The following is a 135,759-nucleotide window of genomic DNA, read 5'->3' as shown; positions in this document are numbered from 1 at the left end:
ATAAACATGCAAAAGATGAATATCTAACCATTTTTTTCCCTGAGTTGTGTTATTTATAATAAAACCAAACATGGCTAAATACCCTATTTCCGCGAGTGAGCGCCAACGCTGTGATAAGCGCCCTCCCCCGCCTTTTGTGAGTGCCCTTCCCGGAATAAGCGCCCATCCCTTGTCCACAATAATTATGGTGATTTAGCAAGAGGACGAGAACGTCAGTTGTCAACGGTGGACGCACCAAAAATTAACGGTAAGAAACTGTGTTGCGAACGTCGCCCCATTGTGTTTCAGAAGTGACTTAGCAGCTGAAGGTTGCAACGTCAGCGTTATATTTGTCCTTGAATATCCTAACCTCGGTTCTTTAAGGATCACCATCACCTTTTAATTTTCGGTTTCAAAGACCACTCTAAAGACAACGAGATTATCTCCTCTGAGATTTATGTAAAAAGTGCAAATAGAGGATATATTTATGTCAATACGGACCGACTAAGGCTGGTGAATAACATATTTATTTTTTTCCTTAAACTCAACAAAATTCTTTCCAAAAGAACCCGATTAATTTAGGGCTGTAATTACGGCAAGATCTTCCATAAACTGAACAATTTTTGAGTATTTTAAATAGAGGTAACGTATAAATTAAAGAGAGAGGATTCACCGAAACACTTTCATTTGAGTAATGATAAAGGTGATTCAAAAGGCTTCCGACAAACTTTTAAGCATTATTTTTACAAGTATCTGCATGTCACAATCTGACACCTGTCAATTAGAGAGTGCGTAAGAAAAAAAACCGCAAGTACATTTAATAATTATAGATATGGCAAGTAAGTTGCTTGTATGAATCCGCACGGGCGATCAAACTTTAAATTATTTCATTCCAGTAAAGTTTCGTGTCTGTTGATTCATCTATCATATTCTAGAGCCCATTAAATATTTTTTTCTGCGATTTGTCGCGCTGTCATTTCGTTTCGTGCCACTAGATTTAAGCACTACTCGTTGTCGTCATGATTTTACAAAGTTCCCGTCCTCTTGCTAAATCACTCTAAGTTCTCTAATGTCAAACCTGACGGGCCCCTCTCGAAAGGGCCCACTCCTCCTCTTTCACTTTCTAAAATAGTTCGCGATACAAGGAAAAACTGTTCATGTTGTCAATTTATTGACAACTTTTTCAGCTTTAACTGCAGCAGAATCAGTGCACGAGCAGGTGCTTCTGGAATTCCTTAATGTGTGTTATCTGTCCTTTCATAGGTGTATTTGTTGTCCTATTGATGCGCTAACTTAAGAAGTCCCCCCCCCCCCCAGGATTAAGCTCCCTCCTCCCGGTAAGCGCTCCTCCTTTAAGCCGAAAGTTTGAATAAGTGCTCGAGCGCTTATTCGAGCAAATACGGCATGTGTTCTAAAAAATCCCTTTCAAACCTCTTTTATTATAGCGCTTGCTTTGCGCGCCATTTTCATTACTTATGGGTTCCTATTGTTAAATTTCCAGTTCATGGCATTCCAAATTTAAAATCATTTGTGTTTTTTACGTTTCCCTGAAAAAAAGAGACCGAGTTGATGCCTTTTTATTAATTACTATATAAGAATTCCAAACGAACTGCTTCAGTGAATGCACAAAAAAATCAATTTGAAAGCAATTTAAGGGATAATTCCTTCCTCTCTCGTAGGTTGCTAGGGGTAGGGAACAAAAGTCCGCAATTTGGCACTGTAGCTGTTTACCTATTAAGACAAATATTTACTTTTCAAGAAAAAGGGCTCGTTAGAAGCACGTGAACATCACCATACATGCATAAATTGACCTCATTATTTGTCAACTTTTATCCCTGTGCTTGCGTGTTACGGTTGAGAGAAACATACTCGAGTAGCAGTGGAGATTTCCTAATGAATTAAAGAGCTAAAAACTCTGCACTACGAGAAGAAAACGAAGGGGCGTCTTTACAGGTAAGTCTATAAAAGATAAATTCGAGCTGAAGGATTTAATCATACTCAGTTAGCCTTAAAACATCTCAGACACAAACATTGAACACTTTCGTAGGCAATGAGGAAACGAGCGGCATCAGAAATTTTTTTGAGCCAGAAGTGGTCGCTTAAGTTTTTGCTGACTGGTCGAGAAATATATTATTTCTGCCTCGTGATGTTTTCAATCAGCTTCTGAGTTATTTCGCAACTATTCAGCCACACCATGTTTTGCTGCTTGATTTTACAGTGATAGAATGAAAGTAAGATATGGTCGCAAATCACAGCAAAACATAGTTGAAATAACGAGGATATGTAGTCAGCTGCGAGCACTTGCCCTGAGAGTCATGGAGTTGAAGACTCTTTTTAATAGGAGAACATTCTGAAACTCTTATTCATTTCAATATATGCAAGTTTAAGTAGCCGGCATGACAAATTGAATCCGCCATTCGGTTTGTTTACATTGACTTTCCTTTATTGAAAAGCCTTTTATTATAATATTGTTGATAAAGTATCCAAATGGAATCGCAGGAAAACTTAGTCTCCTACATTCAAACGAACAAGCGTCTAATTAATTGCAAAAGACTCCTCTCGGCCTAATGAAGCTCTTTGTCGTTCTTCGTAAGGTGGTTCAGATCTTGCGGACAACGGTCGAAAATATCACATGTATTGTATGAAAACAGGACAAGTTTTATCAACTCTATTTGACGCATTGTGTGATGAAAACTTGAATTTTTATCACACTCGTAGCAGTTTAGCAAAAAGTTGTGCAATTATTTCTATTCTTGTGAGAATTAATAACTTTTTTGTCCTTTTTACGGTCGACTTGTCGCGGCAAAAATACCTTTTCGTTTCAGGTATCCATCGCAACAATCAATCTCTGCCTTCTTAGCACTTCTATGAATCATAGGCTTTAGAAGTGTTAGCATTTGTTCAATCGGCGGCCATTTACTATCTGCTGCATCAAACCAGTGTGTCCTATCACAGCGGCGCCAAGAAAGCCAAATAGTCCTCACAGCTGCTGCCCATCATCCCACCATAGATTTTGTGTTGATTAATTGAAGCCAGCATGGTTCACCGTTACTAAGTACTTCAGGGACGCAAAAGAATCTATCTCAACCATAAAGTAAGTTTTCTCTTTTTTTGCGGTAGCCACTATTGTTATCTGTTAGTGACTCTAAGTTCAGAGTTAAATGGAAATGATAAAACGGAAATCAACAACTGAGAGTAAGTAAGACCGTTTATTGTGAATTTGTCTTGGTATATTATTGAGTTATTTGATACATAGAAACCTTACGTGGATTCTCTCAATTACCGGCCCACTAACATAATTTCAGGGAAGATTTAGACCCACTTAATGTTCAACAAACAGGAGACAAGCCTGGTGGTCTAAAGATATTCATGATAATTTGAATCTCTTCACTTTCTCTGATACACTATTTCTCTATGTCAACTTCTAGCCAAATGTTGTGGTGTATTGCATTTATACTTGCTTTGAACTGTCTCGTTCAATGCGCCGAAATAAGTCCTCCACGGACAGATACTGGAAAAAGTCCGACTACTGAATCGGAGGAAAGACTGCCAAACACTGTGTCAAGGCAAACCAGGCCCGAGCCACAAACGATTAAGACAACGAGTAAAAATTCACCTCAAAAGCCTGTGACCCCAGCGCCGGTGAATGAATTTGCGCTCAACGACATACTCTTCAGAGGACGACAATCAAGTAAGAAAGTATTTCTTTGCTTTACTCTCAGCTTTTGTTATTTAAATCGGCCCACGAGCTGCCTTGAAAGGAGTGGGGGCAGCCATAAAAAATAGCTTATTTTCTTGCCATTTCTTTATCAAATTTCATTCTTTTCTTTCGCAGTCAAAATCGTGTGACTAAAGTATTCAAATGAACTTCTAAAAGAATTTCTTCAGACCATCCCGCCCAAACTTGTGTCCTTAAACCCTTCTCAAAAAGTCACCTGTGCACAGACCAGTTCAGTGGTCATTTACCGCAAGATTATGTTTAGCACAGTGGTTTTCACTGATAATTGACCGCTTAAAAAAGAAGGATTGTAATGTTGTCAGTGTAAACAAAATCAAAAACATATTTTTATGTTCCTATCTTTTAATGAGGGTGGAATCGAGGGCTGGAAAATTTGGCTTGAAGTCTAAACTTAACTAGCGTTAAGGTCCAATTCGAATGTTGAGTTTCTCTTCTAGAGTAGCCAGTAATCAGCGGCAGTAGTGAAAAGAAGATAAATTATTTTGTTTCTGTTGCAGATGAAGCAAGCGCCTTCCTTAAAGCAAACGAACAAAGGGGGAAACAACTAGAGACAACGTACGAACATATACGTGAACAGGATTTGGACGACATTGAGGCGTTAGTTCGGAGAAGAAGTCGGTTACGGTTTTTCCGACGTTAATTTAATAGGTCGAATGGGTTTCGCCACTTCTTAAAATAATATTATTGAATATATTTCCTCTTTAAAATCATTTGGAGAAAGCAGGGACATTGTCTCTACGAGACGGAGGGATAGTACGGAATAGAGAGAGTGGGAGTATTTAATTCTAGACGGGAAGGGTGGTTAACTCAGTTCGACTGCTAAAGGCTGGGAAAGAAGGGGAAGGGGAATTTCCCTATGACAACGATCGCATTTTGAGCTCGAATTGAACTTTCTCCTTTTCCAGTCCTATCTAAACCCGCCATGCTCGCAGGTTGGTTTCTAAGATACACTTTGATTAGACTGAACTTTGATTTTACATCAGTGATAATTGCATTCAAATGATTGAATTCGCAAGAAATAATGTTTGCAGTGCTTTAAATTTCCATGAATGTTGTGTCACCTTCATTTAAACTTTGGTTTCCCCATATTTTATATTTACTTTAAAATAAATTCTGCCGTTGAGGTTACAGTTAATGAAGCGACATTATGCAAGTCAACGTATTTAAAACATTGTGACTTATTGGCTTGTGTGGTTGTTTGTAGCTCGTGTAGAGCAACTTGGTTATGATTCGTTCGTTCGCATGTGCGCAGACATTTGATTGTTGTGTTAGCCCTCGACACATGGTACAAGCAGACCGCTTGCAACTCGAAGTTTAGGGGACGGGGGGGGGGGGGGGGAAGAAACCATACTGAGTAGTCGCAATTAACAACAGCATTTGCGACTTCTTATCACCTTGCAGAGCAGCTATACTAGTAGCAAAAGCTATGTCAATGGGAAGAAATAATTCTGATAATTTTGATCCAAGTTTGTGGAGACAGTTATTTTACCTTCCAACAAGGTTGTTTTTCCCGCCATGTTTGACGCCCGACCGCGGCCGGCACAAAGTTCCCGGGAAATCACTGAACTGTGCCTTTATGCGTTCTAGGCAACAGACTTGTAGTTAAATTTCTACCCCCTTAAAACATCAAAAGTTCCACAGTTTGCGTTACATAGCCGCCCCCCCTCCCCCGCTTCAAAGGAAAAGCCAATTAACCAAAGCATGGCGGTAGCGTGGGCCTAGAGGAAACAAAGGAGGTATTCTGTGCAGAACAGAGTGGGTCACGATTTTGGAGGCCTGACTTGAGAACTGTTATTGCTATCTCTGTTGGCCAATAGTCACTGAATAGTCAACGTTGCTTTTGAAATGAAGGAACATCTGGAGATACCTGCAAATTACCGGTTCGTGAAACTCCAGCGCCAAATTATCAACACTATCACTGCTTGTGCTCCAAACCGGATGCAAAAATTATTATAGAGATTAAAAAGAATATCATCAGATCTATATTTATCATAGTCCTCCTTTTAGTTCTAATGTTATAACTGGTTAGCTATTCTTACACCAAATGATCTTCTTTCTTTGACTTATACAGCGGGTACCAGCCAATAGCTTGTTGATCCAAATTCCAAAATGAAGTCATTAAAAACAGCCTCTTTGTGAACCAACAAGTACATTACGGCCTAAATTTCACAGAAAAATGTATAAACATCAAATAACACCCAGAGGTAAAGTGTCTTCTTTAAATATTATCTCTGAAAACCTTGAAGTCTGAAATGCTTGAATAATATATTAGGACAGTGTGATTTATGATAGGACCTGTGATCTTTTGTTCCCTCTGTGCTGGTATCGGTCAGTCGCTAAATCTACTTCCGGTGATTAGTTGTAGTCCCAGTTTGGTGTATGCGTGAACCTCAGTCTACACAAGGGATATGATGTTTAGTGATTTGAGTATCTAGAGCGGAAAGGTAAGTTTTCATACAGCTGTCAAGTCTTGTCACTTAGTGGTCAAATGAGCGCTTCTTTTGCAATATTCTTACAACACTTATAGACTTACATTTGAGAAACTATCAGTACGAGTTGTCTCTAATTCTTTGAGAAGCTAAGCGAAAAGATTCAAATACGTATTCAAGTGGCTCTCTAACAGAACAGAGATTAAAAACTGGTTATTCGTAGGATTCAGTAAAATTATTGGAAGGCTAAAACATTACTTGGTCTCTCTTGTTTTTCTGAGTTCATATTATGAAGCATAACATGGAAACAGGCTTGGATTGGGCTCCCACGTGTTACAAGTAAATGAATGAATGAATGAATGCATGGTCGTAAATAAGACAGCTAAAAACGCGGGAATGTTTCACTGGTTCCAGATTTTGTTGTGTTATTTGCTACTGAATGTTCAGTGCACTCTCTCCATTCTACAGCGGTAAGATATTGGGTGGACCTCGATACACCAATCGAACTAACGTTACGGTTACAAGAAACGATGGAAGAGAGTATGGTATGAATTGGGTAATGTTAACTGATCAATGTGGTTGACGGTCACCCATACGAAACGGTGCTGTAACAATAAAGCGACTTATAAATTCTGAAGCCTGTATCCAATAGTTACGCCACTAATAAGCATAACGCTATCAGAATGTTTTCTAGCATATTACAGCGGCGAGGATCCGTAGACGATTATACACCGCAATGTGTTCAATGTCATCATATCATAATGATGTTATTTACTACGTTTCCATTGTAGGTTGACCAAAACCTAACTCTTTTTTCAAGGTCATTCAGCAATCTTGCCTTTCCAATTGTAATGTATCCAAAGTAATAAATTGCAATAAGTAAAAACTGCTCTTTTCAGAATCAAAACGATTCTTTTGAGAGAAGAGTTACAGTTAGGACTTGTTAAAAATTTCAAATCCACTCAGTCGGTATTTGGACACTGAATAGGACTAATTGACTTACTCCATTTTAAAATCTAAATGACTCAAGGGATATGTGTACTCCCTCTTTAGAAAGCTCTGCCTTTTTTCAGAGGACGTTTGAATCGCATGAATCGCACCTGCTGCGGAAAAATAACCAAGCCTTTAGCTTTCGGAAATTCTAATGTTCGGTCAGCTAACAACTGCAGACTACTGCACCAGCCATCAAAAACTATTTTTAGCTTCAACGGATGCAACTCCTCTCGGAAACTGAGCCTTAAAAACGATGATGTACGTTAATTATTGAATGTACTCTTGACAATTAAGTTAGCAAGAGGTGCTGTTGCACCACCAATTATTTTTATGTAGTTGTGTATTTCTAGCTAAGTTTGTGGTCATAAGGGCTTGGATTAGTTCCACAACGGAACTGATAGATACTTATTTCTCCTTATGTAAGCAATTACTAGATGATCCGAGAAATCCCATAGGTTCGCAAACAAATCGAATCGTAATGAAATGCAGCTGTGCCTTAGGTCAAATTGAAAACATCTAAGGAAAAAGTTTATCTTGTGCACAGACTAAACAGCCGGAAGTCTACTTCAGTCTGCTCAGATGGCAGCTTTTCCATAGGAAATTACGTTAAACTTGTACAAACAGGCACATGCATGTACCATTCGTTTTCGTGAAGAAAATATAAATTGAATTTGCATGGAAATTTATTACAGTAGTAAGTATAGCTAGACCTAATTGTTTTTGGTGAAAAATCGTCAAAAACGAGTATTTTTTTTCGAAACAAAGCTGGATTTGTAACACTCAACCAGGAAAAGTAGTCCTCTTTGGTGGTAAGGTGACCTTATTGATTTGCCTTTCTAAATTGAACAATATTCTCACAGACTTATTCGAATTCCGGTATTTGGTCTAAGCCTGCACCCAATTTGGAGTGTTTGGCTCTTTCTTTCTTTCTTTTTTTGTTTTTTTTTCTTCCCACCAAATGCCTCTTGTTGCAAAATGCATCCCTAATGACCGGGGGGCCAATTGAGTCCTTCCTCAGCTTTCTAATTTTTTGAATTCAGTGATCTACGGTGGCAAAAGCGAGTAAAAACTTGCCAAGGTCCTGGGTGCAAGTTCCATCTTGACTGTTTGATTGCCGCGTAAATATTAAATATTTTGGCGGCCTTCTGCTTGAAACAAAATCAAATTTTCTTGATTGAAGTATTTCTTTAAATTGTGGCTTGTAAATTGAAAATCTGTCAGTTTTCACGCTGACGAAAATTTGTCCAGCTCCGAGGCAGGACGAAGGCGCCTTTGAAGATTGGTGAGGCTTGACAAAATTTGATAGGATAAAAAAATTACTGGGCGCTCTCGTCTGGCTAAACCGGTGACAGATTCTTTTTTCACAAAATAAACAAAAATTTGTCTAGTGCGCCCTTGAGGTCTAAATTTTTGTTGAAATTGTCGCAACTGTCAAGGTGTGACAAAAATAAAGATATTAAATGCCCCTAATCAGATTATTTATACTCATAGACCAGCTCTAACGTCTTACGCAGCGGAGAAGAAGAAACTTTTGTTCAAGATCCAAAAACTTCTGGTCCCTCGGTGGTTCTCACAGCACCCATCGAAAGAAGAAATTATCCCGAATTACGTGCCACATTTCAGTTGTGATCTGCAGAAAGCAGATCGATCTCGTGCAGGTTCAAATCACCAACCATATTCGAATCAGTTTTTGCCGAGGACTAAGAGATTTACCATCCCATTTACCGGGAGAAATGCTGTTGTTCAGTTAATTTCAGGACTGTTAATATTTTGTTTTGAGACGAGCGGCGAAAAAGCTCAAGTGTACTTTATTTGCTGTGACACAAGAGGAGTTTGCGAAGTTCTGTCCACGAGAACTGCTCCCAGTTTATGAATGACATAATTAATTAATGAATGAGTCCGCTATTTGCGTTAAAGTTTCATACTAAAAACAAAAGCAATATCAGTTTTCACTTTACGAGCCACAGACATTGACCTGTAATCAGTGCGCGAACAGATTTTCAATTTTACTTGTGACATACTGAACTTTCAACTGAGAGGAATCCTTAGAAAAACCGACTGAGAAAGTGTGTTGTTTGTTAAAAGCCGTATATGGACTCTCGTTTCTGCAGTGATATCATCCTTTGTGTAAAATCTATAAGGGATCAACAGAAATTGCTGGCATGAATTGATGTTAGAAATATTTTTGGCTTGATCGGAAGTGGGGTGTAACAGCTAATGAACCATATCCTTGAATCAGTCACGCGATGTTGACAAGGGTTCGCTAGAGTGTCTATTTTAAAACTGGTTGAAGCTGCGTGCAAACTGTAAGAAAGACATGCTTTCTAGGATGGAACCTTCCACATCGATGAGTAAGTAGGAAGCAGTGACTCTCAGTTGGCTCATTAATTGCGATCAAAATGTTCTTATTTGCCGGTGTTTGCCGTCCGGGGAAATCGCAAGTGAAATTTAAGAAAACAAATCAAATATTATCCGGAACGCGTTGGGCGGACATGCACAGCCGGTTACAAATATAGTTTCCCACCAAACTATGTTGTCTGGAATTAGGGCGAGGCTTGGTGGTTAGTAGAATATTTGAAGTGGTGTATGATTTCTACGTATTCTTGGTTCAAATAACATTCTCGCATTAAACTGTTTTCTCGTTTTCACCTTTTCTTCTTTTCGCCTTTTCGAATTAAGAAATGGTGACACTGATCAGTTTTCTTCAAGTTCACTCAAATGGCTCTTTGATTCGCAAAGCGGATTATTGTGGCTTTACAAATGCTCCTGATATGAAAAGACATGACATTCGTTAAAATACTGGTTTGTTTTGTTTTTAACAGCCATGTTTGGACCTGAAATGTGATAACAAAATTCAAATGAGTTTGGACGTGAAATGCGATAGCGATGAGAAAAGGTTTGGTGGAAGACGTCATCAGGCATACCTCCTTCCAAATAATTTTGTCTTACAACTAACGATTTTTTTCACCTTACCCCGAGTCAGATAGAGAATATTCAAGTATCAATTGGACTAGATGAAAAACACAGAATCACCCTCTTAATCTCTCCTGCTCCTCTTCAATCAAAACACCAGTTGGGTAAAAAAATTGGCATACGTAGATCTTTGCAATTTCCTGAGACCCTAATAACATTTCTGACATCACTGGAATGAAATAACTATTGTTTTGGTATTGTTTACCTGTCAGCATTGTATTGGTTTCTTCGACTAAAGACGATATATAATAGGCTTAGACAAAACTCGTGAGGCGCGACACGACGTTAACAAAACGCCTTGAAATGACGTCACCTGGGTTAAAAATAGCAATTAGCAATTCGGGAACAGGGTGCGCGGAATTGAGAGAATATAAAGCGTGAACCTGAAAAAGGTTCATGTGATACTGAAGCCCCGCAAGGGAAAACATCAGTAAGATTTTCATCGTCAAGTAACAGTTCGTATCTGGTTTGATTTCAGGAAAGAAGAATTAAGGAGCTTATTAATCAATCATTGCGGCGTCAAAGAGTATGGTTGCAATGGATGAGAATGACTCTGTATGGCCCCTTGCCCCACTCACTTTTGTAAACATGACCAGTTCTCTGAGTCAGAAATGTATAGTTATTGACTGTCGTTCCTTCTTATCATTTAACGTCGCCCACATCAAAGGATCGCTTAACGTTCACTGCCCTCCTATCTTAAAAAGAAGATTTCATCGTGGATCATCAACGTTAGATTGTCTACTCAAATCTCCTGAGTTGAAACGAAGGGTTGCGGACGCAGAGACTTTAATTTTGTACGGGGAAGGAACTCAGGATTGGATTGACTTGGAGAAGGACAATACGATGAAGATACTCCACATGCTTTTGAGAAGAGAGAGAGTAGACAAGACTCTATATTTCATTAAAGGTAAGTTAAGTCAGCGTATAGTTCAGAACTTTCTTGTAACTCAGTTGAAAGGCCTCTGATAACTATTGTTAGGCCAGCCACGTGTTCCTAAAGTCAATGTGCTGTTATCACTTGATTGTTGCTCTTGGTGTTTAGGTTGAGAGGTCAAAAAGAATTATTTATTTTTGAACAATCCCACTGAAGGGCGATGGAAGTGGAAATATCGATTATTTCGCGCTTGAATGAAAGCGAGGGAATGTTGTGATGATGAACCACTACAAAGGCGAAGCGTCATCAATGTGTACTACTTGTTTACGTGTGCTGCTCATCATGAATTCATGAATGAGCGAGTTTCTTTGTTATTGAAATAAAAGTAAATGAATGAACGTAATGACATCACGTATGACTAGCAGAGTGACTCGCTGGTCCCTATAGAAAAAATTATGAATTGAAAACAGTCTTAAATCGAGTTTGTGATAAAGAGGTCGAACATCATTGCGGTTTTCCTTTATAGAATGGGTAATTTTTCCTTGCAATGTTGGGCTTATTGGTTAGTATCTCCTTCAGTTAAAATTTGATGTTCAAAAGTATTTAAAAGCACGCACAAACATGTTTTCTTTGACGAGCTGTGACGGTACACTCAGTACACTCAGCTGATTTCTTTTCCTTCCCAAGTTTTTTCTGTAGTTAAATAACGGAGGCGAATACCAGATCTTTCAGTCCTGACGAGCACATTTTCAAATCTTCTTAGACTCTAAACTTAACGTTTTCTGTCTAGATAGTGCGTGATGTTCGGCCTCCTAATTTGCAGATAGAGGATATTTCACCGTCACCGCTTTCGGTGAAGATTGATTTGGTCTAATCCCTAGGACGACCGTTGATGGAGAATTACACGAAGAAACGTCATCGATGCATGAAGAATCGTCACTTTATTGTCTTCGTGATTCCTAGCATGTTTTATAATGTTTACAATATTGAGTAAAGCAATGAGCTGCAATTCAGGCAGTAACAGACTGAAAGGAGCCTGATAAAATTTAGGCTTCAACAGAAATTGCTTAAATTGCAGCTTACCTACGAGGATCATTGCTTTACTTGATTTTCATCTTCAGGTCAAACTAATTTTATTTCATTAAAAAATTTTGATCACTTTCTATAGCACCAATTTTATTGACTGCTGTCTTCCCTTTTTTTTCGTAGGAGGATTTGAAAAATTCGCGTCGTCTTTCCCCTCCATGTGCTACTTTGCAAATCCCCATGCGGCATCACAAGCATGTTCCAGTCCTCTCGGATTAAAGCTCAAAACGAAAGATTTTAAAAGATTCAGCCCGAGAAACGAGATCGATCCTGTCAGGGATTATGCCGAGTCGCGCCCAAATGTGTCAGCCAAGCCAAATGAGCCTGTTGAAATCTTACCACATCTGTATCTTGGAAGCGAATTCCACTCGTCTCAAAAGGAGCTCCTTCAACACTTGGGTATCACTGCCATAGTCAATGTTTCAAGTAATATTCCGAACTTTTTTGAGGATACATTTGACTACAAGTCTATTCCGGTTGACGATACTTACACCGCAGATATCGGCCGATGGTTTGAGGAGGCAGCGATGTTTATAGGTAAGAGATTCTTTAAAACGCAAAGTGAGTATAATCGATAAAAAGAAACTTCATGGCTCTAAGATCCACGCTTTCCCAAAAAAATTTATTAAACAAATATTAACATGCTCCTGAAAGTTCGAGCTGGTCTTTTAGAGGTCAAAACAAGAATCACTGGAACTTCCTTTATATTAAGACAATATAAAAAATCAATCTCTTAAAGCGATCTCGGAGCTTGTCAATTGATAAGCTTTTGAATAATGAAATTATTGACAGCCAATATCCATGGTAAGATTTCCTTCAATCAATGTTATTCATAAGAAGATTTCCTTCAATCAATGTTATTCATAAGAAGATTTCCTTCAATCAATGCATTAAGACTTAGCTCGTCTATTCTTTAAATGTATTTTAATTCACCGTTCTCCCTTTTGTCCCCTCATTTCAGATTCAGTGAAGAAATCGAAAGGACGGGTACTAGTACATTGCCAGGCTGGGATCTCAAGATCAGCCACTATTTGCCTTGCCTATCTTATAAGTAGACATCAACTCAGGTTGGACGAAGCTTATGAGTACGTTAAGAAGCGCCGTTCAGTTATATCACCAAACTTTAACTTCATGGGGCAACTGCTTAACTGGGAATCAGAGACTCAGCTTACAAATAGAGTATCGAGCACACACACACCCACCACTCCCTTTGGATTTTTCAGTTTTTCTCCGTTGCCATGTGGATCCGAAATGACTACCTCTGGTAACAAACAGAATTCACCTGGGCTCGTGACTTCACCCATGTAGCTCAGTAGCATTAGAGGCAAGAAGTCAAGAGTGACAAATTCTTTTGTTCAACTAAATCTGATTTTTGTATAGAACAAATGGAGAGTGTATCTGAATTATATTAAATGTACCCATATCCATTATATCAGCCAAAAAAAAAAAACCGTTATGCTCTTTTCTCACAGGACGCATCGTTTTCTCCACAGTCTAATTATTTATGGTTTACACAATAGTTTATCTCATGAATTGCATGTGGTAAAATTATCGTCACTGTACGCTTTAAAAAATGAAGCCTAGGACGAAATTGAAGTGGAAAGAATAATATTAAACAAAATAATAAACCGTTTTCTCTTCCACTTTGATGAAGAATATTTTTGTACTTATGCATTAATGAAAAAACAGTTTGTTTCATATTACCCAGGTAGTAGATAAAATAAAACAGGCTTATACTTTATGGTGGCAAGAATATAAGTAAGCCGAATTTTGTCAAAAACAGACTTAAAAGAAGAAATACTTGAAATATGTGTACGATATATTTATTTATGAATTTAAAAATTTGAAGATGTAAATTTGAAAAGATGTAAGTTATATTAATCATATATTATAAGGTACTTGACCAAACACAGATGAATGGCGCCCAAATATGTTTGAATAAATTATGAGGAAAATCCTACTATTGCTTGTATTGTAATTGCCATTGACCATTTATAATTTTTCGCAGTGCAAAGACCATCTATTTGACATTAATTATCAAGAGCAACAAGAGATCACGATGGAATCTCTTGAGAGCAACCAATGTTCAACTTTTCTTTAAATAAAGTAACCGTCACAAAGAATGGACATTGTGGCATTTGTCTCGAATTTCTCGGAATTAACATTTTCTTTCTTATTCCGCTTTAGTTAAAGCGTCAAGGGTTATGGCATCCGCTGATAGTCTATGATAGGCAGCTGCACACCAGAAATAGCTCTCGATGTCAACGTTTTTTGGGCATCTTCTGAGCTAAACAGCCTCCTACGATATAGTGAGAACTCACTCAGCATCCAGCGTTTCTGGACAGCATTCTTGAAAACGTAGACCAGAAACCTTGGAAACCAATGAAGGGGTCTTCTTTAAAGGCTTTTATTGGGGACCATTATCGCGACTTTTCTATCAGAGAAAGAATTGAAAGATCGACTGACTCCTCACTCTTGTCCTGAACTGTCTCAAGTTTCTTGACGATTACACGATTTGTCAAAGGACGAATGCCGGTGAGGGCATCATCGAGAAAATGTTTTCTTTGCATTTTCAGTGAATGAAACTATTCCCGAGATTTTTAAATACTTCGAAAAAAATCCCGCAGGAACTGTTTGTTACCAAAAGTATCTTTAAAAAGCCTTGTTACGGTATTTTCCCCACACTGAAATTTCAATTTTATCTAGTTCAATTACTGCCAGTCACTTGTGTGTGGAGAATTAATAATGCATTTACAAATTTCTAGAACCGCTTTTGTGGAGTTAGGGGCATGTCATGGTGGCCGAAATGTAGCAAAATTTAATAAAAATATATTCTTATTCGCTAAAAAATTTATTCATGCGTTAAAAAATATCCTTATTCTATAAAATTTTATAAGTGCTTGGCTTAGGCCTGGTCGCTAAGCACAAACATGACGACGGAAGAGCACACCAAAGAGTCGACCGGTGCTTTGTTAGGTTTTCCCAGCTATTTGCTCATCAGCTTGACATGTGTGAGTACAGTGGCTTGATCTAATCCGAGTTAACCTTCGAACCATTTTACTCGCACATGTCAAGCTGATGGGAAACGGCTGTGAAAAACTAACGTAACCTCAGTCGACTCTTCGGTCTTCTCTCCCGAACTCTTCCGTCGCCATGTCTGTGCTGTTTGACCAGTCCTTAGTCTGCCACGTGATTTTATCAATCGAATGAAATATTTTTCTACTAAAAAAAATATTTTTCATCGAATGAAAATATTCACTATAATAGTCTCATACTCTTCCTCTTATGGCGGAAAATTAAATGATAAGAATTTTTTTTTTCGGCGGCTTGCCACGCAAACGAAGAGCACTAGTTACCAAGCCTATTACTATCATTTCAAGCGCGCAAGAGCGGAAGGTTGGTAAGTATATGTTTTCAGCCAATCAATATTCACTACGTGGAAAACTATAAATGGCGGCAAAAAAATTGCCACTGGGGTAAATATTATCGATTAGCCGTCGTTCACGGTTCCGTGTGTGGCGATTTTTACGATTGAGTGGTCTAATTTCACCGGGGAAATATGCAGTTTGATGTTAGAAGGTAAGAAGTTCTAATGAGTGATAAGCTTGATCTGTATACTTGATAGTTTCGATTGGTAAAATAAAAAATTCTCCACAACTCTAAAGTGATGCACACGTGTCAAAACACGTTTGCTGGTGTACTTTTGGCGGCTGAGGAAAGGAAACCAGGACCGTGTACCCTCAAAATTAATCGGGAAGCTAAACTCGCCTTGCGTCAGATACAGAAACAGGATATCTGATTCCATTGACCTGGTTTTCCTCATTTTAACATTCAGTTATTTGAGACATATATAATTTAATTCAGAATATTTGATATTAATTTATTATAAAAGATTAAAGATGGTTTGTCTACCTTATTGTAAGTCCATTTTCAAAGCTTCCGCGTCGAATATGAGGATTCCCTCAGCAAAAAAGAAGAACAGAGTAATTTGGCCTGTACTGTGCTATATTTGCAATCTTAAAATTAGACAGGCAAGGGCTTTGTTTAGTACTTATTTTGAATGAAATAAACATAGATCATTCTCAGCTTATTACATTCGGAAATGATTTTGAATAAAATTCTAAGTGTCCTATTTTCTCTTTGTTTTAAGGTTTGACAGTCATATTTAATCAGAAGTACATAAATACAAATGTAAATATTTTATAATGAAAGCTTGAAAGCCAAGAGCCCTTTAGCAGTCATGTGGGGTCCGACAATAAAGGCAAGAAAAATTTGGTTAGTTTGTCTTCAGGGCCAAGGAGAGGGTCCTCTAAGCCAGGTGTTACAGGAAGGTCACATGTACATGAAACAGTGTGTTATTTCCTAGCTGGTGTTTTTGTTTCTAACAGGTTTGATGTTTATAGAAAAGTTCCCAAGGATTTAACAGAACCCACATTGACAGGGGCAGTCAGTAAGTTTTTTTTTCCAATACTCATACTAGAATACTCAGCTCCCTTCTCTTTGTTAAATTTTCTGCAAGGCCCACAAGTTTCTTGTAACCAACATAGATGGGGAGGGGAGGGGGTCTGAAATGGAACTGTTTCAAGAATTATGCTAAGGAATGTCATCATGAGTAACACTTTAACATGACTCTCTTTGCGCATTTGCACTATCAATGTACTGTATGTATTCAGAAACAAATGAAAATATTTAGGTCTCATGCTGTCAGATCTCTCTTCTTATGTTAAATATCAACAACTCATTTGGAATATACTGTACAGTGGCATGATTTTCTTAGTTTTTTAACATTGGAAAGAACAAATATGTACACAATTTTTTCAGTTGATGATTAAGTCATTGACTAGTGTCCCTTGGAGATAAGATGTTCTAATTCAAAAGCACGCTGAGTTAAAATGAACTTACTAGAGAAAGACTTACTGGAGGAACAAAACTGAGAACAATATTGTGTGAAATTTCTAGAAAGTTGAACAGAGCACATTCAGAAATGTACATGTAGATTATCTTCAAAATTTGACTGTGGCCAAGGTGTTGACAGCTTGAAAGTAATATGAATTATGTTGAGTATTCAAGATGAATAGTTTCTTTTTACTGCTGTTATAGCTGCAGCAGCCTAACCCTTCTACTATTTTTTACTCAACAGTCTCAATATGCAGTTGTCTGTTTATAGTATTTTTGTTGTTATCAGAATTTTACAGCTTTATCAACACAGAAATGTAAGTGCCAATGAAAAATTTTAATTTTTTCAATTAATAATTAGATGACAGTAAAATGGTTGAAGTCATACCTTACTGAGTTGTTATTTATGGAAATTTGTCGTCTTGATTTTTCTTTATTATTGATTTGTATATCCTTGAAAATGATTTTAAAAGAAAAAATGCATTTCAAATCTGGCTTAAAAAAGATAATAGTGCATGCATTGAAGGGATAGTAGATCAGGTATCCTTGATCTTTTATCTGGTATTTTCCTTAATTAGCTGCAGTTTACCATTACTACAGCTTTTACATGTTGCTTTGCATAAAATTCTTTTAATTTTCAAGGGGGATTTTTTCTTGTTTTTCTTCAGCGTTAGTGAGTTGTTTGTAGATAACCCAACAGAAAATGACCGATTGGATGTGAAATTGAACATAACTTTGCCAAGGATGAAGTGTGAACGTGAGTACTTTGGGTTGTCACCTAATATATTTTAGTGACTATACTGTTTTGTATTTATAAGAGAAATCTTCAAATCTCACCTTACCTTGCCTTTCTTTACTATTCACATGTTGATTTTGGGTTGAATCATGCATCATGTTTAAACCCTCTGCCAGCCTCCCCTGATGTGACACTTATTAATGCTTTGTCTTTTTGAGATATTGACTAAATGTTAAAATAACAAAATGTAGGCATCTCATTAGAGAGGGCAAGTCAGCATTTTAGGCTTAGACCTTTGGTCTATCCACCTGCTGCCATTATAAGCTCACCATTTGTGATCAGGTGGCCATGTTAGATTTTGGGTTAAAGTGAATAGTGAGGGGAGGGGAAGGGAGAGGAAAAGAGAAAAAGACAGATAGTCTACCTACTTCCCAGATGGAAAAGGCTTATGAAACAAGAAAACCCTCCTGATTGTGGCCTTTTACTGCATTTCTAGAAAAAAATTTAATGACTAATAATCCATCAAATTGATATTTATTTCAAAAGTGGAAGCCAATGGTTAAAATTGTTGAAAGGGAAATGCACCTTCCTCCTGTATATGGAAATTTTGCCAACTATATAATAACAAAGATTTATGCTCTTGTGTTTATTTTAAATTTTTGGTCCAGGATATAATCAATTGGTATATACCACTCAATTGAATGGGCTTTTTGTGTGTGTTGATTGGCAAATTTGTAAGTAAAAAGCAAGTACTATTCATCCCCAGCAGTTGATGAGACAAAATAGTGTGTCAAGAGTTAAATGTCTGCTCATTATGCAGTATATTGAGAGACATAAACTAATTTTTTTGCCATGTGTGTGATGTATACCAGAACTGGTAACCTCAGTGTCATTAAAAGTGGTGGATATTTACCTCCATTTTGATGAATAATTGTTAATCATTCATTTCATTATTGTTACTTTAAAATTATGCAAACTTTGACCTCCATTTTTCAGATCTTGGTCTGGATATCCAGGATGAAATGGGACGGTATGTTAGGCAAAATAATAAGGATATTGATGATAATAAAAATGATAATTAAAATAATAATGATAATTTTGATAACAACAGTTTTAGTTACTGCATTATCTTAATACTATAGAGGTTGCAAAATAATGGTTATGAACTTTATTTATCACATAAACTGTGGTGTTATACAGGGATTTCTGGCCCTGAGAAAAGCCATAACAACATATGAAAAAATGTGGTATTTTTTTTCGCGTGTGTTAATATAGCCAATCAGCTGCTGACACGTCACTTGCCTTTGGCATCACTGGGTCAGGTTGATGAATGAACAACAAAGCCTTCATGATTCTCAATACAAGTTGTTTGTCCGAACTTTCTCGAATTATGGCGGCTAAAACATTAAAAATCTTATATTGCTGACAGACAGTGAGGTTCCAACTTTCCTAGAAGGGGAAGAAAACCAATACAATAAAAGAAAAACTGAAAGTTACGTATTCAGTGGCTTTGGTGTTTGCATTTCTCTTGGCTGAGAATGAAAGTTGACAATTGGAAGATTTGCCACTTGCTGATTTTTGGCTGTTTACCTGAAAGACTTCTACTGTTGATAAGAATAAAGTCAATAAATGAGAATTTTGTGAATTGAAAATTACCAACATTGTTGTTTTTGTAATCATGATTTGATGCATTTTTCCATCTTAAGAGTAAGTGTCAACTCACTCGATGATTGTTATTCTGCAATTGTCGATTCATTCATTTTCATTCATTCATTAATGTCAAGTCAGCTTTTCTTGTCACTAAAGGGCTATTGTGTTTATATGATAAAAAAACAATACATGGTTGCTTATAGATATGGAATTTTTCTTCTCATGTTCAACTCGACATCTCACTCATTTGCTGTGCTCACGCATGAGCTATCGAGTCAAACACTTGAAGAGAAATTCCATATCTACACGTGCCCATGTATTATTCTCTATATATTAAGCACAAGTAGCGTGTTGGTCATGGCTGTAAATTATTGTAATATTTATCAACAGGCATGAGGTTGGTTTTCAGGAGAATACCCACACTGAAGAAATGAATCACGGAGGTACATGCACAATACACTTGTTTGTACTTACAGACACTACTTGCATCACATTGTGTACAGTTTATCCAAGTTTTCCTGCAACAGATATTTTTGCTCATCCACCAATGTAAGGCTTTTGTAAAAACGATTCCCACATACATACAGTGATATTGTGAAACTTGGGTTTCAGAAGGATGTGTTTTCTCCTGCAAGTTCAACATAAACAAGGTATGATAGACTCTATTGCTTTCAAACAGATAACCTCAAAACATAAAGGATTTGTAACTCAAACTAATGAACAATTATCTTTATTGATTGGTATCAGCATGGGGTTACTCTCAAACATGACTTGCATAGTACAGATCTTGGGGTAAGAGGGCAGTGTGACAATCCTTTCTAACTCGGGATTTTTCTTTCCTCAAGGTTCCTGGTAATTTCCACGTGTCCACCCATGGAGCAGGTGCACAGGTGACTGCTTTGGTTCTCATTAGTTATTCTTCTTAAATCCTTGTTAACTTGTACACAGCATGCTCTCTCCTCAATCAGGGAAAAGAGCATGGTGCCTGATGAGACCAAACAACGGCTGTGAATGAGACTGCCTTATACCCTGACTGAAGCAAATTTTATAAAATGATTTCTATTGTGTCTTTCACAGCCAGATAATCCAGACATGGCGCATCATATTAACTCTCTTAATTTTGGATCAGAAATTAAGGTAATACTGAGGTTCACTGCTGTAATAGTTTTTTTACAGTACTTGTGAGGAATAAAAAGCAAATTGCTGTTGCAATTGCTAGTCTTTATCTGACTTGTATGTATTTTCCAACACAGGATAAACTTCCTGGTGCTTTTGTGGCTCTTAGAGGACGAAATAAAGAAGATGTCAATAGTGAGTAAAAGCGATCATACCATAATAAAGCAACTTTCTCGAGACTCTACTTGGGATTTTTTTCAATCTCTTTTCAAAAACTTTTTTTTCCCAAAATTTAGTTGCCAAACTTGTCTCAGCAAGATGGCTCAGAGCAGTTTCACTCTTACGTTGTAGTGTACACACATACATGTATTAAAATAGATGCCGTTGTTTTACAGGTTTGTCTTCGCATGACTATGTATTGAAGATTGTACCTACAATTTACGAGAAACTGGATGGAACTACGACCTTCACATATCAATATACCTGGGCTTATAAGGTTATTTTCTCGTAACTTCAGTCTACTTCCCACTTTTTGTTCCTGATAATTGGTATGAAATGTTACTATTTGTATTATTTTTCTTTAGGATTATGTAGCTTATGGACATGGCGGCCGGATTTTGCCAGGTAGGATATTAGTTATGTATTGGGTTGTTAGCGTAAACAGGGCTTGTCCCTGTAAGGATCGACGGTTTTCTCGAAACATCAGCTTTTAAACTCATTAAGGTGGCCAAAATACGTTATCAACTTAGTTAATTACCTTGCTATACTCTCCCAGAGACGCAACACCACTGTTTCTTTGGAAACTTACTCCTTTTATTCATTGGTTTCAATTAGCATTTTGTGCAGTGAAGTTTTATTTTCCAAGATTAATAAATAGTTTTCTCGTTTTCATATCATTTCAGCAATTTGGTTTCGCTATGATTTAAGCCCAATTACTGTCAAATACGTGGAGAGACGCAAACCGCTTTATCATTTTATCACTACGGTATGGTTAAACAGTTGTCGCTCGTCAACTCTTCTCTGGCACTTCTAGCTAATATCATTCAGAAATTTGTATTGGTAAAGTTATGCCTTATATGTGGTTAATTAGTTGCTCTCCTGTTAGCGTACCTTTGTTCTCTTTAATTCACCTTCTCATTCACCTTATGTGCAGTTATGTAGCGTCCATATTGAACGAGGGCTATCGTAGGTATTCGCCTGTCCTCTTTTGTACAGTACTTCTTGAAAAATAGGAGCACACTACAATGTAAGTGAAGAGATCAATTCCCTAACCACCTCCCTCTGTACCCCCCTCTCCGCGCCTCAGAAATTGAGGTGAAACACGCTTTTTGTACAGATTCGTACATATATATGTGAACGCAATGGCTTAAATTGGCACAACAGGACCAGTTTACAACTTTCCAATATTAAAATCTCGAGTAGTACCGAGGTGTGTCGTCCCTTCCCACTACAGCTGCACGTACATGTATTCGTTCAGTATTTTTGTTCACCAGAGTTTATTCCAAACGACTCTGTTTGGTTCTTTTCAGGTTTGTGCTATCGTGGGAGGAACTTTTACCGTGGCAGGAATTATTGATTCCATGATATTCACTGCAAGTGAATTGTTTAAAAAAGCACAGCTTGGAAAATTAAGTTAATTTAGGCTAGTAGAATAATCGGTAACTGAAGAGTCACATCGAAATTCCTTTTGCGTAGATGTTCCTTATGCACATTTCAGCAGAGATACCGTTAATTTGTATATTTATTTCTCCAGAAAATTTTGTATTGCCTTCAGAAGGAACTAAACTCAAGTGTTCATCCCTTTTTTAACGTGAAGACTTTTGAATTTATGGTTTTGGTTTTTTATTTGTTTACATATACTTGGTTTATATGAGGATATTCACAGAAGTTGGTTACTGCGAGGCTGACCGCTATAGTATTATTAAAGTTCATAATTTCATATAAAGGTTAAATAGTATATTTAAAAATAGTTTTGGATGTGTGCTATTACCCGGTTTTCTGTAATAAATATGATAGGGTTTGCTGAGAAGAGAAATTGACAGTGTATGGCTGGTGTTATTGTTTGTCTGATGAACTTCCATTTTGTCGGTACCTGTTGTTCTATATTGGTCTGGGAACGAGTAATTTTAAGTATTTGGTACACGGTTAAATCACAGCTCAAATGGTCTCAGCAGCTAACACGGGTTATCGATCACCCACACCTGGTAAAATGATTTTGGTTCTTGGCCTTAAAACCCCAGTTTTTTTAATGCTGTATATTTGCCGTCGACATCCATATTTTTTAAATACTTTTCGTTTACCAATCCGTTTTAAACTTTACCATCTAAATCTCTACTTTGGAACGCAACGGAGATTGAGATTAACCTTAGCAGTCTTTTTTCCATTTGAAACCTACTTATAAAAGAAGTAGGTCTTGAAGAAGTTTCGTCATTTAGGGAAGGTTGTGTAACGTCTGCGTATGTAATGATATGCGCCTTGGGGCTGGTTTGATCAAAGAGGTGGTTATCTTCCGTTAGCTACGTGTTATCACTTCAACGTGTACGCAAGAACAATTTTCAGGAGGAAGGAAAACTCTTGCAAGAGTCAGAAAGGTGAAAAGAAGGCAATATCTAAAACAAATGGAAAGTCCAACCGCATAATTTCATATATTTGGTTACATGATTCCTTTAACACCTTCTCCAACTTTATCTTTAAGAACTCTTTGTTCTTCTATGTGAAAATTTAAAGTGCGAACTAGCCTTTCATTTTCTTTTTTCTCATTTTGTAAAGCGCACTTATCACTTTGTCTCTGCTCGGCAGTTTCCTTCAACAGTTCCTCTTTCTTACGCAAAGTGAGACGCAGTTCCTCCAACCTCTGTATTGCGTTCGCCTTTTGGGTTTCCATGAGTGATTCCTCGCGCTGCACGGCTTTCTTCTCTCTGACTATTTCGCTAGTGACACATCTGATAGAAGTCTTTAGTTCCTTAATACGCGACTGGTAGAAATCGATCTGAGATCTTAAGTGGTGAACCTGGTTTTTCAATTCTTCGTTTTCTCTTTTTGAGGGAGCATTCTCGACAAGGAATTTTTCAGAGACCAAAATCTGCGCTCTTAGTTTCAAATATTCTTCTTGATAGTTTTTTCTTTTGTTAAACTCTTTAAAGTCTTCCAGAATATATTTAGTTTGCCTTTCCTCCGACGAGTTGTAATTCACTGAGGAATATGGGGGAAAGCAATCGATGAGCTTTCCAAGTTCTCTGCGGAGACGTGAAACCAAATTGCACCAGTCGTGGGCTGATGATTTGACGGTAAGAAGTTCCAATTTAACTTCGATTTCAGCAACAATCTTGCTGATAAATAAGTTAATTTTGAATATATGTAACATGACCTGCTCGTTAGTTAGCTTGCGCCATCCTTCCTCCCTCTCAGTTGCTGACTCATTCAATTTCTCCATTTCCTGGTTCTTTACCTCAGCCGTGGAAAATAAGTTACGATAATTGGACTACGACTCACTTGGAAACAATTTATAAGAGAAATCACCCATGTTAAATTTGCCGCAGACGAATCTGTGTTTTGATGAAATTATTGTCCGTTTAAGTATGATGCAAACGCAATTCAAAAGGCGGATTCAGAGCACGCGTTCATTGCACGCGCAGAGGCTTGGTTCCCAGACGAGAGGGAAACAATAGCCTCCATTTGGCGCAAACCCCTTCAGGTGGCTAGTAAGTCGGATGATAGTGTCTACGGTTAAGAGAGTGCACGTGTCCGAAAAATGAACTGATATTTGGCGGCGAGGCCAAGCTTCGAGAGCAAACTGAAATTTTGAGGACAATCTCTTTAGTCAAGGACAGTAACAGCTAACCAGCACGCCAGGACTAGTTCTATATATTTAATTTTGAAATCACCTGTGGTTCTTGCAATCTGATTGCCTCTCATCAAGTGCGATTTATCACTGAATTGCACCAATTTTTTTGCTCCAATCGCATCCTTTTCCCATGCAGCTAATGAGAAACAAACAAAGATCTACAAAGTAGATTTCAAGGCTTGTTTTGAATAACCAATCAAATTAGAGGAAAAGAAGGATAACCGTCTACAACTTCTTACAAATGAGCTCAGTTCTGGATCGATAAAATATTTGTAGAGACTCAAAAATTCTTTACTTCAGCGACTGACCCTAACCAAACCGTCACCCAACAAACCCATTTTCCGTGAATTTGTAATGTACACAAATTTTGATGCACACAATGTATACAATATTGATCGAATCAATAGTAATCTACAAATCTTAATTACAAAGGAGATTCAGATATGGAGTAAACATCTCTAACTTTGATAGTCAGGAAGACATGTCCTTACAGCACTTGGTTTTATTTAAATGTCACTCAAGGTAAACAAAGAACTTGAGAAATGCAAAATGTGAAATTACGATCACTATCTTTTATAACAAATGATTCTTTGAGGCATGCCATTTTATTTCTTTTTCAATGCTGCTGACAGTCCTTTGCAGTTTCCTCTTTCCTGTTGGGGTAAACGATTATCGTAAGAATATATGAGGACTGTGGCCGGGTGATGTGGTCAATGCTTATCTCAATTCGTCTGAACGCTGTTGCCAATTCTTAGCTACACACTGTGATTTTGGGAAGTCCCTGGACGATAATAGTTATAGCATTTCACGAGTCAACTTCGAGCCCGAGTAAAGTTCGGGTCAATGCAGGTCAAGTTCGAGTCACGATACAAGTTCGAGTCAATTTAAATCATGGCTAGAAATCGAAGACATCATGGCGGCTAAGCATGCGCATAAAAGAAAAATTACGGAGTTTAAATATGGCGGCTGCATAAGGCTTTCTGTTGGAAAATTTTGAAAATCAGACACAGTAATTTTCTGGAAGCGTGTACTAAAAATGCCCTCGTCTGAAATGTATTAGAAGAGTGTCCAGATCACTCACCTCCGTTCTCAAACTCTTACGATTTCGCTACGATCTGCCCCAGTCGAAGAAACTTTAAACCTTTTTGGTGCCCTAAGTGTCTTAAAATGGCTTATGTTGGTCAGCTAAAGCTTCTCCTGCAGCCACAACGAGGGTTGTTTTATCAGTTGCCCACGTCTGTTCGATCTCTTCGAAAGCCGACCTTCTAATTGAAGGCTATTTGAAGTCATAAAAGTGTGAATCCACGCTGCCAAACGACTTCCAAAAGTCCAAAAAATTTTTTTTCTTATGGGTCTTGTTCCCAGTAGAGACGTTGACTCAAAAACTAAACTTATAAGATCTGAAAACATGTCAAAGAACTCTTCGATCGCCATTTTGTAAAAACATAGTAACCTAGCCTGTTATGCACAATACCGCTACAGGGCAGCTACTGAAGGCTCAAAGATTGACATAGATTGCAGCATTGGCGCGAAAATAATTTGACTTGAAAAACAAAATAGTAAGCTTCTTACTTGGACAAGATTTTAACAGCTTCTCAAGCAATATCTCGGAAAGAAAATAATAAAGAAGTTATCAGCGCTGCAAAATGTCTGAAACACTTCCATTTGATTCATTTTTAAAATGGAAGTTGGGGATTGAAAGTCCCTCTTCAGCCTATGCTGCCAAGACAGTGACAAGGAATATCATCTTAGCTGTGGACGTACCCTACCCTTTGCTGAAATTGTGGCATGATTTTATCAAGACACAGAAAAATGATAGAAATCACACCTATGGCAATGGAGAACCATCTTGTTCAACCCCATCAAATTTGCACATGCATGAGTCAAACATGAAATTATCTTATACTTATGTTGATCTGTTTGATTACTCTGTTCCAGGAAATGCATTTGCAATTAGCAATGATGAAAAAATTAGACTAGAAGTTAATGAATCTTGAATATGCAAAGGCCAAAGGGACAAGGAGGAAAGAGGAACTCAACTCAAAAAAGAAGAGATTTCATATATTTGAAGGACAGACTGAGTCGGTGCAGGAGCTTCGCTAAGAAATTCATATCATACCTGGTCAAGCAACAGAAAGATCAACTAAATTACATTTGCCACATCAGCCCAACACCAGGAAATGCTGAGGGTGCTCAAATGTCATTTACTGATCTCTTGAAAGAACGAGTTGTCATGAGTTGTAGACATGATGAGCAGAGATGAAGGAAAAAATTGGGCAGACAAACCAATACAAGTTAAAATTTCTGGAGATGGAGCTAGAATGAGCTAGAGATGGAGATGGAGCTTAGAACTCCTCATTCATTTTGCTTTCATTTTCACTACTACAAACTGAGGATGATGTAATGTCTGCTGGTGGTAATCACACTGTTGCCATTGTTAAGGGATCTGAATGCTATCAGACTTTGCAAGAATCATTCGCAACAGTATTTAATGAAATAAATGAATTAATACAAGACAAGCAACCATTAACTATAAATAATTCTTCATTTAATCTTGAGTTTTTCCTTGGTGGTGATTACAAGTTTCTGTTGTTGATGCTTGGTATGAAAGGTGCCACATCTATTTATGCATGCCTGTGGTGCAAGATAGCAAAAACCAACAGATGGAATATGGAATTTGACCTGGAGCACTACAATAAATCTCCACTTAAGAGAACAGTACAGGAAGTTATTACATTAGGCAGGAAGAAAGGAAATACAGAAAAATACTCATGTGAACATGAACCACTTTTAAAAGTAGACCTGGACCATGTAGTTTTGGATGAACTGCACTTACTTTTACATATAATGGATGTTGTAATCAACAACTTAGTGAGGGAAACAGTTGAATGGGACAAAAAGGAAAATTTTAACAAGAGAAAAGCTAACCAAAATGACACCCATTTGAAAAATCTGCAAATAAGCATTAGATCCTGTGGCATTTCATTTCAAATATGGGAAAAGACAAATGCAGATGGTAAAGGGTCAGGAATGTACGATTTCACTAGCCTACTTGGAGCTGATAAAAAGAAACTTCTCGCTGAGATACCAGAAAAATTGTCAAATTGTATTCACCCTGAAACAAGTCAAACGCCGGGTTATAAAAATATGGAAAGACTTTCATGAACTTTATCAAATAGTCACAAGCGAAAACCCCTCTATCCCAACATACCTCACTTGTTTTGATAAAGCTAAAGCATGGATCAATTTATTTACATCTCTACGAGACAAGTTAATTGGTTATATAAAGGCAGATGTTACTCCGTATATGCATGCACTTGTCTATCATGTTCCACTTTTCATGAAAAAGTACACATCAGTCAAACCATTTACTGGTCAAGGGGTGGAAAAAAACAATGACATGGCCAGAAATGTTGTTCTCCACAAGTCGAACAAGAGAACTCCTGCTGCTGATATCTTACAATTGGAATTTTGACAATGGCAGCTGCGTGAGAGGGAACATTCTAAACGGAAATATACCAAGAAACATGATGCTTACTGGGAGACAGAAATCAAAGAGAAACGAAGAAAAGAGAGTGAAAAATAATTAAACTCATTTACAAAATAATATACTATCATGATAAAAATAACCAAAAAGGGAAATCAATTTCTACTCCATCTCCAGTATCATCAACAAACATATGTACACATTTGGCAGACTTGTAAATACATATTATATAAAAATAGACGAAATCAGATGTGCATTTCAATCATTTCTCAGGACAGGCTACATGCTCCTTTGCAAAATGAAAGGCTCAATTTCTCGCACCTGTACCGAGGGAGAGGAGCAACTGACTCTCCTGCCATGGTATGATTTTTCGACTCCAAGATAAAAACAGTCTTACTTTAACAGGAAAGTCAATTTTTGCCCTATCACCTAACTCATCAACAATCATGTCCCACTGGTTTGGGAAGTGGCATCTTGAAAAATCTTCCTTTTCTAGAAGGATGTGCCCACTGTCATTGCTTTTTTTCCCTTTATTTTTAAAAAGAAAACTAAAATGTGTATGTTTAAAAGAAATGACAGTGGGCAGTGAGCTTTTGGACTTGAGATGCTCTAAAATTCCACAGTGTAGAGCTTCAGTGGCATCCTGAATTTCCTCGCCTGAAATCCTTGGGTTGAAAAATGACAAATTAATACAGGTTGACTGTCAAATACGGTAGTAAACGAATTTCCAATATCTTCGTTTCTAATTCTCCTTACTTAACGTCATAAGGCAATATACTATTGTTTTAGCCACCAAAAACGACAAAAAATCAAACCTTGATCGTTTAAATAAATTTTTACCTCTTACTTCAGTTGAAACAACTTACTTCATCGTTTGATTTCACCACAGACCTCTCTCCATCTTACAGAATTTCGCAAAGTTCACAAAACGTTTTAAAGGCTGTTGTTGTCCGTTGAGACATATTACATCCCTGGTGATAACCACAACTGATGCTCTGACTACTGAAAAATTGAACTCGTTAACTATCAACTTCTTGATCATGCATACGATTCAGCGCATATCAAACGTTATGTATTCCACTCACTATGTATCATGGTTCGCTTGGAAAGCTTTGAACATGTGAAACCCGTATATCACGGAGAGAACAATAAAAGTTAAATATGATCATTTTGATGTAACAAACGTTTTACTGTGAAGTAATATATGTTCTCCCGGTGGATGTAACATGGAGGTCAAGTATCAGAAGTCAGTTTTATACTCCGAGTCGTTTTTCGTCGAATAAGGACTTCTGCCTTAGGTGCGTGTAACAAAAAAGAAGTCGGAATCTTTGGGAGAAACTCGTAGATACCTTGCCCTTTTTTTTTTTTTTTTTTTTTTATGAACGCAGCTGTGAATCAGAGCAAAATTAACCTACGCTAACGGCCGTGAAAAACGTTTTTAGCTTGGACTAGGTGTTCTTGTACCCCTGGTACATCATTTTAACACAAAAATCAAAACAGAAAAAGAGAAAAAAAACTAAAAGCGAAAAAAAAAGGGAACGATTTAAATTGACTCGTACTTGACTCGTAACTCAAACTTGACTCGGACTCGAACTTTACTCGCGATATGGTATAACTCGGACGATAATTAAGGCACTTTGTGACGATTTTCCTTCTGTTATACGCTTTCCTGAATTTTTTGGACGCTCTGTCACATGTACTTTCCAGATATTTGCTCGAATTCTCCTTTTACTGTAATTCAAAATGTTATTTTGTCAAACGCAACGTAACTCTGATCAAAACACTACGAACGCAGTTCGAAACTTATCGCACCAAGATATTTTAATTTCATGCTTTGTGCTCATTACATGACAGGTAGATTGATTGTGTTGCGCGGAGAATTGTTTTGTGTTCTCCAAGCTTTTCTCATCGCGAATTTTCGTTCAGAAACGAAAATTTGAAGAATAATCGCTCTTTGCTCTAACGACATGGCGCGAAGTGCAGGTGAGAATCTTCCCACGAGCTTTCGCACGAAAGTCCGATGAAATTTCGGAAGAACAATGAACGCAATATCGGCGATTTTTGTTTGTAGAACTTTTGCACAATTCTGTACCAACACTCTCCGTCATTACTCCAACCGATAATGCCAAGTGGGACATACATGAAGAGAAAAGTAAGTATGAACACAACCGCTGGTTTTGCGTCTGGCGTGGACCGTGAATCCGCCGAGGACAGTCACGAGACTGAAGTACCCGTTCGTGACCGCTCGTGGTAGACCTAGTAATCTGGTTCGACAGCTGGAATGACAAAGAAGCCAGAGGTTGTGTTTTTTTATGGTCCTCCCTTTTCGGTGAGGTTTTTAACTGATTACATTTCTAGAATTTTACCATGACTCTAACGTGTTATTTTTTAACAGCCTGTTTAACTTAGTTTAGCTTGTGAACCCTGTTTTTTTGTTCTCAATCACCTTGAAATAATCAGCCCATGTAACTTATGAAGTAATTTATCTTGTTCAAGTGGTACCGTGTGTTTTCCAAGATATAGAATTCAGTAGAGTCGGTACACTAGGCCCGCTTACTTGGTGTCGAGTCGTTCCGTCCCAGGCTGATGATGATATCTCTTGTCTCTGGTGAAAGATTGAAGGCTGGACGGGCCACCAGCCAGTGTTTGAGTGAGACCTCATATATGCATGAAAACCTATCCTAGGTGCGCAAATTTGTTAGCAGAGAGTGCAGGGGTAGGCATTCCTGAAAGGAGATTCTGATATTTCTCCCAGGCTGATAGACAAAATTTGTTTTGATTTACTTTAAGGGAAAGGCTTTGTTTTTCAAACACCACTTCTCCCAGACTCACAAGAAAATTAACCCAGCTGAACTGTTTGAAGCTACTCCCTCTCTGAGCCACCGAGAAGTGATTCTGAAGGTTGTCAATACACTCAATGAGGTTTGTGTTGCAATACTAATAATTATTGGTGAAACTGTCTGAGTCATTGAATGCAGGTCTGAGCCATCAATGTAGTATTCAGATATCATGTCATGCAAGTTGACTCAGGCAAGATGTTGTGTGGGGAACATAAAATGTGCAGACATCCTTGCTGGTTAACAAATAGATTCCAAGTTGCTGTGCATCTGTTCAGTAATAGATCACAGATGACGTCAAAATGTGGTAAGAACAAAAAGTGGCACACGAGGCATAGCCGAGTGTGTCACAGATGCACGGCAACTTGGAATCTATTTGTTTTATATAATAAAGAATTAAAAAAGTGTTAATGATGACATCATCTATACATCTGTCCTCTAATAGATCATAAGTGAGAACCGATCAGAATGCGTGCATAACTGAGCTTATTATATAATTATTGATAGTCCACATTGCATACTAGGGTTATTTTTTAAGCAACAAGTGCAGAGAATGAAGTTCATGTTTTACACTTAGTTATTATATGGCTGTATGGGTGCAATCCCATCATAAACCATAGTTAAAGCTGACTTGTGTGTAGAACCAAATGGGTTGAGACAAGCTGGTTCAGAAAAAGCTGTCATGCCCTGAACTCACATGGATTTGTTACAAAAAATTCAAGGAAAAATTAAGAATCTTTGTTGTGGTTGTCTGTGTGTGCTCATCTATCACATGCTATTTAGGTTGAATACACTTAGTGGTTATATGATAAAATGCATATTGACTGAGTTAGTCTCAATCTAAGATAGTTGTCTGTGTGAAATTTCTGTTGGTTTCATTTCTAAAAAAAATTCAGGGCCATAGTGTAGTTGTGGATGATGAAAACAGCAGCAAAATAAAGAGAAAATCGTATATGGCCATTATTAGGAAAAAGGTACAGCTATTTGGACTCCTAACTACAATAATTATAGCTATGTATCAATGTGTCTCTCATTTGGAAATACCTCTCAGTCCTTGCAGATCTATGTCAAGCTTTTCTTTGTTCAGTATTCAAGGTGGCTCAAAAGGGTTTAGTTATTTTTACATCCCAATAAATAATTATGAGGGCCTCAATAGGACACATTTTATAGATAGATTTTGGCATTGTTGACATTCCAATATAAATTAAGGAGTATTGTCTTCATGCACAAGTGTCATGCAGGGTTAATTTAAGTAGAAAGAAGAGTTTTTTACTGGAAATAAACACAGACAAGTATTTCAGAAAGCATGAAAGACCTCAAATTACTACACATGAGACATACACTCTCCCTACAGTCCACCGTGTCCTGACTGTCAAGTGTTTAGTTGTAGGTAATTTGGTATTATCAAATGAGTTGATAACATTAATTAGCCTCTGTTAAGAGTTTCAAAGTTGACGTTTTGAGCATTAGCCCTTCGTCTTTTGCTCTGATAAACAGCTAATGCTTGAAATGTCAGCTTTGCAACTCTTGACAATGGCTAATTTACTTTATCAACTCAGTTGATAATACCAGATTGCCTTGTTATACTTCTCCCATTGATGCAGCCTACACTTTCTTCAGAAACTTACCCCTTTTATTTGTGTAGCAATATGGGATAAAAGGTGATCTGCCTTGTGACTTGTTTCCAGTATACCTTTTTTTTTTTCACCACCTTTGTGTAAGCAGCCAATTACCTATCTTTCCACCTTGGAAAATACCAATTGAAATTAAGTAATTACCCACTGTGTAACTACTCACTTAACAAGCTAATTACCTATCTAGTTACTGACCTACCCACTTACCTGCCTACTTTATTCATGACTTTTATTTTAATTCTCAGAATCCCTCTGGGTTTCTCTTAGGATAACTATGTTTTTAATTTTCAGGTTGGGCTGTGTAACTTCAGAGTGATTTATTTCCATATTGCACCTTCTTCTGGCCTTTTTATCTGTTATTGGGCCAGAGAGTGGGAACTGGCTTGTCAGTTTGAGCTTTCATTAATTAAACTCTCTGATATGGAAGTTGAACAATGGTTTCAGAACAATACTGGTAAGAACAAGATTTACATTTATGGTAGTATTTAAGTCTACTTCCCTTCAGTTAATTAATGGTGCAAACTACCTACTATTCAACTGCTAGAAAAACCTTTTTTTGTTGTCTGGGACTCTGCATGAACAACCAACAATTTCTTAACCTTAGAAAAAAAAATTACGAAATGAATATAATCCATCAAGAAACACACTGTCTTGTTCTAATTCAGAACCACCAAGTGAAGAAGAAGGGTTCAACAAAATAGACAAGATTGATGTTCAGTTGGTGTGTGACACACCCTATAAAGTATGTCTGACTGTGTAGATAAATATTAGTACTGTTCAGTTGTGCATTTTTTTGGAAGACTTTAAACCTATGTTGGCATACAAGCACATTTGCCACAATAACTTCTTGACAGTGACCAGCTAATTAACCAAATTTTGTCAAAATGGTGATAAATCACTCAGGTGGACACCCCTATACAGCTAATTTACTTATGGGGATACAATACAAAAAAGGGAATTTCCAACTAGATACACTCATTTTTCATTACACATGCACTAACTTAACATTACACATGTAATTTTGTTCACATTTGATGTTGGTACATTTTCACAATTGCTTCACAAGTGGAAAAAAATAACACCTCTATCTCATTTTTCAAACCTTGCTATAATGTGCAGCCACTTTTCTTTTACCCTGAATGGTGTTTGTGGAGAGGTTTACCTGTAATTTACCTTTATTTTGCCTACTGTGAAATGAATTAGTTAATGGTCATGGACTGCTCTTTCCTGTTCTGTCTCTAAATTGACTTGGTAAAACATCTCCCTTATCTCCCCTTATCTTATCTCCCTCCCGGCCGACAGGTTTTTTGGGGAGCTCTTCTTCACAATTACCTATCTTTGTGCTTTCTACAGTTTGTGGTTCCAGCTCTATTTTTCCAATGGGAGGGATTGTTTCAGTGTCAAGAAGAGCAAACAAACATTCACAAAGCAGTAATTAATGTTGTGAAAAAGTGGAGCCATAACAACCTGTGGGGAAGAGTTGTTTTACTCAAACTTAGTGAAAAGCAAAGTTGTGAAGGTGACAATATGTCCTAAATGCTAGATTTTTAACTGTTTGATAAAGCTCAATCTAGGCAACTAGTTGTTGACTTAACTTTTTCTTCTATTAAAAGGCACTTTAATTGATTAACTTTACTGCATACATGTACTATTAAAATACGTTAAGAATTTAGCTGTGTATAATGGTATAAATTTATTTTTCTAAAGTGCACAATGATGAAAGTACCTCTAACTTTATATGAAAAACATACCTTCCTGCTATGAGTTTTAAATCATGCTAATTGTTCTTGTCCTTTTAGAAAGCCATCAACTTCTTTTTACAAGTGTATATAGCTAACTAGAGTTTCATTACTTGGTAAATCAAACTCTATGAAAAATATCTGCCATTGAATTCCTGTGGGAACTTTTGGTATGAATCAGTCAGATTCACTTTGTAACAACATTTAACTTGAATCTCAAAAAGTGTCTGCTGAAGAGTTTTGTCCTTTTGTGAAATCAACAGGAGGGAAAACCTGTGAATGGCTAAAGAAAATGAAGCAGTTAACTTGTGAATTAGTGACTCAGGTATGTCTGACAAAATTTTGAACTGGCAGAAAATTCTGGATTCTAAAACATTTAAATAATATTATAATGCATGGTGTGGTATATTAAGATGATTATTAACAATTACAATGATTGGAGTATTTTATAAATATGTATTTCCTGGCATATTTTAGTCACTGCTAACCTAATTTGTGGTTATGTAGCAGCATGCCTCTATGTTTCTTTTACATTGTTTTCTGTTGAAGTTGTCACCTGAAAGGTTTTGAGTAGGTACTTGCATATTTGAATTGACACTTTCCTCATGGAAAAATTTCCTCAAATAATTGAAGATTAGATTTGACTGGACAACACAACTGAGGAAGCCTCTCAGAGTATCAGCAATGCACTGATAACATCCTTCCTCTGTGTTGCAGGTCAATATGCCAATCTTCTTGGTGCATTTGTGTTCATATTTGTGGGAATTCAGCAGACCTCCCAACCCAGGTCTGTTTGCTTGGCTTCAGAGACTTCACAACATCGATTTGTCAAACAAGGTTCAGTTATCTTGATCTGTTTTGTGTGATTCCAGATTTCAGTAAAGCTGCTAATTCTCATTATAATGGTGGGGGGTTGTGATATAAACAGTTTGAAAGGAAAAAAATCTAGAGGCAGCAGTAATATTACAGTGTAGAAGCCTTGTGTTTGTCATCTCTTATTCCAATTTTAATTTCTTTGTCATTGTAAGGGTTGAAATATACATGGAAGATGTAAGGTAACTCCTTCAGAGGACAGATGACTAGGATTGCGTGATTCTTGAGATATCAACGGTATCACTACTATTATATACTGATGCACGTTAATGGGGTGTGATTTTTTTGTTTTTCTGTCATTCATGTAGGCAACATTCTTTATTCATTCAAGTGATGATCATTCAAAGGCTGCCACTGCAGCAGGAGTGAAGTGTATCAAGGTGAAATACGCACGAGTAGTAATAACTATTATTCGCTTTTTTTTCCTCTTATAACCGCACTCTATGTTTCTCAAGACTAAAATTGCCGATTTTGTTCTGGGTTCACAGGCAAATAAACTTCTCCAAAATCCATCGATGGTAAGCCTAAAAACTGATCTGTAATTTACTCGCAAATTACAGATTTGGCCAGTACAGTACCAGCGGGAAGAAAGATGCGACAAGAAAACTCAAACGCGTACTTATAGCATCGTGGTTTGTTTGTGACTCACCTCAGACGCCAGGCCATTCTGTGCAAGCAGTAGTTTCACTTTGCGCTGCATTGCCAGAAAAACAGGGAGCTGCGCTCAATCTTTAAGCTTTGAGGAAAGTAAAATTTCATTAACGAAATCGCAAGAGAGGTGTCGAAATAAAAAGAAGGCTTTATGTAGCAGTTTTCTTAGCATTTAGAGAGAAGAAAAGGTAGCCTCAATTCATAGAACACGCATATCGGAAAAAAAATAAGCCGTTCTCGTAATAATGGTCCAGTTCACGCCTTTGTACAGACATATTCAGGACTGAACCCACAACATACGTGAGATGTTAAAATTACTGAAACCCTTAAATTTCGTTCACTCCTAGTCATAACTTCTTATTTTATACAACTTCTTATTAATATAACTAACGACTCGCTGAGTAAAAATAAAAATAAACTCCAACTTAAATACACATGAACACTTATCATCAATCCATGTTTGATTTATTCGGTAGATAGATACAGTGCATTGTGGGGTAGCGGCACGGGTTCCTGAGTGCGTTAGTAAGGCGAAGCTGACATGGCTTGACTCCCAGGGTAGACCTGAAGCTCGTATTCCTCTTTTTCGTGAGGCTGTCTCCTCCCATGACCGTACCGGTGAAAACAAAGTGTCTTCAAATTGTGTTACAGTCACAAATAAATCATATACTCATGGTATATGTTTTAAAGATTTTGCTTCTCTAGAAAGGTTTGTATGGTCACATCTGTTTGTTAAATTTATGGCCCTTATGTCTAGCCGTTCATAACTTAAATGTGTGTCAGTTGTGTTTTTCAGTAGCGCGTAATGAGAGATAGTGTTTTAATGCACCAATACCATTTACTTCACCCACGAAAAAAGAAAAAGGACAATCAAATGTTGGGATGAAATAACAGAGCATGTCACTCATTCTGTAACAATATTTCTTCCTTAACAGATTCAACTTGCTGTACAAACAAGCTGCAATACCGACAGAGTCTGTGTCTGGTGATTTATTTAACTATGAAGGGTGTCCTGTTGAACTGAGTGCACGTAGGACAGAAAAACAATCAAGTGAGGACAATACTATGTGTTTCTCTGGTACACCTGGAACACCTGTTGCTCCGCTCCATAAATCTCCAGTGCGCAGTAAAATCGATGAAAGGAAACGTAAGTTGAGACAGTTGTATGAATTATTCTCACAAACTTCCGCCAATTATTTCCAGTCGGACAGTCTTTTTATTCTCCATTGTTTTTAGACCCGCGGGAGGTAACTTCTTTCTTTTACTCTTTTGAATACCTGCACAGGTGATAGGGTTGTAGAAATATGGCCTTTGTCTACTCATTTTACTAGAAAAGTCACACTGCTATAACACAAAAGAAGATAGTTGTGTTTTCAGCATGTTATTTACACTGGTATACTTTGTCTTAGCTCCTGACACCATATGCCCGACTTTTGTGGTCAAAAGCTTAACTACTGAGAAGATTGAGAGTCATGCCTTCAGTCTGGGCCATTTCAGACGAGGCGAAGGTTGCACAAGACTAATCCGAAATGTTAGGAGTAAAACAGTTGAAGATGGTGTGCTTTTCAGTGCGAAGTGTAAGTACATGTAATGTGCCCTTCGGTTTCATAGCTTGCTAAAATTGACGTCCCTTAGAAAGAAGTAATCAAATTTTGGCTGATAACAGACCCCACACATAGCGGCCCGCCGAAAGTCCTAAGCTCAAGTCAAGTGATACCTCTTTCAATCGAAAAACCATACGACAAGTAGAGAAAGAACTTGCGGCTTGTTTTTTTGGAGAACGTGAGACAAAGGAAGAGCTTGAGTCTCCACACAGAGATCTCGACGATGAGGCGGGTTTATGTTGAGTTCACATGTGACAATTTTTCCACATGCAGCTAGAATCAGCGATGTCCAAAGCTCTATGAGCTTCAAAGGTCAATGACGAGCATCGGAGCGCGAAATATGTGGGTCTGCAACTCGATTCCTCGTGAGGAATCTCTATTTTGACGTTAGTTCCTCGCTCTTCACCAAACGAATTACACTTTTTCGTAACCAACCACCGCTCTTTTAATCCCGGCTTTTTATTCAATTTCCGTACATGTCACTTCGCAGTAATATATTTGCATATTTATACCGGACATTTATCGTCGATAAATGAGTGAGAAATGTCACCGAGTTAGTGAGAACGTTTTTGTTTTAAAAAAATAACCTCGACGGAACCAGCTGTGCCGCATGTGTATCTTTGTGCCTATTGTCGCTAATATCTCAAAACATCACCAAACTAGGTATTTTCTCGGTAAAAAATGAATAATCACTTTGCAGTGTACCGTTCAAGTATCGATCGAGCATGTCAATGTCGATTTCCGGTCGAAAGCTTAGCCTTCCCGGAAAAACTTTTTAGTCCGTGGTGGTCATACCGTATTCAGTGGTTTAATTCCACTACGCTTAAAAAAGCCCGGATGTTTACAGGAACCGACCGACCGATTGACTGAAAGTGCTCCTCACCCAACTGCTTAAACTCGTTTGAATTTCTTGAAAATGGAACGAACCAGCGCCGGAGGTGCTAAATATAGGATACAGGGTATACGTTTCCAGAGAGTAAAGTCTGTGTTATGATTGTTTTTTTCTGTATTTCAGGTATTGGGTCACAGGACCAGCTTTATGATGTGTCTGTCGTTCTTAATGAGAAAGGTAGACAAATAGAGCTGAACTGCATGGTACTTGATATCTCTGTTTGTCCAAAAGCAATGTAACAATTCGAACGATGTGCTTAAAACTGGGCTATACGGTAACCTATCAGAGAATAGTATATTTTGAATGGACCTCATTTTTTCATGAGCGTCTGAAAACCTTGGGTCAAAGAAAGGCCAATAGTGTCGCGCAAGTCGAATAATTTACATCTTTGCTCAAAGGATTTTCCTATTTAATAAATAAAGAAGGTTTGACTTTACTGTGCTTTTTTTGTATAGCATGTCGAAGCATGTGGTAAGTTGCAGAGGACGAAAAAGTGTAAAAGCAGTCGAGTGCTTATCCCTTCTGATCACATGTAGGGAGGGTTCACCTTTCGTCCTATCTTTTGTCTGACAGGTGTTGTGCGAGCTAGTTGTACTTGTGCTGATCCGGCCAGTAAGCAAGGGAGATGTAAACATGGAGTCGCTTTATTACTTCGGTGCAAGAAAGAGAAAAACGTAAGTAATTTTTAGACTTTGTGGACTTTAATGGTCCCTGTCTTTTTGACATCTGAAATTTTCCAAATAGTTTCTGTGAACGACAACTCCTAAGAACTGAAGGCGAAAAAAAATAGTAAGTAAATGAAAATTTACAATGCAGATTAATGCCATACCACCAAACAATGTAGAAAACGTGACGATGAGATCGGCCAAAGTAATTACTTTTCAATATTTGGACGCCACTTTAAAGTAAAACGACTCGAAAAGAAAAAAATCACTGCCTGTCCCTCTCAGATGGGACATGTTTCCTACGGCTACCTTATTTCACATACAGCCTTCATGAAAGTACAGGTAAATGCTTTCAGCCCTTATCTATCTCCAATATCTATTTTTAATACAGTCCGCGTCAAGTGGTGAAGATCGAGTAAAGAAGACTAAACCTGAACATTCATCCTCAACTAAACACTGCAAAAGGTACCGAGAAAATCCATCATACTTGTTTTGTTTTACTTTTTCTTTTTACTTGCCAGTGTGTTTATAAGTTTTATGTATTTTAGACTTAAGGCGAAAAAGAAATTGGAAACCACGATGTACTTTTTAAGCCCAGAAGAGCTGCTTCAAACAGCACAGGAAATTTTGCATAAGGTACAAAGCTACTTAAAGTTTAGCGCACTCAGTGATTGAATTATGGAGATTTACCTGTACGAGTTCACTAACAACAAACAAGAAATTTCAATACCGCACTCGGCAAAGCCTCCTGCGGTATTGAAAATTTCGAGTACAGGTAATCCCGATAAATCACGAGCAATGAGTGCGTTAACATTTTTATTATTCAAATTGAATACACTGGACAAAGAAACACGGCGTTGAAACCTGTTGACAACACGCAAAAACACCTCTACTAGCTTGAATGAAAAATTTGAAATTCGCAACCTTACCTTTCGAGACAGATATTCCCCAAGTAGTTGCTTTCTTGGTGTTTTTAGGAATTGCATCATCATTAAGAGAATCAATGTCTACATCTGGCAATTCGTCAAACTTAGAGTCAGCTGAAGCCATGATGTAATGACAGTGGTGTGTTAACTTTATACCACGGCTAGTTCACCACGATAATGACGTCAAAGAAGTTGTTTCGTCACAACCCAGTATCACGTGATGCAAATCAGCCAATCAGAAAATCGGAATTCATAAGTGTATGAAAGCTGAATAATAATAATTGATATTTACAGGAAGAATAAATTATACGCTTCTGTCTTTAATAGAAGGTTTTTGTCATCAGCTGGTGTCATATCGTTATACTTTAGAACAGTAACCTCAGCAAACCGGAGGAAACTGATCGCAGCAGACGACAGTCAAGAGAATTCACGCGTGAGCAGCGCAAATCTAAATTGAGTTTACATGTAGAGGACGAACCTTATAAAGGGATCTCTCGCAGGTGCGTTTATGATTTACAATCAAGCATAAAATGAAGACCTCTATTCCAGCTAAAAATTTACCATTTATATTTTCAATACCTTTTTTATAGTTTTTGGGCGTGGGTCGTTGTTGTTTATGTTAAGCATTAATTTGGAAACAATAGTTTGATTTGTAGCCGGCGGTTGAAACAGTCAAAATATTTTTCGGCTACGCACTAGCTAGGCAAAGAGTCGTGGATGCGTGAATCATTCATCTGATTCGTTCATGGTGATGACAACTAGCAGCCAATGATACAACTCCGAACCATTTAGTTCAAAACAACTCAAGTTTTCATCGATTTATAAAAACGTTTGTCGTCTTGCAAAGATAACACGATCGTATCCCCAGTAAAGGCTGAATTCGTCATTTTTTTTTACTCGCGCACCATTGATGTAAACGCATCAGGTGACCGTATATGCCCCAGCTAAAAGTGGGGAATATCCGTTGTTATTAAAAACTGGATCATTGGATAATGCAATTTAAGAGTTTTCATTGGCTTAGCCATCATGGCCTATGAGCCATTATACCTTGCTCGTGTATGATGACGAGTTAAACTGGAAATGGATTTGTACATTGTAACATTCTGTTTGTTCTTATAAAATAAAGTTGGGCAGATTAATCTATGTTTTGGGGCGCCTTTGAATCGTCTCCGCGCTCGTGGAATAATCGTTCAATATACCCCAAAAGATATTCCACCAACTTCCAAACTTCTGTCCACCACGATAAAGGACTTCGTTTAAGATTTATTTTAAGATGAGAGAGTATTTAGTTATTTTTATTACAGAAGAAGGGACATGTCTGTTTGTTCATAAAGTCACGGTCGTATCAGAGAAAACTGAAAAGTAAATATTCCATGCAGCAGAGCTTTTCGTAAACTTTTTTTACTGCGCGTCACAAAAATATCTGATTGGATTATAAACTCAATAGCCTCCATTTTGTGCTAAAACATGCTCGTATATTTCCGTTCATCGTAGCTCAAAGTTTTTTGTGAGCTTCGCTCTTGTAAAAATTTTCGCATCTCCGAACAGACTATGTTTGCAGACAATTATCCATTCAAATTTTTGCCCTAAATGGAAGGTATATGTAATTGAAGATATTCCTTTTGCGATGTCGTTATTTGGAAGGTTTACAGCGTCTTGATGTTCTTGATATTTTGTATCCCTTTTTCTTCACAGAGAAAGCCTTAATTCTTCCGTAAGCAGGGATAGTTTCATAAATGAAACAATTGTGAAGGAAACATGTGAGGACGTTCAGTGTGGCTGTACAGATAATGGGCTTATAAATAAGATAATCCCAGAATCAGTTACTGTTGGCACATTGGAATTTCGGTCTACGGAAACTAGTTCAAGTGTTCCTGAACCACAGATACGAACCAAAGCCGGTGTTCTTGAAAAGGATAAATCCCAAAACGGCATCATCATCCACAGGAAGGACGAAACACAAACGAGAACGTCAATATTGGATGAATTTATTTGACAAATGATTATCTGATACAGAATTTTTAACTCACTTATCATGTTTTCGGGTGTTGATGAAAATTATCTGAAAGGAGGACAAAAGGCAAACGTCCTTTGTCGAGTTTCTTTAAGATTAAGTTTTTGTAAAGGCGATTCTTATTGAAATTTTTCCCTGTTGAGACTAAAATTAGATGAGATTATTACCAAGTTTTGATGTAACGAGCTTGATTGACCGGAAGCCAAGCATTCTGAAGCAGGAGATCTCTAGCATATACTATACAAGCGATCTTTCTAACAAAGCAAACTGAACTTAGCAGAGTTGAGCTGGACAGGTAGAATCCTGTCGTTATCAGTCACTGTGTCTTACCGGAACGCTTTATACCAGTTCAGACCCATACTGCAAATCAACTTTAGTGACAAAAGGTAGATGTGTGTGGTTCTCCTGTCTTACTCTCTGCTTTTAGAGGAACATTTAAGTCATAGTTTAGTATGAAACTTTAAAAGACAAAATTGCTCATTGCTCGAAACTAGACTGAGTTATTTGGTTTGGAAATTTTTTCTTTTATTGTCGCATACACATCCTGTACGGGCCCCGGCCTTTGGACGTTGTCCCTGATGCGATGAATGTCATTTCCCACGGGTCTGTACAATGCAACAACTATGACATACTTGCCGCTGGGGCTTGGTGCTGCACCCATTCCCAACTGGGACGTATCTCTCCAAATCATCTGCGTGAAGTGCTTTACTTTATCGTTCAGCTCTGGATACGAGAAACTGAAAGACTTTTTCTCACTGTACCATATAGTTGTCGCCTTCAGAGGTGCTCTTGGTAAGTCGTGCCATATTTGAGCGATGTTCTCACCGAGAGGCTCCCCTTGGAAGGTGGAGGGGTCGCTGGCCACAGATTCTGCTGTTTGCTGTGCTTGTTCTGCGAGGGTTACGTTCCACTGAAGAGGATTCACGTGATGCATTGCTCTGAGTTTGTTATGTGCTGCAAGAGCCTCTTGAAATACTGCATCTGATTAAATGGAAGACGTTTTTTACTTTGGAAATGTGGGAGAAGCACAAACATTCGTCAACGGAAGTAACGGAAGTAAATGGTTGAATATTAGTGTGTCTTAACAGCCTGTATTTGGGGTTTAAGCGACTGTTTCTGGCAGGTTCAACAAACAATATTTAGACTTGAGGAAGTTAAACTTAAGCTAAATATATATTAGTAAGAAACGTTTGTGCTCTTACATTCAACTTTTCATTTCTGAGTTCCTCGCATTTTGTTATTGACACAAGTAATTGGTTATCTGACCTCTCGTCGTTTAGGAGTAATCGTGCTCATAGATTGAATTTACGCGCCCGACTTCACCTTGAATTTCACTCGTCTCAGTCCCAAAACTATTTCAAAGTAGCATCTTTAATACTTGGGATGGGAAATAGTCTCCTTATGTCTGGACACTGTCCGCGAAATGGAAGAGATCACACTCTTTGCCACACCATTTACCTTTTTACAGTTACGAGCTCTGATAACTTTCTGTCCCTCTTATTCACGTTTTGACAGTAAGTACTTACTACTTTCATTCGCGTTTCTGTTAGCGGCTGATGTTACACCGGTTGCTGTTGTGGCGCTAGTTTTCGAACCGGTGGCGGAAGTACCCTCGTCAGAGGTGGCGGCCATTTTGCGGATAATTCCAATTCCATTACTACTCTTTGCCTTATCTCCGTGTTTAACGGTGGTCATGCTTTTATTTCGAGGATGCAGAATGTTCTTGTTGTCATTATGTCTTTTCTGCTGATCAACTTCTTCCTCGGCAATATAGATCTCAAGGGTTTTATGTGATGCGGCTTTAGATTGGTATCATGCACATGCAGGGAAAATAAGTTTTTAAGGTACAACTAATTACTTATTCAACACAGGTGTCAAACGTAAGGCCAAAATCTATGCATTTGATGAAAAGTTTGCGCTCGTCAGGCAGATCATCTGCGCATTTAAAGGCATTGAGATTGAGCAGTTTTCACAGAAACAGTTATTTCATGTTGAACTCACCTTCTGCAATTGACTCATCTTCAGACTCGGCCATTAAGCCTTTATTCTTCATCTTGTTTAATTCCTTACCTAACATTTGGGCACCTTGAACATAGAGACATATTTAGAACCTCTCATCCAACTTTTATGAAAAAAAAAAAAACAACAACAACAACAACTACAAAACAGACATGCCATATCCCTTACACCGGCTGGCTATGAAAATTTTAAAACCCCGCAAAGGAATTCGCAGCTGGGTTGCGGTGAAGGAAAGTAAAGTTGCGAGGGATAAAATTTACTGATGCTAGTAAAATGTGAAAATTACATCTGGTAAAACCTGCGTTAAGCTGGAACCTGGGACCCCTTAATTTCTCTCGTAATTTCTAACGACCAGTTTGATTCAATACTGAGTTCCATATTTCCAGGGCTTTTCACCTTTTTTAAAAAACCAGTAGACTTTTTTAAAACTTTCCAGACGTGGAAATTTCATTTTAAAACTCCAAAAATTTCCATGTTTTCCAAGACTCGGACGCACTCAGCACCACTTCAGAGTTCAGAGTTTTTTCGATCTAGGAGGTGCCTCGTGATATTTTACCTTGTCGTCTTCTATCTTGAATGTCAAACTTATCGTCGTCTTGAGATTTGTACGGGCGCACAGCATCCAGCACCTCTTCTTTGTTTCTCTCCCTGCCTGCAACTTCGCCCAACATATCTGTGGCAGGAGACGAGTCGCTTACTTCTTCCTCGTATTCTCGTGTTTCATCCGTGCCATCTGTAAGGATGAGGTATCTCGTTTATACTGTATTAGTCGCAGTTTCAGTGAATTCCCATTTCAACTGTCTTAGTATCGCCGCAAGAGCAAGAAGCAATTTTAAGCCCCAGTACCATATATGAAGTCACGGGCTACGCGAGAAGAATACATCTGACACAAATTGTAAACAAATCTGATAGGGTACAACGATATGTTAGATGGGTTATGAAATTGGTTAATGGTGTAACCTATACCTTCTGCAAGCGGTCGCTGAACTTCGAGCCTCCTGTCACTCCGTTCAACCAACTGACTTGAAGATTGAGGCATTTGGTCTGAAACAACTCCTTTATGTATCAGAATGTGAGAACTCTTTTTTGTTGCGTTTGCTATCATAGTTTGGTTTATCTTTGTTGTGTTTGAGCCAACCCCTGCGTAAAGGCACAGGAGGAGATTACTCGCTTGACCAATGCTACACAAACGGCCGATCCCGATCCAAACTTTCTTGTTTGCAACTGGTATTCTTCTTTAATTAAGCTAGCCATTATCTTAAAAATCCGCCCACGACAGTGTTTGTACAGTCATGCAGTGCATGCAACTTCCTTGACTTGAGAAACGTGCATGCTCTTTTGTTTAATTTTAAAATGGATATTTTAAATTGCTCAAATCGAAAAACCCGTATCAGTTTTCTATCGATATGATTTGGACCCGAAGATGTGGATAACGAGAAGTGATAACTATAGGCTCAAGGAATCACAACTGCATTGAAGCGCAAGCTCCCAAGACGGGAACTGTCGAGTCTAGAGTGTGTTTGCAGGTAATTTAGTGTTAACAACTGGGTTGAAAACGTAAATTAGCCACCGTAAAGGGTAAAAAAGCTGACGTTTCGAGCGTTAGCCCTTCGTCAGAGCGCTCTGACGAAGGGCTAACGCTCGAAACGTCAGCTTTTTTACCCTTTACGGTGGCTAATATACGTTTTCAACCCAGTTGTTAACACTAAATTACCTGCTATACTCTCCCACCGACGCAGCACCACAGTTTCTTTCGAAACTTACCCCTTTATTCTAGAGTGTGTTTAACTTGTCTGTCAATATTTTTATCTCTTCAATATAGGAATTTGTTACACGTTCAAAGTTTGTGTACACAATCGCATAATTTACTTTCAAAAAATTCGGTTAAATTTCTCACCTTTTGCTTGCACCAGGAATGGTATGAGCAACAAGAGATTAAGCCCTTTTAAATAAAGCGGCCTCGCTTCCATCTCTTCACCCTCCCTGCCGAGATACCTGAAAAGTTGAAACATAGTTGTTGTAGGAAGTCGACGACAATCGTACCACAGTTATTTTCTTGGCTACCTATGTTCTGACTTACATGTTATAGTCACCTTGTTTAGCCAAGGGCTGAATGCTTAGTTATCCTTCTGGTACTGTATACATTTACTTTTTGTAGGTAATTGTGGAACCTTTATGAATCAGTTTTTAATTCTGAATTATTTGGTAGGATGATTCACGTTTCATTTCGTATAAGTGTATCTGAAAAATTCACATAATTACCCTAATGTTCACACTCATCGTAGTTCCTTTCTGTCCTTGGTTTATTGTTCATTGTGGACCGATTAAAATTACATCATCTTACCTTCTTGGTGCAATTAAAAAATGTATGTTAAATGGCATTAGAACAAGTTGTAAGCCAGTAGGGAAGCGATTAAATGACCTTTTTGGTTTGGTGTTATTAGCAAGACGACCAACGACAGGTTGTAATTCACAGATGAACGATTATTGAAGTTATTTTCTTAGATGGAGTAGATGTTACTCGTTTTCCCAACTGCTCACTTAATAAAATACCTGCTTGGATCTCTAAGCAAGATGATATTCTTCTTTTGCAAAATAATTCTAATGGTTTCCCTTCAAAACTGTCGACGTCTGTCTACAAATTTTGTGAATCCAAACAACTTCGGGGCTTCATTTCCAAATGAAATAATTTCAAAGATTGTCAAAGAAGTTGCATTACATTATTTGAGCACCAGCCGGGTTTTAGTTTTGGACATATCACCCCGCCTTCCACATTGTATGGCAGGTGACAATGCATGTCTTTTTCTATAGTTTTTCAGGAAGTGTCATCTCTATAGATTTTTGGTTTTCCAAGTTCTTCAAACACTACGCGCCTTATATTCATTTTGAAACTATATATTCATTTGACTTGAAGGCATTTCAAGAAATTCTTGCCTTCTCCAAAAATTTGAATTCAGCGTTTTGAAAGTTCGACAGTCCACAAAGATTAAGCAAGGTATGCAGTCAAACGTATGTTTAAAATGCATGAACTTCTTTATTTTCGAAGCACGTCAGTCACTTCTAACAGAATCTATGTAACAAAGACATCAAAGACATCTCACAAGGGTTTAAGAGTGTGGATAAATCATTAACGAATCCTATTGATTCTTCACACGCAAAATAATCTCAAGGTTTCTGGAAACAGGGAGCTTGCAGCGCAATCTAGTCGAGTTGGCAACATTTTCCTATTCTATATTCAAAAGTTTTCTTAACCAACGTAGCTCGAAAGTGGGAGCGTTCCACACGGTATATCTGAATAACCCAAACATAATTATAGCTGAACTTTAACTTCATCGAAACGTTGAGTACAAATCGTGCCTGAGACCAGGAGGAAGAATATTTTGCTGTAAGTGTCTCTCACTGGAAACAGGTGGATTATAAAGAGCAACTACAAAAGCGTATTCTCCACTGCCGCTTCTAGTAATAGCGAGTCCCATCTTTTTCGTTCCTTTCCATGTTATTTGCGCAAAATGTCGTGTTTTGCTATTTATCTTTGGATACGAAAAACTGTACGACCCCATTTCCTTGTACCATTTATCTATCGTCTTTGTTATTGTACTTTCCCCGGTGTAGACTATTTGAGCAATACTCTCCCCTTGTCGCTCCTGAAGATCATCCAGAGTAAGGAAATCCTTGCCTGCGAGAGACTGAGCAATTTTTCGAGCCTTCCTTGCCAGGGAAGCTGACCAGGATAATGGAGGAGAGAAATGTTTGGCTCTGAGTCTATTGTGTTCCTTCAAGGCTTCCCTTTCCACCTCATCTAGGAATCATAAGATTAATGATAATAAAATTATTAATGACAATTATGATGCTAAATTCACTAGAAGTAGCCGTACAGTAATTGTTATCACCACGTACCTGCACAGATATCCTCATGACAACTTTTCGATTGAAACAAATCTTTTTGAGGACATGCATTCACGAGGCACACTCGGGCTCTAACGGTTACTCCTTTACCACAAGTTACTGAACACGAGGACCAGTCATTCCATTCACCGAACGTTGCATCTAAAGAAAACCGATATTCATTGATTGCCCACTGCACTCCTTAATAAAATGTATAGACGCTGGGAAAGAGGGTTGCTGTAGTGGAATCACAATTCAAACATGTACGTATTATTCAGTAATACTGCTAAACACCCCATTTCACAGAATGTTAGGTTAAAAAAATGCAGTTTCAATACATTTTTTGTTTTAGAATTTTGAGTTTCAAAAGAAGCAGTTTCACCTCATTACTTGTTACCTGCACGATCTGTATTTCAGTTTATTTGAAGTTAACTTTTGGAACTTACCTTTGGTATCAGCAGAGGTTCCATCATTCTGATCTTGAGGCGTTGGATGAAGTGGATAATAGTAAAGACTTTTCAGTGAAACATCAGATGGCCTTGAGGATCTTGTAGGAAGCGATAAAGAGGATGTTGTTCCCCGCAAAAAGGAGATTACTTGTTCCATTTTTTTTAGGTCTGGTGTTGAGTAGCCACTAGGCGGTGATGGACGATAATTTTCCCAGTTTCTTCGGAATCCAGTTGACGTTGGCTTGTTACTTTTTCTTTGGGATCGCGTTCGGCTGTTATGATGGGGAAATTCTTTTCTATGGTCAAGTTTTGGTTTCGTCAGAGCAGCACTGATTTGTGCATGAGGACTTTCCTCTGCTTCTCTTAAGAGATCGTTCACTTTTTGAAGGATTAGCCATTGTTCATCACTTTGTTTTGATTTAAGTTTTTTTGTTTGGCTCTGAGATTCTTCATGAGACTGCTCAGTTTTTGAACCTTTTTTAATTTCACCGATGACTTCAGGGTCTGAAAGTGACACCACTTGCTCACTTGAATTTGAATGTTGAAAACCTTTGATTTCACTTTTGGCAGGTATCCAAAGACTCTTAGCAGTGGTGCCAATTTTATCTTCTTCAGGATTCACGGTTTTCGAATGGTGATCTTTGCCGCTGCTGGAATTAGTTGTTGTTTGGTGTAAAAATTTGTTGTTGGCAGGCTGTTCGTTTTCTTTATAATTAACAGCTTGTGTGTGTTGGCCTTTGTTTATAATCTTCACATCTTTACTTCTGCCCAAATGATTCTCCTCTCCATCACCTATACTCTGAGTTGTTGGTATCACAGTATTATTGCTTTGGTTATTTGTCACTTCTCCCTCTGCTTCTTGTACTTTACTATCGCCATCTACGTTGTGACTGTTTCTATTTTTAACTTGTTGATTATTGTTTGTAGCTTTAGCGTTTTCCCTACTTTCGTCCTCCAATTTACCATGTAGGCTATCGTCTGTATCGCCAGATAAAATGCCACTAGCGTCAGAGTTCTCCCCATTATCTGTGTCCTCTAGCTTTTCGGTGTCGGTTTTATCACCTACATGTGAGCTTTCCTCACTGTTCCATGCATACTTGTTTTCAGGAGCATCATCGTCCTGGTAACGATCAGAGTTTCCGTCGTTTGCCCGGGCAGTATCTTCCTCATCGTCAGACTTATCATCTGCCATGTCTTTGTTTTCAGGGTCAATAGTATTTTTTAATTCATCGCCATAGTTATCAAAATTATCCATATAATCAGAAGTTTCATAGTTATCTCCTTTATTATAGTTGTCTATTTCTTGGAATAGTTTTGCGTCTTGGTTTTTTATTCGTTCTTGGAGACTCTTCCTGGAAGATGCGTCTTTATCGCTGTCGTATTCGTCAAACCATCTATCAGTGGTACCGTCATTCACATCGTTATTGTTACCATTCCAAGTTTTGTAACTGTGATCCAAGTTATCATTTTCAGAATATTCGGAATTTTGGAAGTTTTTGTCACTATCTGTCGATTTTGTTAACTTAGCACGATGTATGCCAGTTTCAGCGTCCATTTCACTCGATAACAAGTCTGTATCATCTCCAATTTGGTCACTATCCTGAAGTAACTGCGGGTTACCAGGAAGCTTAATTGTACCCTTCCCAGACATGTCATTGTGTCTTTCTTTCCCCTTTTTTCTTTGACGAAAAGTTGTCCGATGTTGATCTTCCATATTGGGAAAGTCCATATCTAAACCGAAATTGTTTGTGTCTTCTAACGCATCGCTATCTTCAAAAGATTTTGCGTTGTACTCGTTAGGATCTTTCATTAGCCAATCAATTGCTTCTTGGTTCTCTTCGAAGTCTGCTTTGGTTTCCATCTTATATTCGGGCATATCTTGTAAGTTGTATCCTTCATCGTTATCTCCAGTATGGGAAACTAACATCTGGTCCTTCTCTTTGTGGTGCTTTTTTTCTTTGTGTGGCCCTTCATCTGTTTCAATAGTAACGTCTAACGGACGGAAGTCTTCAATTCCGTTTTCCTGAAGCATCACTAACGAAGAGGACAGAGATCAGAGGAGATCTTTGGTATGGGCATACTACTGGAAAAAGGACTAAGTGCTCACAGTTTAACTTGATCTCATTGACATGAGCACCAGTGAACAGGGTTTTGCTTTACTGTACTTGATTTCTCTCTGTGTGTAATGTGCCCCACATGTTCGTCCACTCTAACATACTTGTAGGTCTAAGCCTATGATAACCATTACTTACTTCCCTCATCTTTACTGTCCTCAAGCAGTTTTGGTCGCACAAATGCGTGTAAGTTGTCAAGGTCATGCGGAGCTACGCGACTGTCGAGCATCACCAGATCTACATGCAACATACACAAGATTTATAACCGCTTAAAAGTAAACGGCGTTAGAAATATTTTTATCTTTTCAAAATGCCACGTTAAAATCAAATGTAACAAGATAATTTTGCATTATCAACTAAGTTGATAGCGTAAATTGGCCACCGTAAAGAGTTTGAAATCTGACGTTTTGAACTTTAACCCTTCGTCAAACCGACTCAGCACCACAGTTTCTTTAGAAACTTTCCCCCTTCATTCACTTGAAATCAAATGTGTTTGATTGGTGGTTTGTCCCTACCTTGTAATTGTTTTCCCCTGTGAATTACTTCCACCTTGTTTCTACCGAATTTTATACCTGCCGAGGTAATTTTGTCGTGTGAAAGGAACAGTAGTTGATGTTTCCAATTTTCGTCATAAAGGTATATCAAAAAGGCGACTTCGAAATGTTACTTACCCAGTATGTAGTCCTGCCCGATAGCAGCAAATACTAAAATCATTAACATTGATTTGTAAGCCATGCTGTTGAGAGAATTTAACATGCATCATGAAACTGGGAACTGAGAGTTATGGAGGTCTCACAAATAAATTGTGTTTACGATTGCACTGCAAACTAGACCCTTTAACCGCTAGAAGTGGCAGGCATCTATAATCAAACATTAAGGTCATGAGCATGAAAGAAATAATCGCTTACGAAAGCAGCTCTTGAGTGTTAAACAAATTCACCTTGAGTCACGAAGTCGTGAAATCGTGAGACAAACGAACATAGTTCATGTCCTAAATTTTTCTTGTTAGGAACATTGAAAAACTATAGAAAACAGTCTGGAAAATATGCATACTGATGGAGGACTTTTAGGGTAATACAGAGGAACTGCAACTTGTGCACTTATTTCAATAATTTTTCTTGTCGATTTACAGCTAGTTAAAATGAAGGTTGATATGAACGATAACCAAAAAAGTAGGGAATTAGGCGACATAAAGGTCTCTCTGTTCAGTTGCTTCATGTAAAACATTTCGCACAGTGAACACGGTTTAACAGTACAGTTAAATAACGCTTTTAAGTGTACACCCTTCAGTTAAATATCGACGGCTTCAAGGTTTGAGACCCCTCGAACTTAAAATTAAACTAAACACGTAAACAAACCCTAATACCAAATCTAATATGACATAAAAACAAATACAGCTGCCCATCATGAACACATAAAATTAATACTTCCCAAATTATTTACATCCTTACCTTTGTCAGTCTTGCAATTAATTCTCTAACCCATTTTCAAGTGTTGAGGCGTTTCGATATTAACGACGTTTAAATCGCAGATGATAGAGTTTGAATACCTGAAAGTGTTCCAGTGATGAATAGTTGATGGAATTTGTGGAAAAGGGAGATTTGTAATTACACTTTAATTTTATGAGGATGTGTATTTGAACTTACACTGTATGGTATGTATATATATTTTACCGATTCGTGGGAACCTCATCCTGACGAATTTCATCTAAATTTGCTTAATCACCTGACGGTGGCAATTCCTTTACGGGTTTCCAATTGATTCACTTTAACGCATGGTTTCCTTTAAAAAATGTGAATAGCTGAAATGAAGGATGCTTCATGGGATTTTCGCCCTTATAACAGAAAAGTAGGTCAAGCACACATGATTCGGGTATATTATTCCATGAACGCCTCCTTTTCAGCTTGCATGCAGATTTCAGTATGAAAACTTATTTTAGTTTTTCGCAGAGACATCATCGCATTGCATTACATTTTTGTGGCCAATTATATGACTACGATGGATATGGCTGTCACACTGCTAGAAGTCCCACGGATCTCTGGGATCTTTTGTAGGTTACGATGAACTGCTTAAATTTTGCAAAATATAACGGTAACTTCCTTAACCACATGTTAAAGCTTGAAAATGATTTTTAAAGAGGTGAGGACTGCTTATGATGGAATAGCAATGACATGAGCACGTAATTACATTGGCTGTTGTTAACATTCCTGTAGGATATGAGTAAATCAAGAGAGTTTTAATGCAGCCATTTCAGACGTGCGGCGATTTCAAATCCCGTGTTTGGTTGATGTGAAATAATAATTCTAAGGTGATTTCGCACGCCTAATACCTGAAAAAAATTAGGTAGGTAAGAGTATTGTAAAAGTGTCGATACCTGAAAAGGCCGGTAGGATACTGGAGATGTTACTCGCCCGGACTGATATGTCTAGACTTGCAAGGGTATGACCATAGACGTCAATCTTTCAGCAAGTAACATTTTATTTTCAAATGGTTGATTAAAGTTAATTATTACTTGATTTCTTCAAGATACTTAATTTTCCTTATTCTTGCCAACCAATGTATCCTAGACACTTTTTTTTCTTATGTTTCGAGATACTGTTCAGCGAGCCTTGAGCTGTGTAGCAGACGTTAAATTAAACGGACAAGAAAGTGAAGAAATAAAATCCCACTCCACTAACTTCCTCTTCATCGCATCACTTCTCGACTCGTCTTCTTTTCGTGTTTCACGTCTGCTAGTCACTGAGGCGTGTAAGTGGGGTCAGAGATAGGCTTCGTCTTCTTGAAAAGGGGCAACGCTAATATTTTTTAAGATGTGACTGACATGTAGAGTCAGCGCAAGGCCGCTTGGCTTTGATGCTTATAAAATGCAATAGTGATAACATTTGGGACCAATTAAAACAACCCTCCCGATTTGACGAAATCGAGAAATTCGACGACCACCCAAAAGAAAAATACTTTGACTAATGGTTTGCCTTTGACGACGGTTTTATATAGTACCTGGTAAACTGCGAGGAGAACAACTTTAAGAGAACGAACAATCTTGTGTTCTTGTCGCAAGATTCTTCTTAAACAGAGTTTAAAGAAAACTTGGACGAGCACGTGGCCATAAAAGCGCTTAAGGTTTGAGGTATTCAGACACTGGTTTTGTGTTGTAGACATAAGGAAACAATTTTTTTGCAACGGATCTTCAACTTTCAATTCAACTGTCAGTTCCAAGTGGTATGTAAAAAGTAACACACGCGCTTCAATCAAACTGAATATGATCTCGTTTTCAGTTCCTTTATGGAAACTGTGGTACATTTCCTCTTATAAAGAGCCTTTAGGGTCCATGTAAAAGACATTTTCAATGTGCAGCACCTAATCCAAACGTGTAAGCTGCAAAAAGCCACTGGCGGATATCTATTTAAATATGACTAGCTCAGACAAATATGATTAGCAGCGCTTCCCTGCTTTCCTAACTCTGTGATTCAGGTATATGGATGTTGCTTTTCTCCTTATGTCTTAAGTTTCCAGGTGGATCATAAAGTGCAACCACAACAGTGTGCTTTCCATCCAAGCTTTTTGCTTCCCCAATTCCGAGCCACTTCGAATCTCTCCATATAAGTTGAGTAAAGTGCCTGGTAGACTTGTCGATCATTGGATCGTCGAAGTTGTAGCTCTTGACTTCGCTATACCAGTCAGCGGTAGCTTTCTCGGCAGCGATGTCGTAACTGTGCCACAGGCGGGCCACGTTAATACCGATATGCTCCTTTTTCAAGTCCGTTAAATGGATTGAATTATCTGCTAAATGTTTAGCGATTTCCTGAGCCTTTGAGGCCAAACGCTTGGACCACTTCAGAGGAGGACTTCCGTGCCATGTTCTAAACTTGTTATGTAAACGAAGACCAGCTCTCCCTAGTTGCTCTGACAAAATTCAAGAAATGGCATTTAAGATTAAATATCACTCATGCAGCATCTTTCTTCCGAAATGGCGTAATATCATTCTAAATCGACCGAGGAAAATAAAGCCTAAGATTGACAGCAAAAAAGTGAGAGATAAATTACGGTGTTTTTTCAGAGATGAAAAATGAATCAGTTTTAAATTTATCCGGTCTTATTTTGTATACCTCATTATCATTATAATCTAATTTATATGTATAATTATGTTAGCAAAGGATGTATAATCCAAATGCTTATGAGCAGTTTGACATTACCGGTTTCCTGCTCTTTTTCCCTGGAAGTGAGTCTTACCGGGACATGGGTGCATGAAACAAGCCCTGCTTTCTGTTCTGTATCCCTTACACTGTCTTCCCTGGCAGAACTGAGCTCTAGCTTGAATACCTTGACCACAGGTCACTGAACATGGCGACCAAGAATCCTTCACACCTGTGCAGAAAGTATAGAATTAAGCATCCTTCGATTGAAAACAGCCTATCTATCGTGGCCTGTGACCAAAACCTGTACTAGTTAAAGTATTTCACTATGGTTCAAAAGTTTGACCATATCAGTTTTCTATGGCTACGTTCCTGGACTTTAATAAAAGTAAAGGAATTTTCCCGTGTAATTTAAACCAAAAACAGTCTTCACCTTTTCCCTTAAGTTGTCAAAGACGCCTTGTATATTTTTTTAGGTTTGATTGACCTTTTAATTTTGCTTTGGCAGAAATTACAGAAGTAGCCCCCGATGAAGTAGTAGTTTTCCATACATGCTGATTGATTAAAAAAATTTCCGATTACCGGCATAGTTGGAAGCTTAAGTCGTTTCAAAACCTTACAACTTTCTGATGAAAATAGCTTGGATATTTTTTGCCGGCACATTTACATGATGGTAGTTAATATTTTTGATTCTAACCATTTTCCAACTTCCTATTGGTGGACGATCTCGTTAAGTCGTGGTCCGGTCTAAAGCTGAGTCTTGCCCTGTTTTCAGGATGGTCCTCGAAAAACCTAGATGGCCTCAAAAAGCTTTTCAAGGACAAAAACTTGTGCTTTTCTTCTCCTTCCCGCAGTCTTGAGCTTAGAGGAAATATATCTGGTGGGGGAGATTGTCCTACCCCGGCAAATGATATTCTGTCTAGTTCATTGTATTTGGTTGGAGATATTTGTTTAAAACCGTGCACTGCAGTCGGACTTCTTTGATTCTCGCCAACGTTGCGACCTCTGGTTGGGCTCACAGAGGGTAGATCTGCCTCGTGAAAAAGACCCTCATTATGTTCCCAATCATTGCCGTTATTTAATTTGGAATTCGTTTTCCCCAGAATCTGCCAGCTAAGCATATTTGTTGTCAAATCGTCATCAAAACCTTTAATCATATTTCCTTTCTTAGAGAATTCTCTTCCTGGATCTGTTTGGCTTTCCCAGAGATAACGGTTCATTTCGTCAGCATCTGTTGCTATTTGTGGGTTATAGTTGTTATATTCTTTCATTTTGGGGAACGTTCCACTTTTAATGGTTTTTTTTGGATCCGATTCCGTTAATGTGACATTGCCAGGTATTTTAAGAACTAGCGATCCGTCATTACTAGTTCCAGCTTTAAAACTAACAGGTTTTCCAGCACCAGATATTTTAAGTGTCACATAACTATCATTTGGTGAGTCTGTTTCTTTAGATTGCAAAGCGTTTCTAAATAGCGTTTTGCTATTTGGGATATCTGCGGACTGATCTTTCATCATTCGAGATGGCGTAGGAGGACCACCTCGAGAAACTTGTCCTTGAATATGTAGGTTGTCTTCATTTGTCGTGCTTGGTGGTTGTTGCTCATTGATCATTATACTTTTCGAAGATATCTTCCCTGACGTTAAAACGTTTCCTTGCGATGGTAATGTAGGCAAATGATAACTGATCACGTTAGGGTTAGCCGTCATCAGTGTTTTCACTTGACTGTGAAAAGGTGACAGAGTTGTTGCTTGTTTAGTTGCAAGCAAAGAGCCAATTGCCGCATCATTTTGTTCAATTTTTTCTCCTATCACTTTCTTGAGAAAGTCTTGCTTAAGATGGTCTTCGCTCTGGTGATCTGAGTCGTTTCGATGGTTCAGCAAGTCAAGAATGACCTTTTTACCAATCGCAGAAAAAAGATCCGAGTTATCAGATGGGGAGTTTTGGTGGTGTTCTTGATTTGTATTAAGGCCCTCAAAGAGTTCTTTATCTTGGGTATCAAGTTCTTGATAATAATTCTTTGGCATTTCGAACGGATTGTTTCCAAACTTAGAATTGTAATCAGGCATTTTGTCGAATTCTGACTCCTTGTAGCTGTACTCAGGTAAAGGGTTATCTTTGTACATGTCACTGACTTTACCAGCATCAGAAGCTTGTGGCTGATCGTTGTCTATCTGGCTTATTTGGCGATAGAAATCATTATCCAGCCCTCCATTACGAACAGTACCTGCAAACGAGAGTACGGATTATGCAAGGCCTCCAGACAGTTCAGTTTCGTTCCTGTCGGTTTGAAAACTTCTTACCCAATTTGACGCCTTATCCACTTACAAATGTTGCAACAAAGAGGGAAAAGAGGCTGGATACAATTCAACCTATTTCTTAATACTTCTCAAACAGAAACTGCAGCTGTAAGAGGAAAGAAGGAAACCATTGCTTTTGTCGCAAATTCAGATACCATTTTAGACCCCAGAACAGGTGGTCAACAGACCTGAACCTTATACATGAAACGTGCATTTTTTCGGTCGTCGCATGCACGTGCAGAAGTGACGTGGGTGCTTACTCATATCTTCAGTTCTCCCCATTTCATCTCTTGTTACCTTCTCAACGAAGTTCCTACTACTCTTACTAAAATCTGAAGAAGAAGAAATTAGCGTTACCCAAATGGTTTTCAATATTTTGAATAGGCTCTTTAAGCACATGCACAGGAAAAAAGAAACCATTTCTTTCTAACAATATTTGGAAGTCAATGGTGAACACCAAGAGTTTAATCTTTGCTCTATAGCTTTGTCATAAGCGGGGCAATTGTATTCTCTTAGTTTTCCTACGCTTCTTTCCGAATTCCTTGGACCTCAAAAGTCTAAAAATTACACACCACTCTAAATTTCTAATAAGTTACCGTTTGGTGACTTGTTATGAGAAGGATCCATCACATAACCGTCTTCAGTCTTTGACATTGTGCCATGCAAATAATCCTCATGATTTCCTGTAAGTTCTTTTGAGAGGGAAAACTATTTTGTCAAAAAAATACTAGATACCCAATACAGAAATAGAGAAAGAAAAAAACAAGGTTAATTTGATGGGTAACCCTTCCTGAATATTTTAAAAGTGTAACCTTATTAGTGTTAAGATGAACAAAAGAAACTTCGGATTAATATACTACCAGAGCCCTAGTCACCTCTATGAAGCGGTCGTGGACACCGTTTACTGTGTCCTAACGGCCTGTTTGTATTTACTTTTACTTGCATTTTCGGTCACATAAAGTAGAATCACTCAAATAAAACTGAGAATGATTTTCTTTGTAAAGTTGAATTCATTTTTATCGCCCGAAATCAATGTAAAAATTATTTTTAAGGGAGCTTTTGTGCATTAAGTGGTACATTATAGCATAAAACGACTTGTTTTGTGTTTTTTTTATTGTATGCACGATCTGTGGAACCTTTAAAAGGCGGTTGACCTGTATTAAGCGGTCACGGCTTTCCCCGTAGCATCGTTGAGAGCTCACACTACACAGAGTTAAAGCTAACGTAAGGAAGTATAACCTGGATAATTTTATATGTCCTAGGAAAAGTTTTAGTTGTTTTATTTCAAAATAATAGCTGAGTGATGTTATAATCTTGATTATTCTATTAGATTAAATTACATTGAATACTAATGAAACATTACCTTTGTCAAATTGGTTCACCAATCGTTGGTCAAGTGATGACAGCTGTCCAGAATACAATAGGGCACTGTTTGTCAAACTTTGTTCCTCTGAGTCCAAGGAAAAAGGAAAAGATGAAAGGTCAAATTAGGGACAAGTATGACTCTACTACTGGTGGGTAGGTATGATATTAAATACTCACATCACCCCAGAGTTAAACAGACAATTATCTTCTTATCCCAGCAAATGGGTTTTATGATAAAGTAAATTGCTTAGTCACTGTTGGGAGACAAGGTATATTCGCTTTAATGTGCACTTGGTTCAATGTGATCTGAAGGAACGCTGTTATGAAACTTAATTTATAACAAAACGTATAAATAAACAATTACCTTTAATCGCTGGAAGTTGTTGTAGAGAATTTACATTATTTTTTCTTGTGCCCTCGGTATCTGACCCTAGCACATAACAAAATACCGTTATAAAGGTCTATGACGATGATTTTATTAGACAACAGAGAAACTTCTTGCCAACCTGCATTAGTCACTTTAAAAACATCCTCTGGTTTTAATCCGATAAGAGCTGATCGTGTAATTTTCTCGAATGGCAGCGCAGGTATTTTTCTTTCATGCTTTTTCCGGGTTATCTTCTCCCGAGAACCTGAGGAAAGAAGTTTGCAAACAGTCCTTGAGTTGGATTTGAAAAGAAGACAGGAAAATATGCATCAAAACATACCTTTTACTATAAGTAACAGGAACGCTAGTATTAACAGCGTGGGAATGGAAGCCTTGGTCATCTTCTCAGCTGTTAAACAATTCTGCCCACCAAGAGCATGGCTGTAATTTCCTTTTAAAACCATATAAAATGCCGTTAACAAACAAATAAATCAGCGAGATTAAATACCTTATAGAAATGTGAAAATGATTGAACTAGGTAAGTATGATTCAAGAATAAAAGAGTGCAACGAATTATAGAAATGGACTTGGTCAAACGCGCGTGTTACGACATTCATCTGAGTTGGCAACTTAGTTTACCGGGGACATGAATGGGAAACTTTTCGGGCCCTTTTGAGTAATAAAAGATCTCGATTTTGGCTCCCTCCAACTGAATATAGAATCATCGGTATTTGGGTCCAGATATGACATGCTCTGGTAATTTCTTCCTAGTCGAGAAGTCGCATAAATGTAAATGTCATCCTCTTGTTTAAATGTTTGATTCAGAGGTCCCTATCTTCCGTGATTCTTGGTAAATGAAAATAAGATATCATGTGTCGATCTCTGTGTCTGATAGACATGTAAAGTGGTTATTGGTTACGATGGCTGAAATGCTTTCTTGATCCATTAGTCGTTTGGTAGTAAACACTAAAATATTTCTCGCATCTCGACTTGGACGAGCGAGGATTTGTCAATTTTCCTTCTTCCGGTTCATATATGCTCGGCTGTAAAGCTTTTGGAAATTCAGTGAGATTCATATCTTACACCGGAGCACACAACCTAATAATAAAATAATGAAAATGGCACAATAACTCACTTACCAGTTACATACCAGGTTTGTTTTAAGCGGCAGATACATTATTTTTGGCCATTGCAAAAGATCTGATTTTCACCGAGAAAACAGGTTAAATTAGTAATAGAGATAGTCTTTTGGGCAGGTGCTCTATTCATTACATAACTACGTGTCAAAAAAATTTACGGTCCGAGGAGTAACATTCGGTCTTACGGTTTTTTTAAGGCTCGTAAAATATCTTCGTCAAACCCTCGATTCCTCGACAAGTGTAGAACCGGAGCTACAACAAATAATCGGTGCTGAGGGTAAATAAAACGCGGCATGTACAAAAAGACATCCCAAAATACCTCGCAGAAATGAAAGGCTCGTCTGATTGTTTTAGAAAGCATCCGAATTTCCGGAGTATTCCTCTACAGGTTTACCTTAGAGTGTGTCTCTAAGCCTCTCCTGGAATAATATTATAATGAAAGACAGAATGTAACGTTGTACGTGACGAATTTAAAAAGAAAAGAGGGTGGTTCTATAGTCGTTATTTTTCAACTCAATCATAAAAATAGTTTACCTAAGCATGTAAAGAACGCGCTCCAATTATATCGTGGAAATAAGCTGTATTAGGTGTTTCAATGAGAATATTCTGCATTTTTTGGTTATTGAGGAAAAGTTTATTTTACATTTCAGTTACAACTTAATTACCGTTGCGTTTACCTTTTTCTGTATCATTCTCGAAAAAATTCGTCTCACTGTTACCAAGTCTTTCATCCATAAACAAACATGAAAACAAATAAAAGTATTTATTTTCAAGCTTTTAATAAACAAGGTATATCAATTAAGGGTTGTATTTGGTAGCATTTTTGCCCTCTTAAATATTGTGGCGTAAACGTCCTCTGTCATAGTTCCTTTATTGAGTACATTATCTCGTAAACGTCGCCGATCATTCCCTGGAGGTTTATACAAAGCCACCACATACAAATCATTAGTAGCGACATCCTTGGCGCATCCCATGCCTATCTCTTTCGTTCCTCTCCAGACCAGTTGAGTGAATGCGTCAGTCTGTGGAATTACTCGTGGATACGAATAACTATAATTACGTGATTCGCTATACCAAAGATTAGTTGCCACTTCTCCAGCGTCGTTGAATGGGACGCCTGTGATTTTTGCCACATTTTCTCCATAACCCATCGACATTGCTAATTCTGAGCGTTCGACGATTCCCCTCATGGCCATATCATATGCCATTTTTTCTGCTTGCGTAGCAAGTACGTCTGACCAACGAAGATTAGAAGAGTGGTGTTCTTGACGATAATGATTATGAGCTTGAAGGCCCTTCTCAGCAAAAGTTTCAAGATCTAGTCAACAAGAGAATAGTGCGGTTAAACCAGACCTCGACAGCATCAATATCAAAAAGACAAAGGATGGCAACAACATAAATTAAAAGGGCAAAAACGGTTGAACGTTACCTTCCTTGATGTGCTGTACTGTGGAGGATTCTTGCTTGTCTCTAGGAGTTCCGATCTCTGTGGCAGACTCAAAAAGGACATTGTCAGATGGAGCCAGCGCTTTCGTCGGGGAATTTGATTTTGTAATTGGTTCAGATGGTGATATTTCTAGGTCTTTCAATGGGTCAAAGAGCGCATTTGCTCGATCCTTTTGAGGCTTCCGATCTTCTTGCCCAGCTTCTCTGATTAGAGCGGACAGTTCTACGGAGTTCGCTTTCCCATGGACAGGAATATCTTGCATAAATTGAGTCTTTATCGTGGGTTCAACGTAATGTACAGAAACTGGGTCTTTTTGTATGGCTCTTACACTTCCAGTTCTTGTGGACGGAATGTTTATATGTTGATTCTCTTCTGTTGGGCTTAGATCCGAAGGATAATTTATCACGTGTTTGCCCTGGAGACTTTTGATACTGGATTGTACTGCTTGCAATAACTTTTGGACAGCTTCGGCGAATGCAGCTGTAGTTTGTGTGGCAGACTGAGGCTTCCTATTTGTGTGGTAACTATCAGTTTGTTTCTCAGCTGTCCCTTTTAATGAGGGTAGAATCCTCACGCTGTAACCAGCCTTGGTGGTCGGTCGCACTTTTGTGTTTTCATTCGCTGTGTCTTTTGAGGGTTCACCTACATCTTTTTTGAGGTTTTCCTGAGATAAAGGCTGAGCATCGTTAAGTTTCCCTAAAGTATCCACAATACCTGTCGGCTTTTTTTCAGATTCGGTCTCATTGTCCACATCGGTTTCCTTTTCTTGAAGAGGTTCATCGGAGAAATCTTTATTAGGCACCATTGATTCTCCTGATTTTGGAATTTTTAAAAGAACCCACGATTTCCGATTCCCTTGAACGTCCACCACTTTCTTCGAGGGCCAAAAACTGTCAGGTACCCTTGACAACGATGCACCCTTTGTAAATTTGGGATCGTCATTCATTTTTCGCAAGTAATTTTTTAGTTCTTCCTTAGCCATAGACTTGATAAGATCGCTAACAGCTTTTGCTAGGGCAAAAGAAAATGACTTTTTGTGATGTTTCCTATTCGTTATCATTGCATTCCCTTTATCTAACTGTCTTGTTTGAGGTAAAAGTTTTATTCGTGAACTTGAATCGGTTGGATTATACCGGAGCAAAGGTTTGTATGTGGGTTTGGTTACAAGGTGTGCCTTGCGCCCAAACAACAGTCTCAATATTGAGATTCCCAACTCTGTAGGATTGATAAGCTCGGTATGTATAGTAGACTTCCGCTCACCAGATGGACTGTTCCGAAACGATGAAACGTTCAAAAGACGTAATAGTTTGCTCCCAAAATCTTGAGGATACTCAGCTTTAGAGTTTTGAGGATCAGAACCAACAGTTTTGTGCTCTTGACTTACTGCTTTGTCATTGTCAAGAAGCACTTTAGCCAGGGACAGGGCATTGGAGTCTTTAACAAAATGATTCTTTTCGTTCAACAACAGCCCCAATGCAGTGAAGAGAGTGCGAGAAATAGGAAGTGCGTGTTCAGGCTGAGATCTATCTCCTGTAGCTGAAGGCAAAATTATGGAAGTTCTTTTCTGAGTGCTTTTCGCTGTTGATGTAGCTCGTAAAGCAAGTCTTGTTTTTGTTTTTGGATAAATTTTCTTCGTAATTTTGTGTTTCTTGTCTCTCTTCATAGAGTTTTTAACGTCTCCAGCGAAAGATGACAAAGCCAGTTCCCTCACTAAAATCTCATTCTTTGCTATTTCATCTTTTTTTGCAGGAGGAAATAATCTTCTCTTTCGAGATGTATCTTTCTTCTCCATTTCAACAATTCTTTTCGAGTCTCGAAGGTGAGCTGACGTTCGCTTGACGAAATCAGTTGAGTTCCTTTCCTTCCTGAACGCATGGTGTTTGGTCTTGTGTTTGTGACTCAGGCCTACACAAGTAACACAAACATGACGTTATGCACAATCAATTGGCTATCTGCTTAAGATTGGAATAATCATTTGTACTGAAGTATCTAAAGTTCACTTGCTATGGCCAGTTTAAATATTTGAATATTTTTAGTACTCTTGGATTATCTTACCTGAGTGAAAGGCGTTAGGAACCAAGGTTAATGAAAGGACCAGGACCAACAACTTTTCATTCATTTGTTCATCAGAATTGAAACGCTGTAAGAGAAGAGTAAAATGCTCCTGCTAAATGAAAACTATCGAAATTAATGAGTGTAAGACAAAAGCAAGACTTTTTTTAATATTAGCGCAGACTTGAAGTGATTTTGTATCATGGCGTTTTAATGAAGTTTAAGTAAAGATGAGCAAAAAACGCCTTAAAGATAGCTGTAATTATGTGGGCAACCAGGGTAAATAGGTGTGTATATGCATATGGCGCCGAATATTCAAGCTCTTGTCATGGAAATTTCAATGACAGTCATTTACTCGATTAATGTTTTTCTACATCTGGAGTTCATTTTAAAGACTACGTTAGGTGAATAGGCGAAAGAGGTCCCGACAACATTGGTCATCTTTGAAATCAATGTTTTAGCTATGTACTCTGTAACCCTTAGTGAAAAAATTTTAAGATAAGAGACACCGATAGAGTCTTTTTATATTTTATTTCTGTCCTTGTCTCCTCAGTAATAACAATGACATTAAGGCTCACCAAGCAAATAACCATACCTGTTCTCACTCATTATTATTCATATCTGTTGCTGTGATGGCTTCCTTTTCAATCCAAGATACGAATTTCCAAACAAGAGATACCATGAATCGAAGAGCTGGTCAGATGCGTCGTGTTCGTAAAACCATATCAATATTTCCCAGGACAGGAGGAAAAGGGAATTATGGCATATGGTCAATAATATATTATGAGTCACTTCTGTCCAAAATCGAGGAATAAAATAGAACGATTAGTCATTTGACCGTGATAATAAAAGTGAGACTGGTGATTGTTTTGTTTAGACTATCTACCTCTCCCCTAAGTGCTATTTGATGACTCAATCAACCTGTCAATTCATTTGACGCTTCAAAGGTTCTGTCATTCAAACCAAGCGAAAAAAGCAGAGTGCAAAATAGAAAGACAAAATATGAAGAGAACCCTTATGAAGGATTCTCGCGACCCACGAATGGTGATCTTACAGCGACCATGTTACCCCATTCTTCATGTAATGATGATGGTAAATACAACAATGATAACAATTAGTTTAAGAGAAATTAAAAACATTGTATGTTGTTATTCAGCAGTAACAAGTGGTGATAACCGTACCTCTTTTGATTAAACTTCACGTGAGTTTCAAATGTTTTTACCATTTTTGCGATTATCCTGTTGTTTTTGTTTTCTTTGATTCGTTATTTCCTCATTTATAGCCTTAACCCCTGAGTTTCAACCACAATTTTTCATTTGCATTGAACTGATGCTTCATTGAGCATAGAATATCGGGACCCACGCCCTCTAATGAAAAGTAATTACTTTTAAAGTCGAGATTCGGCTGAACACTTCAGACCACATATTTTCTTTAAGAAAACAGACCACCTTTCTCTTGGATAATTTAGCCTCAAAGTGACTTTTGTCCAGAAGCAAGATCTTCGTGAATATAACAACAAAAAAACTAAAAGGTTCCGGGTTCTTTTTGTTTAGAAACAAAAGTCTTATTTGATCAAGAGGGAGTGACTCCCAACCCAGAAGGTAACATGTCCAGCCGCTGCTAATCTTTGGAATATTTATAAAGTTATTAGACAGAAAGAAAGAAAGACAGAAACAATGGGTGAAATCTCGAGCAACATCAACCTGCGGGAGGTCCAAAAGACGGTAGTGCTTGTAATAGCACACAAAGAGCAAAGGGTTCTATCCGCTTAGTAATAAGAAGGGAAATCCATCTCAGGCAGCGTCGTAACAATTTGAACGATTATTCCAACAGTTGGTGAAGCCAAAATTAAAAATTTCTATGCATTATTTAGTAAAAACTTACTGTCTATGTTGACCTCCGGCCTTCACGAAAGTAACTTCCAAAATAACACCCAGTGTGGGTTAGAACTTGACTCTGCCATAAGAGGCGACTCATTGTAGTTTCAACTTTATCGATTTTAATGCTTTTCGTTTGTTTAGCTTGAATAATACGGTATAACGCAATTGAAAAGAGGTTGAAATAATTCAAAACTTACCAGGGAGCACCAATTATTACAATTATTACAATGCAATACTTGTCAAAGGAAAACTGAAAGCATCAGAGGCAAACAAAGGAGCGAGTATTGGCAATGGTGAAGAAGAAACAAATTTGAAATTAAAGTAGTTATCTATAACTTGCCTTTTGTAATGAGATACTGGTACTTTTCACCTGCATAATGCTTACACGATTAGTGTGTTAGAACCTCTATTCTAAGCAGCCACGATTTTCAGCCAGTTTTGGGCTTGTTCGCAAAAGATTACCTCTATTGTTGTTTAATCTAGGAACACTGCTGACCTCAATGACACAAGAATTGAGGGACGTGGGTGACATAACTTCATTCTCTTGCTGACGGCGTTAAGACCTCCTGGAGAAATCCATCCTCTTTTCACATTAAAGAGGAGAACTACTGTTACAATTCCTAAATTAAAATCCGCATAAGGATTAAAACGGGAGGTAGCGATACGGAAATAGGGCCTGAGCACTAGTTTTGAGCATGTGCTCTTCGAACTCGGTCGTCAGAGCAATCACCATGGACGATGAATTAAGTTTTTATTGAAGGATTTTTAACTGGATCTTGGATTTCAGAACTGAATTTAGTTTTTGTGCTGATTTAAATGGCAGGTGCTATAGAAATCAGGTCTTCGCAGAGGTGAGAGCCTGAAGATCGATCGAACAAACCAATGAAATGACTTCGAGTTGTTGAACATGTCAGAACTGCTTTTTAAAAAACTTGTTAAGACTTTCCAGTAAGAAGTGCACCTTTTTGGAGTGTTTGTTTTACTCTTTGGCTACCTGCGACAATGTAAAGTTGTGTATAGTTCTCTGTTGTCTAGAAATTAGAATTTGGGCAGGCTCTGCCCTTTTCCACTTTTTTCGTTCGCAGAATTTCCACTGTCTTTGTTCGTTATTTCATCTATGTGATGTGTTTGACTGTGAATCTTTCGATTAAATGTCTAAACACTATAGGTATAGGTTCTGTCTGACCACTTAAGTCCTCTATTATTTGTCCAGCCTTAAGATAGAGCTCCCAACGAATAAAAAAGGTTTATGGGGAATTGATTCTTATTCTTTTGTGCAATAATAACTGTAAAGGTGACAATAAAATTACTTAAACCTTAAGTGCTGATTCATCTGTTCATGTAGCAGCTTAATCAAAAACTGACCACATGTTGAAGAAGTTGACTAAAACACACGTCCCTAATATCATATAAACGTTTATTGTTTTTCGTTGATACTGATTCATGATTATTCACAATGAACTAGAATATTCACCATTAGTTTGTTATCAGCTAGAGGCAAAAGCCATCGGTCCACATTAACAGGCAATTGGTCACAACAACTAAAGGATGGTGGCTTTACTTATTACAGCCTTTTGATTCAAATTATGAATCTTGACACAATCAGCGGCGATCATCTATTTAAAACCCATTCCATTTTGGCTCGTCAATTTGACTAACTCTGGGAGAACTGCTAAATTTCAAGCGACTCGTCGAAGACTAAACTATGACTATCTTATTTCTTCCTCGTGGACGGTTATCAGTAGCATCACTTTTACTAGGAGAATATTTCACATCTGTTGCAATCAAGTTGAAGCCCTGTGGGTAGAAAAATAAGATACAACGATATAGCGCACCACAGGTCTTGTCAAAATGTGTTGCAAATATTAGAGAACGACGTAGCTCCTACACACGCTATTCTGCTCGACTGTTCGCGAGCTTCGAGTAAATACGTACTTTACGAATTGAAATTAATGAAAAAATAATTATAGAATGACTTAACAAACACACGAGTCACTGAATGACAGAATGGATGAGAAAGAAGTCAGAAAGAAGAAGAACAAAAATGGAACGAACTGAAAAAGCAAGAAACGGAAGAATGGAAAGGAGGAACGCAGATGAATCAAGGGATCGAAGCAGAGATGCAAAGTAGGCAGGAACGGACAACGCCAGTGAAAAAAACGAATGATCTAATTAAAGAAGATAGGAAGGAAGGAAGGATGGAAGGAAGGAACGGAAGAAAGAAGAGAAGTAGCATAAAAAAATAGGAAGAGAGGTAAGAGGCCTGCCTCTCTAGAAATTACTGAGGACTGGGCATTGATTATGCTAAATAGTAGCCTACCTTTCCGGGCGTCACTTCAGCATTTACCAGCTGAACTCCGTCCACTACTGGCAAAGGAAAGCCAACGTCGCCAATTTCTATACGGTAAGAAAACAAGCAATAAGTTAACACCAACCTGACAAAGTTTGATGCAATAGTTGAAAGTGTAATGTACAGGTATGGTTGAATTTGAAAGTAAAGGCTACCAATCACGATCTTAGATGTCAGCCCCCGTTGGACAGGGTATGTAGTTTACAGGTGACTTTGAGAAACTCATCGTGATGCGTATATTCTAGAGAGTGGATTTGACTTTAACACTGTGGACAGCCTGATTTTAAAACTGTAAATCAGGTTAATAAAAATCGCATATAATTCGCTCTCGACTCCTTATTATTTTCACTTGCTTCCACGGTAAATCCATAGGGTGAAAGGTTCCAAAACTTCTTCAGACTTTCCCAGATCCCAAAATCTTTAAATAAAAATTACGCTCACAGAAGATTTAAGAATAGAAAAGAAAAAAAAACCAATGAAGCCTTAGCATTCAAAATGAATTCAGAGGTAACTTTTCTCGTTTGGTCGGAAGCTCCCTCTGACTTAGACTGAGACATTTATTTCATGGAGGTTTGAGCATTCCTCGACATGCTTACTTTTCAAAAGGAGCTGTTAACTGTGTAACTTGATGAGATAAAACATAAGTAAGCATTGTATAAGCATTATAAATTTATTTCTATGGCCTACATATGCACGTTGGGTCATGACTTTACAACTAAGTTATGCTCGGTTTGATTGGTTACCGCTCATATTTTTCAGGATGGAGGCCAGCAATGTCTTAAAATTTCTCTCTAATGATGGCTAAGCATTTTCCCAGCTAAACCGAAACAGAATAATATTTCTTGGACGGCAAACACCATAGAGACTTTTTGATTGATTGTTTATCGCTAGTTAGTAGATGACATGAAAATTTCTCTCACTGTTTAGTTGCTTGGCAATTATCTGGTCTGCAAAAGCATCCAAAGCGAATTGAAGAAGCTTCATGTTGATCTGCAATTCAGCAAAATGAAACTCTTAATAAATAAATTTCTTACGTGATTGGTTGATTCCTAGGAAATGACTCATCGAAAATTTCCTTGAATGTTCCGATTAATCTTTACTTCGAAAAACAAAATCATGCGCTTTATTCCATCGGTTTATGGTGTCTTTTGTAGAAGCAAGGGTTTTAAAACCATTTCTTGAAAAAGAGGTTTGATAGGTATGAAGTCCCGAGTATATGGAAAAGTGCAATATTTAACTTTTGGAAAAAGTAACATAATCTTCTTACGACGTTCCGCGAGCCATTGTTTTCAGAGTAGTTTTCGTCCTAAGTAACAGTTTTGTACGCACTTTGAATTTTTCCTTTCAACACATTTGCTTCCTCGTTACAATAACTTAAAGAGGAGAACATTTCCGTCATAACTGTGCCATACAAAATAGAAGGCCTCTGCGCCCCCTGAGTAATGGACCAATCAAAGCTATTCCTGATTTCGTTATGCGCTGTTCACTCCTTATTGTATTTTAAAATTTCTTTTTATCACCGACAGTAAATTATAACAGTTCCCTAGGGATTTTATTATCATCAGTTAATGATTGTATTCGGAGACAGAAACTCTACAGTTCTGCGGTTGATGAGAGTGAGGATACATCATTTTTAGTTTCCTACCGATATGTCTCCAATGGCAGACTTGATCAGACTGACTTTCACTCTGAAAAATGGACACAACTGAAAATCAAACTCTAACTTTAAGGAAAGGAAACTTTTATCATAAGCATTCTTTATAAAACAAACTTATGGCTTTTTTCCTTTTTTTAAGAAATAAGATGAAAAACCCACAACTTTTATCACCCAAAAGGCTCGTTGGACGTTAAATTCAAATGTCTTCCGTTAAAGGAGGGATTCGTTACAAACTTTCTTTCTCTTTATTGAAATAACAACCTTTCCTTCTCCTTATCACCCATTACTTTCCTTTGACAACGTATAATTGATCGCGGAGGAAAATTTAAATATATTTCTAGGTATACATACTTGACTGAATCCACATGACCGGTGACGTTTGTTTGTCTCACTGCAACCTTCACGCTGGCAGAAATGTTCTACAAATGGAAAACCATATAAGTCAATTGATAAAAATTAGCCACCCTTGTCAAATAATAAAAAAAAAAAACAAACAAAAACAAAATGATGCGACCCTTTTTTTTTTTTTTATTAATCTTTGCCTTAATTCCAAAGGGAATCGCGCTGTAAACAAAAACATTTTTTTTAAGTCATAGCATCTAATAATGAGACAGTACCTATCTGAAACAAGGGAAAAATAGCAAGTTGGAAACAATTAGTCGTATGTCTGATTCTCTTACCAGTCCCATTGTGAAGGTGTACACAAATGAACCATTTTCTAACTGTGCGTAAGTTTCCACCTGACCAGTCATTGTCAAGGCTATTCCTGATGAGGATGTGGTTACGGTAGGGCGCAAAGTGGAGTGTGCAACCAGCTTCATTGGACGGTTTGGGTACATCAGGTATAACTGATAAATAAACAAGTGGAAAAACACTTTGACGACCTTTCATTGTTTTAGTGAAAGGAATTCAACAAAATAACTGAACTTCTCGTAGAAATAGTAACAGCTACTAAATTATAAAAAGTTGAAAAAAAGTCGAAGTTGTAAGATTGTTCAGTCGAATCGTCAATTCTAGCGTAATTGAACTTGAAAGCCTTGAAAGTTGTAAAACAGATCAGACGACATATTTCATTTAACTCTCGAAGGTGCTGCCGCATGTAAGTAGAATACCTGTATTTTTTAACGGTTACGTCGTCATTCTGAGAAATTCTTAAGCAAATGACACCAAAGACTTAATTTTAAGTGCATCAGCTTGGACCATGAGCCCTAAACCATGATCATCAAAAGAATCAAATGGGATAAGCGATCACTCACCTTTGGTATGATCAATTTAAATGTCGACGTGTTTAAAGGGTAAGAAAAATTTGGAGGAAGCTGCAACGAAAACCAAGAATAATTTTACTACCTTTGTGTTAAAAAAAACATTAACGCTGGAGAAGCAGCGCGTGGGCGATGCTTGCCACTAGGACTCTCCGTATATCAATATATATGTAAAACATCGTTCAATGGGGTTGGAGAAGATTCGTAAAACAAGTCATTGATGAGTTTGAAAATAAACTCTAGCTCATCAGTCTGTATAGTGAAGGGTAATCGCCTGTCATGTACACAATGCGTAAAATAAGATATTTACACCTACCATCGACGGAGTGACAGTTTCGTTCAGAAAACCAGCATCTTGATAAACGAGCCCGGCTGTGTTAATAACGTAGTCAGTTAACCAAACGTACGCCATCTTTGCTGATTCTGAATCCGTAGGGAGGCTTACAGGCGAAAATGGAGCTTCTTTTGGGTCTGTTGCAGACTGAAACTCTCCCTTAAGACATCAAAATGGACATAAAGATGAGAAGGAAAAAACTGAAACAACCTGGGCGTTTTAATTTTCCAAATCAAGTGCTTAGAGCTTTCAATTATTTATCAATGAGCACTTTGATTTTAAAAAAGCTAAGCGACCTGGTTTATGGAAGAGATGTTTAGCGACATTAACAGGACATGCATTGTTACCCAGGTAACTCCTGAATTCTTAAAAAACCTCGGTATGCTCTTGCACTTTCTACCGTCGAAGGAGTGGTAAGGGAGTGCAACGTGCTTTACCGAATTTATTTGTTGAGGGAAACACTTATGATATTGGCGGAGTTAACACTTCCAGAGAAATCAGCTTTAGTGGCCTCTTATTGGCCAATTCCCCAGCAGTTTCTTTGTGAAATGGTAGGGGAAGTATTCGAGAACTTTACGAACAACACTAAAATAAAGAACACGTCTAATCTTCTTATGAAAGCGCAAGTGATTACATAGAATAAGAAACATAGGATATGTAAAATGATGAACTGTCACTTACTTTAATGAAAACGTCCAGGTAAGACTCATTAAAGACTGGACTTGAAACCAGAGAATAGTTTATAAGAGCGTATCGATCGATCTGTTTTTTTACTGAAATGTGAAAACAAACAAGGATAAAGCTTTGGTCTTGGAATCCAATGTCTTAGCCTGTGAGAGAGCTGTAAATTTAGGAGAACAACGTTTACTTCATTCGAACACAAGACTTATGAATGAATAAAACAGTGTTAAGTAAGTTTGGTGTAAATGGAGGCTTTCCAGTTAACGGCACTTCAAATATTGCAAAAGACGGCAACTAATTATAAAAGCGCCCAATAGCCATCTTTTATCTCCAATGCCTGACTGAAAACTCATTTTTTATTGACTTGCTAATGAACGAAGAAAGTTTAATCTCTCTCTAAATAAAATAGACCATACTTTGCAAAATACAACAAGGAAAATAAGTAATTAAATATGACTTGTCCACTGGTCGGTTTTTAATTACCTGAGCTAAATACACAATTAGAACCAAATTTAGCAACCATTGAAAACGTTGCGGTAACCACGGTGGTCACATACACGTAAGAATTCAGGGAAAATTTCAATTTTATTTCTTCCTGTGCTTTTACTCTACTATGTTTAAGACAACCCAATTTAACAAATAGAGAAGCCTTGACTGTGCTCTGTTCTGTTATAAAGCACTTAGGAAGCGGCTAGAGCGCGAAAGAAGTGTAGGGAGAAACACGAGACGTAGTCGAGTGTTTCTCCCCACTTCTTGAGTGCTCTAGCCGCTTCCTAAGTGCTTTATAACAGAACAGAGCACAGTCAAGGCTTCTCTATTTGTTTATAATAAAGAATCCGTCAAATTCCCCATGCATTACTTTCAATTTTTAAAACAAACTTTATTTCCAAAGCGAACTACAATGTCGTCAGCATGCTCTATACTCTCATAGAGCACGCTACAATAAGCCAATCAGAATCCCTCTTAGAATGGTTCAAATAATCTGATTGGCTCTACAAAACAAAAGCTGTCAAAAGTGTCAAACCATCAAAGTTCAAAAACCATCAAAGTTCACAATCTGCGATAGTTTACAAAGTAAAATAGTTCGGCAAGTCGATTTTAACGCTTTTGCCTAAAGTTTTTCATACAGAATCTTGAAGTGAAGTGTTCAGTGAACTTCAACCGAATTATGCCTCATAAAAAACACGCGAGTTTTTTCACATGACAAGGTAGAAAACAAACTGTTTAAGGCGAGTATTTTTTAAATGAACGACAGCCGAATTCACCGAACATGAAGATCGCTCGGGATGACAGCGCCGCAAAACTCGACTGCAGTGACTGAAGTGACTTTCTGCTAAACGTATCGGAAAGGATATTAGAGCAAGCTCTTATTTTTTCACTCGAAGGCCGGCCGATGTAGTTTCTGAGGCTTGCTTTACTGTAATGACCGGAGATCGCCATACTAAGCGAGCCGCGATGGACTTCAGCATGATCATATTTGCTCGGACACCGTCATGATTAGTATGAATTTTGACAGTTATGTCAGTTTGATTATATTTTTCATAATTTCTGTTTTGTTCTGTTTTGTTTTTGAACTCTGAACTTTATATACTATACGAGTGTTAGCTGTGTTTGATTTTTATTACCGTACGTAAGCCTGAGCGTGAAAATCTTTAAAACTCGGAATGTCTATTTTGTTTTTCCTTTGAGGATTTTTGTATCTGCTCACGTTTTAATAATGTAAATTACGGCGCCTGATATGTTTACAAACCTTTGTTTGGTTCATCTGTTGCTACTTGCCGGCTCGCTTGTTCCGAATTTCACTTTCAATTATCGGAAAAAAGCTAAAAAGAAGTCCCGGAAAAGGTCGAACATAGTACAATTTGGCAGATGGCGTAACAGCTTTAGCTCAGTTCTATGCTCAATACTCTCATAGAGCACGCTCTTTCAACCAATGACAGCGCGCGTTATATCCGAACTTTATTATAAAGTAAATTATGATCAATAATTAAGTTGTTTCCTGAGGTTTCATGATAACATGACAAAGCAAATTCAAGAAACTGCCTCTTTTGAGTTACCTGGAAACGTTGAAAGCTCCTTTTCGGCATTGTTGTTTATAACCTCTGATACTTCTTGGCAAAGCTTTCGAAAGAATTAAACGAATCGGCTGAAGGTTAGTTCAAAGTATCAGAAAAACATTGAACAAAAAAAAAACCACTGTAAACACGGCACTTATTCTTTTCAGAGTTTTCAACTTTTGGACAACATACCTTTAGTAAGACTACTACTAACCTTATCTTGCAGAGTATCTTTAATTTTTCCTGCTACGTAGCTGTCAAAAAGGTTGTAAAGCCAACTGGGAAGAAGAAGGAATATTGAAACCTACAATAGTGATAATGTGGACTTTCTTTCCATAAAATTCTGCTCGATAAGCCGTCGGAGTTGTTAACAAGCATCACTGACTCGTTGGCCGATAAACCAGATGGCCGATATCATTCAGTGCTCATAAGATCGGGTTTAGTACAGGGAAACCTACTGTATGCTTTCGAATCATTCCCTCTTCGCCAGTATCTACAGACCATCGTACATGTCGGGAGCTTCTGTACAAGTTGTGCACAGGAAAGGTTAATTTCATATGAATGTTATTTGAAAGGATATCGAATCTAAAACGGTTGGGACGAAAGGAGCCCCTTATGTCGTGGGTAGGTGAGCTGATTTATCAGTTTTCGGTCAAAGAATACTAGTGATGTGATCGGGTCGACTAATGAATACCATGATTATGTATGGGTCGTGATGGTATTATTGCACAGTGAAGGAGCCTCGTCTTCTTTGAAATCATAAGCCATCGTATGCGACGATTCCCCCGCACGTGAAATGTCTTCATTTACCTAACATCAAAACATAAGAGCAAAATGAAGGAAATCAGTCACCTTGCACCACCATGAAAATGGATATTCACGTCTCCTACTGAACTAGAGCAGCTGGATGTGGCAATGGTTGGGTGACCAGTGCTATCTGCGCCTGAAAAGAAAAGGCAAAAATACACTTGAAAATGCGAAGGAGTCCTTGCTTTCACTTTACAGAAAAATCACTCTGCAGAAAAGGTACAGTAAATGTGGCAAATTTTAAAAAGAACTGACCTAAACAGAAAAAGAGAACATATAAACAAAAAGTTAGGCAAGAATGAAATAATTTATGGCTGAGAAGTTTCCTTTCAGGAGATCCTGAACGAGTTGGTGCAAGCACCATCTTGATGCCTACGGCTTTGACATATGATGCGAGTGATGCACACCTCAGCCGATGGCAACAAACCATCGAGAAAAGTTTGAAGGAGTGTGAAATTTGTAGTATGTTAACCGAAAAAAAAAAAAAAAAAAAAAAACTCGTTAATACGCACTCATTTACATAACTCACCAAGTTTTGCGCTAACTGACAAAGCTAGCCCGCTTGCATCCAAGTCAAAACTCCCACTGTCACTAATATGCGGCCTGAAGCCCAGATAGAAGGAAGACATTATAAATGAAGTTTTGAAAATTTTGAAAATTTCAGTTCAACCATGCAAATCTTAACAATGACACGAGGGAGTGAGCACACGAATAGACATGTATGAAATGTATAGATAAAGGAATGAAATGTTTTCGATAATGAGAAAAAGTACATGAATTAATCGCAAAAGGGTATTCTTAGAAGAACCAACCACATGATTGCATCGAGAATGTTTTGACTCGTTACTGAGCTGACGCCCTTAAAAATGAGTGGTCCGTCGCAATTTTGGAAGAATAACTGCCTCACTACGATAGTTCTCACCAGTGATCTTTGCGATAGTGCCAGTTCCCGCTCAAGGACACTTGTGCGTTTGAGATCTGGAGGGTGAGTCCCACGCCTGGATTCGTCTTGAAAGTCGACGAAGGAATTGAGAGAGAATTGAAGTGCACGCTTAAAATGATGGAGAGAAAATTCACGTAAACTATCGTCTGGCAGTTAACAACTATCTCAGAATTAAGAAAGGGATGGAGAGAGAACAGACGTCATAAATTACAAAAAGAGAGTCTTTTTTTAAAGAGAAAAAACTGATAGGTGATGGATAGGTGATGGTCATCCGACTACCAAGCGCTAGGGGAATGATCAATAATTATTTTTACTAATTTTAACCTATTACACTCTCTCATTAATCACACAAAATGCTAGCAGTACTAGCATAGGTCTCAGTCCACCATCATCTCAGGTTACACCCGTTATTTGTTGCGTCATACTGAACATACCTTGACAGAGAGTAAGAGATATGGCCGACCGGTGTATCAGCATCTCCAGATATGTCAGGGATCGTTGCTGTCTTGACTTTCTCATTCAGAAGTTGGATCGCTACTGTGTCCACTTTCAAATAACGAAAGATAGGATTCAGTATTCTAATTTATTCTTATGGTCAAATTAAAATAAGAGGCTTGAGTTTCCATTACAATTTTTTTCTCCCACAAACGTTAGTGGTCAAGTAGCAATGACATCGACTCCCGCCTCACCATTGATATACGGGGCCTCAAGAGAGCTTCACTCCACTATGTTAGTATCGTGTACATGTTTACTTGAGGCACAATCTTCACAAGAATATGGACGTTGGAACTTGGCTTTGACCAGTCGCTATTTTCCCATAAAATCCCTAATGTGAGTCAATACAGTTCACGGGATGCAGCTTTTCTTTCTATTCTGTCTCTCTCTTCTGACTCGCGCAACAGCTTACGCTGTGAGAGAAGGACTGCCCATTTTTCTACGGCAGTTTTATGGCACCTCGTCATAACGAGGGAGAGCAGACAAGAAAGATCACTTAAGGAAAATCAGAAACTAACGACTGCATATAATTGATAGGAATCGTTCTACTGAGTTTTCTCCTGGTGAAATTTATCGTAATGAACAATCGATTAGATTGGATTTAGGGAATTTACAATCGATCGCTGTTTATCTACTAATGGGGTGGCATACGGAGACAGTAAGATCACAAATGGTGACAGCTGACATGATCGATTGCGATAGATTTTCATTGATTGTTGTATATTATTATCAGTTTTATCGATTCTTTCCAATAAATTTTTTCCCTTTAATTGGTCAACTTGAGTATCGGTTGGTATTTGTTTCGGGAAGTTGATCTAAATGCGGCTCTATGATACGATGATGTACATATAACAAGTTACCTACTTATTTCTTATTAATCAAAACTTCTTTTATCCCTTATCTGTTTGTACACAATATTCTTCAGCAGCAGTTGGATAACAATACTGGAATTCGAATGAGACCTTAGACTACCAGTGTTAAAAGTATTAGTTTCCCTTTTATTAGAGTCTGTGATATAATCCGTGCAAGGATTTGAATCCATATGAGACCTGAAATAATTAAGCCTTCATTTACCAGTTCAACACTGCCTCTTAAACAATGGGTCATTTATAAATTCAAATATAACAAGGCTAACAGCAAAATCAAGAACGACGAAAATTTTCACTTCATATTCGCTCATAATAAACAACCTAATTAGTTGTTTGAAAGTAATTCTGAGATAAATTAACGAAGAAGAATGTGAAAACATTCAGATAAAAGCCATCGAAACTTAATCTTTGCCTTTGAAATTTAACTTTTCGAAACTTAACTTCCGATCCGTACCAGTTTGCACCTGGAAGCATTTTTCTCTACTCACAAGAGTCTTGAAACTGAAACGTCCTAACAGGAAGTGTTGATGACAAAGACTTGCCTAGACATGTTAATAATCTGCAGATTTCGAGGTGATCCGAGTTGTTGTGGCTTCAGACACTACCCGTCCGGTCGTGTCTTCAATTTTAGAAATTTTCATCTTTCTTACTTTCTTATGCATTCAACTCAGAAGGAACTAAACTGTCTTCTACGATAACTTAGTTCCTTTTATATTCATTAACATATTATTCATTCAGGTACTCCATACCTGCTCGGTCAAGCATGAACCTATAAAAGCCTATTGCAAAACCATATGGAATCGAGTAACGCAACACACGTTATGAATGGCCTGTGAAAACAGCTGTATTTTCTACTAATCAGGAGGAATTTAATCATCATGCACACCAGAAAAATAAAAGTGACATTTTTGAGGTTGAAGGTGTCATGAATTCGGTAATAAATGTTTTCCGTTTCATGCTGTTCTGCTCCCGTAAGCAATTCCCGCAAACTCGTGCATTACATGTGAAACTGAAATTTGCTGACGCATTGCTCTGATTTCTAAACTAAACCCACGATTGAGTGATTCTGAACGTAATAATGAAAAATATATAAAAACGTAAACCCTTCTGTTCAACGATAGAACTTACGGAAGCCACAGAATTGTTGATAGAGTGAGTTTGAGCGCCTAGCGTGTCCTGTAGAAGAGTGTAAAGAAAACAATTTAAAACTAACGAGTAGACACTCACCCAACTGGAGACCTTTGTCAGTAAAGCGAAGGCGTATCCCTGGGTTTGCATTAGTAGTTAACAAACCAGAGAACAATGCTAGAAACCCAGTAAATATATTGATTTTCCAAAACCTCTTCATCTTTGTCTTTTACGCTTCTTCCGAGCTTTCTCTTGAAAGACACGGTCGAAAGTACGATCCGTTATGGGATGACCTTTTAAGGATAGCTTCTAATATGCATTGTATCAAATATGCCAATGAGTAAACAGATCTAATTTGATACTTGAGGTAATCATTAATTATCGCCTGACATATCAACTGAGAGTTATCAACCGAGATTAAACAAACGTGAAGTGAAGTGATCGAAAAGAACTCCATCGAGGGAGAATCCTGTGCAAGACTGCATCATCAAGCGCTATGAAGCTGATGCCTGACACACTGTTAACGTCGGCCATAATCATTCTTATTTGCGAGTTCTATGACATTCAAGGCCAAACTGTTCATCCTGGAATCCGCGTGCGAGTGACAAACAAAGGACTTCAATATGGTAGGCACTACGATGTACCGTTTATTTAAAGGTGTTTGTAGCCAAGAAATTTGTGGAGGGTTGCTAAACATGGAGTAGAAAAGCACCATTTGGGGAAGGATCCTTTTCTGCCCGGCATGTTCTCTCGAATTCCAACTTAGCTAATTCTTGTCGAGTTTTTCTTTGCCGGAGGTGTCTCCCTTTTTGATGCATTTTCCTTTTCGGATTATTTCAATTTTTATTAAACTCGTGATCTAAATTCTTGTGCTAAAAGAGATGATTTTGGTTCTGTCAAGTGATGTTATTTTGAAATCGTAATAATACCTTTTAAGTCTGCTGAAAAATCCAAGTAGAGAGGTTTAAAAAATGATAAATATAACAACAGGAAATGAAGAAATTCAGGGAAAACAATACTTAACGAGGGTCTATTTTCAATCAGTATCTTATTATGATCGAGAGGGATCGTATTTTTGTAATATGGCTGTCTGGTTTTGTTCTCTAGTTTTCAGCGAGATCGTAATGCATAAGCAGAGTTTGAATTTATTACTGCTCAAAGCTTTCATTGAGTAACTTACATTAGATCTTCCGCACTCAAACTTAACTCTAATCCGCTGGCTGGATGCTGTTTATTGAGTGTCGTTCGGCTTCCTAAATAGTTAAAGCTGCTTAATCTCCTACAAATTTACTGTACATCTTTGACAAGTCAAAGGCAGTTAATGAGCTTAACACCCTTATTAGCGGATTACAATGTAAGTATTTCGGCAGGCTTCCAATTTGAGATCCATCACTGTGGCATTTCTAGAAAACAGGTCGTACTCATACCACCACAAGCCAGATTTCTAAAAGAAATTTATCTCGGTGGCTTGCGAAAGTTTTAATTCATAACAGCCGGATATAATTTTTTTTTGTATTACGAGCCGGATATAATTTTTTTTGTATTGCGACTCGTTTAAGTGCGTGGTTGTGAGGGTAAAATGTGAGATTGAATGGAACGCGATTGGTATTTTCCTTCTGTGTCGTTTGTAGTGCTGACTGTCGATCAATTTGTTGGTGACAGAAATAGGATAACCACGTTTATCCAAAAACTGGCATATTTCCCCTGATTTGTCGGAAAAATCAGAGTCGCACTTCTTAAACGACGAAAACTGAGAAACTGCGAAAAAGGAATGGAATTCTTGACTTGTGATGGATATGAAGATTAATTAAACAAATAACTATGAATCTGCAAACCTTTAGAGCAAAAATTTGTCTTTCAAATTGGCACTATTAATCCCCACGGCAAAAACGAACGCTTTTCATTCAACCTGACTAATTCTTGTTTTCCTCGTTACCCTGGTCCCACTTATAGCGTAGCTCCATTTTCTGCATGTAAACACACATACACAACCCATAAATTCCCATTCGCCCTGACGAAGGGCTAACACACGAACCGTCAGATTTGAAACTCTTAACAGTGGCCAATTTCCGTTATCAACTCAGTTGATAATATCAAATTACCTTCTTATACTCTCCCACCAACGTAGCACCACAATTTCTATGAAAACTTACCCCATTGTACATGTACTTTTAGTTTCTGGGTATAAAAAGCTCAGCATCTTGCTGCTCAGTATAAATTTTGAAAGGCTTTCTTTATTAGTTGGGCTCACTATATGAAGTGTCAATTCATAGAATTTAATGCTTATCAGTCCCTCGCAAATAGTATCAATTCATATGCCGTTTGTTTTTCTGAATCCTTTCTTAGCTGACAACGATGTGGGAATCCCAACGTTGTTGGAAAAACTCCAGAAAGATAAAATAAGAGACATCAGTCGCAAAGAGAGGGGCCTTGAATACACTTTGTCTGAGTAAGTTGTTTTTATATTAAGATGGTTTGTAACACACATTAGTCGAAAACTTTACTACCTTGCTTTTCCACATAAACTGCGACACACCTAACTCTACCTTAGCCCTAAGTAGTCTTGACTCTTCACAAAGGCAACCAAAAACGAATGGGTTTCTGCTATCATTATATGTCGTTCTTAATAATCCACAAGTTTGCCAGGTTTGGCTTTATTTCCACTTGGCAAGACCCCAAATCGTGTGGTTTCTGCTACTAACATCTTGAACACGTACAACTTTTGGTTCCAGCATCAAGATTAAAAAGTGTTTGATCGCTTCATCTTCGCTTTCGACTGCTTCAGGAGAGGGTCTTCGTTTACAAGCAACTGGGATTGACCTTGATATCGCATTGCTCTTACGTTATAAAAAGAAAGTCCTGTGGTACGTATTATAACCGCATAATGTACAGAAAAGAATTCACTCCATTAACTTCATCAAAAATTTATTGATTTTAACACACGTATATAAAGGAAATTGCGTTCAACACCTACCTTTTGGTCGCCGGACTCAGGAGCTCCTGCTACGAACATCTTGGGGATGTAGCTTTAGTTGGCGGAGTCCTCACAGATTTAAAAGATTTGGTGTCATTGTCCTCCTGTGGAGTTAATTATATTCAATTATTACAGGTTTCACGTTAAGGACAAGGTCAATGTGGAGTTGAAAGTTCGAGGAGTAGCCTTTAACCTGAAAACACGAATTGGTGAGACTTATACATAACAATTTCAATTTCTACACAGACATGTTTGATCGAAAAGTTTCTTGTTCAAGGGCACTAGCTATTAGCAGTTAGAGTTAACAGATAACACCGATCAACTGAATAATCATCAAATATCATTGTCTTGATTTTCTTCAATTTTCATCCAAATGCATCGCCAAAAAAGAGGAGACAGACTCTGCTGGAACATTATGTTATGTACATCTGACTCACATGGACAAAGCACGATCATTATCTATGAATAATTATAGGTTATTGCTTTAGTTTCTCATTCGAGGCTTTGGGTGTGGCTCTGTTCTTATCTGACTCACGGTGATGGTGCTTGTTAATTCTAGGTGTCGACTCCACTGGTCATCCCACCATTTTCACGCACGAGCAGGACTGCTCCTCGCAAGTTCGATCAGTTGATGTTCATTTCAGTGGCAGTCGTGCAAAGTAACTGTCCCTCTAGTCTTACTTTAATTTCACCAGTGAAAGCTGACTCTTATCTTAACAACTTACCCGTATTTTTTTCAATTTATCAAAACCCTATTTTCTCTCTTATAACTGGACTTTTACTCGTGTAGGAAAATATACAACTTGTTTAAAAGGAGGATTGCAGATAAAATCAAGGATGCTCTCAAAAAAAAGGTAAATTGAATTTAGTGGCTATTCCTGATCATTATTTTTGAAACTGAGCTGTAAATAAGACTTCACTTGATCAATGGTTTGCTTTCAAATCATTTTTTTCGTATTTCAAGTGTTTGGTGTATGAACAGAAAGAGAAACGGTTGGAACACTCTTATTGTGGTTTATATTCTTTAACTGGTCACTGAATAGGTAATTTTATAGCTTTTGTAGATAATTCTTGACTTTCCCCTTCGCAAGATCTGCAAGGAGGCTGAAGAGGCCATAAACAGAGACGCAGCAAAGTACTTGGCAACATATCCAGGTAATACGTTTATCTAGAAGCATCTATTTCCCTTTTTCCACCTTTTCCCATAGTTTTTGTTACTCGCCTATGCGTCAACTGAGAACTCCAACGAATAAAGGAAAACATCCAAGGCCTAAGCACGTAATGCACGTGATATCTAATGCCTAAGCTTATAATGCTCCCTTTCTCATCGTGTTAAACTAAAGCAACTTCATTACTTGCTTACATAACCGGTCCAATTGTACACATAAAGAGCGAAAGAATGAAGTTAGGGGTTGATTAGTCATAGGAGCTACGGGGCGAGGAAGGCTATTGTTTCTCAAATAGGAGAAGTTATTAGAGAGAGAAAGTCTAACAATAATAATAAAAAGTCTTATTGTTAGAAAGTCTAACAATAACAATAAAAGCTAAGTTTTTTTCATTTGTCTCACGATGTAGTCACGTGTGATGTAGATCGCGACGTTTCGGCTGTATACTGCTAGTCTTTTTCAGGCGATGAGGTCGACTGGTCATGCGTGATCTTACAAAGCATGATGCTCTGCTGTGATTTGTTGTTTTTCAACAGCTCTGATTGGTGCATTTCGATCCTGGTCGACAGCGTCTTTAGGTCGTACTAACTGAGATTTTAGCGTAATCTCCGACTTGAAAACAGCGCGTACGCCTTGTTGTTGTAGACAACGGCGAAGCTGTTCCGACAGACCTTTGACATAAGGTAAAACCGCAGTAGCTTTAAACTCGTTGGCGGGTTCAGCACTGTTGTTTGGTTTTCCGGTCTTGATAATTTTCTGCAAGAAAGAAAAAGGATAACCATTAGAAACCAGAACAGACGACAGATGCTTTTTCTCTTCGGAGATGACAGAGGGTTTTGTTACGAGACGTTTGGCGCGCTCGGAAAGGCACTTAACAATACCGCGTTTTACTGATTGAGGGTGGTGTGAATCATATGCTAAGTATTGATCGGTGTGCTTGGGCTTTCTGTATACGCTTGTGGTGAGTCGGCCGTCAGGTTCTCTTAAAACTGCGGTGTCTAGGAAGGCGAGTTTGTTGTCTTTCTCTGTCTCCATGGTGAAGCAGATGGAAGGCTGCTGGTTGTTTAAATGCTGTCAGAAGTCACAGAGAGAAAGTCTGTTATTATCATTTGAAATAGAGAATGTGTATTGTATTACTCAAGTGATGAGGCGCTTTCGTTTTGTCGATAAGCCTCGTGATTGTGTCCCAGTCATGTCAGGATGTTAAAGCAGTGCTGCCATAGGCCAAAGGGTTCCTTGCCCCCATTGGTTTAGAGGATTTGCCGTGCGGGCACGTTTGAAAAATGTCAATTAATATACTTTTACGAAATGTTACTTTTTTTCATAGTTCTTCGGAAAGTTGGTGATGTGGCGCAGATTGACTATACCCTTGTCGCAAACCCTACATTTACATCACGATATATGGATGTGCCACTTAAGGTGAGCAATTATATGTGTTTTTTCTAAAGCGTACGAGACATGTTGATGCAAGGCAGCTCATCACCACAGACTACACCCACTCAGCATTTACCATGTCCTATCACTACTGACACATTCTGTCTAGTGTACTGTTACGAGCTCTGTTACAGATATCGTAGAAAAGATAAACTACATTTATGATATGATTAAAAAGCTCGACGAAAGCTCTAACGAAAGGATGTCAATAAGACTCACTTTGGACTAAGTATGTTATAAATGTTGTTTCTTGTGAAACGCTTGACTGGGTTGGTCTATTATCTTCGTCGCAAAAAATTTACTCATCACCCAGAAAAAGGACAAGTATCTCGAGCAAAGCTATGCTGAATGAGAAGTTTTGCTGTTTTCCACCTCTCCTTCCATTGTATGAAAGCAGACGGGGGTTGAATTGAAATCCTTGACAGCTAATTCAGTGTAACCCACTTAAAAAAATGCCATATCTATTGATTCTTCCTGAGTCATGATCATGTATTTGGGAATGTAATTGAGAACCGTGTAGTATTTAAACAAATAGGTGTGGTACAGAACTGAGGAAAGGTGCTATTAGAATAAGTCTGGTTGTTTTAAACTCAGACCTCCAAGCATTTGGGTTAGAAGGTGTCTTAAGTATAGAAAATATGTTGTTTGTAAACCAAGGTAACAAACCTTCTACTTTGGTTCACCCGCAGTAGGTATAAAGTAGATTATTGAGATCGAGAAAAATGGTTACGAAATCGGAACATTCAATACTTGTTAACCATAAAAACAATGGCTTTCTGTCACAGAGGTACTCGATGTTTGTTGGAGCAACAAAGCTGGGTTGAAATTATCATTAAATGACCCATTCAATCTCTGCATATAGTGGTTTGTATGAGCATCGTCTCAAATTACCCTGAGGAAATCCACTCCACGCAATTAGAAGTTGCTAATACAAAATCTAACTCCCTGACAAAAAATCATTTTACCCACGCAGCCATTCTGAGATGATTGAACTCGTGGTTTATTGATGTGAGTGGGTTTCCTGCATAGAAGATTTGTGGTACTTGCTCTATCTAAAAGATCTAAGACATACAAATTATCTTGACTATGGAAAGGATATTGAAACATCTTTCTTCATTACAGGCGAATATATTAGCTGAGCCTTATATCTGCCATCATTTCCAGTCTCAGCCTTGCAATGCTTCTGCTTTGCTCCAAAAAGTCGGACGATTCTGGCATTTTCAATTTACGAGTATTATTATACTATTATCACACTATAACGAAGGTCACCTGATCCTAGCTAAGCTTTGCATTCAGATGTAAATGATTCACGAAACCCCTCAGCGGCAAATATCTTTTATTACTTTTTGCAGGGTGAATTTAAATCCCGCAGATACCCTCATGCCACAGCAACGTTAGTTCCCAAAACAATCCCAGACTTCGCGGAAGTTGATAAAATGGTTTACATATGGCTTACGGATTATGTTTTCAACACGGCGAGCCTTGTTTTTCACCATGAAGGAAAACTACGTACCACTATTAGACCCAGGGATGTAAGTTAAGAACCTTGCTTACAAATAAACGGCCATTGTTTGTCGATTTTTTTTTAAGTTGTGTACTTTTACGGTAAAAATTTATTACCATGATTTAAGTGATATAGAAAAATAGTTAAGTGATAGATGACATGAGCAGCAAACAATGACCTAAAGATATTTTTATCAATATATTTATTCTTAACCTCTGTTTCTCCTCAATCGTCTCGATGCGAAGTTACCTCCTTCTGCCAGGTATCAGTTGAACACAAAGTTTTTCAAGAACTTCCTATACCAGGTGTGTAATGATACATGTATGATATCATCTGATTTTAAAGGGTCCTCGTGTCGGTTGTCGGTTGTCGGTTGTCGGTTGTCGGTTGTCGGTTGTCGGTTGTCGGTTGTCGGTTGTCGGTTGTCGGTTGTCGGTTGTCGGTTGTCGGTTAGAATTTCATTACTGTGTCGATAGTTTGTTAAGATTTCTGATCTTTATCGGTTGTCGGTAAAATCTCAGCTAACGATAAAAAATGCAAATAAATTATTCATATTCGTTAAGTTATTCGGGGGCTCGAACACTAGGCGCTTCTAGAAATGAGCCCACGCTCCTAACCAGCCATAAAGTAAGGAAATGCTTTAATTAATTGAATATTTAATTTAAAGTGTCTATTTCCTGAGCAATAATGCTGTCCTTTCTGAACACAAATATCGATAATGTCGGACCTTGTCAGTTGTCGTTTAGTATTAATAGTAGTTAGTTAAATTTTTCGCTTATTGTCGCTAGTCAGTTGACCCCATTGTACTCATTGTACTCTACTTCTCACTTACACTGCTGCTAATTACGGTTTTTTTTCTGTTTGATTTTTTTTGAAGCTGTATAAACTTTACCCCGATCGACCGGTGTTTCTTAAGGCCTACACAAGCAAGGCTCCTGTTTTCGTGTCAAGTCCTAACAACGTCAATGTGACGGTGGCCGGTAATATTGAAGTGTACGTCATTTCTAAAAATGGGACAAATATATATGCCCTAACACTAGGTGTGGTAAGTAATGTGATCAATATAATCATTTAGTCTAAATGAAGGCTCTAGTTTTAATTCATAACTTGAACAACGTAAAAAACACTATCGAAAGTGGTTTCCCCACCCTTTGCACTCACGTTGCTGGTCTATTTTTTTAGCTTGGAAACAGATACGACCTTTCTTTGTTGTTTGTGACACATAGATTAGCTTGCATTATGAAAGTTTAACAGCCATCACGACGCTTTGCTAATGACGGTACTGATGCCTTCACTCGGAAGTACTGGTTCTTTTGTTGGATACTAAATTTTATTAATCTTTACTTCTGTATCATAGAAAGTTAATGTTCATGGATCTGTGGGTGTAAAACAAGGCAACTTGACGTTTCACATCAATTCATTCAGGTAAGATACTTCAATCGGCTATATTTCATACACTTTTTGTCGTCCAAAAAAAAGTGAACACAAATTTCGTAACACTTAATGTATTTTCTTCTCATTTTTTTTTTTAATTGTTTTCTCTTTAACTAGAACCAAATTACATGTTGTCCGCTCTGCTATTGGTGATATTGAGGTATGAGTTTATAAATTTGGTCATTTTGGCTATGATCATTTACAGCGCGGGTGATGTCGATTTTCCACAGTTGGGGCTAGCTCGGTAATTTGATGCGCTTAGTTAATCGCGCGCCAAAAAATGATGGGTGATAATTCAGTTCACATTTTTTTTTAACAGGCAAACGTTGGATTGCTCCAATGGTTTCTGAACGGTGTAGAGTCTGGAAAAGTTGTGAAAAAGCTTAATGGTATGCATTATACCGGCTACGTCTGTTGTTAAACTTAGTTGGGTAACGTCGAGTGTAAACCTTTGCTAACATCAACCAGCCTCGTCTCCATTTGGTTTACGGTTCGCCTATGGTGCTAGGCACCCGTTTAAAAGCTTTAGTTGAAAGAAATAGTCTTCGTTTCTAATCTCATAATGGCATAACTTAGCTCCTTCGCTAAAATTTTTAAGTAATTATCTTAGCTAAAGCACGAATTTATCTTTTATCGAACGGGGGTGATTATTTAACTTATAAGATAGCGAATTTATGGAACTTGGCAATGCTACAAAAAAACTCTTGAACTTAAACGTATAGTAAATGTAGTTATGTTAAGCTGGCAAAAGTAAAACGTTTGTCGTAAGATAATCAAAATTTGCCAGTAAGCTGATGGGGACTTATTACCCACTCGTCAATCGTCTCATGCACTGTTTTTCCCTAGTAATTGGGGAAAGAGGGTTTCCCTTGCCCATGCTTCGCAAACTGAAGTGGGAGGACACCGAAGTAACTACAGGACAGGTAACCATTGAATTATCCTAAGCTTTCTGATTACGTAAGCTCATTTTCAAATTCACTACACTACAACATTGCGGTGTAGTCAGTTTGCTGCAGTTAGCTCGATAAGTCAAATATGTCTTGTTTTCTCAAGCAATGAGATCTGTAGGATCGAATAATGTTAACAAAATGATTCAAGCATTGCCGTGACATTGCAGAGGGTTACACCAAGGGTCGCTTAGGGTTCGGTAAAGCAGCTATTTCATCAATCGACACAAACTGTCCAGGAAAACAACGAAATGTAACGAACGGACAATGCTTGATTGGGCCGGTGGCAAATTGTTGGTCTCAAATAGATTAATCAAAAATTCAGTCTCATCCGAAATAACATCCAAAGGTACATTTAGTACTTTCTTTAAAATAGTGGGGGACTCAGGCCCAATTCGAGTTGAAGGGGGAGGGGGGAGGGTTAACCTCGCTTCAGCCCGTTATGGGTGGCCAATTTTTTTACTTTGGTTAGGTCGCTCTCACTTTTCTTTTACAGTTTGAATTCCTTTGTTTGTTAAGAGGATCATTGAGCACTGATCAAAATGATGGCAAATAAATGGTGTAGGAATTTGTGAAATTGAGAATGATTACATTCCAATTTCTTGCAGCGATTTTCATCATTTAGTTGGACACGTTCTGCTATTCAACACATGTATTTCAAGATTAATGAAACGATTAGTAAAAACAAAAAGAAATAGAAACTAAGGACATTTTTCTAAAGGAAGTTGAAAATGCAAGACTAGTGACGGACTCTTTCCGAAAAAAGACCAATCATTGGCGTTGAACGAGAGAAACTGACATGATTCCTTTCTCAAATTTCAGTTTAATCTTCAGACTTCAACTATTAAGTTTAAAGTGGAACGTTGTGAAGATAGAATCAGTTATATTTAAATTGAAATTGAGTTTGATTTTTCTTTTTGTTAAAGGCATTTTAATGCTTAATGCACATAAAAATCAACCACAATTTACCTCATAATGTACTTTCTTTGTCAACAGGGTTTTGTTCTCATTAAAACAAATGTGAAGTACTCTCCTGCTAGTAATTAGGACGAAGATGAAGATTGTATGAAGAACAGAAGAACATTGGCCATGGCTTTCATCGACACAGTTTTTTTTTTTTTAATGTAATTTTTAATGTACCGTCTTCCACATAAATTACATCTAAATGACCGAAAAAATGATTGTATGTCTTCGTTTCTACTGGAGAAATCTGGCTTTTTTCAGGTGGCACCGCAGGCTACCAAATCTATGAAAATTTATTTAAAAAAATAGATATTTCAGGAATCCAGTTTAATAGTACGTCTCTTTTAGGTTTTTAGTAATGATTATTGATTCTTTCACCTTTGAACTTATTGGCTCGCTTACTTTCCGAGTTTCGTCTTGAACATGAATTTAGAGTGATAAAGTAGGGAATGACTGGTTAAATGAACAGATTAATGATTTAATAAACGAATAAATAGATAGAGCGTTTGTCCATCATTGTCAACCGTTTATTAGGGAAGTTAAGCAAACCACGAAGGCGATGGCAACGAGGACGTAGAAAAGCAAAAGAACAATAGCTTATCACGTGTGTTTAAAAGTTTGTTCATTCTAAGCCGTTCCCTGCAAAACCACGACGTGAAATCCCGAAATTTGCGTGGTCTTAGAACGACAAATTATTTAAGTATTTATGTACAACTCACAGTGCTCATAAACTTTGTGTTGAGGTTGAGGTGTGGCCGCGTTAGAGACGGTAAACACATCCAGCCATTTGCAAAATTCTAACTAAAAATATATACCTATTCTTAATCACCGTCCCCCTCGGCGTTTCGTCCTGATTGCTAAAGGTCCCTAATCATTTGCATGAGTAGCATTCCATCTCGACTTTTTTGTCCTTCTTTATCTCTCTTTTCTTCATCGGCATCTATATTCACTGGTTGCAAGCCGTTTCCTGAACTGACCTGATTTATGAGGTCAGGTCAGCATCCAAGTTCTTTTAGATACACCCTTAATAGGAACGATGTAGCATTCGGCTGGGAATATATAAAAGCTTTTTTATAATGTATGGGTTTTGAAGTAATTGACATAAATTCAATGCACAAGCCTGATAGAAAAGAACACCCCTAGTGCTCACAATAGGAGTAGGAACTACGATAATCAAGCTGGTACCTAGGACTCTCTACCACATGGTTCATTTTGACAAACTTCCTGCATTCTTCGAGGATACCTATGTTGATATGTGATGCTTATGCGCAATGACGATAGAAATAAAGATGGTAAATTTTAGGCGTGAGCATTTGTGTGAAGAAAGATGCTAATGTAATGTAATGTAATGCTAATGACAAACGCGTACTCGAAGAAAAAGAACACTCAAAGTGCTCCCAATAAAAGCCGAACCTACGACCTTCCGACTTTTACTTCGGACTTTCTACCTTTCTGATCCATAGTATACCAACCCTCAATAACGTCATCATTGCGCATAAGCATCGCATGACATAGCGACATTCCATCCTTGCCGTATGGAGGAGGTCTGTCACCATTCCTATAAATTCTCGCCGTATGCAGGATGATTGTCACCCTGGACGTAGTTAAACAACCAAGCTTGATACTAGCTTCTTTTATTTCTTTTGTAGTGGTTTTTCTGATGGGAACATTGCGTAAATAGAGTAGTCTGTATTATTATTATTAATTAAAATGGCTTTTTATTTTAAAGCTTAAGGGATTTAGCTCTTGCATGGACGTCCCTTAAATATCTCTCACTTTTTCGTGTTCATTCTTTCCGCTCTGGCTTTTATTTTCATGAAAAAGAAAAGCCAAGAACCCTCCTGGCCATAATTAGGACGAAGAATAGAAGAAGAATATTGAAGTATTAAAGAAGAATTTCATTGACACAGTCGCAAGCTTGCAAAACTCCTCTCAGAATCATAAAACAGACTCAATATTAACGCTTTTGCAACTTTTAATTTTGCCTCAAGGCCATGGAACCATGGTGATAATTAGCTGCTCTCTGTTGACCACTTCGCAATTTTTAAAGTGTATTTAGGAGTAAAACATAAACTCATCAAACCTCAAGCTTATACTGAAGCGTTGTGCACATTTTCAAATGTTTTGCCGTGCAGCAACGAACGGAAGAAACCGATAGTATGGCTACTCGAACCGACTTCAAAGGTGAGCTACTAAAGGTCTTTAGAAAGCGTAGGAAGCGAAGGAAGCGGAGGAAGCGAAGGAAGCGGGCTGTTGTGTTGGTCTGAACAATGCTCTGGTTATACCCATTTTGCAATTTCCCTTTCTGACCACCCTATTTCTAAAGAACATTGACGCTCTTGATACACCGAAGGGCGTTAGTGAACGCTTTCCCTTTGCCATCTATGAACTCACCTTACGAAGAAAGACTGGCAATGTTTGGGTCAGTAAGAGAGTATAACAAGGTAATTAAGTATTATCGACTGGACTGATAACGTAAATTAGCCATTGTAAAGAGTTTAAAAGCTGACGTTTCGAGCGTTAGCCCTTCCTCAGAGCGAATGGAGGTATTGCGGGTTGTCTGTGCAGAAAATGGAGCTGAAAGGTGCTCGTTGATACCTGACCGTGGGGATTAAGAGTGCCTATTTGAAAGATAAATTTTTCTGATAGAATTTTGCGGCTTTCCGAACTGCCTAGATGTAGGGAAAGGCCGTAAACTACCATAAGCTTCTTGAAGTGATTAGAGAGATCAAGCGACTGGTCTGGATGCGTCCTTGTCATTTCTTTAGACGTCGCGAAGGTGTTATCGGAATCGGTCACCCAGACGTCTTCCTATTTCACCAAAGTCTAACTTTTCAGTTGCAATAAGTACAAATTATGCAATAAATAGAATCTGCTGCATAGCTTGCACTTATTATTATCATTGAACTTATTATTATGCTGGCATAAACTGGCCGTAACTGTGGTGATTATTTTGAATTTCATTGTTATAACAAAACAGGGTCCAACTATCCATTCATTCGGTAGAGTAAATGTTCATTATTACTCGGTCGTCAATGAGGATAACCTCTGACGTTTCCTTTTAGGTATCCTTTACAAAATAACTCATGATTTGATCTGACGATTGTTACGATCGACCCAGTTAACACGCGCCCCTTATTAATAAAGAACGAAATACTAATCAAATGATCGTAGGTTCGTATCATACTGGAGTTTTCTTTTTTATCCGAGTATGCCTCTTTCATTTACTAAATAAAAATATTTCTTAGCTTGAATCAACACGCATGACTTTACTTAGATCATCATTGCACATGGGCATTAACTTTCGAAATTCCTATCCTCGCAATATGCAGGACGTTGTGGCATGGACCTGGTTCACACCGTAAATTTGATTTCTACTTCATTTTACTTTCAATCGTTATTTTTCCTTTCTTTTGCATTTACGTTCCATCTTATTTTCAGTTTTGATTTACTTTTTCTTTTATTTTTTATTCAATCTTAGAATAACTGTAAAAATAAAAAATAAAAACTATAAAAAAGTGTTAAATTTCCTTTCCGCGTAATCTACTATGAGTCGTGGCGGAGAGAAGAAGAGAAGATCTAGATTATTTCCAGATGGTTATAGATGACTAATTAAGTATATTACTGATGAAATATCGGTCGGCAACAAGAAGGGAATTGAGTAGATCTGTTGAGTCAATTTAACACTCTTTCAGAGACACTGAAGAGCAACGCTGGCAATACGAGTGAATGAAAATCATACTGGAATTTTTTCTTTGCTGGCTGTGTTGGATCAAGGACATGTCTTATTCATGAGCAAGATTTCTGATAAAGTTTTGTATCATGAAAAAAGAGATCCGGGTTCGTGGAAGCTAAGCTCTAAGCTCTGGAGTCTATTGTGCGACTTTTGATTTGAATTTCCCATCGATTTTAAATGTGGCTCACATAACATCTTTACTGGACACAGAAACTAAGAAGATTTTTATTTTTAATATTCTCGTTTATGTAATTACTATGAACTATCTATTGAGCTCTTTCTTTTGGACAGGGTAGACATGCGCAGATGAAAATTTCTTTTCCTGGATTGATATTTGCGAAATACAAATCAACAAATATTATTATTCTTATCAAATATCATTATAGAGTATAAATTTCGCATCTACAATGCTGAGGCGAATTTCTCAACAGAAATCAACCAAGTGATTTCACAAGATACAATTATTTCTTTCCGAGTAAGGTCTTGGGCTTGCGTAACAACAAACGGGGTGTTTAAACCAGTATCTGCCACCGTTAACCTGTGTGGCATATGAAGCACTTTACATATGAAACCAATCAGAATAAGTTAAAAAATACATACATAGTGAAATTTGTAGGACATACGCCTTAGGAAACAATAGATGTGTTACCTGTTCGCTCGACTGGCCGATGATTTTACAATCAAATTTATTACGATTAAACCTTGATTTCAATAGAGTAACAAACTTACTTGCTAGGGCGCGGTATTTGTTGTGTTGGGTTCAACAACCTCATAACTATCTTTACACTGTACCTTACCAAGAAAATAAACGAACTTAAAACTAATTTTTAATATTGATAGAGTTTTAGGTGGAAGATGCACCATTTGTACAATTATAGTCAATAATTGATTGATTGATCAATAATCGGTTCAGGCTCACTGAATATTCTTTTTAGTATAATTGCTTAGGAGCTTTAGAACTAAGTTGAAAATTATCGTTTTGATGTTGAAACCATTATGTTTCGCTCCTGCTATAATCACCTCGCGCAAGGTGATTATAGCGAGATATGAAGCAATCCCCACCAATCAGGGAGCGCGAATCTCAGCGGAACAATTATACGGATGGTTACTATTATCGCCATCACGATTATTATGATTATTACCACGACCATAAGCAGAATTAAAATAGTATTAATTATGTATAAAGATAGGTAAGCGTGGCTTCATCGCGATATGAAGACACAGAAAATATAGAGAGCAAGAACGTTGCGTAAGCTAGCTTCTTGAGAGCCCTCCGAAAACTCCCAAGTGCCACAAATGTCGATGAGTGCACAGTTAATGCAATGTAGCATTTTATCAAAGATGAGTAAGATGGTGAATAAGTGGCAGAATTATTGGATGAATAAATGAAATAAAGAATTAATAAAAACACAGCCTATCCAAACTATTCTTTTATTCGTTTTAATTGTTTATGAATTACATTTCATTATTTCATTCTCGACCTTCCTTAAACTTCCCTTTATTGGCATCTTTATTAAGGAGGCAATGGCCGTTTCCGAAAATTGACATTATTTCCGGGGTTAGAGCATCCAGGATTTCCTGGAAACAAGGCGATTGCCGATCCACCAAAGCCTTGGACACCAGTAAGAAGAAAGCCTTTAAGCTGTGGAACTGTCACTTGAAACATGTTGGGTGCTGTTTTACTGAAAAGGTTATTTCCTATCACAGCAAAGGCTCCCACTACACCCGTCGAGGGAACGATGCAACATCCGGCTGTCCACATGGATCTCGGGATAGCAATGTTGTCGCCGGACGGTTTCATGAATTCAAGATCCTTCTGGGTTGCGCTCAGAGCTTCCTTCTCGATGTGAGCTTCCGAGATGCCTGTGATCAGGAACAAGTCCCCGCCCTTTATGCTACACGTCTGGCTAGCGTAATTTCTTATTTCCTTTTCATACTGTAACCATGCTCCGCTGTTAAATTTCGTTTTCTGAGGGACAGCATTTGTGTACGTGAAAGTTGAAGCAAGGTGATCGTCAGTAAAGGAATATGTTTCTGCGGGAAGAAGGTGGCCCTTAGCATAGGTGGATTGGTCTTTATACGCTTTGTCGCTGGCTTGATGAGTGATCACAGCTGGAAAGTTAAAAAATCAGAGAAAAACTTATTCTACGGGTCATGCACTTTACATTAGAATTCAGAAAAGTGTTCTTTTTGAAAATAAACAAACAAAAAACATTATTTGTTCATCGAAAAAAAAGACATAGCTCCCACACGGGCATGATGATTGAAAAGCCCATCTCTGAGTTCTTCTCTAGTCCGGAGTAAGAAGTCACTCTTGACGGCACGAAAAGTGTCTTCATTCGGTTTGTAAATCGTTGGCAAAGCTGATTTGAGAGTTTTAATCTATAACTCCATGTTTTTTTTTCGCACGATTCTGGAGAAAATATGAGATACATATTTTTAAGCTGTTGGACCTGCCGGTCTTGTCATTGTTAGTGGAAAATTTTTGTTTGCACTACGGCAAAATTGTGGTCATTCTCCTAATTCTCGTGAGAAGGGAAAAATTAATCAACGACAAATTTATTATTCCCATTGTGTAGCGAGAAACTTCTGATGCATTCCACCTACATTTCGATCATGGTATCTGCGCGAGTCCATGCACCCCTAGACAAACCAAAGCATGACTTTTTAAAATGACACTGAGGTAAAAATATCCAAGGCGAAAGAGTAACCCTGAATCATGATAACCGACTTCAGAACCCAGTGCATGCCAGCGCAAAAAAAAAAAAAAACAGAAAAAAGGAAATATCTGTAAATGTCTGATGATGTGGAATGCATGTGTGGTTTTTTTACTTCACGAGTCATAGTATTGGATCTATAAGTATCGCGCATGATTCCATGTAATTTGATAGAAATTGTTAGCTTTGAAATGGCGGATGGAAGACCGTGCGTAATGTCGTTTTACTTTTCCAATAAAATACTGGAATAAATAGTGGAAACTTACGTATTAACTCAAGAGAACATTACCTCAGAGAATCCATTACTTTGCTCACCTGGTTGTTCCTGCCGCCATTCGTCTCTAGTTCTATGGGCAGTACCGAACTGGCTCGCCTGTGCTTGCTTCACGACGTACGCTGAGTAGATCGGGATTCCATACTTGAGATCAAACATGGTTGAATAAAAGTAAGCAGGTTTTCCAGGAACTTGCTGACATATGTATCTGATGTTTGTGTGGTCTTTGCGAAATCCTGACGGAGGTAGGCTGCTGGCAAAAAAGGTTTTATAGCAAGTTTCGATCTTTCCAGAAACCTTAGACCTTCGACGTCTTATAAGCTGATGCTCGTTATGAATGTCTCCAGCCGCTTCCTTGCTCCAATCCCAGCCATCTTTTTGAGAGATATCAACATTGTTTAGACAATTTATTTAACAAACTAAAAAATCTAATTACATAAAAAAACAGATAAAAAGCTATCTGTATTAAGGATCTCTAAAATACGGCACTGATAATATATACACGTAATCAATAGTTTAACATATGATACGGGCGGATATTTTGCGAGTTGTGTAGTTTTTTTCCGAGCCCCGTACGACCAATGAACAAAATGTCCGCTTGTATAACATGTTAAACTTTTGAATAAGGGATTTAACATTCCACTACTATTTCGTTTCGTAGTCTTTTGGCTTCTAGTTTGTGAAATATACATCCTAAGGTCCATCTGAATGTAGTATCGATCAAATTATTTATGGTCTGCATGAAAGACGGAAACAATACGAGCGAAACCGTTGAAGTGTTTCTTTATGACTTACAAAGAACTCTGATGTGTTTAAAAGTTCGTTGCTTTGAAATTGGAATAAAACCGATCTGAGCCGATCTGATCTCCGCAGTGAGAGATTTATTTGTATTGTCATATAGAAGTAACTTCCTCAATATATCAATAAAAGTAAACATTAATTCTTACCTTTAATCTGGATGTTATGGAGACTTGTTGTCGTTTTGGCACGAGTGTAGGTCTGGAAAACAGTTGTGATAATCAAATAGTGTAAAACTGAGGTAAGTAAACTCATCTCAAGCGGTTTGTCTAGAACAGTTCCGTTGAAAGCGAATTTTCTCTTGTGTCTTCAAGTCAAGAGACTTAGCTTAAAGATACTCGACATTATAAATAATTGACACGGTGAAGTCACGCCCATCAAAATGCTAGCGCATGTCCCACAATTCATTTACGATGAACTCACCCAACTTCCCATTAATGGCGACTGGTGATTAACCTGTCGGATATGTTTTATCATAATTGGCTCGCTAAAGACAAGGCTATTCAATACTCTATCAACGTTGAACGCAAATTTCTCGGTTTTTTGAGTTTTCATATTTGAAGCTTTTCATCAGGATACAATATCATGTCCAGTGAATTCCAAAGATACCTGGTTCGCACGAACTCAGAAGAGAAAAAGAGGATGAAGCGACACCACGGTCAATGATCTCCATATCATATATCGGTCTGGTTACCGGCGTTCGATTTCTAAATCACTTTAAACCGTACCGTCCCTTCCAATTCTCATAACATATATATAAATGTCCTTCCACCTCTCTAACACTAAGTATCATTGATTAATTGGCACACAGATACATAAATCAAGACAACATGGGCTCGCGTAGGCAACACCTTCTTCTACAAAATCTCCACCATTTCATAAAAATAATGGGCGATAAGGTTAACCGAATAAAGGGACGAGTAAATGCCCCTATGCAAAAATTAAAGTTTAAAATGATTTACTGCAGTGATTGGCAGGGAAACCTGGGCAGAATAATGGTAACGAAATTCTCGAATACAAGTCATTATTCAGTCTTCAAAAGTTATTTTTCTTTGATCTTGCATAGTGAGAAGGGCTAGAGTCTGCTTTTAGTTGTCTTTGTCTTGTACCAAAATGGGATATTATACCAAGAAATGAAAACTATGGCTGAATGTTAAACTATTATAATGGTGGCTTGCAGTTGAGCGTTCATGATTGTCGCTTGCTTGTTTTGTTCACTTAATTGTCTTATCTTTTAGTGCTTCACGTTGACTTCACTCTTTTGCCCATTATTACCAATTATGGCAAAAGCACCTACAACGTTACTGTTTGATTGAACAAAACAAACCAATGTCCACATGGAGTTTGGTATGATTATATGACTTGGTGGCACTTTAGCTAAGACCTGTCCTACTTGTATTGGAATGCCAGTTTCTGACTGGCCCAGATGTCAGAGTTAAAGCAATTGTGCAAGTGAAAGTGGAACGTAAATGATTCTCAGCGAATGAAAATGACTGTGCAGGAAGTTAGTGACCTTTGTAGATGAAGGGAACTTCACGATACATCTTTGTGCTTCCTTGGCTACATTTTGGAATACCTTGAGTAAACAAATTGAACAACTGAAAAAGTCCATGACCAGAAGTCCAAACGAAACTTGCGCAAAACGACGTAGAGAAAGCAAATATTGGGTTCGCGAGAAAAACTTAATTTATTCTCCGTCGTTGATATCTTGAAAAAACATGAACGATGAAATTACTTAGTACTAAAAAAGCAACAATTCAAAAGAGAACTGTAAGAATGTTTTCAAATAATACCATCACAAATTAGAACAAGAAAGAATGACGTGCCTCATCCAACCTTTCATACGCTCTTTTCATTATTTTGTACTGACGAAACTGTAATTCTTGTTACCAACCGTCTGTTAAAAGAAGGCTACCAAAGTAAAAATAACGACGAAAAATATTCACAAAAGAATTAATCTTTAATTCACGAAACATAACGAGAACACCGTAGTTTTGGTCTTTGTTAAGTTAACTCCTTTTCAACTTAAAAGATGTACAACATTTCACTGACGGGGCCGACAGGAGAAAATAATTAAAGTATAAAAGCTTAATGTATCCCATCTACTGCCCTAAAATGAGAAAATGCATGGATAGGAAAAATATTGATGGGCGTTTCATAATGATCTCATAAGAAGTTGAATCACTCGCTTTTCTTGGTTTTTGGTTATTCACTATTTTTGAGTGCTTGTCATAGTTTCTGAGGGGTTAATTGACTTTTTCGTTACTTTAAGGTTATTAAATATTTACCGACCATGTCGACTTTATTTGCAAATAAAAGGTAAAAATTGTACAAAATTTCACTTACCTGGATGAAACTAACAGAAGGCAATTATCTAATCGGAATATCTGTACAGCTTGTATTCGGAGTCAACAACAAGGCCACACGTTACTCCGTTGTGAATAAATGTCGACGAAGACACTCCATTGCCAAAATCCCACAAAGAAAACGAGGAACCTTAAACGACCTCAACTGAAGACAGGTACACTCACATGGTTTAGAAAAATATATCCGGTTTCACCCATCGTTATTAAATGATTTCCACGTGTATTTTCGTCATTCTGAAACTGCCTACTCGACGTATCAAGGTGTACTACGGTTTACTGTTGTAGATTAAGAATGTCAAACTTTAACGAACGATACCTTTTGCTTTTTGATTTCCTTGAAGAATAAAATGTGCGACTCGTCACGAGAAACATGTGATAAAGTGAATGTAAAGACAATCTGGCAGGCTTAATTATGGGAAGTGAGGGAAATGACACTGCAGCCTCGCTCTTGTTTATAAGGGACGATAAGAACACAGAAGCGTTTTGAAAGGAACCACACGAAGTTTTTCAGGGAGGACACCCGTGTATAATGACATGCTAGCGGGTAAAATAGCACTTGGTTGAAATGGCTCATTGACCTACTGCGTGTACTAGGGCACCAGTATTTTGTCATACTTAACAGAAGCATTTGTGAAATTTTAAACAACGCTAGCTGCTGAAAATGGTTGGACGTGTAAATCTCAATTATAGTTAGGTATGGAAATAAGTAAGCTTTAAAACTTTTTAAAACTACTTCCCATAGGTGTTACAGGCTGAAATACTGCAAAAAAACTTTCTCTAATCTTTTATTTACATATTCTATATTGGTGTGAAATATACTGAAGAAATGTAAAATGGTTTCCGTGTTTACATAGCCTGATGTAAACACGCGGGAGGTTTGGAGAACACGAGATAAGCGTAGGAAACCACGACGCGAAGCAAAGTGGTTTCCAGCTTATCGAGTGTTCTCCCAACCTCCCAAGTGTTTACATCAGGCTATGTAAACACGGAAACCATTTTACATTTCTTTTATAAAATAACTAATGAAAGAGGAACGAAAACCGTGTTTACATACGCTCATGTAAAATGGTTTTATGGTCAATCAGAGCGCGCGTACTATTTGAATTATTTTATAAAGCTAAATCAAAAGAAATTAAACGAGCTTAACATTGCTCGAGATTGCCATCAAATGTGTAGTCTAAAGTATTAGCTTTGTTGGGTATCCACAAGTTTTGCAACAAAGTTAGTTCTCCTCAGCAGAAGCTTAATATATTTGTAGTACAAATTGGTATTCAGCATCTTAGGTAAGTGGGAATCTGTGTTAATTTCGTTCATCATAATACTGTTAAGCGACGGCTCCGTACTGACGGCTTCTTATAATAACAGAGGATTGAAATGCTTTGCTAACCACACTGGTCATTTGTCCATTACGGAAAAATATGACCTCAAATCAAAAGCTTTTCCTGATGCGGGAATTAGTAACGCACTAAAATGAAGACGTCTCCCTAGCTTTTTAGTTATGTGATTGTGGTTAAGAGGTACGACGCATGATCTGTTAACACTAAAGTGAAACGCACCAAAGCCGTATGTCGCATTGTTATTTATCATATAAACTACGGTGTTCTACAAGGATTCCCAGCCATGAGAAAAGCCGTACCAATACCCATGAAAAAATACGATAATTTTTCATGTGTGTTTGACATAGCCAATCAGCTGCTAACACGTCATTCCCCTTTTCCTTCACTCTCTTTTGTTGATGAATGAATGGCAAAGCCTTCACCATTCTCAATTCAAGGTCATTTGTCGAAATTTTTTCGGATTATGGCTGCTAAAACGCAATTTGTATCGCTTACAGAGAGAGAAATTTTCTAGGAGGGGGAGGAAATAAAAAACCCAAAAAAATAAAAAAAAAACGAAAGTTACTTTCTCAGCGGCTTTGGTAATGGCATTTCTCGTGGCTGAGTACGAAAATAGACAACTGGATGATTTGCCACAAGCCAATTTGGCCGTGTAACTGAAAAGATTCCTTCTGTCGGTAAAGAAACAGTCAATAACTTTGAATTTTGTAAATTAAAAGTTACGCCCATTGTTTGTTTTTGTAATGATTCAACGCGAAAGGAAAAAAAAGTGTATAGAGAGGACTCACAGAGTTCGTAAGTTTTGAAAAATGTCGGCGATGAAGTCGCAAAATATGGTTGAAGACAGTAAAAACAATAGAGAAAAAAGACTCTCGTGGGTTTCATGTCCTACAAACATAGTCATTCTCGATCCTCATTGGAGCAAAATCTCTTTGCCCTAAGAAATCCATTGTTGACCGAGCCTCTAGGTTAAGGACGGCTTGATATTAGCCATCTTGACCCACTCTTGGTCAGTAACGCATATTTATTGTTACTTTTCTCCGTTTGTTCTAATAAAATATTCATCTCTCCCGTGAAATTTATTTATCACTCATTTCATCCATTATACCAATTTCACGTATGATCGATATCTCTTGCACTAAGAATAGCTTAAAAAATTAACCCGTGTTACGCAGATCAAAATGAATGATAGATTGGCAGATGGGGAGCACATGTTTTTTTGTAAAGGAACATATCATTCTTGATCGAAGCTTTCAGAAACTTTGCAATGCACATGATTAACCATGAAGAATGAGAATTGGTAAAGGAAGGAAAAATCTGAACGCATTCTTCTGGTATTTTCTTCGCTTTGATTTTAGCGCGTGTGACTTTCAGTAGGGATTAAAATTTAGTCAGCAGCAGAACATCTGGTGTCAAGTATAATGCCATTCATGTGTAAAGAACGCAGGCGGTAAACTTGTCAGTATAGTGATTAGTTTCCTAGACAAACATTTCAGAAACGTACGCGTTCTGAAAGAATTTCGTGTAGTAAGAAAAGAAAAAAACCTCTGCGCTAAATTCAGAATTGAAGTAAATTGTTTTCATTTGTTTAAACTCCCACAAGCTGGCATATTCTAAATCAGATAAACTCTCTAATCAAATCAGCAAAAGTTTTTCCATATAATGATCTGAAAAATGAAAGGCAGGCCCTTTGAGCAGGTTGGCCGGTAATGTCAAACCGCCTCACCAAACAAATTCGAAATACAACACAAAAATGGTATTTGTGTAGTTTAAAAAAAATTGACATCAAGGGAAGTAGTCGTGAAAGGTGAAAGATAAACATTGGTCAGCACTGAATATTCAGCTGCAAAACCAGGGTGATAAGAATTTTGATTTGGTTTTGGGTTCAAGCGCACTTTGGCTTCCTCGATCATTGGTATATTGGTGAGTGGAACAAAGCCTCTGCATTTGAACAGCTGACACCAGAGTTGGGTCGCCCTTGGAAAAAAATACGCCAGAAAGAATAAAAAAGAAAGTGTAATGGAGCTGGTAAGTTTACTGCATTGAAAAAGACACCATTCATTAATAATACATCAAGGATTGTCCGTTGATTTTCAGATATACATTTCATTCCCATTACCTCGGAGAGAAACAACACTGTTATTCAAGCACTTCAACTAGGCTAAGTTAATAAATTGATGTTTTCAATGAAATATAATTAAATCCTTGAAATAACTTGGCTGCCTCCTGGTGATTTTAAAATGTCTTTTATTCGGTTTCTTTTCCTAGTGTAACATCAAAATCCACAGCCTTGATGCTTGGCGTTTCTGCCGAATTATATAAGTTCGCAGACTTTTAAAGAAATTATCATTTATTGTTCTCCGCAGGAACGTTTTTTCGGAATCCTGATTATTAGCTCATTCGCAATTTTATATTTAAGCAATTATATCCCAACTTGTTGTACGGGAAGCAACAAGATTACGTTTCATTAAAAATAGGAAAGACGTGCCGAAGTTCGTGCAAATAATGTCCGCCAATGAGCAAGTTTGTGTGCGTTTAAATATCACACCAACAAGAAGTTTTCGTCAGTGGTTTTTAAAATTGTTTCAGAATACAGAACACCCTCAAGATCTGTTTTTGCTTTATAACGTAATGTCCTCGGGTAGATTAGTCATTCCTCTTAAAATTAGTAGTTATTCGCAATAAATGGAACTTAGAATTTTTTCATGCCCTCTCTGGGGTGATCCCATCTCCTCTTTTAATTCTGGATTGTTAAGCTGAGAATATTCACCCCCGAGTAGCCAAAGAGTCAAAATTGCGTGTCACAAGTTTAATTTTCGACCATGTGTAGGTATAATAAAAGAAAATCTGGTATCTGTGCGGTATACACTTCAGTGTCTTGTTCAACTAATCAGATTATTTTAACTATTTTAACAAGATTTCTGATTGGCTTATTGTAGCGTGCTCTATGAGAGTATAGAGCTCTATGAGAGTATAGAGCATGCTGACGACACTGTTGTTTGCTTTAAAATTAAAGTTTGTTTAAAATTGAAAGTAATACATGGGGAATTTAACGGATTCTTTGTTATGAAACAAATAGAGAAGCCCTGACTGTGCTCTGTTTTGTTGATTCAGTAACAGCAGCTAGAGGAAAAAAGAATTAAAATGTTTTTGCTAAAGAACTACTGATTTAGAGCAGTATCACTCACAAAATAACCACCGCGTTTGGTTTGTTCACTCATCAAATTTGTCAGGACTCATCGAAGATTCGTGAACAAAAGTGACAGAGATAAAAATAAAAATTTTGGTGATCATTTTTTGATATCATTCGTGTCCTTATTTTCGAGGGGTAAGTTGATCTCTCAGTCATACTGTAATTGTAGTCATTGCATGATTTTGACGCACTTTTGTTAAAAGGTTTTGTCTAATATTAATAGTCAGGCGAGAGAGAAAGAATATTTGTCTTATATTTCCCTTTTATCATACCTTTTTTAGTTTAAATGTTTATTACAAAAGAACCATGAAATGAAGAAAGTACACAAATTTTTATTGAATTTTAATAAACCTACATGCAAATTATTAGATAAATAAGAACATAAATAAATGGGAAAAAAATAAAAACTCTATATTTTAATATGAAGGTTCGCGATCCAAGGTCGATGCCCCTCATTAACCTTAAGCTCGGAAGCTTCTGCAGTTGGGAATACGATATTCTTAACGAACGTTTGACGGAGAATTAAGTTACTACATATAGATTATAACTTTTACCTCAATGTATTCCTTCTTTCCCACCTTCGCGGGTTGATACCCGCCTTACAAAATCTGTTTTTTAGCCAAAATGAAAAGAATACTTTTCATAAGGCTGTGTGTCTACCCAAATAAGTAATGTATGGGTACGTAAAGCTTATTTCAGCAGTGTGAATTCGGTCATCTGACATCTAACACGCGAACGTGTATGGATTTAAACTCTCGAAATGGTGGAGTCTGGAAAACTGAAGTTATTATTTTTTTGGAATCATTTTTCGATGTTTTTTAAATATGGTGTGAAAAACGATTTGAAAAAACATATCTTCGAAAACATATAAACACACACCTCTTGGGAAAAGGTCACACGGAAATTTTCGATTATATATCTGATGAGAAGACAAAAACGAAAAGGTGAAATGAGTCCCAACGGATCCATTATAGATGAAGACTTTTGTATGCATGTTAATAATACTAAAAGACACGCATTGCAAGTTATTATCAAAGTTTGGATTCGTTTTTCAGTTTTCATATCGTGTTCTTAGATCATGGGATGACACCTACTATAAAACTCAGATGTCGAAGAAAGACGTTTGTAGCTGTGTATATAGTAAAAAACGATGGAACTAATTATTCATTTCAATAAGTTTGGTTTCACAAAGTCGCAGCTGTTTATTGAGACAAGATGGCTTTGAGGTTTTTCTAGTGTTTTGAGGTTAATGGAAAATTTTTAATTGACGGAAGTGATAATCTAGAGAAAAATTAAAGGAAATGTTGACCACTGAACAATTGTTACGAATTAGTTGCATTCGAAAATAGAAAAGTCTTAGAAGCTACAGACTGAAGGTAAGGAGGATGTTTTCTGTTCTTGTTGAAATTTGCCTGCGTACACGATTTCATTCGCCGGATAAAAAAATACTCTCTGGAGTCATTTCAGTTGTCCTCCCTCCCCCCCCCCCCAAAAAAAAAAAAATTAATCGAATAGTACTATAGACTTATGGAGCCTTAAATGACAGATGCAAAGACGCTTTTAGACCAAGGGAAATTGTCACTTAAAATAAGGAGATCTTGGGAATTCTCTTGTATACAAGTACTTCAGATGGGTTGCGAGTCATTGAATCATAGAGTATAAACCTCGATATCATTTCTCTTGTTTTTCTCGAAATTTACTCAGTGTTGCCTCTTCTTTTGGCTGACTCAACTCTGTGTAAGGTTTTATGAAGCAATTTGAGATCTAGAAAGAAAATGTTATTAAAAGGCTGGTTGATCGGTGAAAATTCCAAGTCCTGAATAATTTCAGATTTTATTTTGACAGAACATTTCATGAAGAGATTGCTCTTGTTTCACGACTAGGTTTTTTATCTTGACATTTACATCAAAGTGGAAATTGCACAAAAAAGGCGTCGCCGACATCCAGCTTGTGGTTGAGTAAATCCTGAAAGCTTTTTCTTGATAGGGGAAAACAAACTGTGACATTTCAATAAGAGCTAATGGCAGATATGGAAACATTGCGAAATATGACGTGCAAACTTTTCAGGTTTTCATTCTTAATACATCTTGACAATGATGAAGGCTTTGAAGAAATAATCAAACCATGAAAGACTGTGAGATTTGGGCCCTTAGTAATATTGAGTTTTTTGGTGAAAGTAAATTTCACTTTTAGCCTTTTATAGATCCGAGACGTGTTAAAGTAATTTTTAGAAAATATCGTGTTTATAAAAACTTTTAAGGAGGTCATGAAGAATTATTTTATCCAATATACAGAAACATGTTAAATGGTGAGATTTAAATTTATCTGAAAGAGGTGTAAGATAGCTTTCAATATCGTGCAGACAATGCCATGGTTTGAATGAATATAAATGAATCAGAGTAACCTCGTGGAATAGCACAGAGCTATCTTTGTACAGTAAAATCTTCCTAAATTTCTTCCCAACTCTGTGGAACCTGTACAGTCTGTAATTCTGAAGAATTTTATAGGCTGAACTATAAATGCAACGTTCAGGCAAGTTACTTCCAGTGACTTGTGACATTTATCAGAGTTATTGCCTATTTATTTCAAATTCAATTGTGCTTCTTCATAGATAGCGAGAGCTATTGAAACAAAACACATTGCGTTGGTTTTTCTTGCAGAAGATGGCAGATAACTCAACTATGATTTCAAATCGCACAAGTCAATTGAGCTGCGGTCAAGAAATACTGGAAGGCGAGTCCTATCACTATGATCTAAACATCTCAATTATCGTGATAAACACACCGTTTGCCATATTTGCAGTCCTTAGCAATCTTTTGGTGATAAGCACAATCTGTAAGTCTCAGGAACTTCGAGTCCCTGCCAACATTCTTCTCTCTAGTTTGGCCGTAACAGATCTACTAGTTGGCTTGATTACTCAGCCTCTGTTTGTTACATGGCGCTTGATGTTGCACTACCCATCAACCATCTGTAACTCCGAAGTTGTTCATTCTCTGTATGAAGCTTTCCTTCATTTGTGCACGGGTGGCTCTTTCCTATGTCTCGCATACCTCAGTACCGACCGTTTCCTGGCGGTATCCAAGCCTTTGCATTATCGCGCTAAAGTTACGACAACACAGGCCGCGCGTAATATGATCATATTGTGGGTTGTATGGATTGGTATCGTTGTGCTCCGCTACTCGGGTATTGACGAAGAAACCAATCAAACCATTACCTCGGTCATCGCCGGCACTCTGGTGCTGTATCTTCTTGCTGCTCAGATAGCCTTGATTATCAGCATCAAGCGAAACAGTATTCATGCCCTGCATTCAGAGGAAAACACCGCCAATATCGCCTATAAAAGAGAAGCAAGAGTTGCGTTAACCATTGTTTACATTTTCTTAGCTCTCCTGGTTTTCCTCCTTCCCGCTGTTGTTGTGCAAATTGTTCTGGGATTCACCAGTAGCAATCAGAGTAAAACTGAATTGAACTTAGCCATTTCAGCTCTTCTGATAAACTCTTCTGCAAACCCACTCATCTACTTTTGGAGGAGCCGAGACATGCGAAAAGCAGCACGTAATCTTTTCCTAGGCCCTGCAACCAACACTGGAGCAGCCGAAAGCATTGGGTCGTCTGATAGAAATAGCGATGGTAATAGTGAAAGGTCTCTTGAGGATGCTGTGTAGATCAACTGAAAAATTATATATGTTGAAAAATATAGATGAAGCAACTTTCTGAAAACCAGACCTTTCACTTTGCGAGTGTTGTTATTTTCAGAGTTAAGGTTCTCCAATTCACCTTTTGGGTTTTAGATTTCACGTGTAGTATCACGTGACTTTTGATGTAAACAAACCCTGAAAGTTCGGACATTGAGTTGAGCTCGCAACACATGTGTCTGAACTTCGGCTTTGGAAATTTTTCTTAAATAACTTCCCACTTTCAAGAAGCGTCCCTTCGCTCAAAATTGACATCTTTCTTTTGTCATTTGTCTGACAATCTACGCACTAAACACCCTGAAAATACCTGATCAGATACATCACTGTACGCAGAACTAGTTCAATTATTCCATGCCGCAACGCTTCCTGTAACATTCTTCGCATCTGCTTCAACGGCAGCGAAATGACAACTTGCTTAGTAAACGATCAAATAAATAACAAAAAAAAGATGTCAATTTTGAGCGTAGAGACGCTTCTTGAAGGTGGGAAGTTCACCTTAACAAGAACGCAATTTAACGATAAGAACAGCAATGGTCACCAAGGGCAAACCTGAGGCTCAGAATAATTAAAAAAAATTGCTTTGAACTTCTTTTAGAAATTTATTGGATTGCAAAAAAAAAAGTGTGAAACAATTCATGATATGTTGAAGATAAAACCTCTCCTGCCCTATTAATATGTATGCAGTAGTATAGGATAAGTCTGATATCTGAGTAAACCTTGTCACCTGCTGATATAAACCGTAAAGTGTCAAGTCCATTCAGGTAATGTATGATATGGTGTAACATAAACATGTCAGGTAGTAATTTATGTTTTTCTTTAAGTAATGTAAATACGCCTAATGATTTAAGAAATTGTATTCTCAATACCTTCTTAAACATGCTGTTTACGTTTAAAGTGACTAGCAGCGATCACTTAGCAACATTGTCATTCTTCTTTAATTGTTATAATATATTTAAGTTGAATTCGACTGACGTGAGTAATTTGCATATCAAAATTATCTTTAGTTCCGTACATGTGTTCTGCATCCGGTGTCGTCGATTGTCGACTGCTAAATGGCAGACTTACATGTGTATTTTGAGAAGAGCAATCAACTTTCACTTTTCTTGAACAGTGAGGTCTGACTTGAAATGGACGGAATACAGCCTGAAGTCCTTGTTGTGCTTCTTTATCTGTCGTTAATTTACGAAATTATCACTGGCGTGAGGATACGAGGACAACAATCATATGAAAAGATGAGGAAAGCGTCGGTCAGAATTGGAAAGCCGTCATTCGGCAACAGTCGCTTGACGAACACAAGACCTGATACGCGACCAGCGGAGAATCTCAATCAAACATATCGACATTTTGTGCAGATGAGGATTTTGGCGAGAGACTAGACTACTGTGAAATCTGAAAAGTCGTATTTACCCTTGGCTTTATATTGGAAGAAAGAGAATCACCGAATCAACTATCGCATGATGATAGAGCTGTGCTTGAGCTTTGGGGTTACATCCATGTTAATAAGATCAGCCTTCATAAAAACTGAAAACGCATACTTAAAGATCCATTGTGAATCAGGATTCGCCTTCTGTTGAGAACACAATAAACTTTGGTCATTTGAGAACATCTGTGAGTCGGTATTAAGAACGCCTATACATATTTTTGTAAATCATTCTATTACTCGACGTCATCTAATATCACGTAAAGTTTGTCGATTCAAAAGAATTCGTAATTCAGCGTTCTGAACCCTAAGAAAGCTAATTTCCCAAAAAGTCAAGTTTTTTAAAGATAAGCCGACATCAACAATCCGCCCATCGTACTGTATGTAGCTCTTATGATCACAGTAAATAATTGAATATGTTTACACAGTACATTTCTGATGTTTTTTCAGCGTTCACCTGTACATGTACATTATACATTTACATGTATAATTAATAATTATGTAAAAGCTTTCTTATGAGTGCTTTAAATTTTATTCTTCTGAGGCTATTTATTCTACTCTCTTACTCAATACTCGCTTAACGCTTTACTTGTAGGGTGTAATACATAAATATTTGTAATAGAAGTTTATCATTGTACATCGCGGAACCGATTCAACGTACCATGACAAAATTTCGTAACACGTATGACTAAACTTTCGCCTGGTTCCTTTGTTTTGTTTTCTGGTCTTTTTTTGTTGTTTTTTTTTTATTTTTATAGCGGAGAGTTTACATTTCCACCTTCTTTTTCCTTAATTGTTTTCAAGCTGATGAAGCTTACTAAAACGTTCGTACCTCAGGGGCTAACTACCCATCATGGAAGCCAGAGAGAATAATCAAGGTGTCATAGCAAGATTGCGGAGTTTTTGCCACCTGCTTTGCAGCATTGGAAGTGATGTGAAAATACTTGCATCTAAGTTTTTAAACGGGATTTTTTATTTTCTTCGTGACTTATAAACTGCTGCACTGTTGCATTTTTTTCTCCAGCATGAAGGAATTTTCATTTCGGCATAGATTGAATGGGGACAGTGTAAATGTCAAAGTTGTTGCCTGTCTAAAACCTCAGAAAGTGATTAAAGTTACATTGCAAGTAATCCAAAAGCAACAGGAATTGTTAACGGCATAAATATGAAGCAGAAAAATTCCCAAAAACATAGACGCGTAATCGAGAAAGTGCCTCAGGGCAGTAAAATAGAACACACACCCTAAACACTTTACTTTGCAATGCATCAGCAATTCTTCAGGAAAATTATCCAAGCCTCATTACAAGGAGTTTTACGTCGCTTGAAATGTTCCTTTTCAATGTCCAAAAAGTCACAAATGCTTTTCAGTTCCGTAATGCTAAATTTCGTGCTTAATTTTCCATCCGCAGTTAGCTGGCACAAGTTGTATGACATGTATGTGATCAGATGTCGTAGCTGTAGGTTGCTGAATACCGCTTCTTTTTTACATGAAATGTCACACTCGAGTTCCTTTGTCTGTTCTTCATTCAAAACTTTTTCTTCTTATTTCCAGCTGAGCAATACAGGCCAAAGAGCCGTGTTTCTTTATTGTTGCCACTAGGCGAGAAAAATATGCTACGATTTGCTGCAACTGAGAGCTGAGACAGTCAGCTCCAATAAGTAAGTAGTCACCCTTAACAATCTCTTTCTCTCTGCATTTTACGAGAAACTTGCGTCAACGATGCCTTGTAGCTCTTTTTTAGTAGCTCAGCATTAATAGCTCTGTATCCGTGGTTCTGTATAAGTATGTTCTGTACTAGTAGTTCCATATCAGTAGCTCTGTATCATTAGCTCTCTAGCTCCGTATTAGTGTCAGAAGCTCCATATTACTTGATCCACATCAGTAACTATGCATCAGTAGCGCGGTATTAGTAGCTTAGTATCACTACCTAATGTCTCAGGGCCCCTGTAACAGTAGCTCAGTATCAGTAGTTCTGCGTTTGTAGCTCTGTTTGACTAGATCCCTTATTCATATCTTGGTAACGATAGCTCGTAATTATTAGCTCGGTATCAGTAGTCCCTGTATTAGTAACTCCATATTAGTCCGTATTCATAGCTAACTTACTTATAGCTTCAAAATCCTTAGCCAATATATCAGTCGGTTCGTATCCTTAGCTAATTTATTAGTAGCTTCTCGATCCCTAGCTAATTTATTAGTAGCTTTGTGTCCTTAGCCAATTTTTAGCAGCTCCATTTCAGTAGCTCCTTATTAGTTGCCTCTCTATCTTTAGCTCCCTATCAGAAGCTCCGTTTTAGTAGCTCCTTTTCCTTGCAGAGTATCAGTAGCTCCTTATCAGTACCTCCGTATTAGTAGCTCCTTTTCCTTGCAGAGTATCAGTAGCTCCTTATCAGTACCTCCGTATTAGTAGCTCCTTTTCCTTGCAGAGTATCAGTAGCTCCTTATCAGTACCTCCGTATTAGTAGCTCCTTTTCCTTGCAGAGTATCAGTAGCTCCTTATCAGTACCTCCGTATTAGTAGCTCCTATCATTAGCTCAGTAGTTTAGTGTCAGTAGCTCCCTATCAGAAGCTCCGTATTAGTAGCTCCTTTTCCTTGCAGAGTATCAGTAGCTCCTTATCAGTACCTCCGTATTAGTAACTCCTTTTCCTTGCAGAGTATCAGTAGCTCCTTATCAGTACCTCCGTATTAGTAGCTCCTTTTCCTTGCAGAGTATCAGTAGCTCCTTACCAGTACCTCCGTATTAGTAGCTCCTATCATTAGCTCAGTAGTTTAGTATCAGTTGCTCCACATCAGAAGCTCCTTATCAGCAGCTCCTACATTAGTATCTATACAATATTTGCCCCGTATCAGTGGCTCCTTATTAGTTGCTCAGCATTAGTAGGTGTTGTATTAGTAGCTCCGTATCACTAGCTCTCTAGCGAAGCTCCGTATTACAAGCTCCGCACCAGGAGCTCCTTATCATTTGCTCCGTTTCAGTAGCTCCGCTATTATTATCATGTTCGAGTAACTCCATATTATAAGCTCCGTATGAGCAGCTCCGCACCAGTTACTTCGTATCAGTTACCCCATATCAGTAGCTTCTAATCTGTAAGTCCATGTTAGTGGCTCTGTTTCAGTAGCTCTGTATTAGTAGGTCATTATCAGTAGCTCCGTTCTAGTAACTCCGTATTAGTGGCTGCGTTTAGTAGTCTCCATCAGTCACTCCATAAAAGTATCTCCAAAAGAGTAGCTCCATATCAGTAGCTTTGAATCGGACGCTCTGTATCACTAACTCTATATTTGAGCTTGTTATCAGTAACTCCATTTAAGGGGCTCTCCTATTACTTAATACCTATCAATAGCTTCTGTATTAGTCGCTTCAAATCAGTAGCTTCATATTAGTTACTTTGTATCAGTAACTACTTATCATGTGCTTCGTATCAGTAGCACCTGTATTATAAGCTCCATATCTTTAGCTCCGCATAATTAGCTCCGTATTAGTAGCGCCTATACTAGTAGCTTGGAAAAAGTAGCTTTGTACCAATAGCTCCATATTAGTAGGTTGGTATAAGTTGCACCGTATCAGTAGTTCTATATCAGAAGCTCCTGCATCAGTAGCTTGTATAAGTACCTCTATATTAGTAGTTCCTTCTTAGTATCTTGTAATTAGTACGTCTGTAGCTGTAGCTCAATATTAGTAGCTTCGTATATGTTGCTCCGTATCAGAAGCTCCTGTATCAGTAGCTCTGAATTAGTAGCTCTGTATCAGTAGCTCTGTACTAGTAGCTCTGTATCAGTGGCTCTGTATCGGTAGCCCCAAACACTGCCTCCGTCTCTGTAGCCTTTTACCAGTAGCTCCTCATTAGTATCTCAATATCTATAGCTCATAGCTCCGTATCATTTTCTCTATATCCCTCATTACTAGCTCTGTAACAGTAAGCTCTGTATTAGTAGCTGTATATCAGTACCTTTGTACCAGTACGTAGATCCGCATCAGTAGGACCTTTATTTATAGCTTCACAATAGTAGATCCGCTTCAGTAGCTCCTTATCAGTGGCTTAAAATACTTAAGTGGCTTAACAGTGGCTTAAAATACTTAAGATACTTAAAAGGCCAGGGCTACTGACATAGAATTACTAATACAAGCTACTGATACAGGAGCTTCTGATATAGGAGCTTCTGATACAGAATTACTGATGCGGAGCAACTTATACAAACCTGCTAATGTGATACTACTGCTACAAAGCTACTTTTTCCAATCTACTAAAAAGGAGCTTATGATATGGAGCCACTGAAACAAAGCTACTTGTTTTTATCTCCCATTATAGGTGCTACTGATACGGAGCTGATGATACGGAGCTACTAACACAGGTGCAACTGTCACGGAGTAGTAGCACGGTATCAACAGATCTGTATCAGTTGCTCCACATTAGTAGCTCCGTATGCGTGGGTCCGTATTAGTAAGCCCAATACCAGTAGTTCCGTAGCTTCGTATGAGTAGCTCCTTATTAGTAGCTCAGTGTTAGTAGCTCAGTATCCTGTATCAGTAGCCCTGATATCAGAAGCTCTGTTTTAGTAGCACTGTATTAGCAGCTCCTTATCAGTAGCTACGCAACATTAGCCCCTTATCAGTGGCTCCTTATTAGTTGCTCGGTATTAGTGGGTGCTTTATTAGTAGCTCCGTATCACTAGCTCTCTAACTCCTGTATCCGAAGCTTCGAATTACAAACTCAGTAAGTAGTAGTATCAGTAGTTCCTGTATCAGTCACTTTGCATCAGTGGCTCCATATTAGATATTCTGTATCAGTAACAACCTATCTATAGCTCCGTATCACGAGCTCCGTATGATAAGCTCCGTATCAGTAGCACCTGTATCGGGAGATACCTATTAGTAGCTTTGTAGAAGTAACTTCATATTAATAGCTTTGTTTAAGTTTTTCCGTATCAGCGGCTCTATATCTGAATCTCCTGTATCAGTGTCTTGTATTAGGTACTCTATATAGGTCGGTAACTGTTGCGTTTACTCAAGAATAATCCAAATATGGCTAAAGAAAAAGTTCTCAGAGAGAGCTCAAGTTGCGCTATTCAAAGGTTCTTTCGTCGTTCAGGTGTTAATTATACTTGTAGATTTCATGTTATTTTAAGTTCAATAAACAAAGCTGTGGGTTACAGAATTTAATCAAACAGACAAAAAGCGTTCGGTTAGATGTGCAATTCACGTCAGCACTGATAATGAAATCAGTTGCCTTCAAATTTTCCTACTGTATTCGAAAGTTACATGGTGGCTTTCGATGCCAATGTAGGAGTTCTGATCAAAATTGGTTGCTCAATGGAGATATTGTGCCTTCAAATGCCCCAATTTTGGACTTTGTTAAAACCAGGTTAAGTTCCCTTTACTTTAGAGCGAGGATAGGGAAGAAACGAAATGGACAAGTTAAAACAGTTCAATGTTCCTGAAGTCTGATAGATATAGAATATAACTCAGGGGATTGAATTTACAGATGGCATTTATGTCTGTCATAGTAACTTGTATTTCATTGTGCAAAAAATACAGGAAATGGGTGTTTAACCAACGGGAACCCATATTGATATAGATTTGAGCATTATCAATCCACCCGATTCCGCCTGATTCTGCACTTCAAGAAAGGTTCAGGTATAAAGCTAGGAAAAAGAGCAATCAATAAAAAACAGAGCTACATCAAATTTATTTAAAAATAATAATTACATTATAATGCAAAATAATCTTAAGATTGTGATAATGGAGTGCTGTGCAAATTCATTTTTAAGAATACAAAGTTTTCAGATTTATAATGAGCAGAGTACTAGAATTGAAATATTATTGTAAAGAAATTTTTGAGTGACGTGCTGCAATGATACAAACTTATTGAAATAAAAATGAAGTGAGTAGCAGAAAATTGATTATATATTTGACAAAGAAGCAAGAAAATCTGTCATTTAAATGCAATAAGATTTAAAGAGCCATATTGTATGTTACATTAGGGAAGAAGATAGACGTGAAAATAATCTGAAAATGATAATCACGACGTGCTGAAGTAATTCAAAACAGATACGGTTTGAATGCTTATTTTTCAAAAGTTGTCAGTATAAATCTGAGAAAAAGAAATTAAAAATTAAACACTAAAAGAAACACTTGAAAAATGAATGAAATTCAACACAGTTAAGGAAAATTTTTAGTACAAAGGAATGACATTTGAATGAAACGAGAGAAGAAGCTGAAATGGAAATAATAATTTAAACAAGAGAAAAAAATATAAACATGAAAATCATACTAAATGGTAACGATGACGTCTGCAATAATTCAGAACAGATAAGGTTTGAAAACTTATTAAAAGAGGGTCGTGAGTATAAATCTGAGAAAGAAAAATGTTAGACATTCAAATAAACACTAGCAAAATAAATGAAATTCAGCTGGGTTTCGTTTTCAGAAGATTCTAGCACCAGACTGTATCAAATGTGTGGCCAAATATTGACTTTCCTAGAGAAGAAGCACAACATGGTGACCACATCCAACAGAATCAGTTGCATGTCAATACACTGGGCGATCACCACAAGTCAACCCAACTAGACTGAAAAAAAAAACATTATTCACGATGGCTCCCCTCAATTACATGCACAAGGGTCACCGTTCCTACTTCACCATTTTAAGAAAGGCAGCAGTTAGCTCGACCATTATCCTGCCTCTCCCGTCAAATTAGTCATTTGATCAGATTACCTCGACTAACACGACCGAATTGGCCGCCTCGGCCAACACAGACAACAGAACTGTCTCATCCAGCACGACCGACGGAACTGCTAAAACACTTCTATAGCTATTAGAACAGATCCAGTTGATGAGAAGGAGTCAAAAATACCTCCTGACAATACAAATGCGCAACGAATGGCAAGTAGTTAGCATGGAAAAGAAAAAGATTTAAAACACAAAAGCAAAAGAACAACGAGAATGGGACACAGTCCGATGCTAAGGTCTCCGATAATTCCATCACTGTTGCCGCCAAAAATTCGATTGATTACAAATTCGTGCTTTTCTTTTGTCACATTTTATTCAGGCCTTTTGTTCTGCGCAGATAACTTTCATCAATATTCTGTTACTCTTTCCTGCATAATTTCCTTTTGTTTATGTCGCTTGTATTAGTCTTCACCGCGGATTTTATTCATTCGGATCAACCGCTTAACTATTTGAACCGTCGAACTGTTTATACTGTCTCTATCGATCGCTTTACGCCTCTTTAGGCCACTTTACATCATCTTTAATTTGGCAGTTGACCCAGATCTCGTGCGATGTTTGTAAGTGTATTTTGTTTTCCTTTATTTTTGTTTTCTCGTTTGTTAATTTCTTTACCATGAATTGTGACAACTATAACTTGTTATCCATTTCTTGCAACCGGCTGCATATTTATTACTTAACTTCGTTTCATTTAGCCATTTTGGAAGTGAAGTTGGACATGTACATCAGTGTTGTAGCCAAAAATGCTCGTTACAACCCTATCAATTGGAGCTTCCAAGCTAGAAAAAGCCGTTGGCCATCGAGCAGTGGTCAAGTTATTCTGTAGGGCCACCTCAAAAGCTATAAAGAACAACCTCAAAGCTAACCTGGAGCATTCGCCGGACCAAGTCGTTCTCTATGTCGGCTCCAATAACCTTAAATATAAAAACTGTTGCAAGATGCTGAATCGATCGTAAACAAATCGAAAATTCATCCGACGCTACCTCCGCTATATCTAGGCTTACTTCTACAAGGGATGAATTCAATAGAGCAGTGAAAGATGTGAATAAACATCTAAAGAGCTACTGCCGTCAGAATGGATGGAAACTTATCCAGCATCTAAAGATCACACAGAATGGCCTAAACCAAAGGAGGACTGCATCTTAGTTATAAAGGTAATCAAAACATTTTTAGCAACTTTAACGCGCTCTCCGCAGATTTCTTGCGTGCTCAGGGTACTAAATCCAACATTGAATCCCGTGTACTGAATGAAAGCGGTAGAGAGGGTCCAACATAGGTTTTGCAGGATGAGGCTTAAAATCGAGGTGGGATGTGGAATACGAGATTCTTAAAGTCGTGATGCGGGATGAAGATAGGAAGGCGAGGCCTGGGCATACTCCGATTCGAAGGCGGGATGGGGGTTGGAACGGGTATAGGCGAGCTCATAAAAAGTATTTCTTTGCTTTAGAAACGGGCTTAATTAATACTTCTGTGTAAATTGAAGTTGACATGCCTAAATGATTCAGTAGTACGTCTAGTTTTCACTGTATTAGCTACAAATGTTTACACGAAATTCCATGGTATATTCGGTTTTCTCGCCCTTGTAATAATTTTGCTCCCACAAGTATGTCTGAGCGAACACTTCTTTCTGGACGATGTTATCGGTTCTTTGAGGATTTCTCTTAGCTATGGTTGTTGCTGTCCTAAATGCCACTTGCTCATAAGGAATTTTTATAAGGTTTGGACATCTGGAACTGTTGGATAGTATTGTCTGTCAGCTCAGGAAAGGGCTTGAACTTTATTACATATGATGTATTTCTGTTATTAAAATACGATGGAAACTACAACTGATAGGATTTTCATACGATAAGGAAAGTGCAAATGTAGTTGTGGAAAGACAAGGAGTATGAGTACATCTCAAGCGCGTGAAATAAACAGCAAGAAGGAGCTCACCATTCTTCGCTTGCGAAATGTCAGCCGAAAAGAATGTTGAACAATCGTGTACGGCGTGGTAACAGGCCCTCTAATCAGCATTATTTATAACTGAAATAATAATAATAATAATAATAATAATAATAATAACAATAACAAAATTTATGTAGCTCCATTTCCATTTAGCCCAATGGCGCTTTAATATAAAAAAGAAATAGAAAAGTAAATCTAACCTGCTTTTGATGGACAAATATGAAAATACATGATATAATAATATCTCATTAAGCACTATTAAAAACACATGAATCTCTTGCGAGATCCATATCTTTTGCTAACATAATATAATGCACAAAAAATGGTCTATTCAAGAGAAGTGGCCAGGCGATAAGGTAGATAATTTCCAATTTTAAATACAGCTAGTGTCTATACCTTTTAGCAAGTTAAAAGTGGGGCATATAAATTTCCAAGGAAACAGAGTTACGCTCAGTCTTTCGAGTCCCAATCAGGCCCAAAACCCTTGAAATTACAAGGTTTCAATGATGCGAGAAGTCTGAGAACTAATTTTTCATACCCTTGAACCAGTTGTTTTGTGGTGGTGAGGTTAGCATCGTAACAATCGTAATGTTGGCAGAATCTTTTTGTTAAATCTCTTGATTTTTTTTCAAAAGAAAAGTTGAAGTTCTTAACTCAGAGAATGGGCTATTTTCAGTGGAAAAATCAGCGTCTTTCCAAAGTGCCGGAGGGTTGTTCACGTGGAATGTTTATCGAAATCACTGCGCGTACTCCTCTGATCATGAAAATCTTGTATTACGTCGTTTGACTCTTGACTTGGGGAGCGTTTTCAAGTAAAGATTTGATGCCGTTAGGGTTTTAGCTGGTGATGGGAGGGTCGTAATGAAGCGGGGACGACCTTACGAGAACGAAGACCTCGAAGAAGAAAGGATATCGAGTTAGTTCCCTCCAGTTTACGGTGTTTGTGGCCGAAGGCGAAGCCTGGGGAACATACGGACACTTGGTAAGGCAAACGAAGCGAGTCATATTATATACGAGATGTATTAATTTTACTCGTACAAACATTCTAATTCTTATGATAAAACACAAGAGTCTATGTGTTGTTTCAACATCCCCCCTCCCGCCTAGTACTACACGTATGCATCTGACTGTCGTCCGTGCCCAGAGAGTAAGGAATTAAAAAACCTTATCCCCCCTGGGGTGGTTAATTTGAAGCGGAGGTGTCAAGTGTTTCTATTGGAAATACAAGTGTTTCGTTTTTAAGGTCAAGGAGTTGAAAGGAGTGGCCAGGAGTGGCCCAGAACAGGCGAAGGTGCGATCACCAAAGGTCTTAAAATTAGTTCTTGGGGTCTTAAGAAGGCCCTGTTCACTGGAATGTACTTGATGACCAGAAATGGAGTGTGGCTGCAGATATTTTTGAATGTATCGTGGGCCTTGATTGTTAAGAGATTTATAAACTAAGAGTACCAACTTAAAATGAATGTGATAAGTCACAGGAAGCCAGTGAAGATGAGATAAGGTGGACAAAATGTGATCAAACTTTGGAATCCTAAAGATTAATCGGGCAGCGTCATTAACCACCCTCTGAAGATGATCTCTCTGGTACTTGGGGACGCCAAAGAGAAGAGAATTATAGTAGTCCAAATGTGAAGTCACAAATGCATGAACAAGAGTCTATGTGGACTCAGGACTAAGGACTAAGGAATTTCCTAATTTGGCAAACTAGATGAAATTGCGACAAGATGAAATTGCATGGTTATAGTTGTTGTGTAACATAGGTCTGCTTTGAAGGTATGCTGAATGGATGTTAATGGTTGCATCAGTGTGCTAGAGTTGTGGTTTTCAAATAAAATGTTTTGATAGCCTGTTTAACAATTAGACATTGAGTTCTGAGTTTTCTAAGTAAATAAACCTTTTTAGCCATGTCGTCACATGGTTTGAAATGGGTAAACAAGAATTAAAAATGACTGCTTAAGTATGTGCTTCAGATGACATTTCATAGATGAAACTGCCTCTTCTATTGCTGAAACTTTCATTGTCACAGGCTAAACATCGCTTTAAAGACTGTGGTATTAGAAATCGGCAACAAAGGAAATGGAGTTTGTAATTAAGATTACAAACACCTCAAGCTGGAAAGACAAACTTCTGAGTGAATGATCTTTCAAGGTCACAATATGCAATATTCCAAAGACAACAAATGCTCTGCAAACATAGTCATAGTATCCCTGTTAGATAAATTTATGGCATTTTCCCTCTCTTTCTTCCCCCTTTTGGGAGACTCAAACAAGCTTTTTTTGCCTAGCCTTTCAACATTTTCTGCTGTGGCCAGAAACACAGCTACTGAATGCCGTCTTAAATTTGGCACTTTGATCTTCAAAATTGCGGTGGAATTATTCAATTATTAATTTCAAGGCTGGGGCATGTGTGTCGCTGATGGTGTCCCTGTGATAATGGCTAGGGTATAAAGCTATTTGCGGTCTGAGGGTTGCAAAAGTGTGGGCTTATCTTTGTTGTTGGACTAACTATGGTAGAATTCTCAGCCAGATAATTATTCGGTAAATTTAATGGCTTTATCAGGCACAAAATATGCACACAATATCACAATGCAGCTAGTAAATTTAACATTATGCATGGTCCTTAAAAACTACTCTACATCATAAAATTTGCATTATAAAATCTATGTTTCCTAGTGTCTAATTTACTTATTAAGACCTACTTTATGTAAAACTGATATTTACTCAGTGAAAATCATTTATGAAAAGTTAGAACTAGGAACTGTCTTTTCCATACACAGGTGGTATAAAAGAACATTAACTTTGTATCTGTCAATTCTTGTGTGCAGTCTTTGGAAGGTTTGAGTTTTCCATGTTCTGTACTGTGGTTGGTGCTTGAGTGGTAGCATTAACCTTGGCATTTAAAGCAGACACATGAAGGCTCTCCCAAAGGGGAATGTAGAGAATAAAAAGGATCACTAGGCAAAGATATGTACAAACTTGTAAGTGTGGCGGAAGGGATTGCCTCTTTCAGATAAGTATTAACTAAATGTCTTCATGGTTTACCATTTGCTCCTTAATAGCCTCAAGTCTCCAAGTAGGGAGATTGGGTGGGTGCATTTATTTCTCATCGGCATGTTTGGCCTGAATTATAATTGCTTTATTTGCCTGTTGGGTAACTTGAACCTTCTTTGCCTTTGTGTCTTTCCAGTCTCCCAGAGTAACCATGCAGTAGTTTATTTCCTCTTCTAGAAGTCTGTTCTGAGTAAATTTAAAAAATTAATAATGATAAAAGCTAATTATAATAGTTATTAGGAAAGCATAGATTAAATTATGAATAAAATTATTTAGAATAACAACATGCTTTTAAAATCTACAAGTGTACAAATTAGTGAAAATTGAAATGTTTGAGTAAAAATATGATGGTCTTTGATGATTTCTTTAGCAGCTAACAATTCCATGATAAAATTGTAATACTATGGAAACCACAGCACAGGGATTTACTTTCACATCATGACATTTATGCTTTGGGCATTGAACCCAAACCAAAGAATTGATGCACTCATTTCAGTTCTGTGTAACTTAATTTTTACGAAGGTGGAGTGCAACAATTCCACAAAAACCAGGAGCAAGCAGGTATCCCTTTATCAGTCAAGGTTCTTGTTGCCAGTCAAACCAGGAGTTCTTGTCAGGGGGACAGAATCTGTGTTCCTTTGTTGAATCTCCAGCTTGGATAGAGTGGTGTAAGATGGCTCTCAAGTTCTTTTTCACGGTGTAAACATTTATCTCACTACCTGATGTATTTGAGGTTGACAGAACATTCTGTGCAATGGCTAGACAATGGTATTTCTGAATCTTCTTCATTTGTTTGTCTGAGGTGGCCACGCCCTCCATCTGGCTTTTTCATTTGAAAACACTTGCTTTAAGGAAATCACAGGGCTTTAAATATACAGAACAAGCAGAAAGCAAAAAATAAATGATTGAATCACTAAAGTAATTTAGAGTAGAGCAAACATTGCCAATCAAATCAACAACCATGTACTTACTGTCTTATACACGCAGTCAAACAGAAACTGTACAACAAAGTTAACATTTTTCAGAGAACTTTTCAGAACAATTGAAGTTGACCACATGTTAAATAATAGAGATAGTTGAGGAAAACTGGTTTAGATCTACTGGCTTATATCCTTGTCCTTTATAATCCCTTTTCTTCATCTGAGCTTTCTGATCAAGAGTCTGATAAAGCCAAGTTGGATCTAGACTCACTGATTGGTGGATCAATGTCAGATTCAAAGAAAGATGACTTTATTGATGTATCAGGTGTTGCATAATCATAGTAATAATGATAATAATAGTAATGATAATTGTTATTCAAACTAATTGACCAAAAGCACCTCTCAAAGATTCTAATACATAATTAAATTACCTATAAGGTTAATATTTGTTAATTAAGGAACAAATCTGAGGTGTTTGAAAGCTAAAAGGAATGACTAAATGAAAAGGTCTTAACTTTACTCTTAAGGGAACTTTGGAATGCTGCAGTTCTTATTCGGTCTGTTAGATTGTTCCAGTGTGAGGGAGCAATGACTGAAAAAGTGCAATTTCCATAGGAGTCAAGATTATCCTCAGAGACCACTAACAATTCCTTGTTGGTGGAGTGGAGTTTCCAAGGTGTGTTATTAATTAAGGAGTCTGCATCAACAACTTTACTCACAGGGGATGTTTCTTTAGTTTGCCTTTCTTTCTTTCTATAATGGTTTAGGACTTTTTACTGGTCATCTCAGGGGACAATAGATAACACAAGAGAAAAGTCTTGGCAAGTTAGTTGTCAGATTGATTGTAGCTTGCTAAAAATCTATATCATGAGCTCACTATCAAGACAATTGTGCCTCTGGTAGGTAGATAGATATACAGATAGGAAGTCTGCGTTTTGATTTTTCTGTTGTACAGTGCTTGATATGTATGAGCGCGATATGTATGAGATAGGGAAGAAAACAGAGACTATACTTTCATCCCTACAAGCCTGTTTTGTGAATACTCTCTTATCAGGGGATTCTATTATGAAGATTTTATAACCATCATTTACATAATTTACAAACTTGCATAAAGGCGTGGAGGGAAATTTCAGTGCTTTGTTTCTGTGGTGGCACGAGGACACGTGTTTATTAGGTTTATTGAGTGATGATAATTCAGGTTGGTGGATGATAAGTAATTTTTCTTTGAGGCAGAGGTTGCTTCTTTTGCTTGAGTTTTTGTAGGGTGATCTTGATGAAAGGATGTGCCATAAAATAAAGAGGTCAATGTTATTTTCTTTAAGGGTTCAGATATGTTTGCTGAGCTCGAGCTTTCTGTGTTTTGTGTGTTGGAATGATGCAGTGTGGTTTCTGTATCTAGTCTTGAAGTCGTTTTCTGCAAGTCTGATGTATGTTTTGGTGGTGCTGTTGTCCTTACTTGTGACAGTGGCTTGGTAGACTAGTGATGACTGGTGGCAGTTTCTGGTAAGTGGTCATGTGTTCTTCTGTTGTTAGCTGCAAGTGTTGGTGTCTTTTGTGTTGGTGTTATCTGCGGTGTCTTTGATGTGCTTGGATGAATTCAAAATGCATTTGTTGTGGTTGTTGATGGTCTGTTTAGTGTTATTCATGCAACTGTAACAGATTTTAATTGTGTTACGATTTAAGATTTTTCTAAGTTCGTGGCCTTTCAGGAAGTGCTTTTCTACTAGGGCAAGGAATCTGTGTCTGATATTGGTGCTTACATTTTTGCTGAATGGGGGGTTGTACCAGAGTATGTTGTTCCGTTGTCTGTCTTTTTGTTTGGTAGTTGTGAGTGGTTCATAATGAGGAGTGGACCGGTATCTGCATTTGTTGAGTGCCTTTTGATATGGAGCCGCCCCTCCATATCAATAAGCACCCAATGAATGCTTTTTGATATGGAGGGGCGGCTCCATATCAATAAGCACTCAAAGAATGCAGATACTGGTGCACTCTACTCTATGAACCACCCACAACTAACAAACAAAAAAGCCGACAACGAAACAACATACTCTGGTACAACCCCCATTCTGCAAAAATGTACGCACCAATATCAGACACCGATTCTTTTCCCTAGTAGACAAACACATCCTGAAAGACCTCAAACTTAGAAGAATCTTTAATTGTAACACAATCAAAATCAGTTACAGCTGCATGAATAACACTAAACAGATCATTGACAACCACAACTAATGCATTTTGAATTCATCCAAACACATCAATGACACCACAGATAACACTAACACAAAAGACACCAAAACTTGCAGCTACCAACAGAAGATCACATGCCCGCTTAACAGAAACTGCCACTAGTCATCACCGATCTACCAAGCCATGGTCACACGTAAGGACAACAGCACCACTGAGACATACATTGGACTTACAGAAAACGACTTCAAGACTAGATACAGAAACCACACTGCATCATTCTAACACACAAAACACAGAAACTCTACCGAACTCAGCAAACATATCTGGACCCTTAAAGAAAATAACATTGACCACTTTATTTCGTGGTGCATCCTTTCATTAAGGTCATCCTGCTGCAGCAGTAGCAAAAGATGCAACCTTTACCTCACAGAAAAATTACTTATCATCCACCAACCTGAATTATCATTACTCTACAAACGCAATGATCACTTTTCTACTGTGTAACAATTGAACAGAGCATTGAAATTTACCATGATGCCTATTTTGCAGATTTGAATAATAGACATGGATATGCCTATTGTTATACATATTTAATATATATGTATATATATATATATATATATATTATAGATATTCCTTGTGGTTTACCGTGGAATTTATGGGAATAACAGAAATTTAGGGGATAAAAAGATGGCAAAAAAAAGGGATTATACACTAACAACTGGGCTTTATAACCCATTTGAGAGGTGACCTAAATAGTCAAAGCAAAGTATGCCTCCTTAAAGAAAATGTTTGAATTTGGAAGCAAAATGTTTGTTATATGAGGGCTCAAGGCTGTTCATAGCATTATGCAACTGTGAGGCATTGCATACTAGTAGCTGTTTCTTAAAACCTAGTCCCTGCAGGGCTGGGGAGATGTGTTGAACTTCTTAGTATTTGTCAGCATGAGAGTGGCAAATTTTTTGCATAAGGTGCTATTCATATATGTCATCCTTGTACAATTATATCATTACCCATTACAAATAAGAAATTAAGAATTGATAAAAGCTAAAATTATGGAAGAAAAAATCAAAATACAGTCTGGAATTTCTACACAGAGACAAGTCTTGGTATGACTTTATCTTCATTGCAGACATGTAAATATCAGGTTTTCAAGACCAATAAAAAGAATTATTTGGTAGAATAAAAACTAGTTCAAAGTATCAATTTAAAATCTATTTACATAGCCCTGACAGTGTTTTTCTCTAAGCATTGGTGTCTAATTTTCATTAAATTTGTTTATCATTACTACAACCATATCCTCCTTTTAAATCTCCAAGGAGCAATTATGCATGACTGACAAATTGTATGACACACAGCATCTAATTCTCTTTGTTCACTTTTACAAAGTTTTTTTTCACTTTTTTTCCATTTCTGCTTGTGTGGGGGCTGGCACCTCTGGTTTTGTGGTGGGACTTTCAGTAAAGACTTCCAAGTACTTCTCAGGAACCTGAAGTTCCTCATCAGCATTCTCTTTCATTTCATCAAGGTCAGCTTTCATTTTCTCAGCAATTGTCTGTTTTCCATGTATGGCACACATCATCTAGTTCTCTTTGTTCACTTTTACAAAGTTTTTTTTTTCACTTAGTTATTTTAATTTACCAACTTTCATGAATAGCTGCCTAAATTGCATATGAAGCAAATTTTTGTTTCCTTTTTCTGGCTGGTAGTTGTATTAAAGGTTTGAAATTATTGGTATCAGTTTCTGGTGACTTAGTGACCATTTTTATGCATATAATGTGTAATACTTCATATGCTATTGTACATTAAAAATTTGAAATACAAAATACTTAGAACACTGAGAAATAGTTCAAATGAAGAGCCAGGGAGCTTAATAGCTGCTAAGTTTGGATTGTGATTTTGCGACTGGGCAACATGTGTTGGTCAACATATGGGGTACCATGCTCAGAAAAAACAGGCTTTGTTTTCATTAAAACTTTTCCATTTCTGCTTGCATGGGTGCTGGCACTTCTGGTTTCAGAGTGGGACTTTCAGCGATGACTTCCAAGTTCCCTTATCAAGATTCTCTATTATTTCATCAAGGTCAGCTTTCATTTTCTGAGCAATTGTTGGTTTTCCAGAGTTATTGTACACTCAAGGTTTACACAAATTTGTTGGGAGCATTCTGGTGTTGTATCCATGAATGCTGCTTGCATATTGAAAATGGTTTTGGAATGGATTCACTTAAGCAGGCCTTTGTGCCATATATGCAGAAACTCTGAAACATTGTGTTAATACACATTATTTACTGTTAGAATGTCTATAATGCTGAGAAGATGGAAGGTGCTATCTGTTTGTTTATGCAATGTACCAATAACAGTGGGGCAAAACTTCCTCACATTTGTTCTAAAGTGATCGATCAATAATTACTGAAGAAATGCACAGGTGAAATGCATCTTCTCCTCCTATTTGTTAACCAGTGTTTAGTTGGCAGTGTGGTTGTCACTTGGGATTGAGATTGACAGAGTATATTCCATGGTTAATCACAATACTTCTCTTGAGGGAAATGATGAGTGAGTAGGCACAACTCTTGCATCTCCAGTGTCTGAACAAGTCATGTAAAACACCATCTTTCTTTTGCCGTATTGTGAACCTCTAAATACCTGGGGAGTAGCTTAGATGATAGAGGATTATGTTAAGTGGGAAGACAGTACTGAAAGGAAAAATGGCAATTTGCAAATCCTGAAAGGTTTCCCTCAAAAACTAACAGAACTCCCTGTAAAAGTCTTGTATAGGTAAAGTAAGTAAATAGTAATTGAAATAAAATAATCTGATGGATGTGGTCTTTTGGCTGGGTTAAATGAATTTGTGAGGAAACTGAATCCTTGATTTACCACATTGGTTTACATTAGTAGCATTCTCATCAACCTTCAAAACATTTCCTCTGAAAGAAGCTTGGAAAATTTGACTACAGATGATATGAAGTCATTTAAGGTATGTTTCTATTCGTCATGACTGCCTTAAACTGCTGGAAAAATTGCCACCTCCTATGAGGGGTATACTCAGTGCCTCAGAAGCATCCTTTGGCATAGTTATTTAAATTTATTGAATTTTGGAGTAAAAACCATGATTGAAATTTGAAGTTTTTCTGATAAGAGCTGTCCAAGAAGTACACATTGTTCACACAAAATGCTTTCAACTTGAAATCCAATGTTTTGTAAACAGTTACAAATGTAAACACGATGATTGAAATATGCAGAAGTACATCATCATAGAATAATGTAATTTTGCTTGATGCTGCTCTCCAGTTTTTGTTGGACTGTGGACAGTTTGTTCTGACTGGTTTCCAAAATTGAACTTGACTTAATTTTGCACTTAGCTTTGTAATTGACAGGAGAATCTTGATAAAACTAATAAAATATACTGGGCATCACAATGCTTGTGTGATCAGACTGTTGTTAGGATGCGATGATATTTGCACAATAACCAACAAACATTTTCTTAAGTGTCAGTGAGTACATGGAAAAACATTTTCTGCTCTCCCCAAAGTTGATTAACATAGAGAAAAACTTACAAGGTTTACCTTTGCTTTTGCTTATTCATTTTCACCTAAGGAGATCACAAAAGTAAACATTTCTTACTTTTGCTTCAGGGTATAACTAAGTTAATGAAATCTGTTGACTCTATACTTCTTTTGGAGCACTAACAAAACAAAGGTTAATTATAAAAGTGAAATGAGGTTGCATTTGATAAAAAGGATATAATTTATTGATCATCAAATCATTTTAGATTGTGTTGAAAAAATAAATCAGTTAAGAAAAAAGTTATTCGAAAGATATAATAAAGTAAGAATAAGATTTAAAGGAAAAATAATCAGTAACTATTACATTACATGAGTATTAAATAGGAAAAAAAATAGTTTGAGAATTAAGGTTGCCAATTTCTAGCGGTTGAGCTTTTAAAGGAGGAAACATTTAAGTTAACATCTGATTCAGTGTTCTGATCGGTGTGTATGTATTGGAACATAAAAAGTTTCATTTCACATCACTGATGATGATTTGATTGTGTGCAGAACTTGTCAAGTTATGGGAATTGGCCATGACAAAGATGAAAATTCATCTGAAAACCAAAAATGTTTCAACAGACTATGGTTCATTATCATATTATGCAAGCATCTGTCAATAATTTGAAGGTCTTTCAAACCACACTCACAAATTTCAAGTCTGGCAACAACCCAAATATTTTATTCACATCATAACCTTGCTTATTTGACAGTAGAAAATCAAAGTCAACAAGAAGTCAACAAGAAGTCAACAATAAAAGTTTTGAAACAAAACAAACAGCAGTTTTATTATATACTAATTAGTGCATGCCTGTTCAGCCATCTTTCTGTACAGAGATAATTGTCAAGGGCTTTGCAGTAATCCACAGCAGTTTCTGTGATCTTTTCCATTTAACTGGATCTAGGGTAAGCTTCTTACCTGCCCTACTTACATTTGGTCCATATTAAATTCCTGCAGTAAAAAGAAAAGCCGCACAATATGTATGGCAAAATTTTTATTGAAGGTCGACCTTTACTGCAGTAAGAGAGGGGATCCTCTGAAGTTTCCTCCTCTGATAGCATACAGTTAGGTGGTGAAGTTCTCATCATTAAATATCATTAAGGATACTGGAATGTGAGTGGCATCCCACAGCACTGAACAAACAGATGTAAAGGTGTATGTTTAATAAGTTTCATTGGTTTTAATCATATGTGGACATACTTGACTTGACTTTTTTTCCTTGACTTTTTACACATACTTGGGCTGTGTTAAATATTTAAATAAACTACCGAGTGTCTTTTTGAATCGTACATGTGTAGAAATAATTGTGTCATCAAGTTTAATGTTATGTTGGTGGAAATTGAGTGACACTTTGCTTAAATACTGAACCATAATGGAAGAAAGGTTAAATAACCTACATGAAAGATTACATGAAATTAAGACTACATGAAAGTCCACAATAGCAAAACCTGTGATCACAATCTCAAACTCTCCTATGAATGTAAGAATCGCTGATATTCCTCTTCTTGATATAATGATTAATGCTGTTGGGGTCCCTTTCTCTCAGGCACACCATGTGGACAAAATTGTGTCTGAACACTGTCCACTACCTTAAGCTCTTTTTGGCATTGCATTTGTTTTCCACTGATAAGCCAGCTTAACATCCTTTGCCTCTCTACCCTGCATTGAATTGATACCCAATACCCCCAGCAGAGGAACAAAGTCTTGTCTCAACTTGTTTTGAGCAATAAATTTGGTAATATGACTTCTTTGTTTGCCCATAGTATTTTGTCTTTTCTTTGACTTTTCCACTTTCTCTGCAAGGGCCAGTCTCTCGGTGTACAGCCGTGGTTACCATGTTGCTTTAGGGCCACCAATGAAACCACCAATGGCATGATAGGATGCAAAAATGCAGAGCGAAGTAATGGTGGTGAGGGCTTTAGGTAATCATCTATGAACTTTTTTTGGCATGTAACAACTAAGAACAATCTTGTTTGGAATTTAGAATAACATGTTTCCTACTTCATACACAGGAATACCTAAATTAAACGAGACTTACCTGTTAGGTGGAGTTTGATTTGGATTCTGGAAGTCATTGGTTGGGAGTGAAGGAGTCATGTGAGAAAGTGCATGAGCCCGGGAAGATCAGTCTTTAACAGATGTGAGCACTAACGCCCAATCATGGCATGATAGGATGCAAAAATGCAGAGTGAAGTAATGGTGGTGAGGGCTTTAGGTAATCATCTATGATTACCATCTAAACTACTACTACTATCATCTAAACACACACTGATCCGAACTTATTTGCATATAATCAATTGCTACTATTACTATCATCTAAACACACACTTATCCGAACTTATTTGCATATAATCAATTGCTAATGTGTGCAGAGTCTGGTGACGCTGTCCCGAAAGCAACACCATCAACATAACCACTTCAAAGTCAAGTTCTTCAAACTAAGTTTCTCAGGTGGGCCAAGTTTAGCTAGATAGTCTAATACCACTGTCACATCCCAAGTTTCTTGGTACCTAGGGAGAGGGGGTCTGTATTCGAAAATTCCCTATATGAAACGTCAGAATAAGGGATGCTGTCCAATAGTGTAACGCTCTGATGTAAAAAAAAAACAGTAGATAAAGGACTCTGTGCTGTATTGAGGGCACAATACCCAATCCCTGTTTGGTAAAGTTCTGCCAGGAAATTAATCCCATGTTCTATAGCTACTGAAAAGGGATTAATCTCCCTTTGACAACAGTATTGTTCCCATTTAGAGATGAATGGTTTATATTGTAGTTTGGTGCCCTATGAAAGACCATATCTTTAGCTCTATTCGATTTCCCACCAAATGATGATGTCTTTCCAAACGGTAGGAAATAAGTTTTGCAACTGAGTGGCAACTGCTGTGCTATCTGTGTCAACTATGATCATGGGCCTCGCAATGGTTGGTGAGGACAATTGTGTTGTTGGTACTGACCCCACTATTGCTGCAACAGCAGTTGCATATTTGTATCATTAAAATTTTCAAGTAATGATCTTTCCTGGCATGTGATATTTGAGAGTCTCTTGAAAATCTTCTTTGCCATCTTCCATTAAAACAGGATCCTGTGGAATAAAGGGCAAAGACCTTGGGAATGAGGATTATAATATGGAAAAATTGGCAAATTTCCTAGTTGGAATTTTATATGGATGTTGTATGGATTTAGTGTGGAAATTGACTATTAATTTTTCCAAACATGGAAAACATGGATTTTGTCTTCATACCAATTTGGTTTTTTAAGATACTGAACATGGATTTCCCAAATTTGGGCGAGAACATCATGTTTGGCAATAAACAAAACCTTATTTGGATGTTTTGGTAACTGGTCAACATACTGGGATTTTCCTTTCCCCAAACATGAATTTTCTGCTTTCCCAGACCTGGATTTTAACATAACCCACTGTGTAAAGTGCGAAAACCGCATTTGTGTATTTTCCCACTAAATACATGTTTGTATGTGTGTCTAAACAAATTTGGTTTCTAACCATTTTCCCAATTTTGGAAAAATGGAAAGTAATGTAATTCCATGGTTGGTATTCAGCATACCAAACTTGGTTTATGGAGTATTTGCAGCCTTCCCATATAGTAAATTTTAAGAGCCAATTTACACCACAGTAAACTATATGAATTTGTAACACCCTAGCTGTCTATTTCTTGGGCCAAGACCAATGTAATGTAACATATCTAAAAGAGGAGAAAAATAAACAGATTTTAGCATGATTTCTGGTAATTGTTTATTGTAACTTCAAAAATATCATATACTTTTGCATCTGAGCCAGTAAAATTGACGCAAATTAATATACCTTAGGTTTGTTAAATAACAAAGTTGCTGACCATAACTATAACTGAACTGCTGCATGCTCATGCAGGTGACAGTGTTATTTCTTCAGGTAAGGTAGTAAAAAGTGAATTTAGACTGCTGCCCTTCACTACTAAGTTAACTTGAATTGGGCTCACGGAGACACCATGAAGTTAAAAACTGTCCACAGATGATGTACCATAGAAAAAAATCAGTTGCAAATCCTAAAGAACTATCCTGAAATAGAATGCTCTCTATTACATTGAAGAAAAAAACATAGCCATTGAAACAGGTATTGCCTTTGGTTCTTTCAAACTTAATGGATTGGTCCAACTTTGGCTTGGCTAAACTACAAGTGTTTTCAGACAAACATGGGAAGATAAAAAAAAAAAAAAGAATATTTATACTATTTGGCCCTGCTAATGCACTTCAGCTTTGAATTCAACAGTTAACTCTCTGGTCATGAAGGAGTACCTTGCTCCACAGAAATTTTACAGGGTGTGAAAATTTTCACCCACTTGTGGCTGTAAGACTGCTTAAACATAGAATACAGTCAAGCATATATTTTAAGAAAGTTTTGTCGTCATATATATGTACATACACAAGGTACCCAAAACACACCATCTCCCAAAAATCTCCTTGACAGATGGTAATGACAAAACTGGATTTCTTTGACAAGCATGTTAAAGATGAAAACTCAAGAACACTTCTGAGCCAAGCTAAATATACACTTAAACTTTAAATTTTAACAGTAAACTATCTGTCCTTGCAAATGTATCTTGCAGAATTGAAACACAATACCACCTACTTGTTATGGAAAGTCTACTTAAACATCCAGTTATCAAAAACAGTCTTGCAGACATCTAAATCTAAGGTTATCATTACTAGGCACATACTCAGCAATTAAGAGTCCTTAACTACAGACTCTTCCATAATAGTCTCCTTGACTACTTTAACGTCACCACAAGTCACTGATCCCTGATTTTCCTCCTTAGATGCACGTATGGTAATGTGGCCCTCGTTGTGAAGTGAATTTGCAATCGCTCTGAGTCATCTTGTCCTGGCCTTGTAAAAGGCTAAGATTGAAGAGTTTTTTTCATCTTCTGTAATTGATCTATCTTCACTTCTTTTTAGGATGGTTTTCCTAGAGCCATCATTACAATTAAATCTGCTGTGGTCTCAGTTATGTCTAGGAAAAAAATAAAAAAAATGTTAAGAGGAGAGCTATGTTCACATAGTAGATAATCAAACAAGGCCACTTGACCATTCAAATATTAATTGAAAACACCAGGGGAGAAGTCACTCCGTGCGTGCTGCAACCAGAACAAGTTGCAGCAACAAGGCATGAGGACAAGTCGCTTTGACAAGTTCCCTCATCTGTTCTGACCTTAAAGAATGCACTCTTAGCAGCAAAAACTGTCATTAGCGTGGTGCTCTAGGAAATATCCATACCTCTCCCAAGGAAGGTTTTAGGTTTAATCTCCAAACCCTACCAGAAATTCCAGTTCATACATCAAACTTTCCTTCAAACCCCCTCCTCCCCTAGAATTTGCAATGACCTTACATGGACATTTTTTGGCCCCCATACTTAAAACTAAAAAGTTATCACGAAACCATGTTTTACAAACCCATCCCACAATAAGGTTTGAAAACATACCAAATTAACCTTGCTTTGTCTTATCACGGGCTACTTTTAACTTTTAAGTATAGTTTTTGGTTCTCAAGATCAAGAAAAAAACTGGAAGTCAATTATTGGCGGTAATAACTTCTGTAATTCCCACACCTTCATTAAAATAAAGGTTGTATGCTTTCCACATATGTTGCAACTGAGATGTATAAGTAGGTGGAATAGGATTTCCACTACTGGACTCGGCTGGCTTGTTTGACTCAGATGCACTGTCTGTTGACAGCACTTCTTCACTGGTAAGGGGTTTTCTTTCTGCTGGTGTTTCTGCTCCCAGATTTTATTTAAAACTGTTTCCAGGACTGCTTCTTTACCAAATCCACACTCAGGAAAGAGATGAGTGTCATCTTTGACCAATTTTGCCTCAAACTTGTCTACTTGGATAGCATCTGCCTTATTTCTGTAAATTGGTAAGGCACTTCCACGTGGCCATCTTTTCTCTACTTCGTTTGTTATCCTTTTTTCCTGGTAAAGGAGATTATTTATCAACCAACTGCTGTTTGATCTTATATTTTTTCTGTGAGACAGAGGACCACAGAGTCATCAGAACTGAAGTTGACCATCAATTGTTACTATAACAATTTGGAAGAGAAATTCCACTCATAACATAAGTTATCATCTTAGTTTTTTTTTTGTGTGATGTTCCAAAAGGCGAGGGGTTCTTGAAATTACCAGTAATCAAGTCAGTTTCATAAAAGCACAAGATACAAATTATGTAACCATGATCCTTAGGTTAACTACCAAAATGGCACACAAGAGACTTGGCATTATTTTTTAGATTTGTACCCACTTTGAATTGTAAATGCTCTTTTCTTTGTAGCTTAGTTACTTTCTTTCTTCTCTTGTAAGCAGCCTGTCATGATCCTTGAATGATGATTTATTGACCTTCTTTCTTTTATGGCCAAAAGGGCGGGAGGTTTGTAGGAAAAAAACAGTAATATAATATTGACAGTTCTGAGATTAGATAAGTGTCCAATTCTAAGAGTGATTTTATACTCTGTGTGATGAAGGTGAATACCTCATACCGGTAATGTAGAAAAATTTAGACTACTGAAAATATTTGTACCCCCTCTCCCCTTCTCAAAACTTCTTAAGGATGACTTAATCTTGGCAATGCTCACATTAAAACTATTATTAAATAATAAGTAAGGAAAGAACTTAGCCAAGGAAGAATATCTACCATTCACAACGGGTCTAATAGCCATGAACTCCCGTGAGAAGCGTTCTTTCGTTCCAGTTCTTCAAGTGTTGAATCCACTTCCAAGCTCTACCTCTAACATTTAATTAACGCAAGCTTTGATTTTGAGAAGTGGGAAATGATGTTGAACTTTGTTGCTTTGAAGGTTAAAGGTTAGGTTTGACTTTTGTTTCACCTCTGCAAAGTCATCGGTAGATCAGAAGCGAAAAAATGACCCCATAAAACTTACCAACAACGTTCGCATGTTCAGTTGCAGACGCAGATCTTGTCTGAAACAGGATCAATTGCTTGTTGACTGGTTAAAGGCGAGGATCGATAAGTCTTTCCTTTCGACGCCATACCTCCAAACATCCTATAAAGCCTGCACTATGGGGTGCCAAACCAGTCAATATTCTCAATAGGCCCCCTACCAGCTTTAACACATGAAACCAAGACTATCGAGCACAAGTCTTCATCTAAATGTCTTGGCTTAACTATCTTGACAATAGGTTATCTTGGCAGGATCATATTAAGAATATTTGTAAACTGTTCAACAATGAATTGGCTGTTCTGAAACGAATTAAATTCCTACCTCAGTCCATTTTGGAATCGGAATCTATTTATTTCAGCCCAATTATTCTTAGTGTTGTGTAAAATATTGTTGTTTGGGGCTCTGTTTCCTTGGTACTTATGGAGGATATTGAACGTATTGATAAGAGAGCATTAAAGTTGTCTACAAGCTACCTATGACCCATCTCTTTGTATTATGTACGGTGGTTGGTGGTTGTGACCTACCAATCCTTTCATGGTTCAAATACAGAGGAACTGAATATTCTTATTTCTAAGGCAAAACCCAATAACAGTTTAAGGAATTCTTTATATATAGAAGTGCCATGACCAAGATCTAAAATTGGCAGGTCCATTGTCATGGAACCTTCTTCCGCATCATGTCAAGGACAGTGCAAATTTAAGATCATTTAAGATTGGGCTTAATGTGAACAAACATCTACTAAATAGCATAAATTTTGCGAGAGGTTCCTGCCTCTTTTTCCAATGAAAAATGATTATTTCTTATATTTTTAGATATTTATTTATCGTTTATGATGATTGCATTTGAATTTATCTAATCATTATTGTATTTAAGGGGAAATTTATATCTTGCTCACATAAATTTTTATCCTTATTTAATGTGACAATATTTAATTAGCTGTAGTTAGCCAGGTCTACATCAGGACTTTGGTCTTGCCAGTTTTCATAACCTGCGTTGTTAAATAAAGATGTATGTATGTATGTAGGAAATGGAAACATAACCCTTGACAATAACTCTCCCCACAGCCTCCCACTCTTCTACAAAATAATCATGTTGCATAAAGGGAACTCTCTCCCCTCTAGTCATAACAATTGAAAATTCTTTCCAGAATAATGAATAAACTTCACAAATGACTCTAACCCCAGCCCCTAGTTCTAGTTGGCCCAGTTTATTAACAATTTAAAAATCAACATTACATTTCACGATACTTGTAAACTTTAAAATGTTCAATTAGATCAGTCCTTAAGCATGACCTGTGAACAGTGAAAAGCCTCCCAGGAAGATCTGAATCAGGATGTGATGCCTGGTCTCCAGAGCCTGATGAAGAAGGGGCCTGTTCTCCTGAACCTGGGACAGGAGGAGAAACCTGTTCCCTGAAGATTAGGGCAGAAGGAGATGCTTTTAATGTCTAGTTCAGGTTTGTGTTTGTGACGACTGAGGTGCCATGAGGCACAATGGTTCATGTGACTTGCTGGTCACATGACTAGAGTTACGCGTGTCATGCCACATCCCTTTCCCTTGCAATATTGACAACAACAACAACAACAAATAATAGAATAGGATAGAGGCAAGTTCAGGTCAATGTTTAAGTGTCCAACATAAGTCATAATCTTCTCCTAAATCCCAGCAGCAGGTGGGGTTTGGCACTGGTCTGGTACAGGCTCTGGCAAAACAGCTGATCTGCTTTCATTCTCAGTCTGATGTGGTGACCTGCTTTCGCTCTCAGTCTGATGCGGCTCTTCATTGTTGCTACTTGGCACGGGTGAGGGCTCCAGGGTGGAGCACAGCTGGTGGCGGTTTCTGTGGAAGCTCTGTCCATTTACCTGAAATTTCTGTCCCCCAAGTAGTTTCATTCGGATTGCCTCTCCCACCTTCAAGGGAATGAAGTTCTTTGTGCCACTGTTCTACTGCTTTCACTGTAGTCTTTTCCTAGCAGCTAGGCTTCTCGCTGTGGTCTTCAGGTTACTGTTTGGCTGGAGTAACTTTTCCGCAGTTGGTAGCAAGGTGCGTGTGTGTCAACCCATCAGCCTTTGAACTGGTGAGGTGCTGAATCCCTCACTTGGGGTGTTGCACCAAGGAAGGATTAATGGGTCTTGTTTGTCTTCCTTTGATTTCAAGAGCAGTCCTTTGCAGGTCTGCACAGCATTTTTCACTTTTGCATTTGCTTGTGGATATCTCGGACATGAAGTTCAGTGCGGACAAAATATCGAACATGGATACATTAATGTTTTGTTCAATTACGTTATTGTTATGCGTTATAATACAAGTCTTAAAATAAACTAAATCAATTTCATCCGGAATACATCGATTTTGGATGTCATACATCGATGTTGTGCAGCATACATCGCTTTCCTGACTCATTCACACGTGACCTTATATAACTAAGAGATGTTCAATAAAACTAAAAGATGAGGAAGCGGAAATAGAAATGACCGGAAGTCAGATTAAACAAGAAGCCCCGGAAACTAACACTTTCAAAATGGCGGAAATAAAGGCAGATGATCAGTGAAGTTTGAGAAGCACTATGCAAGGTGTACGGATTTGATTGCCCAACTTCTAAGATTTTTTACGTCTTTGGGTAGGCTACTGGAAAGAGCAGAAGGGTAAAGGAACACTGCGTCCTACGACTCGGCTGAAATTTTTAGTCACGTTTACGAGAAAACGAAAGAACTCTTGTCACTTTGACTCTAAGAATAGAAGAAGCCTTCTCAAATGAATTTGAGGTGATCTCTGATCTAAACGAACTTGTTTTTCTTATGAACGAACCTTCAAGGGACTTTGACAGAACTTTCGAGGACTCGGAACGTTCTGCGTTTACTGCACCATCATCCCTAAACGATCATCTTTCAACTCTGGCTAAGAACGGTTTAGTTGGCAAACCAAGGCTACAGATCTTACAGCAACAGCTGCAAACTCTGCACAATTACGCCGGTTTTGACTGTTCAAATTAATACAAAAATCTCTTTTAATTTCCTTAGCAGTGGCCAAGGAAAAATACCAGTGGACTCTTCATATAAAACAATAAAATTTTCAAATCCGTTTAGGTTACTCAGGAAATGATCCACGTTCAAAGTTCCAGTTT

The 135,759-nt window shown here is 37.7% G+C and overlaps 12 protein-coding genes across 27 annotated transcripts; 5 read left to right on the top strand and 7 right to left on the bottom strand.

The window, feature by feature from the left end:
* The first annotated feature begins 6,145 nt into the window (after positions 1–6,145).
* LOC131772596 (dual specificity protein phosphatase 1-B-like) lies at positions 6,146–14,880 on the top strand. Of its 3 annotated transcripts, none has more exons than XM_066174402.1 (4): positions 6,146–6,162; positions 10,592–11,020; positions 12,197–12,610; positions 13,035–14,033. In XM_066174402.1, the coding sequence occupies exons 2-4, from the start codon at positions 10,642–10,644 to the stop codon at positions 13,379–13,381; spliced, it is 1,140 nt and encodes a 379-aa protein (XP_066030499.1). In that variant the 5' UTR covers positions 6,146–6,162; positions 10,592–10,641; the 3' UTR covers positions 13,382–14,033. The 3 variants fall into 3 exon arrangements, with proteins under 3 accessions (XP_066030499.1, XP_058944536.1, XP_058944537.1); XM_059088553.2 differs by lacking the exon at positions 6,146–6,162 and adding an exon at positions 9,966–10,036; XM_059088554.2 differs by lacking the exon at positions 6,146–6,162 and adding an exon at positions 14,261–14,880 and having other exon boundaries at positions 10,408–11,020; positions 13,035–13,158.
* Positions 14,881–15,518: 638 nt separating this feature from the next.
* LOC131772583 (endoplasmic reticulum-Golgi intermediate compartment protein 1) lies at positions 15,519–22,506 on the top strand. 2 transcript variants are annotated; one of them, XM_066159322.1, is made up of 14 exons: positions 15,519–15,652; positions 16,462–16,523; positions 17,214–17,286; positions 17,638–17,726; positions 18,702–18,735; positions 19,746–19,798; positions 19,971–20,005; positions 20,201–20,245; positions 20,433–20,492; positions 20,609–20,666; positions 20,867–20,967; positions 21,056–21,095; positions 21,374–21,456; positions 22,001–22,506. In XM_066159322.1, exons 1-14 carry the CDS (start codon positions 15,633–15,635, stop codon positions 22,106–22,108), a joined length of 861 nt encoding a protein of 286 aa, XP_066015419.1. In that variant the 5' UTR covers positions 15,519–15,632; the 3' UTR covers positions 22,109–22,506. The 2 variants fall into 2 exon arrangements, with proteins under 2 accessions (XP_066015419.1, XP_058944504.1); XM_059088521.2 differs by having other exon boundaries at positions 19,968–20,005.
* Positions 22,507–23,124: 618 nt separating this feature from the next.
* Positions 23,125–23,904, bottom strand: LOC136281725 (switch-associated protein 70-like). The gene has a single exon (XM_066168580.1). It carries the CDS (start codon positions 23,902–23,904, stop codon positions 23,125–23,127), a length of 780 nt encoding a protein of 259 aa, XP_066024677.1.
* Positions 23,905–29,995: 6,091 nt separating this feature from the next.
* LOC131772588 (uncharacterized) lies at positions 29,996–42,112 on the top strand. 4 transcript variants are annotated; one of them, XM_059088532.2, is made up of 19 exons: positions 29,996–30,131; positions 30,593–30,724; positions 31,536–31,613; positions 32,565–32,727; positions 32,939–33,015; positions 33,627–33,792; positions 34,276–34,337; positions 34,730–34,849; positions 35,194–35,265; positions 35,374–35,403; positions 36,013–36,245; positions 36,472–36,683; positions 36,946–37,113; positions 38,156–38,209; positions 38,606–38,706; positions 39,089–39,162; positions 39,246–39,333; positions 39,993–40,123; positions 41,319–42,112. In XM_059088532.2, exons 1-19 carry the CDS (start codon positions 30,084–30,086, stop codon positions 41,617–41,619), a joined length of 2,310 nt encoding a protein of 769 aa, XP_058944515.2. In that variant the 5' UTR covers positions 29,996–30,083; the 3' UTR covers positions 41,620–42,112. The 4 variants fall into 4 exon arrangements, with proteins under 4 accessions (XP_058944515.2, XP_058944516.2, XP_058944518.2 ...); XM_059088533.2 differs by lacking the exon at positions 31,536–31,613; XM_059088535.2 differs by lacking the exon at positions 41,319–42,112 and having other exon boundaries at positions 39,998–40,123.
* A 15-nt stretch (positions 42,113–42,127) lies between these two features.
* Positions 42,128–46,323, bottom strand: LOC131772589 (uncharacterized). 7 transcript variants are annotated; one of them, XM_059088538.2, is made up of 7 exons: positions 46,210–46,323; positions 45,554–45,651; positions 44,623–44,796; positions 44,213–44,389; positions 43,639–43,722; positions 43,164–43,436; positions 42,128–42,618 (listed from the first exon to the last, which is right to left on the bottom strand). In XM_059088538.2, the coding sequence occupies exons 2-7, from the start codon at positions 45,624–45,626 to the stop codon at positions 42,128–42,130; spliced, it is 1,272 nt and encodes a 423-aa protein (XP_058944521.2). In that variant the 5' UTR covers positions 45,627–45,651; positions 46,210–46,323. The 7 variants fall into 7 exon arrangements, with proteins under 7 accessions (XP_058944521.2, XP_058944520.2, XP_058944526.2 ...); XM_059088537.2 differs by lacking the exon at positions 46,210–46,323 and adding an exon at positions 45,919–45,990; XM_059088543.2 differs by lacking the exon at positions 46,210–46,323 and adding an exon at positions 45,919–45,990 and having other exon boundaries at positions 44,623–44,700.
* Positions 46,324–46,710: 387 nt separating this feature from the next.
* LOC131772594 (dentin sialophosphoprotein) lies at positions 46,711–51,798 on the bottom strand. Of its 3 annotated transcripts, XM_059088551.2 has the most exons (8): positions 51,751–51,798; positions 51,556–51,653; positions 50,776–50,840; positions 50,620–50,676; positions 50,243–50,341; positions 47,988–50,024; positions 47,554–47,703; positions 46,711–47,455 (listed from the first exon to the last, which is right to left on the bottom strand). In XM_059088551.2, exons 3-8 carry the CDS (start codon positions 50,837–50,839, stop codon positions 46,986–46,988), a joined length of 2,877 nt encoding a protein of 958 aa, XP_058944534.2. In that variant the 5' UTR covers position 50,840; positions 51,556–51,653; positions 51,751–51,798; the 3' UTR covers positions 46,711–46,985. The 3 variants fall into 3 exon arrangements, with proteins under 3 accessions (XP_058944534.2, XP_066018136.1, XP_066018135.1); XM_066162039.1 differs by lacking the exon at positions 50,243–50,341; XM_066162038.1 differs by lacking the exon at positions 50,620–50,676.
* An 831-nt stretch (positions 51,799–52,629) lies between these two features.
* On the bottom strand, positions 52,630–59,434 carry LOC131772598 (uncharacterized). 2 transcript variants are annotated; one of them, XM_066170017.1, is made up of 10 exons: positions 59,409–59,434; positions 58,610–58,720; positions 58,409–58,534; positions 58,267–58,332; positions 57,901–57,987; positions 57,134–57,229; positions 56,798–56,869; positions 54,935–56,464; positions 54,335–54,469; positions 52,630–54,007 (listed from the first exon to the last, which is right to left on the bottom strand). In XM_066170017.1, the coding sequence occupies exons 2-10, from the start codon at positions 58,668–58,670 to the stop codon at positions 53,559–53,561; spliced, it is 2,622 nt and encodes an 873-aa protein (XP_066026114.1). In that variant the 5' UTR covers positions 58,671–58,720; positions 59,409–59,434; the 3' UTR covers positions 52,630–53,558. The 2 variants fall into 2 exon arrangements, with proteins under 2 accessions (XP_066026114.1, XP_066026117.1); XM_066170020.1 differs by lacking the exon at positions 56,798–56,869.
* A 688-nt stretch (positions 59,435–60,122) lies between these two features.
* On the bottom strand, positions 60,123–63,679 carry LOC131772597 (uncharacterized). Its single transcript, XM_059088556.2, has 4 exons — positions 63,503–63,679; positions 62,911–62,995; positions 60,838–62,760; positions 60,123–60,726 (listed from the first exon to the last, which is right to left on the bottom strand). Exons 2-4 carry the CDS (start codon positions 62,972–62,974, stop codon positions 60,203–60,205), a joined length of 2,511 nt encoding a protein of 836 aa, XP_058944539.2. The 5' UTR covers positions 62,975–62,995; positions 63,503–63,679; the 3' UTR covers positions 60,123–60,202.
* Positions 63,680–66,187: 2,508 nt separating this feature from the next.
* On the bottom strand, positions 66,188–77,665 carry LOC131772579 (bactericidal permeability-increasing protein). Its single transcript, XM_059088517.2, has 16 exons — positions 77,470–77,665; positions 75,313–75,424; positions 74,858–74,986; positions 74,465–74,538; positions 73,981–74,071; positions 73,343–73,406; positions 73,129–73,192; positions 71,072–71,163; positions 70,373–70,549; positions 70,051–70,110; positions 69,475–69,642; positions 69,146–69,213; positions 68,783–68,825; positions 68,058–68,127; positions 67,108–67,184; positions 66,188–66,584 (listed from the first exon to the last, which is right to left on the bottom strand). Exons 1-16 carry the CDS (start codon positions 77,588–77,590, stop codon positions 66,486–66,488), a joined length of 1,509 nt encoding a protein of 502 aa, XP_058944500.1. The 5' UTR covers positions 77,591–77,665; the 3' UTR covers positions 66,188–66,485.
* Positions 77,666–77,768: 103 nt separating this feature from the next.
* On the top strand, positions 77,769–88,294 carry LOC131772605 (lipopolysaccharide-binding protein-like). The gene is made up of 16 exons (XM_059088564.2): positions 77,769–77,996; positions 79,717–79,819; positions 80,103–80,234; positions 80,480–80,553; positions 80,904–81,003; positions 81,135–81,198; positions 81,436–81,499; positions 82,838–82,929; positions 84,297–84,476; positions 84,694–84,753; positions 85,326–85,493; positions 85,806–85,873; positions 86,000–86,042; positions 86,202–86,271; positions 86,729–86,805; positions 87,826–88,294. Exons 1-16 carry the CDS (start codon positions 77,867–77,869, stop codon positions 87,874–87,876), a joined length of 1,476 nt encoding a protein of 491 aa, XP_058944547.2. The 5' UTR covers positions 77,769–77,866; the 3' UTR covers positions 87,877–88,294.
* Positions 88,295–93,009: 4,715 nt separating this feature from the next.
* LOC131772600 (endonuclease domain-containing 1 protein) lies at positions 93,010–95,639 on the bottom strand. Its single transcript, XM_059088559.2, has 3 exons — positions 95,467–95,639; positions 94,561–94,893; positions 93,010–93,640 (listed from the first exon to the last, which is right to left on the bottom strand). The coding sequence occupies exons 1-3, from the start codon at positions 95,570–95,572 to the stop codon at positions 93,042–93,044; spliced, it is 1,038 nt and encodes a 345-aa protein (XP_058944542.1). The 5' UTR covers positions 95,573–95,639; the 3' UTR covers positions 93,010–93,041.
* Positions 95,640–100,709: 5,070 nt separating this feature from the next.
* LOC131772603 (cannabinoid receptor 1-like) lies at positions 100,710–108,353 on the top strand. Its single transcript, XM_059088563.2, has 2 exons — positions 100,710–101,048; positions 104,874–108,353. Exons 1-2 carry the CDS (start codon positions 101,040–101,042, stop codon positions 105,876–105,878), a joined length of 1,014 nt encoding a protein of 337 aa, XP_058944546.1. The 5' UTR covers positions 100,710–101,039; the 3' UTR covers positions 105,879–108,353.
* The last annotated feature ends 27,406 nt before the right edge of the window (positions 108,354–135,759 follow it).

The sequence above is a fragment of the Pocillopora verrucosa genome, chromosome 1 (genome assembly GCF_036669915.1).
Source record: "Pocillopora verrucosa isolate sample1 chromosome 1, ASM3666991v2, whole genome shotgun sequence".
Taxonomy (NCBI): domain Eukaryota; kingdom Metazoa; phylum Cnidaria; class Anthozoa; order Scleractinia; family Pocilloporidae; genus Pocillopora; species Pocillopora verrucosa.
This window is presented reverse-complemented; position numbering and strand designations above follow the sequence as displayed.

Coding starts and splice junctions, on each gene's coding strand:
- LOC131772583 (XM_059088521.2), top strand. CDS start 15,633: ATGCAGTTTGATGTTAGAAG. Junction 17,727..18,701: donor GCCAAGGATGAAGTGTGAAC/GTGAGTACTTTG, acceptor TCCATTTTTCAG/ATCTTGGTCTGGATATCCAG. Junction 20,667..20,866: donor AAATAAAGAAGATGTCAATA/GTGAGTAAAAGC, acceptor GTTGTTTTACAG/GTTTGTCTTCGCATGACTAT.
- LOC131772596 (XM_066174402.1), top strand. CDS start 10,642: ATGGTTGCAATGGATGAGAATGACTCTGTATGGCCCCTTGCCCCACTC. Junction 11,021..12,196: donor GACTCTATATTTCATTAAAG/GTAAGTTAAGTC, acceptor TTTTTTTCGTAG/GAGGATTTGAAAAATTCGCG. Junction 12,611..13,034: donor GGAGGCAGCGATGTTTATAG/GTAAGAGATTCT, acceptor CCCTCATTTCAG/ATTCAGTGAAGAAATCGAAA.
- LOC131772600 (XM_059088559.2), bottom strand. CDS start 95,572: ATGAGTTTACTTACCTCAGTTTTACACTATTTGATTATCACAACTGTT. Junction 94,894..95,466: donor CCATAACATCCAGATTAAAG/GTAAGAATTAAT, acceptor TCTCTCAAAAAG/ATGGCTGGGATTGGAGCAAG. Junction 93,641..94,560: donor ATGGCGGCAGGAACAACCAG/GTGAGCAAAGTA, acceptor TTAACTTTCCAG/CTGTGATCACTCATCAAGCC.
- LOC131772594 (XM_059088551.2), bottom strand. CDS start 50,839: ATGGCTTACAAATCAATGTTAATGATTTTAGTATTTGCTGCTATCGGG. Junction 50,342..50,619: donor CAGGGGAAAACAATTACAAG/GTAGGGACAAAC, acceptor TGTTGCATGTAG/ATCTGGTGATGCTCGACAGT. Junction 47,704..47,987: donor AACCTCTGCTGATACCAAAG/GTAAGTTCCAAA, acceptor GGTTTTCTTTAG/ATGCAACGTTCGGTGAATGG.
- LOC131772605 (XM_059088564.2), top strand. CDS start 77,867: ATGAAGCTGATGCCTGACACACTGTTAACGTCGGCCATAATCATTCTT. Junction 80,235..80,479: donor TATAAAAAGAAAGTCCTGTG/GTACGTATTATA, acceptor CAATTATTACAG/GTTTCACGTTAAGGACAAGG. Junction 86,043..86,201: donor CTGCTATTGGTGATATTGAG/GTATGAGTTTAT, acceptor TTTTTTTAACAG/GCAAACGTTGGATTGCTCCA.
- LOC131772589 (XM_059088536.2), bottom strand. Junction 44,390..44,622: donor TCAGCGACCGCTTGCAGAAG/GTATAGGTTACA, acceptor TCATCCTTACAG/ATGGCACGGATGAAACACGA. Junction 43,723..44,212: donor TCAAGATAGAAGACGACAAG/GTAAAATATCAC, acceptor TCTATGTTCAAG/GTGCCCAAATGTTAGGTAAG.
- LOC131772579 (XM_059088517.2), bottom strand. CDS start 77,590: ATGAAGAGGTTTTGGAAAATCAATATATTTACTGGGTTTCTAGCATTG. Junction 71,164..73,128: donor GGAGCTTTCAACGTTTCCAG/GTAACTCAAAAG, acceptor TTCACATTTCAG/TAAAAAAACAGATCGATCGA. Junction 68,826..69,145: donor GGTCATGTGGATTCAGTCAA/GTATGTATACCT, acceptor TCCATTTTTCAG/AGTGAAAGTCAGTCTGATCA.
- LOC136281725 (XM_066168580.1), bottom strand. CDS start 23,904: ATGGAGAAATTGAATGAGTCAGCAACTGAGAGGGAGGAAGGATGGCGC.
- LOC131772597 (XM_059088556.2), bottom strand. CDS start 62,974: ATGAATGAAAAGTTGTTGGTCCTGGTCCTTTCATTAACCTTGGTTCCT. Junction 62,761..62,910: donor TCCTAACGCCTTTCACTCAG/GTAAGATAATCC, acceptor TTACTTGTGTAG/GCCTGAGTCACAAACACAAG. Junction 60,727..60,837: donor AGTACAGCACATCAAGGAAG/GTAACGTTCAAC, acceptor CTTGTTGACTAG/ATCTTGAAACTTTTGCTGAG.
- LOC131772588 (XM_059088532.2), top strand. CDS start 30,084: ATGACAAAGAAGCCAGAGGTTGTGTTTTTTTATGGTCCTCCCTTTTCG. Junction 36,246..36,471: donor GATTTTGCTTCTCTAGAAAG/GTTTGTATGGTC, acceptor CTTCCTTAACAG/ATTCAACTTGCTGTACAAAC. Junction 38,210..38,605: donor TGTCGTTCTTAATGAGAAAG/GTAGACAAATAG, acceptor TTTGTCTGACAG/GTGTTGTGCGAGCTAGTTGT.
- LOC131772598 (XM_066170017.1), bottom strand. CDS start 58,670: ATGACCAAGGCTTCCATTCCCACGCTGTTAATACTAGCGTTCCTGTTA. Junction 57,988..58,266: donor ACAACTTCCAGCGATTAAAG/GTAATTGTTTAT, acceptor CCTTGGACTCAG/AGGAACAAAGTTTGACAAAC. Junction 56,465..56,797: donor GGGGAGAACTGAAGATATGA/GTAAGCACCCAC, acceptor TCTCGTTTGCAG/GTACTGTTCGTAATGGAGGG.